The 102,936-nt window shown below is 35.5% G+C and overlaps 2 long non-coding RNA genes across 4 annotated transcripts; one reads left to right on the forward strand and one right to left on the reverse strand.

Annotated features, from left to right (window-relative positions):
* Nucleotides 1-655: 655 nt before the first annotated feature.
* Nucleotides 656-96,804, reverse strand: LOC140609800 (uncharacterized). Of its 3 annotated transcripts, XR_012011527.1 has the most exons (6): nt 96,481-96,804; nt 72,764-72,819; nt 68,581-68,617; nt 21,957-22,012; nt 11,305-11,374; nt 656-844 (listed from the first exon to the last, which is right to left on the reverse strand). It is a non-coding gene; the product is annotated as an uncharacterized lncRNA (long non-coding RNA). The 3 variants fall into 3 exon arrangements; XR_012011526.1 differs by lacking the exon at nt 11,305-11,374 and having other exon boundaries at nt 96,481-96,800; XR_012011525.1 differs by lacking the exons at nt 11,305-11,374; nt 68,581-68,617 and having other exon boundaries at nt 96,481-96,795.
* On the forward strand, nt 41,287-44,510 carry LOC140609798 (uncharacterized). Its single transcript, XR_012011520.1, has 2 exons — nt 41,287-41,641; nt 43,620-44,510. It is a non-coding gene; the product is annotated as an uncharacterized lncRNA (long non-coding RNA).
* Nucleotides 96,805-102,936: the final 6,132 nt, after the last annotated feature.

Here is a 102,936-nt window from a genome sequence, read left to right on the forward strand (position 1 = left end):
TGTGCTTTGTTTATGTTGTGGCCTGCCAGAGAGTTTTCTGTAAGTACCGTCATGAGTCTCGAGTGCCAGCAGGCTCCCTGGCCTGATGCATGTTCCAAGATGCTAGAGTCACAGATTAGACACACAGGAGTACATATCAAATTCTGATGAGCATCTCACTAATTACGCTCTCAACGTTATGTAACTACCCAGAGGTTCAAAAAAGAAAGAAAATAAGTCCTGCTTGTTTCCCCACATACATAACTTACACTGATACGTTCTTAAATAATTTCCTGGTTTCCATAGTATAATTTTGAGATTTAATAAAGATAAGTGGGCAGGAAAAGACAGGAAGCAAGGATCAGTACATTTTTTTCCCATTTTTCCCAAGTAACAAAACAGATTTGATCTGTCTCTAAGAGTATTATATTTGAATGAGAAACCACCACGTACTTTAAAAAGTCACTGACTAAAAAAATCCTCAAAAATATCTGAGATAAAATCCGGTTTTCTGATTTCTAGTTGGGTGACATTGTGAAGTTATATAACCTCTCAGTTGCAGTTTCCTTTTCTGTAAAACAAGAGTAATAAAATCTACTTTATAGGGCTGCATGGACTTTAAATGAGATTGTTTGATTGGAAGTGCAATACAAAACATTAAAAACATATAGCACAGTTAGTTCTCTATTGTCCTTTATTAAAAAAGATTTTATTTATTTATTCACAAGAGAGAGAGGCAGAGACACAGGCAGAGGGAGAAGCAGGCCCCATGCAGGGAGCCTGATGTAGGACTCGATACTGGGTCTCCAGGATTACGCCCTGGGCCGAAGGCAGGTGCTAAACCACTGAGCCATCCAGGGATGTCCTTAAAAAAAAAAAAAAAGATTTTGAGATTTTATTTATTCTACTGCCCTTTCTTTTTTAATTAAGACCTGCGGTCTGTAATAGTATGGGACTTTGTATCAAATTTCATGCGTTCAAATCCTAGAACAGACATTTATTGACTGAGTTGAGACCTGGGTTTCAATTTTTTTCATCTATAAAATGGAATATTATCTATATAAAGTATAGGATGGCTGGCTGAGAGTTTTGAATAGAATATGGTGAATTTTTAGACTCTTATCATTTATTTGCATATAATTATCACAACTGTTCCTAAAAAGCATGTACTAACAGAGAGTAAATTTCACAGGATCACACAAGTGTTAAGATGTAAAAGGCCATACTTAACTAAGAGCCTTTCTAATATCAAAGTCTCTCCAATTTTTTCATGCCGCTACCTTAGGATTGTGGCAACTGGAAGCTACCCCAACTTATGCTTCTAGGTGGCTTCATTGCATTGGATAAATTGGATAAATTTATCTGGACTTCTGTGTCATCTGTGTTTCTGTAAAACAGAAAGCTGTATGAAGTTAATTCTTTGTGATTTGGATTCACTGGAGGTTATGGGTTCCTCCAATCTTCTCAGGAGCAACTTCATGGAAAATTGAGACAAATTAGAAGGTTCTATCTCTTCAGCTCCTTCAGAAAGAAAAACTTTTCAATAGAAAAGAGATAATAATCTATTTTTTCTCTCATTTATATGCTTCTGATTTCATTTGCACAAAATATTACATTGTTGAAAACAAGCTTGAGAACTGCTAGATTAGATATTCTCTATTTTTTTTTATTTTAATTCTAGGGGTACCAGGGTGGCTCAGATGGTTAAGTGTCCAACTCTTGATTTCAGCTCAGGTCATGACCTTAAAGTTGTGAGATCAAGCCTCACCTTGAGCTTTACAAGGGCATGGAGCCTGCTTAAGATTCTCTCTCTCAAAATATAAAATAAAATAAAATGTTTGATTCTAATTAAATATCTTTAAGGGCCACGGATTCAGAATAAGTAACGGATAAGTAATCAAATGAATACTTAACCATAGAAATGTTTACCTGGAGGATATGCTCAGTAAGAGTGGATGGGTGAGGCAAATTTGGGGACAGTTGCTTGTGCTGCTATTTCTGATAAAGATTAAGTACTTGGATCAAAAGAGCAAACATGAAGAAGATTAATTAAACTATTTGAGCATGTCTAAGAGAGTAGTAGACAGCTTAATAAGTAAGTATATTAATAAATACATAGCAATCAAAAGAAGAGTTGGAATCAACCAATTAAAAAGCAGATGTTCTGGGAGCACCTACAAACCAAGTGAAGTGCGATAAAGCATGAAGAAGCATAATCAAATATTCACCAAAGTCACTGATAAAACCTGTCCTGATCACTCATGGACAGATGATTGATGCAGCCGGAGGAGCAAGAAGGCACCTCCAGGGACCTTGAGGTTTACAGCTAGAATTTGAAGGCTGTAAACAAGGACATGAACATTTCATCCCATCTTCTGATTGATCCACTCATTCATCCAGTGATTCACTCAACATACATTTACGAAGAATGATATAGTCAATGAATAACTGATAGGAAAGTTATTGAATAGTCAAATTGACTTTCTGGGGCTATTACTTATGATATCAAAATCATGGGTTCTCAGGAAAGGGTAGAATTCACCTAAAATAGATTAAAGATAATGTTTGGGGAAAGATTCAATAATGTAACGAGTGAAATGTAAAACAACACTACCCTGGGGTGGGGGGGCGGGTGGCTGTGCGCAGGGCAGGGCGGGTTGTGCCTAATAAATCAATAAAACTAGATGCTGTGGGGAATAATCTGTTACTCTTGAGTCCTGTCCATCTTCCTTACTGCTACCCTAGCCATACTCTCTACCTTGGGATTCTAAAATCGCCCTTCTAACTGGTCTCTGCACTTCTTTCTGTTCAACCTCTGACTATTCCTTACTTACAAAGAAGCCAACATACTCTTTTTAAAGCTAAAAAGATTGTATCCTGTCCCTCTGGTAAGCCTCCAGTGGCACACTATCCTACAGAGATTCTCTCTATACAGGCCCTACTTCACTCTGATCTCAGTTTGTGCCACTGACCTCTGTCCACAAATACTGACCCATGTATGAACTTTGGTCTATTTCTCAAACCCTTCAAATCAATCCAGTCTTAAGGCTTTTGTACCGCCTATTCCAGCTGAGTTAAAATTCTCTTTCCTGTCATCTTTCTATGGGAGAGTCCATTCAATGGAGAACTAATTCTAACCTAAGCTTACATATAAATTTCTCAGAATGTTTTGCTGGACCATCAGATCTGAAGTAGTTCCTCAGACACTTCCTATTTCATCACTCTGACTCTCTACTAGACCTGTGAAATTATCATTTGTATCTTCATTCAGTCACTATATTCTCTAAATCTAGCTGTTATCTGATAGAGGCTTAATACCTATCTACTGAGGTGTATATATAAATGTATATATATCACAAAAAAGCCAAAGGTCAAGGTTATTACCAATCCAAAATAATAGAACAGTGTCAGAAACAATATCCATTGCTTAAGATCATTATTATAGATGCTTGAAATATGTAAAATAAGCAATGCTTATCTAAAATTTTCACGGAGACAATGTTTTCTCACAATTGTTAACCGAGAGATTGTGAGATTGAGCTTTTGTCGAAGAAACGTCAGTGAAAGAACACTTCACATTAGAAAGAGATCTAAAAGAGGCATGGAAAGGAGAATATGCAATACTCATATTCTATACTATTTCATTTAATCATAGAAATAACTCAGGAATATTTTTAAATATTTTATCCCTGTTTATCAAATACTGGAACCGAGACCCAAAGAAAATGAGGACAATCCTAATGACATAGAACTAATGGTGAAGGTATTACTTAATTCATGTTCATCTAATTTAAAATAGTTTCCCATCAGGCCAGATATAAAACACCCTGGAAAATGTACTTTAAAAGCAACAAACCACTTCCTTAAAGTCAAGATCTTATATGGAAGCCTAATATGTAAAACAAACCAGAAAAAAGTGAAAAACTCTTCTTTTTGTATGGATTTCATTGAGAGCTGAATTTTCCTTTCAGAGCATTTCACATGTTTCTTGTTTATATTTTCATATGTCCAGGCAAGTTTAGTCAAATCTAAAAGGCTTAGATGTCAGTCTGTCTTCTAAAAGTCACTTCACCGTTTTGTGCTCTGTACATTTCTCCATTGATTTCATTGACTTTTCCGAAATTCATTTAGAGGAAGAGTGTAGGGACAAGGATATTGTTGAGAAGAAAATTTTTTTTTTAATTTAAAAAGATTTTAAGAGGAAATTCATTTTAAAGCCTTATTCAGTTTTACTTGGACTAGATGTTCATTTGGAATGCTTTTAAGTCGGTGAGTAAGTGGTGCTACAGAACTACTGATTCATTTACAGATAATTTCCAAATGACATTATCATTTTAAAGTTATTACAACCTCCCAATACTGATCAGTTAGAGATAAGGATAGTTACATACATACATACATGGATACATACATGCAGAAGTGTTCTGATAGTCCATTCTTCTTTCTTCAGTTTATGTTCTACAATCATTATTATAATTTTTATTTTTGGGGGATTCTTGATTATTGACTCAAATAGAAAATATGAGGGTGAGAAACATTTATCTCCTGAAACAACCAAGAAGAATGCTGGCTGCACAGTAGTACGTGGCATGGGCAGCTCAATTTTGATGCACAAAATTAGGATATAGTTGCCTCTTTTATGCTCCGAGAGGAAATTAAGACATTGGATCCCAGCAGGGACGTGCATGGTTGTACTGGTGGTGGAATGACGGTTTGTATGCTCAAGTGCCAAGCTGAGGTGAATGTTCCCACTATCATGGCCCTAAGCTTCACCTTTCCATAGCTGTTGGTTGGCCTTCCAGGCCTTGGGATTCCCACCTTGAATTCCACTTGGGATTCATCTCTAGCTCTGAAGCTCTATTTAAGAACTACCTTGGGAATCCACTATGTTGCAGGCAGAAATCCCAAAGATTTCCATTTTCTTTACCTCTATCCAGGGTTTTTTGTTTTTCCCAACAAATCCTCCAGTTCCCCTCAAGTGATTGGATTGTAACCCTTTCTCCAACATGACACTGCCTGCATTGTTTTCTAATAATACTACAAGCATCTAGGAAACTAAACACTTTTTTCTTAAATCTTAAAGGTAACTTATCTCTCAACTGTGACCAAGGGGAATTTCTGGCTTTTCACTTGAATATTGGGAAAAACATACTTTCTGGATAGGTATCACCCTGGCCTTTTAATACATTTTTTTTATAGTGCCTGTAAGATTAGTTCTACTCTACATCACACCCTATCCCTAAATCCTTTTCCTTGGAAGCTCTTCAGGATTGTCGTGTTTCATCTGGAGCTTCATAGTTCTGCTTCAAGGATAAGTCACCGAAATGCTCACCTCACACACAAAACAGCAGTTCAATAATTGTCCATGCCATTTTCTCCCAGGCACTTCAGAATACATGGGATGAGATTCATACCTAGCAATTTTTTCTTCTCTACTTTTGATCTGACAGTAAATTGGTATCATTAATCCTTACACTTGAACATTTTTTATAGTACTTCCAATTATAAGTTATAAAAACAGTGATCATCCTTGTACCCTAGTCATTTTTTATTTCTTTATATTATACTATTTTATTTAAAAATATTTTTTTAAATACGTTGTTACACTATGCTATATTTTATTATACTATACTATCTTATCTTACCTTTACTTTTTTTTGTCTATTTTCTATCTCACGAATTGTATTGAGAAATCATTGAGAAAAGGAACTGTTTATATATCAATCATTGTACACTGATATGTCCCAAGCACTTTGAACATTTTGCAGCCCATAAAATCTCCTCAGATTTAAATCACACAGGTCACTTTTTTTATCTAAAAAAGTCATTAATTTTTCATTTGGGGGGTACCATACCATGTAATGAGTAACTACTATTAAATCATAGGACATTCAAAGAACATAATCAACAATATATAATCATTTGAAAAGTCAATTGACCAGAAAGACATTTCCTTTTAATATTGAATTTTGCCTCACTGTTTTTGAGTGGAGTCCTCTTTTCAAACCATCACAGGATGCAAGCCAAAATATCTATTTAAAAACTTATATGTTCTGTTTTTCGCTTGTTCTAATATGTCTTTTATAATTGTTACATTGTAACTATCCCACAATCTTAACAATAAAAAATCAGTACTAGAAGGAAGTACATGGATAGAGTGAAATTGTCTGAAAGAAAGTTCTCAGAATATGCTAAATTGTTCTCAAAGTAGCTTTCAGCTTGTGATGCACTATTTATTTCCAGTCAGGATTATTGAACCATTTGGTCAATGAATCCAGTAAGTAGGTGAGAAATATAGATCAGTTCTTCCCAAAGTTCTTTGACAATGGATCAGTTGCAATATCCAGTAGTTTGAACAATACCAGAAGTTTGTCAGATGTAATACATTACTAGGATTAAAAAGGTGGCAAAATATGACTTTGTAAACAAATCAACCACTGAGTTATGAAAATATAGTCATATGCTTTTTATTACATATGAAAAAAACAGAGAATTGCATCATCTCATTTTATTAGTGTATATATGTAAAGCATCTTATGAAATGTAACAAATTTATTCTGAAATTACCTAATATGATACATGATACCATTAACTAAATCAGAAGTCAACAAACTTTTTTTTGTTTTGTTTTGTTTTTGGTAAAGGGCCAATGGTAACTATTTTAGCTTTTTTGATCTATACAAGTCTGTATCATAACTACTCAACTCTACCATTGCAGCACAAAAGTAGCCGCGCACAATACGTAAAAAATGGGTGTAGCTGTGTTCTACTATTATTGTATTTACAAAAGCAAGAAACTGGTCTTATTTGGCCCCAGCATCATAGTGTGCCAACCCGTGGACCTAGATTATTAACTAGATTGTAGACAATGCAGTGGTTAGGTAGTTAGTATGCAGTATATCAATGCAAGGAAATAACAACCAGGCATTTGCTCAACAGAGAACTGATGGGGCATTCTTCAATATGACCTATCTATTTTTTAAAGGCAGATTAAATATATAAAAGCTAGATGAATTTTACAGGTATATGCTATATTTTACCTACAACAAAAAATATATTTTGGCTAAAAACTGTGGCTACCTTATAGCAATTTTCTGCTTTTTCCTTCTCTTCGTCCCTCCTTTCTTTTCCCCATCTTTGACTTTATTTTCCTTTGCTTTTATTAACATCTTATACAATGCAATTCTTTTCCCAACACAGTTCAGGAAATTCTTTTTGAGGTGAGACAGGACAGTAGTGCATTTTGTTTTATATAATCACAGGTTTTTTTGTTTGTTTGTTTTTGCTTTTGTTTTTACTTTCAGTGCTTGTGTTCTCGGGATAACTGAGTTTTTCACTTGCTATGGCTCTAATAACTTATTTTTTAATTTATTGGTCAGGGGTAGCAAGCTAGCAGAAATTATTTAGATCTGATGTAGAAAGGTAATGTTCTTCAAAAATGTGATGTTAAAAAATTAAGAAGATTCAGTTAGTAAAGACAGCAGTCACTTACAATCACTAAATAACTATTATCCTTGCTCATTTTCTATTTCCTATGTGTTCATAGAGGTCTGGAAAATTTAATTCCACTCTGTTTTTACAGACAATATTGGAATGCAGTCTTAAGCAATTTCAAACGGATTCAACATGTTTGAGATTTGGTGTGACCTGAAGTCCTTTCCTCACTTAGGATTTACCAGTAACAGAAAAGCAGCCAGGTGGAGAAAACAAAACAAAACCAACCACAACAAGAAACCTTTAGGGGAGTCCCCTCCATTTACCATTCAGGAAATAAAGCTAAATAGGCTAAGGTGTTGGGAAACAGAATACAGGAAATCTACAGAGACAGGAGGACAGAAAGCAAGGAAACAAAACAAAACTCCATAATCATACCTCAGTCACCCAGGAAAGCAGTCTTTCTTCATGACTGAATACCAGAGCATCATATTAGACTTCTTTTCTTACATGTTATATTGTTATACATGAACAATATAAATGATTGACCAAAGCACCAATTTGGTCCTAGATTTTGCTTTAGTTTTATACATTTTATTTATTTATTTATTTGAAAGATAGAATAAGACAGAGAGCCTGAGCTGGGGAGAAGGTGAGGGGCAGAGGGGGGTCCATCCCAGGACCCTGGGACCATGACCTGGGACCATGACCTGGGCCCAAGGCAGACACTTAACTGACTGAGCCACCCAGGCGCCTGCATATCTTCTTTCTTTAGAAAATATTAATAAGGAGCTTTCGGAATCACTTCCTGGAAACTGATTTGCCCCAGAGTTGTTTTTTTGTTGTTGTTGCTGTTTGTTTGTTTTCTGAATCATGGATACTTTTAATTCCAATAATTTTTCAAGCTACAAAACTTCAAATCAGTTTCTCTTTAACTTTTCTCCTTTCTCTCCCAACCAGTAATTCCCGAAGCTCTCTCAATGATGGCTCTTATTTGCATGGATTGAAAGTTTTCTTCTTATTCATTCTAACTCTGTCTGCCTTATCCAGGCCCTCATTATTTCTGTTCTGAACCACTGAAACAGCCTCAATTCTGTCTTTTTTTTTTTTTAAGATTTTATTTATTTATTCATGAGAGATCCAGAGAGAGAGAGAGAGAGAGAGAGGGGCAGAGACACAGGCCAAGGGAGAAGCAGGCTGCATGCAGGGAGCCCGATGTGGGACTCGATCCTGGGACCCCTGGGGTCGGCTCTGAGCTGAAGGCAGACACGCTTAACCGCTAGGCCCCCCAGGCATCCCTGAATTCTGTCTTCTAATTCTGGTTTTCCCTCATTCCACTCCGAAGTGGATCCATAGCCCCAAAGTCATTTTGTGACAATACAGAGCTGAGCAAGTTAAGGTATTGCTTTAATAGTTTAATGTCTCCTCCACTCCTTTAGGCAAAGGTCCAACTATAGTCACCGTTATATACACAATATATGATTTTACATTGCCAGGGTTTTTGCAGGCTGTTTCCTGGGTCTACATTGCCAAGATCCAAAATCTCACTTGTCTCTTGAATCTCTCAATGTCTTCCAAGGAAATGACTACTTGTCATAAATAAAGTTGCATACAAGTTACATTTTGTCTGAAATTGTGCAAGGCATCATGAGTTCAACACCTCCCTCTTCTATAGGTTACGATAAAAATAATGCAATATAGTAGCCTCCAAAATCAGTTATTATATAGTTCATCAAGGAAAAGGATAATACTTTATTCAGGCCACAATGCCTAAGGCAGTTCACTGACCACATTGGGGTTCAGATTTGCATGTAGAAAATGCACCATCTGCCAGAAACAACTAAAAACTTATTCCATCTCAGTGCTATAGAAGCATTTCAGGAGCTGAAGAGTAACACAATGGACACCAACTTTGATGTCAGGCTGTCCAAGTTTATATATCTGGATCTACCTTTAATTTTGTGGTAGTGGTCAAACCACCCAGACTAGGTCTCATTTCATCTTTAAAAAGGGTATAATTAGTACCTACAGATTCAACTTTCAGACCTATCTGGATCTGCTATTCCTCAATGAATAATAGCAATTATTAACTAGATTTCAAAAATTTCTCATTTATAGCCATTTTAGTGCCCCTTCACTGAAATCTCTATTAAAGGCCACTGTAGGAGTAGTTCATCAATAACTCTGTGTTAAGAGCTTCGTTTTATATTTGAGAGTTTATAAATGCCAACTAGATTTAGAAACTTGGATCTAAATTTCTTTCCTCTCTCAACTGTTTGGATATGAAAATAGAGATTTCTTAACAAAATGTATAAATGTTTGAATTTCTTTCTCACATACAAGAGTCATTTTTTAAACTTTTAAGCTACAGATTTAGATCATACAGATGCTTTTCTACATTGTTTTGAGTAGTTCTTTATGTATTTATTCCTGGTGTGTCCTAATCACATAAAAAACCTAAAAGAAGAATTATACCTTATTTACACTAAAACAGTCTCCTAATTAATATAGGGTTGTAATAAAAATTTTCTGGTGTAAGTATACATTTCATGGTATACTTTAGAGAAGCTTAATCTATTTCTTAACTTTTTGTTGGCTGCCAATATTTTTTTTCTAATTATTACCTAATTATTTTTGTTTATATGATTGTATTGATTGTATTTCCTTTCAAGGATAGGCTCATATAGTTGTTATTTATAATTTGACTATGAATATTTGTTCAAACCTGCCATACTTTTGTATATTTCATTACTACAGAGAGTTTTTAGTATAATAAAGTGGAATAGTCTCTTAATTCAACATGTACCTTGATTCCATGTATGTCTTTTATTTCTTTCCTGAAATATTTATTGTGGTTCCATATGAAAGGAGCCTATGGTCAGGAAAAGTATAAAGTTTTTATATGAATAAAATTATCCTTTTCAATCTACAAATAAAAAGTATGTGAAGTGGAGAAAGAACAATTTTTCTGGATAATTAGAAAAAATCATCTTAATAAACAGCTAAACTCAATGTTATACTAAATCTTTACTAATGCTTCTTCCTTCTTTAAGAACAAAATAATGCTCATTTAATAAAAAGTATACATTTAGTGTGCATTGTCTTCTAGTTTATGTTATTTGAAAACTCCTCATGGTTTCCAATTATAACTAATCAGTGGGTAAATTTAATGCTTACTTAAAGAGTATGAAGTATGATTCAAGTATTGTATTAGGTTCTATTGATCAATGTTTTCTTCTCTAGTAGGCTTCCGTGACATTTAGGATTCATCTTTAGTAATCTACATTTTTTTTTCTTCAAAATTATACTTAGATATCAGCCGGAAAAAAATTCACCTACAATACTGTTTTATCAGAAACTGGTCATATGCTGTTTTTTTTTTTTTTTTTTTTTTTTTTTGGTCATATGCTGTTAATAAGAATAGAAGGATACTACAAAGAATGTTGTTGACAGCTTTATATCTGTCAGAAGCTAAGTTCATTTCCTCCTTACTTCAATTTTTTTGGAGTATAATTGTGTAAAAATTTATGTAATTCACATCACAAAATTTGTCTTATTAAATTTGTAGTTATTTATTCTGAATTATATGTATTAATGTTCTATCACCGAAATGCTTAAGTAAATTTTTTGAAAGATTATAACAGTAGTTCAATGAACTAGGAAAATTATCCTATAGGATTCCAGATAGGTAATATTAGTGACATATTTAAAGTGGTGATAACTTTAACTTTACACTTATTTTCAAGAAATTACATTTTCACAATCTTTTTTTAAGTGAAGCAGTTGAACAAGCTAACAAACATAAAAGATGTCTTCTAAAAAGAGGTTTTATGTCTGCAGTCTATTAAAAGAATAAATGATCTTTACTTCAATATAGATTAATTGACTTACCCCTAGGCCAAATGATATTTTCTCTCAAGGACAAGAGATCAGTTAGGGAGTCCAAGGTTCATTTTGTTAGCTAAATGAAAATAAATTGGTGACAACTTAGAGTCAGCGTCTAAGAACTTACAGAGAATTACTCTAACTTGAAAGGGAGATTAGGCATTCTATAAAGAAAGATATCTCTCTCAAAAATGCAAACCTGGCACTATTTCTATCAATCATATCTGTAAATCATTGGACACACAGACACACACACATACTTAATGCTCAGCCAGTATGTTTCAGTGTAGTGTAATAGGTCCTTATTACTTCTCATTTATTTTGTATTCATTCTGTTTACTTTATGCTTATGCCTCTCTAGTCATTAAATTATTTGATTATCAGCCCTTTTTATACATACACACATATGTGTGTCTGAATGAAAGGATCACATACTATGAAAAATCTTTCTGAAGATGCAATTAATACTAAATGGGAATTGAAAATCAAACTCTTCCTAAAGTGGTGTTTATTTGAATGCAATTCTTTTTTTATTAAGATTTTATTTATTTTATTCATGAGAGACACACAGAGAGAGAGAGAGAGAGAGAGAGAGAGAGAGGCACAGACACAGCCAGAGGGAGAAGTAGGCTCCATTCCATGTTGAGAGCCTGCCATGGGACTCATCCCGGGTCTCCAAGACCACACCCTGGGCTGAAGACGGCTCTAAACTGCTGAGCCACCCGGGCTGCCCTGAATGCAAGTCTATATAAATGAAAAAACAAAACAAAAAAAACAACCAAACAACTTGCTCTTAAATAAGCTGAAAGAATATCCAGGATAAAGACAGGTTTATGGGGGGTAAGGAGAAAAGTCTGAGGTATATGGTGTATATGGAAGACTCAAAGAGTCATTGACATATGATAAGTGTAAAGAGAAATATTTGGAAGTAACATTAGAGATCTTTGAATTAGCTAAAGAGAAAAGGCACTCTCTGAGAGTCAATGAGAATCATTGAAAATGACTGAAAAGAAAATAGGTATGATCCAATTAGTGATTAAGGAAGATTTACATCATCCACACACATACAGGGTTCAAGTAGTAAATTTAGAGGACCAGACTACATTTTTCTCATTTAGCTTCAGTGTTTATGAAGAAATAATACCAGTAAATTGAGCTCAAATCTGCTCTATAATTCCACAAACATAAGTCAGGGAAAAACATTTTTTTTTTCATTTTTGAGCTCAAATACTCTCTTTTCTGACAGTGTGTGGTTGGTTACTAAATTTTCTTTGTTATATGTATATGAAAAAGGTTGGAATGGTGGACTCTAAAGTAATACATAGAATTTAACTTACTCACCATGCATCTTTATCTTATTCTCCATGAGAGGAATTGGATACATATAAACACATAAAGTAAGCTGATCAGTTCTTTTATTCAAGGCCAGAGTAATGGAATCAAGTTATGGTTGATTATAGAGTTAATTTTGCTACTAAGGTCATAGTTAATAAATGATTATAGTTCTAGATATAAAAGGAAAGTCGAGAATCAAGCAGAGTTGACATATCTAAGTTCAACATTGGGTCAAAAGTTTTGGGAGTTAGGCTGAATAAATAAGTAAAGGCGGCACGGGGAGGGGTGGTGGTAGTGGTGAGGTGGAATGGCTGGCTGCTTAAAGAAAATGGAAGAAAGGAGCCAGAATCAAGTGAAGAACAAGGGTAATTTTATTTTTTCAATACCAGCACCTAGACCCAACAAAGCCAATCTATGTTGACATAACCTGAACTAAATAGTTGTTGGTGCTTTGAGATCTCATGCTGTGGAACCCCGCAAATAAAGATGAGAATGCTGTAACATTTGAATCCAGTGAATGAAATATATCAAGAGAAAAATAAATACCACAAAATATGCTAAGAAATTGCAGATTGTTCTCCCCAAAGAGATATGAAAATACTCTTCTGAAGCAAAAGAAAAGTCAAACAAAGAGAAACGTTGCTAATTTTCTTTATCTGGGAATTTCATCAAAGGCTTAGCATTTTGGGGTTTGTGGTTAACATGATTCATTGCTTGTGTCCATGCTCTGCCTAGATTTTCTTAAGTTGCCCTCTAATTTCTGCTTAAGAAATTATGGTCAGCAGTTTTAATGGTTTTGAACCCAAGGAAGAGGGAAAATCTTTTTTAAAAAATACCAATTGTTTAACCATATCTTTTGGTAATACAAGAAACAACATGACAGAAAAGTCTGATCATAAAAAGTGTCCACATCCAATCACAGTCCTACTGTCCTCTTCTGTGTGCTCTCTAGTGACCTGTATCTGTTTTTTTTTTAAGATTTTATTTATTCATGAGAGACACAGAGAGAGAGAGAGAGAGAGAGAGAGAGAGGCAGAGACACAGGCAGAGGGAGAAGGAGGCTCCATGCAGGGAGCTGGATGCGGGACTCAATCCTGGGTCTCCAGGATCACAACCTGGGCAGGCACCAAACCGCTGACCCATCCAGGGATCCCTAACTGGTATTGATAGAGTCTGGAAGACCTAGCTACTCCTGACACACTATTCTTTAACTATGTACTTTTAGCCCATAATTCTAAGAGCTCCTGAAATTCAATTTTCAATCTGTTTAAACCTTTTTATTATTATTTTTTTTAAATTAGCATTTTCTTTTCTTTTTTTTTTTAAGATTTTATTTATTTATTCATGATAGTCACACAGAGAGAGACAGAGAGGCAGAAACACAGGCAGAGGGAGAAGCAGGCTCCATGCTGGGAGCCAGACGTGGGATTCGATCCCGGGTCTCCAGGATCGCGCCCCGGGCCAAAGGCAGGAGCCAAACCGCTGCGCCACCCAGGGATCCCTGTTTAAACCTTTTTAAATCTCTCAAATGGGATTTATTATTGAGGATTCCCTAGAGTCCTTGTTGATACTGAGTAATTATAAAGCTTTATAAGAGTAATGCTGTTATGACCTGTGATTCAGATCTTATACAATGAAAACAGCTTCAATACATTAAAAAAAAATTTTTTTTTTAGAAGTTGCTTTGGAAGCCATGGGCCTCAGTATAGACATGGGCAAGTTCGAGAACCACACCACACACAACCAGTCATGAAAATGGCACAGACACGGCATCAAGAAATCCTGGTCACAAAGGTATGAATTCTTAAGGAGGAAGACCCCAAGTTCCTAAGGAACATGCACTTTGCCAAGAAGTGCAAGTGCTTGAAGAAGATGTAGGCAAATGACGTGAAGGTCCTGAGTGTACATGCTGAGGTCATCAGTGCCCTCATCAAACCCAAGGAGGTCAAGCCCAAGATCCCAAAGGGCAGCAGCTGCAAACTCAATCATTTTGCCTACATCCCTCACCCCAAGCTTGGAAAACACACTCATCCCCACATAGTCAAAGGTCTCAGGCGTTTCCCGCCAAAGGCCAAGGCTGAGGTTCAAGCCAAGATCCTGGCTTGCAGCTGTGACTTTGGCTCCAGCTCCTGCTGGTTCAGGCTCCCAAAGGTACCCAGGCCCCAACAAAAGCTCCAGTGTAGAGGTTTCTGTTTGCCAGAGTGAAGACGGGAGGACTGGTGTAACCCCTGGGCTTCTGTCTGCATGGGGCTGGTGTCCTCCTGTGTTATTTGTACAAAGAAACCTGTAGCAGGATCCAATTTTTTTTTTTAGAATTTCTCACAATTTTGCTAATTCTTCATTTTAAGGGAATCTATCTATCTATCTATTTATCTATCTATCTATCTATCTATTCATCTATCAACCTATCTACCTTTGGAAAAACTTTTCCTGAGTTGTTTGAAAGAATAATTAACCGTGTAAGTTTTGCATTGAACTATGCAAATATGAAGTGCCACCTATAAAACTTGTTTGTAAAGAAGAATCAAAGCACAAGCTCAACCTGAGAAAAACAAACAAAAGCTGATTATGAATGTTCAGAAACAGTCAGTGTCTGAGCATGGAGGAGAAATATTACTCCTGCACATCACTTCTATAAAGACTAAGACATATTAATAGTAATTCTATAATTCCATAACTCTGTGATTACCATTCTAAAGAACAAAGGATAAAGTCCTATGGGTGATTTGGGAAAGTATATGAGTTATATAGAGAGATTAATAAAAAAAAAAAAAAGCTTTTCACTGGGCAGCCTGGGTGGCACAGCGGTTTAGTGCCGCCTTTGGCCCAGGGCATGATACTGGAGACTGGGATCGAGTCCCATGTCGGGCTCCCTGTATGGACTTGCTTCTTCCTCTGCCTGTGTCTCTGCTTCTCTTTCTCTCTTTCTCTCTCTCTCTCTTTGTGTGTCTATCATGAATAAATAAATAAAAATCTTAAAAAAAATCTTTTCACTTAAAGGAAACTCATTAAAAAAAAAAAGATAATATGCCTCTTTTACATGGAATTTTATTAAAGATCAATGTAGATACAACCAAGGAACCATAGGCTCAGAAATATCTCTTCTTTTTTCTCCTCTTCCCCTATTTCATACATCTACCCACCCCACTTTCCTCTGGGAGCCGCCAGTTTGCTTTAGTATTTATGAGTCTGTTTCTGTTTGTTTTTTAGATTCCACCTATAATTGAAATCGTATAGTATTTGTCTTTCCCTGGCTGACTCTTTTCACTTATCATAATACCCTCTAGGTATGTCCGTGTTTTTGCAAATGACAAGATTTCATTATATTTTATGGCTGAGTAAAGATGTGAGATGTATCTCACATCTTCTTTATCCATTCATCTATCGATGGGTTGTTTCCATCTCTTAGCTGTTGTAAAGAATGCAAGAATTCTGTAATAAACATAGGGGTGCATATATCTCTTCAAATTGGTTTTTTTGTTTTCTTTGGCTAAATACCCAGCAATGAAATAACCAGATTATATGGTATTTCTATTTTTAATTTTTTTAAAAACCTCTATACTGATTTCCATAGTGGTTGCACCAATTTACATTTCCACCAACACTGCACAAGGGTTTCCTTTTCTCCACATCCTCACCAACACTTGTAATTTCCTGTGTTTTTCATACTAGTCATTTGGATTGGTGTGAAGTAACATCTCATTGTGGAAGTCACTTTATTTTCTAGACATAAGTCAATTATATACACATTTGTTCCATTCCACTAGAAAAGTAGTAGTTAAATCTACTTGCACATTACAAACTCCCTAGATTTTTAAGGATCCAAGCCCAGGCTCACCCATGGAGAGTCTAATGTAATTGTTTGGGAGTAGGACTCAGAGATCGTTAATTTTCTAAGTGATATTAATGTGCAGAAAGCTCGGGGAATCATTGCATTAGATCGAGGGGATGGTGATTGTGTTAGTTTATTCCGTGCTGGACATTAAAATAATCTTTTTATTTGTATTATCTCATTTAATCCTTCTAGCATTCCTACACTGCAGAAATAATCTCATTTTGCTGTTGAAACAAGCAGAAAATTTAAATACATAATTTGCCAAAAGCAATGCAGCTTAGAAATGTTGAAGCAGATGCAAACTAAGGCTTTATGAATTTAAAGCCTGCATTCCTAAGCATTCTTATTATCTAATTTCTGCATCTAGGTTACAATAATAGAAGCATCCTGGGTTTTTTCCTATCTATTTTGGCCCAAAGGTGCCATATGCCATGACTCAGGGCAATTGTCATCACTTCTTCGGAATTAGGTAATATGTGAAAAACCTAGAGGATAATGTAAAAACTTTTAGCCTCCTCCAGCATCTGGTGAATAGACATGTTTTGTGAGTTGCAGGAGATATGTAAGATTTTTCTTTAAATTATTAAAGTATATAAATATTGGAAATTTTGCTTTAAAAATTAGATTACAAGTTTCTCTTAGAAGTTATGAAATCTGTACAATTCTGAACCTAGACAAATGAAGGTCTATAGCCATAAATGGGCTGTCCTTTCTCCTGTATTTGCCATATTTCCTACAGTTGCCTATTGTCTCATATGCCAGTGCTTCCTCAAAGATTAATCATGTTCACACGATTAACCGGAGGGTCTTATCAAAATGCAGATTCTGATTTGGTATGACTGGAGTGGAGGCAGAGATTCAGCATTTCCAGCAAGTTTCTAGCTTGTGCTGATGCTCCTGGTACTCAGACTACACAACTTGAATATCAAGGTCATATAATATCTTTAATACTTATTTGCACTACTTGACCTTACTTAAATCAATTAATTTCATGTCTTCTACTTATATAATCTTTGTACTTATGTAATCTCACATAAATCAATTCACTCCTGCTTTATTGGATAAAAACAAAAATATGGATTTATAATTTTTTACCTTCTTTTTCTAGAAAGTGGTGTTCTTTCTAAGCCTATTACTTGGAATGTAAGAAAGGATAAAAATACATTATAGATTTAGAGCTTAGGTTCTCCAGCCCAAATTCTCACAAGTGTCATTAAGAAAGCCATTTGATACCTCCACACACAGTGTGCTGTGTTGTAAAAGAGAAGATGCAGAGAATTATTTCAATCACTGAGCCTAAGTTGACCCACCCAGAAGGGAGGTATAAGTCCAGAGTTTCACAAAGTCTCCAAGGGTTACCCACTCAATTTCAACAAAAGGCCAGTTTCAAGACAACAGCTGCTTTCCAATGGTGTACATGGCAGCCATGTCCAGGAAACAACAAGTCTTAACAAGGGACACCTTATGTTGCCAGAGATTCCAATTATTAAAATCCTGTCATAAAGACATCTAGTTCAAAGTGGTCTTTAGGGTTGAGGGGTCCCCCAAATAATAACAATTTTCTATAGAATCACTTTGCACTTTGCACTTACGGGATGGGGAGTAACAAGGATATAAACCATCAATACCAACTGAAAATTCAGGGGTAGAAGGCATTAAAACAGTACACTGAAGTGGCCCAACTGGTCACCCCCACTGGTAACGTTCGCTCTTACTATAAACAATTCTCAAATGCCATTAATTGACTCCATGCCCCTTTTGCACGTGAGCCTAGGCAGGATGTTTACTTGAATGTATACGACAGTGAATGTATACCACAGTGCCATAAAACCTTGAGTCGCTTCCTTCCCCAACTTTTCCAGCCTAACTGGATGTGTGCACATGACCTTCAGTGCTTCTAGAAAATAGGACATCAATCTTGTTTCTATTCACATTGTCATTATAGCAGTTACATTAGGGCATAAAAACTGGGAATGATCAGGTGCATGAAAGATAAAAACAGTTCTATTCCAGTAAGCAATACACATTTGTATTTGGTTGCAAGCACTATGACAACAGCAAGTAGCTCAATCAAATGAAACTTCCATATTTTCTGTTCACTCCACATCCAATATTGGGCACTATCTATCTCAGCTTTGGATATATCTGGATTTTATACCGATAGCCACATTGCTTTCCAGCTGTGTCCATGGGATTTACCCTCCTTAGCTGATTTGGGTTTGACTCAGAGTGGTACTTCCTTTTATCAAATTCACATGAACCTGGGGTTCCCTTACTTCTTTTCTAAAATAAGATCTAAGTTCTTACCCAGTTTTGGTCTAAGGGCTAAGTGAGTTTCCAAGGTAGGAGGGGTGATTATAAGATTTTATGTACATTTTGTTGGGCCAGTTTTTACCTCTCCCTTAGATAGCCTTTGTCAGCATTGTAAACCCAACTTAGGAGAATAGTATACCCAGATAACAGTAAACCTTGCATATATGGTTTCTACAGAGAATGGTATGTCACAGCAAATCTCCCTAAGAGAGTCAAAACTCTGTTTTAGCAGCGAGGACCCACTTCAAAAAACTATGAGCTCTTTTACTGTTATCTCCAAATGGATTTAAATCTAACTTGATAGAACATACTGGGGGCCAGAGGTGGGCATGTGTTTTAAGACAGTACAACTATTTTCATTATTTAAAAAAAAAAATTTAAATTCAATTAATTAGCATATAATGTGTTACTGGTTTCAGAGGTAGAGGTCAGTAATTCATCAGTCTTATATAATGATGCTCATTGCATCAAATGCCCTCCTTAATGACCATAACCCAGTTACCCCATCCCCTCACCCCTTAAAATAATAATAATGAGACAACCATACTTATATGTAAAAATAAATATCAGGTTGGATAACACCATTAATATCTCAGGCAGATTTTTTTTGTAAACCGTAATCCTAAACCCAGAAGACAGAGAGATGTAAAGTAGGGCCTCCTGTATGAGATTTTTCTCCTTTCTGCAATTGTCCACTGCTTTGAGTGTGGAAGGTGTTAAGAAAGGGAACAGAAGTCAGGATGCTTAAAGCAGCCCAAATTTCTTCTTTTGGGTCCACTTCATTCCCCTGAAGAAGCTTTAGAGCAGAGTTGTTGTTACCTGTTCACTCACCACTGTAGTCCTGGGCTCTGTCCCATTTGTTGTATTATGCAATCTGTCAACAGCAGCATGGCAAAGAGCAAGGCCTTGACTCAAAAGTTTGATCCTAGATAATTCTCTGGCAATGGCTTCTTACCCTTCTTCTGTCTTCTCCTACCCCAGGGAATTCTTAAAAGTCTTTATGTTGATTCTTTCTATCCATTCAAAATCATTTTTTCTTCTGTGGCATCTCTAAGGTTGGACGAGGGCAAGAAGCCAGCAGCCTGACCTAGTGTACCATCTTGACAGCAACAGCATCTTTTTTCCTTTTATCTTTTTAGAGCTGTTCATTTTCTTGTCCATTTTGGCTAGAATTGATAAACTCATCCTCACTGAGTGATATTGAATGTCACTCTTTTTACTTACTATGTAATTGGATTTAAAGCTGATCCTGTTAGGCATTAAACAATCAATATATTATTTTTTCTTCTTGTTTTTGTTATTGCTGCTTTTTTGTCTCACCACTAGAAATGGAGTTAATATTTTTTATTCTTTCCTATTTCACTCTGTTATAAAATATAAGCACCCTGAATCAAGAGAAATAGTAAAATGCAATCTGGATTGAATTTCATGATAAAAGGTATTTTTGAAGCAAAGAGATTTTTTAACAGTCAAGAATTTTTTCATCAATAATGTAAGCTGCTTATTTTAAATTGCAGCACTATTACAGATGTGCATGATAAATTGCTCCTGAATGCATGCTATCCTACAGATTTGAAACATATGAGTACGATGAATATCATATTGGCTATGAAGTAGCATAGCCTTACAGACAAGCTTGACAAAACATAGAATGTATTCTATTACTAGCAAGTGCTATCTTGCCATTTAACAAGGAGATTATTGTAGAAATAAAAGGGAAAGGCCAGCCTTGACTTCGTTAAATCATGAATTCATCATCCTCCTTGATTTGTTCTACTAGATTCTAATTTGGACATCCAAGAACACCCCTTTGCAACTCAGAACCACTCCATCCTGACTTTGCCTGGCAGGTTTTTATGCTTGGACTATTTCTGGTCTTATGCTCTTCAGCAAAAATCCATCCATTCTGAAACCAACTTTCAACTAGTGTTCCAATGTATTGAGATTCCTACCTCTCCTTTATCAAAGGTAGTTTTGGGGGAAGTAACTGATTAAATCAGTGTTTCTTAAAGTGCGGCCCAAACTCAAATACAATTTTCAAGTAAGGTTCAGGGATTGTTTGTTTGTTTGTTTAATTAAACTTCCTGGGTGGTTCTGAAGTGCACAAATGTTTGAGAGGCACTGCCCTAAACTAAAGGAATAAATAGCCATAAAGTGAGAGGCATCAGCTGAAAGGTTATAAAAGAAAAACACTTAGGCAAATTAGACAATGGTGATTTTGTTCTACACATACCATGTTAGTCAACTATCAGACCCATACATAATGCTTGTCAGGAATCAGTTAAAGAGTATTTAAATATTCATTATACACACTCTGCAATTATGCGATTGCTATGTGATTTCTACCTTTTGAATACATAAGATATTCCAAATTTGTTCTTGGTATAAAACCACAGATGAATTAGTCCCATTCTCCATACAATGTAATAGGGAGGCATATGGGTTTGGGGCCACAGTGGAGAATAGGTTTCAACATATGAAACTTGGGGACATGTTATAATCCATGCCTTAAGTGCAATCAGGTTCTTCTCAGAAGTAAAGGTTTCCCTCTAGCCTCTAAAGCTGGCCCTCAACTTTCTGTCATACACCCATAATCTGTGGTTAAGGGAACAACCTTCTATAGTTCTACTTCACCCATTTCTTACTCTGGCCATTTGGGGGAATCTAGTGCTCTTTCTCTGGAACTATGATGGTATATAGGCTTTGGAAGTATCCAGACAGTTTTTAGCCCTGTTTGCCACTCACTAGCCATGCTACATAGAGCATTTATTTTTTTTACTGACATTAAAAAAATAATAATAAAAAAAAAACAAAAACAGATCCTGGTTGGTGTGAAATTCTTTTGGTCAAAGAGGAGTATACAAGCAGTACGTATGAGGCTTTCTTCCCTTAACTACTTCCCTAACCTTTTGTTTTAGACCTAGACAAGAGAGAACCTCTACGCTTTAAAGGGCACCACATATCACAAGCATAATAATAGTATTTAGTATATTATAAAATTTTAAGTATACATGAGTGCCTTTTCACTCAGTTCTAGGGCTTAAGGATGACATAGTACAACTCAGCTGTTTTAGTAGCTAAAATCTGTAAGGCCCCACAGAAATGGGATGTGTCTCCACATCTCTTGTATTATGTCTTCAAATCAACAGGAAAATGAGGTAATGCCACTGCTTACATTTTGACGAATAGGGACTGCTTTGGAGTGAAGGGAGAATTTAAGTTACAGAGTACCTGTGAAAGAAAAAATATGTATTAATTAACTTATTAATTCATTTATCTTATGTAGCATAAATGCCAATTGATTATTATATAAAAATATTATTTTTAACTTTCTCAGTTATGTCAGGGCATTCATTTTCTGGTTTTGCTTATTATTTTTCCCATGTACTAATTTATTTTTCAGAATTAATCATTAATTAGCAAAATTTTCATAATGATTACACTAATAGTCTGACGATAATTTTGAAGTTATTAAATAATTCATATTGCACTATACTTGTACATGTTTAGGTCCCGTTGTAAATGCATGCCACATAGCAGCAATTATTTACATTAGCAATTGCATAGGCACTGAATATTGAGGTTAAAATATTACTGTTTTTGTAGAAGCAAAAATAAAATTGAATAAAATATTAAAATGTAAATTGTCAGCGAATTTTGATTTAAAAATCCAATATGCATTAACTATAAGTTGTATATGCCTTTTAATTTTAATAGATACATTTAAATTTTAAGAATATAACTGTTTTGAAAACACATGAAAATATTACTTTTAACCTCAATATTAATTTACATGCATGTAAAATCTTATCCAAATTTTGCTTTGAATACAAATGTAATTGTTAAATCTTTTAGATAACCACTGACCATAACAGTTCATCATAACAACATAATCACTCAAATTTTTATACAATAACTAATAATTTATATATATTTACTTATGTCTCATCCATACATCATTTACCTATAAAGCCTTCCCATACATGTGTAATTATTAAGTTGTTTTTGATATTTTTTTTACTATCATGTAATAAGTATAACTTTACACATATTTTTTCTATTTTGTCATAAATTATATTTGTCATGATATACATTTTGTTTAACAGTTAGCTTGATTTATTACTTTTAATATATGGATTCACAGTGTATAGGGCCTCATTTTTACTTCTTGCCATGGATGCTATATATTTTAAGGGTAGGCCTACTCTTCCCCAAAGCATGACAAAGTGGAGACTCAGAAGTGAGAGTGAAGTTTTTATTTGAACTAAATTGTACTGTACCTATATGTATGCGTGTCTGTGTTTATCAGGTATGAGATCTGCCAGAGATGACAGTTGATGGTAATAAGAAGGAAGGAGAGACTCCAAAATAGTTTAACCAATCTAGTTAGAAAATCAAAAACAAGCACCATAACAACAAACACATTTTATGAGTCACATCGACAATGTCTGACTATTCAATTAATTGGGCATATAATTCTAGAATTAATATTACATTGATTTTTCTCCTGTAATTAAGACAGATATATTTTCAGATATAAGTTTTCTGTAGTTTTTCAAAAGATGCCAAAATATGATAATAATAGGAAAGCAATCTGATCTTGATAGGCAAGGGACTATTTTGCAAATAAAATGCTAATTTTTTGAAGATAGGTTTCCTCTCTTCCTCTAAACAGTCAACAATTTTTATCATATGAAATAGAATAGGCTTATATATTATTCTCAGCAGTTTGTATGAATTTAAACATTTAGGGAAAAAAAGAGAAATGTTGAATGTAACTTATTTATCAAGATAGAGCATTTTGTTCTACCCAGTAATGGCAATATGTACCCAAAATACAAATATTGCATGATTCCACTTATATAAGTTATCTAAAATAGTCAGATGAATACAGTCAAAGAGTGGAATAATGATTCCCAGTGGCTGGGGGGAGGGGAAAATCAATGGGTATGAATTTCAGTTAAGCAAGATGAATAAGTTCTAGGGATCTGCTGCTGTTCAACATCGTAAATATAGCCAACAATAAAGTATTGTACATATAAAAACTTCTTAAGAGGGCAATTTCATGCTAAGTGATCTTACCAAGGTAAGTTATATGGTGGGAAAACTCTAGATGTCTTGTAAAGATAAAGCCCTGGCACTTGAGATTATGGGTGTCCTGAGAAGATTTTCCTGAAATCTGAAGAATGATTAAGGATAAATTAGGCAATGGGTGGGGAGGGAGTGTTTCGAATATTTGAAGAGTAGGAACAGCACATCCAAATTCCTTGAGATGAACAGAAGTATGACAGGAAGGGATGGTAAAAAAGACCAGTGTGATTTTATCACAGAGATGGATGAGAACACTGGCAAAAGAATGAGCTGCAAAAAAAAAAAAAATGCATAGGCCTGATGTGAATGCCGTTATTGATCTGAAGGATTTTATACTTTATCCAGAAGACAATGGAAAATCATTAAAATATTTTACATGAGAGAGTAATGCGATATCTTTTTCTTTCTAGAAGATCCTTATGGTTTACTATAGAAAGGAAACTACAAAGGTAAACATAGGGAGAACTGGTAGATGGTTACCAAACATCAGACAGAAGTTGAGTAACTCAGAATAGGGGTGATTAGATAGAGATGGAAAAGAGTGCCACATTTGAAAGCATTTGAGGAGAACATTTTGAAAGGAATTGTGATAAACTATATAGTGGATGAGTATGGAGAAAGTGGCAAGAGGCATTCTAATTTTCCACCTTGTTTATTTTCTGCATGGAGCTGGAAGGCATGCCTGAATTTAAAAAAATAATTTTTAGAGGATAGAACCATTAATTGAATAAGGGCATGAATAAATAGTATGGACCAGAGTTGAGACTGAAAAGTAAAGAATGGCTTTGGGCTGTAACAGTTAAAGGTCAGGGGAAAGTGCCAAAACAAGACTGAAAAGGGGCCAGAACATAAACAAATGATGCAACGTCATAAAAGCAAGAGAAATGATTTAAGTAAGGAAGGATGGTAAACGGTGTTAAATAAAGCTGAGGGGATAGAGTAAAACTGAGCTTGAAAATGCCCATTGGAATTAAAGACCCTAGAGAAAGTCATTATTATAGAGTGATGAAGGTGAAAAACCAACCTCTTATGGATTAAATAGAACTGTACCTCTGATTCCTTCTAAACAGAAACTAAAATTATGAATCTATTAAAATTAGGCTAAAACTTGACTCTGTGAGTCAGTATCAGTGAGGTAATTACAATATGAATATGTCTAGAGATTTCTATGCAGAGGAGACTAAACCTAAAGAGGAAATGCAACGTCCTACCAAATCAGCTTTTTTGTTTTTGTTTTTATTTTGTTTTGTTTTGTTTGGATCTAGTGATTCACTGGCCAAGAAAAAGTGCCGATATTGAAGAATTTAAGGCAAGAGTAAAAAATTTGACATAATGGGGATTCTCTCTGAAGTCTTCTGTTAGGACTTATTATATCATATGTACTTACTTTGATTTAATTGATTTGTAACACTTTTTTTTGCCATGATTTTTTAGGAGGGGAAGCTATCTGCAGAGTGCAAATTAATGGATATGTATCAGAAATCACTTGCGTGTGGGGTAGAAAAAACATACAATGCTCTGGGTTTGTTCTCAAGAGGCTGACATGCACAGACATGCATATATAAAGCTTTCAAAGACCTTAGATAGAACAAGGAAGGTGATAAATAAACGTGCTTGTTAATACATTTCTCAAGCCACAGGTCAACACATGCCATAGGAGTAGAGGCCTGGCTCTAAACTTTCTCTGTCGGTGTAGTGCATTATTTCTTGGAAATTGTCCAGTTAAATTGTCATTGATCAAAACATACACAGAAACGGGCAACATTACCATGTAACATTAAACCAACTTTAAATTAACTTGTATATTTAGTTCAAGGAACTTCATAAGTGCTGAATTTTTACTGACAAAGAGGATTTCTCTACTCCACTAACTTGAGGCATGTTTTACAATCTCATTCACCACTTTCAGTGTGTTTTTTCTCCATTCAAGATTTTCTTCTGCTTTTGAAAACATTTCTGTTCTCTGATCGATAGTTTCTATTTTCCTATTTCTTGTTATTTTTCTATGTGTGTATGTGTGTATGTGAGTGCTTGACTACATATGAAATGCATTAGGAAATAAAAGTGGCATTTTAGTGATGTATCAATATAACAGCCATACATTTGCTAATGTCTGCTGACCAAAATAAATGAACAAAACAGTATGTATCTTTTAATGCTCCAGCTAGCAGAATTATTATGTGACTGAAGTATAGATGATAAAGTTTTAAATAGATCTAGAATCCCATATCTGAAAACCCCGAGGCCACATATATTTTGGAAGTCAGAATTATTCAAATTTCAGAAAGATAATGCAGGCGTGAAATATATAATATTCCCAACAAGTTCTAGAACAACATCCTCTAGTTTCATAAATTGCTATCACCAAAGTTAAACAGTCACGCTACTTGGGATAAAATCATAAATTATTTGTGTTTAGCTACAGTCAAACTATATAGTAATATGTTAATAAGTGATATGGTGGATAAATACAAACTGTAAATATTCCAACACTCCTTAATTTTTAAAGTTTATATTTCTATCTCTAAGTTTATCTATCTATCCATCTATCTATCTACATGTGATAAATATTCGTTATGTTAGTTTGTTTGGGAATCATAGAGAACAGGTCATCCAGTGTTGACACCTTCACTGTTGTCAGGTTGAGGTGGATATGTGTAGATGGACAGAGAGAGTTCTCACACAAGGTGGCAGAACTTTTATAGTTGACTTTTAAAGAGAGATTTCACTTTTGCCTCCTCATTGAATAGCCTTCTGTCTAAGCAGAGTCTGAGTAAATTTCTATAACTTCCTGTTGATTGGCAAATGGAGCATGATCAAGGAAAGCAATTATTTGATGACAATTTTTTTTACCATATTTCAGAGATTTTCCCCCTATGTTCATGAACATTACTTTCCTCATGCTCACCATTTCAGCAATTTCTTCATCATCCATGGAACTGGACAACAGTGCATGATTGTAAATGCTCCCCATTCATGCTCTCATTTTTCTCCAAGGGCTGTGGTTTTTGTCAGTCAGAATCTTATCAGATTTGTCAATGTAATTTTCATCTGCTTCAGGATTTGCAGAAACCTTTTGCTATAGGTTTTCAGATATTTAACATAATGCTTCTTGAATTCCTGAATATTTACATTTATTCTTTTTTTTTCTAGTTATTTGTAATAAACTCTACCTTACTTCATCACCAGCAAATCAGTTAGTGTAAGTTTACTTCACTGTCAAATCTACTTAATCAGTACCAGTCAGTCATTATTTTTTGTTTATTTGCTGTTTATTTTACTATAAGGCATTTTCCCATTTTTCTTTAGTTCTTGTAACCACTGTCAGGCTCAAAAAAGTTCAACAACTTAGGTTTCTATTTCTTCATAGCATATACTAAAGACTTAAAGCAATATGGAATTCTGTACGTCACATTGCCTCACGATGATACCACACACATATATACACCTTGAAGAAGCTAATGCAGTAATCACTTGTCAGATATTGATACTAAGTTTTGCTGTAATTTTTATTTTTTGTTATCATATATGGAGTTTTATGTAATACCTTTGACAATTTCACTATTCGGTTTACTCCGGTGTCATAAAATACAAACAAAAAGCCAAATAATGAGGAAAATAAGTGTGTCACTACTAGAAATACCAAATCTCAACACTTCCTTTTCTTTTTTTTAAATAGATTTTATTTATTTATTTATGAGAGAGAGAGAGAGAGAGAGAGAGAGGCAGAGACACAGGCAGAGGGAGAAGCAGGCTCCATGCAGGGAGCCTGACCTGGGACTCAATCCTGGGTCTCCAGGATCAGGCCATGGGCTGGAGGCACTGCTAAACCACTGAGCCACCCAGGCTGCCCAAATCTCAACATTTCAAATAAGATTTTGGCACAAAATAAGTCTTACTGCCAAATTTCAAGAAGAAGGAGGGGGAAGAAGAGGAGGAAGAGAAGGAGGAGGAGGGATAAGAAAAATAAAATTTAGATCTTTGAGCTTTTCATGTTTTGAAGTTGCCCTGAAATATTGTAGATCTGTATTAATTTAAGATGGAAACTTTAGTATATGAGTTAAGGAGAAATTCTACTCAACATATGAACACTCATGATTAATCTTAAAAGATAATAGATGTTAATTAAAGACACATGATACTAGCTGTTTAATTCACTCCATTATGATCATTGAAGTTAACATTATATATTTATAGCCCTCTAATTATAAGATTTTCATTGATCATGAACATCCCATGTGTATCAAAAGTGCTAAGAAATTTTTATTTTATGTACTAAAAAAATTTATCATTGTTTACCGGTATTAAAGAATACATTTAGGGATCCCTGGGTAGATCAGCAGTTTAGTGATCTCTGTCTCTGTCTCTCTCTCTCTCTCTCTCTGTGTCTCTCATGAATAAATAAATAAAATCCTTAAAAGAAAAAGAATACATTTAGAGTTACAGACAGCAAGATGTCCAGTACTCTTCAAAAACTATTCATCTCACAGTCACTGATTTTTTTCAATAAGAAAACATGTACTTTACATGCAAAATATACCACAAACTGTAAATGGTAGCTGAAGCCCTGGTATTTGGAAGATTTTAGATTTTTCTGTTTTGAGTATTTATACACAATTTTCTCACTTTTAACACTGTCTGTATATTACTCTGGTTGAAATGGTTTTCATTCATATTACTAGGAAAGCAATAATTGAGGATATTACTCATCACTTTTATTTATATTACTAAACAAATTTTTATTCTCTTCCTATCATGCCAGTCATTGTTTCAGATCCAGCAACGAAGGAGTCAAACCTCCTAAACTATGAAGAATAAAAGGAGTTAATACAATATGATGCTTAGATGAGTACCTGACACACTAAACACTTAATAATTATAGCCATTAATAATATTAGTGGTGACTGCATTTTATTTCAAGCAACTCTTCTGGGAATTACGTACTATAAATATAAACATCAATTATAATATCATTTTATGTGGAGACTGATTCTTTGAATTAAACACAGCAGATTTAATAGGGCGGGGTGTACGTTAGTTAGAATAGTGAGAAAAAAAATCCTTTCAGGAGCTGATATGTAAACTTAAAACTAAAAGAAGGGAAATAACTAGTCCTACAGGATTCTGGGGAAAGAGTATTTCAGGTAGAATAATATTTAATTGCAATGCCTACAAGAAAGGAGAGATTGGTATGTTTAAAGGCTAGAAAAAATGTACCTGGTACATGGTACACCAGGAAGAAATAGGTAGAAAATGAGGTCAGAGATTTGTAGGTCATTATATACCTTGGAGGAGACTGAATTCTATGCCAATTGCAATGGGAAAGCAAGTTAAGGGTCTTAAGAGGAATGATATTACCTGATTTGAAGTTAAAACATCATGCTTGCTGCCCTTTGCTCATGTTGGGTGGGTTGGGAGTGGGGGAAGAAGTCCAGTTAGGAATCTAAAACCATACTCCTGGTTAGACATAATGTTGGTTTGGGCCAGTGTTAGAAGTGGAGACGATGGGTTCAGGATATATTACAGATGGAGCACTGACAGAATATGTTGATGAATTATGTATAAGAGATGAGAGAAGGAGAGGAATCAAGAATGGGTTTTTGAATTGAATATCTGAATAGATAGTGGTAACCTTATTCTAGAGAATGCTACAGGAGAAATAGAATTGATGAGTGAATGAACCTGTATACGTATGTGTGTGTGTATGTGTGTGTTGGGGGAAGTGGGAAGTGAGTGTGTATGTATGGAAATCATGACTCCTCTTTTGCTAACTATTCAAATGAGACAATGTTCCTAAAGTAAAAGCTTATGTGATAAATTCCCTAGATTACATTTCCAGAAAAAAAAAATTCTACGAAGCCTGTTTGCTTTCTTCAATCTGCCACTGAGTTTATTAGTGGACAAAATGTTTTCTCTTTCAAGTTGGCTACCTGGAAATGGAGAGATAAATTTCATGCTTAATTACAATAAATGATTAATTCCAGTACATAATACATTGCTTTCCTTCTTTTGTTGTCCTTCTTCCTTCTAACTGGATTCTGAGCAAACTTTGTATTTTAATTGATTTGCTTCATATGTGTCTTAATGTATTATATGTTACTTCACACTAATTTGAGGACTGGTTACTCCATAAAGCATAGATGAATACATAAGTGTATGAGTGAATTAACAGATATCAGTTTCTCCAAACTCAGTCCATCAACAAATTTGAATCAATAACAACACCACACACAAAACGCACTAATTAAAAAGGTTAATGGTATCTAGCGCTTAAAATTAAGCAATGCGTCAAATTTAACTTGTGAATCATAAATTTCTTCTCTTTCCTGAAGAATCAACATCTCAGTATTGAGCATCTTTTTCTTACTGAGTTGACAAAGAGAGTTGGTAAAATGTAGAAACAGCCACAGTTTGCTTCAGAGCCACAGATTTAATGTAAGCAAAGGGGCAAGAGATTGTTTTCATATACAGACCCAGGAAAGTCTTACACACATCGTTTAAGAAGTATCACTTGAGTGTTAATTTACATATTCTTATTCAATGGCTTAGCTAATGGAGAAACAATGCATGCATTTAGTTTTAGCCTTAAAAGAGATGTATAAAACTTACTTTGTTATGTTTTCAAAGAAGCTAATAATTCTGGCCTTTAAGTGCTTTACAAACACTGAACTCACTTGTTCTCTCTCAGTTCTGGAATAATAGCATAGCTCCACACCCATTTCAAGGAAAACATTGATTGCTTCTAGCCCATTTCCTCTTTTCCTTTGCAACACAAGAGGACTGTGCCACCAGTGCAAGCCATGGTTCCCCTGCAAACTAGCCGTGGGTGCTCTTAGACAAACTGCTTACCTTCTGAAGCTTCATTTGTCATTAGCAGTCTAGACATGATAGAGTACATTTTTCTTACAATCACTGATAATAAACAAATCACTTAATAGAGTTATTCAAAAAGAGTAAGTGCTAAATTAAAATTAGCACACTCACAAAACCATTTTTGGTTTGTTTGTTTGTTTTGTTTGTTTTTTGCCTTTGGAATGCTCATGGGATTAAAAGTGATTTTAGTAATTTCTTTGTGGGCACTCTCCCTCCAGCACAACAAACAGAAAAAACTCTTGACTCACACAATGAAGTCATAGTCATGAGTATTTAGAGGTCACCTAGGAAGTGTCAGGGCAGTAGGTATATCTTCCTCATTTAGTTTTACATTAGGGAAGATAAAACATATAAAATATTTGCTTGACCAATAAGCTTAAAATGGAGAATATTGGGGAATGCATAACAATCACCAATGGCTTGAAAAATACGGTAGCTATGGTTTCAGAAAGATAAGTATAAATAAACTAAATGTAGAGGTGGGGGAAAAGGAGTTCAAAACAGGAGGAAGACCAAAGATAATATATAAAAAGCCAAAACCATATGAAAAGAACCTCAATATAACTAATCATTAGGGAAATGCAAATCAAAACCACAATGAGAGATACCATCTCACATCTATCACTACCATAAAAAAATAAGTAAAGTGTGCCCGGGTGGCTCAGTTTGTTAAGTGTCCAACTCTTGGTTTTAGCTCAGGTCATGATTTCATGGGTTGTGGGATCCAGCCTTTCAATGGGCTCCACACTCAGCAGGGTGTCTGCTTGAAGATTCCCTCTGTTCCTCCGCTCACTCACTCACTCACTCTCCCTTTCTAAAATAAATAAATAAATATTTTTTAAAAAACAAGTAAGGACAGAAAATAACAAATGTTGTTAAAAAAAATGTTGTTGAGGATGTAGAGAAGTTGGAACTTCTGTGCACTGTTGGTGAGATTGTGAAATTGTGCAATGATGGGAAAATAGTATGGAAGTTCTTCAAAAAGTTGAAAATAAGGCTACCATATGATCCAGCAATTACACTTCTGGGAATATATCCTAAAGAATTTAAAGTAGGATCTTGAAGAGATACTTACACACTCGTGTTCATAGCAACACTATTCACAATAATCAAGAGAAAGAAACAACACGGTTATCCACCTATGAATGAATGGATAAAGAAAATGTAGCATATACATACAGTGAAATATTATTCAACCTTAAAAAGGTGGGAAATTTTGCCACATCTATATTATGGATGCCTCTTGAAGCTATTATGCTTAGTGAAATAAGTCAGTCGGAAAAAGACAACTATTGATGATTACACTTACCTGTGGTATTTAAAGTAGTTAAATTTATCAAAGCACAAAATAAAATGCTGGCTGTCTAGGGCTTGCAAGAGGGGCAAAGAGGAGTCACTGTTTATTGGGCATAGAGTTATGGATTTGCAGGATGAAAAAGTTCTGGAGATGTTTTAAGAACAATATATAATACTTAACACTATAGAACTGTACACTTGTAAATAGTTAAGATAGTAAATTTTACATTATGTGTTTTTTTTTACTACAATAAAAATTCAAACATAAAAACCTGAAACAGGAGGGAGAGTATTGCAATTAGTCCACAGAGGTGAGATAGATACCTTCACCCAAAATTTACCCAGATGTTGAGACTGATGACACCATAGGTGTATTAGGAGGATATGAAAATGTCTGTTATTCACATAATAATGAGGCTTTCTGGGGAGAGCAGAGTAGATTCCAAAACAGGTCCAAAAACCGTATGAGAGAATAGGAAAGAAAACTAGCTTGAGGTTTTATGGTGGCTAGGAGATGGGGCAAAGCTAGGGTTCCTGCATGTGGGTTAAAGCTTGTATGGTTTGTACTTCCCTGCAGTATCAAAGGAGGGAATATCTGAACTTTCTTAGCTCCTCCAGATGTGAGGCAGAAGAGGGAGGGAGAGTAGTGTGGGTTGAAAGTCATCAGTGGTCAGAAGTAAAAAAATGGAGTCAAAGTGTTACAACTCCTAATTGTTGCAGACTGTTAGAATTCATGACGTTTGGCTGGTGACTGAAATATGCCATTTAATTATATTTAGGCTCGTGTAAGCAGGCCACCAGCATCCCCTATGATGCTTGTAGCCTTGAGGCCATAAACAAGGTGAAATTTCTGTTGCATGTTTTGTGCATGAGCTAACCATTGTTGCTTTTGCATAGTGTCTTATATTGTGGCTTTATATGTAAGGAAACATGTTTGACATTCATTTACATTTAGGATATATGTGAAGTAAGAGATTCCTAGAGTTCTTTACCCTGAAGTGGAAAAACTTGGATAAGAAATTGCTATTGGCTATTGGTTATTGCTATTGGCTAGGCCAGACAGATCATTGGCAGTGGTGTAAGAGTTTGCAAAAGTGTGCAAAGATGGGCAATTGTTGGCCAGGGTATCCAGTGCTAAGATGACTGTCTGAATTTAACCAATTAAGCTGACCTTCAGGTCCCATCCTGGATTGGCAGCATCCTGGTTAATGAAAAGCAGCAGTTCCCCCAGGAGTTCCCTCATGCATATGGTAGAGACATAATTCTTAAGGCATAGTTCTTAAAGAATAGTTCTTTACTGTTCACTCAACATGATCAGGACAGAGATGACTTCATTGTCTAGCACCATGGCATCTGGCATGGGACAGACTTCAGGAGAGTTCACGCCTTCCTGCAGGTGAAGTATGCCAGAGAACCCAGGCTTGGCTCTAGCTTGTAACAAGGAGAACTTGGCAACCATGCTAAGCTTGCAGGTACTGCAAAGCATAATGGAACCTAGCTATCAAGGGTCATAGGCTCAGGGCGCATGAGATCCTCTTTTTCCGGAAGAGAACAATAGCAGCCAGCAATTGCCAGTCTAATGACGTATAGCATGGAGCTGGGGAGAGCAGCTTCGTGTACCAGAAGCTCATAGGCAATTAATGGCCATCAGGAGTGGCCCATAGATTCCAAGACGCATACTGAAGATTTTTATGGGGAAGGAATTTTGGGGAGGTACTAATGGGAACGTTGCTATATTGCAACATGGACAAATTCTAGAACCTTCGTGATAGGGGGCCTCATTTGCAAGTGGGCCAATTTTCAAGTAACAGCCAGCATAAGTAGGCCTACGTAAAACTTAAGTAAAAAATTAAGTAAAACTGAGAAATATATTTCTTCTGGAATCTAAAAGACATTGTTTTTGTTTGACTTTTATGGGTGCAAAGAGGTTCAATAACTGTTTCTTGACAATGTCAGAGATGGAGCAGCCTTTGATTACCAAATAATTTTCAGGAACTTACTGCAATGACAGGGCCTTATCTTATGTGTGGGGCAAGGATCCATCTCCTTTTTTTATGAGTTCCTTTGTGAGCATTTGTATGTCCTTAATGAATATCAAATGAATTTCCTCAATGGAAGATACCTTCCAAGTGATGTCATATCTATGTTCTTAGAGAAAGTCAGATGTGCTTAAGATCTTTCCTACATAGATGGTATGTGATGGGAGGGCTACTGAGGTACTGGATGAGTAGCTGGGTAAAGATGCATTGTGTTTTTCAAAGAGAAATGCAAATTATAGGTACAAGCCTGTTGAAATAGGTACCAAATAGAACATATTGGCCAAATCTATGAGTGAAGTGTATTTTGTGCAGTAAAGTATATTACCTATTGCTGATTAGGTGGCATCAGTAATTTTAATAATACTGACAAATAGATAAAGACACCAGTAGAAACACATGTCAGGATCACTTTAAGGAGGGTCTTATTTCCCATAGTCATTCCTAAACACTAATTATAACTTCTGATTTAGTTTGGGAGGAACCTGTAATGGAGGCAAAGGAGAACCCAGCAGATGTAGCACAGAAAACCATGGATCTGAGTACAAGCTTGCCATTAGGCAGCACCACAACTCAAAGCACATTAACAGCAAGCAGCAGAGCTAGTTAGCAAGACAGAGCAAAAGAATAAGGATTCCCCAGGGGGCATGGTCCTTGCCCAGACTCCTTGTTCTCTCTGCCAATAGTTGTGTCACCAGCAGAATGGACTCACTCATATTCTGGTTTGAAACTAACGGTGCAACACAAGTATCAAGGGGATTTAAGAACATTTATTACTCACATAAGGAGGCTTTCTGGGAGAGAGCAGGGTGGACTTGCCCACAGATCCAAGAATGGCTTACGGGGGCAGTAGGGAAAAGAGGCTGGCCTGGGGTTTTATGGTATTTAGAAGACATGGCAGGGGTTAGGATTCCCATACACAGGTCAGTGTTTGGGTGGTTTGAATTTCCCACAGGTGCCAAAGGAGAATACATCTGGGCTCTCTTATCAATTGCTCAGATGTGGGGCTGTAGGGGAAGGGAAATTGATGGCGATTAAAAGCTGTCAGTAATGGAAGTAATGGAGTCAGACTATTATAAAGAGCACAATTAAATCACTGAGGCCAGTGAGGACATAAAATTTTAAAGTAAATGAGAGTGTGGCTAAGTATTAAAAGCAAAGCTGGAAATGAAAAGGGAAGACTACGGTGAAACGTGTTAATTATCTTAAGCATATTTTTCAGAATAGCAAAACATCTAATCTTTGCAATGAGAATAACTTAACTAAATCTACGTGAGAATGTATAAGAAAATATTTTCAGTATCGCTGGGATGGATATATTTCATACCAGCTTCATGAAGAAAATTACCTACTCTTCCCATTTTCTACCTAGAAAGTTCCAGGGACAAAAGGAAGAGAAAATGAAGGTATTCCAGTCTAATCCTGCTAACTTGTAGCTTTTTTATTTTGTACGCATTCTATACACTTTCTATTTAAATAATTCATATCAATAAATGGGCTGTGATTTCTTATACACACACATAAAATTCTGAAATTTGCAAAGCAAGGTGAACACAGCATTTTAGGTCAACTTAAAATATTTATTTTATAATAGTGACTAGCATTTGCCTATACAATGGTTTTTCAAAAGGCTCTTGCATATCTCATTACATTTTACCTACAAAATAATCTCATGAGGACAAATAATATATTGACAATCTGTGTATATGCATGTGTGTATACATACACGTGTATGTTCTTTATGGTTCAGTTCATACATAAAATCAAAACACATTTTATTTTGCTCAAAATTAGGTAACCAGAAAAAAATCTGTCTCCTAAATTATGATCTAACTCCTTCTTAATTATGAAACATTTAAGTTCAAGTATTAGAAAAAATTATTAGTTAAAATTGACATATGTAATGTCCAGTCAAAAAAAAAACCAAAAAAACAAAAACAGAAGTCACACTAGCAGAGGTTTTTAGAAGAGATTATTTAAAGCAGGGATTTGGTTATGAAGGTGTTAGGAGACTGTAGCCAGGAAAAAGATAACTGAGAGATAACACATAGCCGACAGCGGGGAGCACCTACCACCCCTGAAAGGAGATAAAGGGAACCAAGCACTTGAAGGTGGGTTCTGAGGAGGTGGAGTAAACCACCAAGGGCAGGGTACCACCCACCTGCTGCTAACGCTGTTGAGGGGTTGTGATAAGATTGGTCTGGCAGTGGAGCAAATAATGGAATTGACAGTGGGAAGCAACTGCTTCTGCAGGAATTAAGAGCAATTAGCTGAGTGACTCTACAGGCACAGTAGGAAACAGGAAGGGAAGAGCCCTTCTTCTGCCTGCAGCTTTCACATCTCCTCAAAGGGCCGCTGTTGGCAGAGCCTAGAAGGGAGCCAGCTGCTAAAGAGGGAAATGTGGTTTACACAGTCACGTTGCAATCCCAGCATTACACAAGTGTCCATGGGTGAGTTTGGAGCTGGAAGAGTCTAGCCCAATAACGAGCACAACATGGAAACTCAGAATCTGTTCAGTGTATTTGCAACGTGGTTGTCCTTAAATGACAAATAATATGTTATATGTTTAGGGAAAAGTAAATTATTTCATGCTCATGTAGAGAAACAGAAGATGCATTTAAGGATGAGCACTTCCCCCTGACCCCTTTCTGTTTGGGACTAGAGGAATTTTTTATAATCAACACCAGTGGTCCATAATGCAAGAATGCTTTCAGTGAGTGCTGGACCTTCAATAACTCTATAGGTCATTTCTCAGACCTTCTTTCAGAGACTGCTTCTAACTTGGTAATGGTGCCATATTGATTAATTCAACAGGTATATGCTGAGAATGTACAATTTTGTAAGTGTTGTAGGTGGCTAAAATAAAACATTTACAGGTCTTAAGAACATGATAGATTTGGAAAGCCCATTTCTCCTGGTATATAATAACAATATGAAATAAGGACACCTAAAATTTATAGGTATGCTAACTTAAATGTAGATTTATTATCAAATTCTGGACAAGTCAAAAATCTGAACTCATCATCCACCTTTTCTTTTCATCTTCCTTCTTTTCTTTTTTTTTTCATCTTCCTTCTTTTCTTTTTTTCTTCTTTCTTTTTCTTTCTTTCTCTCTTTCTTTCTCTCTTTCTCTCTCTCTTTCTCTCTTTCTCTCTTTCTTTCTTCTTTCTATTCTTGCTTCTGCTAGCCCAATTTACCAGGGACATGTCTGGTTATGTCATTACACGGATTACATAGGCTTTCATCGTCAGTAATCCAGTGTGGTATCCGAAGCTCAGAGGTCAGCAAGACTTAGGGTTATTGCACTTGTGGAGCTTAAACAGGCTGCCAGCTTCCAGACGGTGATTCTCTTTTCCTAAGTTGAGCAAGCAAAGAAGCCCTGCTTTCTTTTTATGGCCTCAAGATCATAAGGGGGATTTGTGCAGCCTGTACAGAAAAGAGCTCTGACTGTAAATTAAGGCATAACTCTTCAATTTTAAATATGGTATATTTCACTGCCTTCCTTACCCACTACTTTAAAATCTATAGTTTTAGGTAACAGATGTGAAATATTAGTTGACAAAAACCCACTGTATATGATAATGTGAATTTTGTCTAGAAAAACTGTGTTACGATGTTTTTAAGTGATCATCTACCTTTAGAAGCAGGAGTTTTGTGCTTCACTTCCATACGTGCCTTCCTGATGCTTCCTCACCTTCATCATCTAGTTTGTGATAGACGTTAACCCCAAAGAAATTTGTCTTAATAGATGTTAACCCCAAAGAAATAGTCCTGTCCCTTTACAACTAAATAGATGGAACAGCAAGTGAGAATAAAATCAATGTTAATTTTCAGTGAATTGTGTTCATATGAAAATAACCAATTGTTCCAGTTACAAGGAGACAGAAAAATAGAAGACAAAGGGAGAAGGTCTCTGCTCAGCTTTTTAATTTTGTTTCTATTACAAATAAACTGAATCTTCAATGATTTTTATTCTTTCTCTGCCTAGTTTCACTATGTTGCAGAGAATTAAGTAATGAAAGAACAGCATCTGATTGACAGGGCATCTGTTTTTAATTATGAAATATACAGTGTTTTATATATATGTGTATGTCTACATGTATATGAGATATTACATATATATAAAACATAAATATTTTTAAAATTTCCTCCTGACTTGTTATCTACTCCTTCTTTTTCCTGTTTACTTATCTATCCTTTCATCCTGATATTTGTGAATGCTGTGAAGCTGTTTGTAGGGATAGGACCCGGGTATTAAAGGCTAGTTAAGTCTCTACTCCTTTCCAAATCCAAGCCTTTTGTAGGGATATGTAGTAAGCATAGCAATCGGGGTTGATTCTATACAATCCTCATGTCAATATGTAAGTAGGATCTCAGGAGACTTTCCTTCTACAGAAACAGGTTTAGAAATGATGCACAATTCCCCCAAAGTCTCTAATAATACCTTATTTAACTTATAACATGCATACATAATTAAGGGAATAATAATAGAAAACGTATAGGGAAGCAGTTTCAATGGAAAAAGGCATTCAGAGTTGAATTTGTGGGCAGCATAATACCCCATCCACAAGAGGGGAGGCAGGAGATGGAGTCACTTTTTACCCTTAGATGATCCACTTGAGACGGTTTACTCATCTATAAAATATGGGCAATGACATCATCTATATTGGAGTGTGAATGTGAGAAGTAAATGGGACAATACGTGTAAAGTGCTTAACACCAGGTTTGGCATTAAACAAGCTTGAGCTATCATCATGATGATGTCAGCACTTTGTCCTTTCCTCATGCCTTGGGAAATTAGAGATCAGACTCACTGCAGGAGCTTTGTTATGTCCAAGACTGTAGATATGGGTTTTGGTGTGGTAATAAAATGTGGCTGAAAACATGGGATTTCGGACTTTATGGTAGATAAGAAAGAGCATTAGACTTGAATCCAGGAAATTAGATGGAGTCTTGATGCATGAATCATATATTCTCTGTAAACTTTAATTCAATCACTTTATTTGAAAATCAGTGTAATAATATCCAGAGAAAAAGCATGGTAGATGTGATGTTCACGTTATACTTATAAAAATTATGTTGAAATATAAAAATTTTGTAGAGATGACATGTTCTATTATGATTATTACCACATAATAGTCAGGATTATCATTTCATTCCAAAACAGTTCCTTAATCAAACTTTTATTTTCCTTAGAGTCTCTGGAACAGACTTACTGTTTTCCCTTAACTATCATGACCAAGATGATCCAATTAACTCTCTTCTTAATAGATACATCATGGTCTTACAATGTTCAACCAACTTTTTAGTTTCTAAAACAAGCACAGCTCCAGTGTTGCTCAGTCCTTTCTTTCTTTCTTTCTTTCTTTCTTTCTTTCTTTCTTTCTTTCTTTCTTTCTTTCTTTCTTCTTTCTTTCTTTCAATTTTATAGGTTATTTTCTAATGTAAATAACAAGGTAACAGCTGAAATGTGGATAACAATAGTAGATATAAACAAGTACATTTACCGAAAAACAGACATGTTTTACTTAGATCATGAAGGAAAAGACTTAACTTCTGATAGATCATAATTTGTTTTCAGAGAAGAAAGAAGGAAGACTGATCCACATTCATAAAAGAATGATTGAGGCTTTTTTAATGACAAGCTTTATCATAGCAGTCATGGTTCTTAAACAGAAATCACTTGGGGAGGAAATTTAAGGCCACTAGGCTGGTAATAGGATGCTGCTCTGAGGAACAGGCTTTTGAGGCTGAAAATGAGAAATTAGAACGTGAGGAAGGATGTAGGAACTGCCCTAGATTATCCTTTTATTTTTCTCATCTGTTATAATATTCTAGCAATTGATCAATTTCACAGTAAATGCCTTATCACAATTTCAGCAGATGTTTGTCTGCTGTTGACCAATAATTAGAATCTTAAAGTTTAAGTTAGGAAAATTCACAGGGGTCAACAAATATATTTATTTCCAAATTTCCCTGAGCATAAGGGATACTAGGGAACTTGTTCCCCAGAGATCCTGATTCAAAATGTCTGTGGTGTGCCCCAGGAATTTATACTTTCAACAAATGCCTAGGTGATTCTATTGATCTAGCAATTGTGAGAATCTCTCATGTTATTGCCTTGGAGCTAAAAACTTTGAGACTCAGCATAGCAAACAAATGAATTGCAAGATCTCATAAACTGAAAGGAAGCTGAAACCAGTTAGTGCCAGACTTGTGTAAAGAATCCAGAACTCCTAACTTTCAGGCCAGAGCCCTTTTCTCTTTTAATTCAAGGTCTGACTAATGTGAAACAACAGTGCATGCCTTTGTATTATTTGGTATTCACCAGTCTACACCTTGAAAGAACAATGCATGTCAAAATAAGAATTGTTTTTGTCTTGTGTACTCATGAAAAGTAGAATAATCTACTCAAAACCCTTTTAACAAATTTTCATTTGTGAGGATTTAAAACTGGAACTTGACAAGTTTACAAGGACAGTTATAAACTGAAATAAGCTCCTGGGTGAGGCTTTAGAATCCTTTTCCTTAGGGATAGTTGTATTTTTAATATTTTTTGTTTTTGTTATTTTGTTTTTACATGGTATAGAACCAATAGATAGTGGAAAAAACAAGTTGACACATCTGGAAATATATGTTAGCACCATAATTTTATAATTTACCAAATTTTTCCTTTTGATTTCTACTTTCCTTCATTTGCAAGAAATTATTAATAATTATATGCATTAACATAGGACCTATAAATAAATACAAGGAAATAACACAGATATAGTATCTTAGATTAAACATATCATTTACAACCAAGAATTGGCAAAGCAATGAACAGAAACTCCTTTAAATTTATTTATCCATGTCACATCTCATTCTTGTCTTCTTGCCATCAGTAGTCACAAAGCAACTTAAAAAAACCAAAAGCATCAATAGTACAATAAAAAGAAAGAAAGAAATGGACTCAAGAAATACATAAAATGCAAAATCTTTAGGATTTGTTGTGGGTTGGGTATGGGAAAGGAAGGAAAGAGGTTATTTAAGAGCGACTCCAAGGCTTGCTGAATGACTGAAAGGACAATAGACCTAATCAGAAAAATGAGAGAATCATGGGTGAGGGCAGACTTTTGGTAGACTGTGGGGGAGGAAATATCAAAAGTTCAATTTTGAGGCTGTTGTGAGGGAGTTGGTTCTAAGAATTCTAAGTAACAATGCCAGTAATTCACTTGAATATTCAAGACTAGAGTTCCAAGGAGAGAGCTGAGATAAAGATATAAATATATGTTTACATGTATTTGGTAATTATTAAAATTATAATCATGAATAAGTTTTCCTGAAAATATGTAGGGCAAGAAAAAAAAAGGAAGAAAAGCAGGCCTAGGAACTTTGAGTTCTTTGAAGATTTCAACATAAACAGTAAAGGAAGTCCTGCAGCAGAAACTAATAACAGCAACATCGCTAGAAAGAAAACGAGAAAACAGTGGTGATAGAGAAGCTAATGGCCAATGGAGGGAGTCCCAAAGGGCAAAAAGTAATCAATATTTATAAATAAGATTTTATAACTAAAAAAATGAAGGCAAGTATTGACTGGATTTAGTGAAGTAGAGCAATGATACCCTTTTGATAAAGGAGAGCCATGTTGGAGGGAGTTGAAGAATGAGTAGACATATGAAAGGGGAGGCACTGATGATTAAAACAGTACTAAAATAGAAATTAAATTAGTCTTGTAGTTGAAACGGGATGTGGGATTAAGGAAGGAGTTTTGATTGTTGTTATTTTTTTCCATTTGTTTTGTCTTAAGATAAGAAAGATATGAGATAATTCAGTGGAGATAGGGGAAGAAGGAAACACTGATAATGAGATTTCCTAGAAAAATAAGAAGCTTAGCCTCTGCTATGTCAACTGAATGTACATCCTTTATGCTAACAGGATACTTGTATACTTAATTCATTAAATTGAGAGATTTATTTTGTTTTATTTGTTTTTATTCTAGGGGAAAGTTAGAAGTTGCCTAGATGTTAAGCCAATATGGAGTTGATTAAAGTATTGTATAAATGTAAAATAAATTATAATTGGGTCTTCAAAATTATCTACATTTTTATTATTGAACTGAAAATATTTTTAGCAGTATTATTCATGTTTTTCTCTTTTTACCTTATGCTTAGTAAAGTGTTTTACACACACATCATGAGTGTTTAAAAAACACTGACTAAATAAGTAGAGATATATACTACATGGAATAAAAACTCCATTACACAAACAGGTATACAAGGAATATTGACAGTTCTTCATTTTCTATAAATCAGCTTAATTTTGATGCCAAACTCTTACTTCATGGGAACTTGTGAAACATTCTGTGTCAATGTCCACTTGTGCTCTTTTGCTTCCAGCTCCTGGCAATGTTTATCTATGGGCTTCTTTGGCTCCTTCCAGTCTGTTATTTTGTCTTATGTGGGAAGTGAGAATCTTGGGCTGTAGGCCCAGGGTCCAGGATCTGGCCTCCTAGTGCATTAAGTATCCTTAGAGAGAATATCTTGACTCCTCTCAGGGTACCATCAAAGAGTTAGCACAGGTCCCTTTGGCTTATATGACTCCTGCCCATTTCTCTCATTTCCAGAAATGTTTAGCCAGTGAAGCACGCCCTTCTACATCTTCATTCTTCTAAATGGTTTTGGATTTTGGAAGCAAAAGACAGCACTATAATAAAACTTTCCTAAATCATAGAACATGTTACCTCTTATGGTCCAAAAGAGTAATATCTCAAATATTATCTGGCCAAATATATTAATTTTGTGAAAAAGTCCTGAGGATGTGGGATAGACAGATAGATGATAAATAGAGAAATGGAAAGATTGATAAAGTTTCTGTGTAATGAGACACTGTGGGGATTTTTAAATTTTGTTGCATTACTCGACTCATTTTCTTTTTTCTATTACTTTTAATGGTGTCTTTTCTAAGATATTATTTAATAAATGAAATAAATATGGAAAAAGGAAAAAATTAACTTTAATATCTGGAAACAAATGGTTTTCATTGGAAAGTACAGCATTGCCTAGAGTTGATACATGGCAGGGTCCACCAACAACTCCAGCTTCTGAATGGCCAGGAATATAGGTGTAAGAAATCCTTGTTTCTCATGTTTGCGCTTAAAAGCATATGCAACTGTTGCCTTGGGGATACACTATATTAATTACATGCTCACTTTTGAGTATTTTTCTTTTCTAAATAGTCATATTGTATGTGTTGCATACAGAATAACACCATTTTTTTTCAATGGACTCCATCCTGCTTTGCATTTAAGTAGTTTTTAGATATATTATGAAAAGGTCTCCAGTTACAGTCAGACGACAGAGTTTAATAAATCACAGAGAATGGAAATTTTATATGGGAAAAGGCATGTTCTATACCTTTGCCATTCAAAAATTTATAATTTATCCATAAAAGGATGTCTGCATGTTTATATCCCTTTTGAGCATATTCTTCAACTGACCAAGCTTTAGAAATGGTAGGCTCTATTCAGACTGTAATACTGTCCATGTTACTTGATCTTCCAGCTTTTCCTTTTTGACTTCACTCTCTGAGAAGTGTGAGATGGGAAATGGAAATCCTGTTTTCTTCTTTTCCCCGTAAGTAATCATTTGCTTTGACTAAATTCCTCTCAGTAATGCTGACAGGCATGCTGCCAACAACAGAGCATTCACTACTTATTGCTGTTGAACCTGCCCTGCTGGACTCAAGGCTACTCACCAAAGGAGCATATTCTGATCTCCTTCATAGAGCAAGCCAAAGTGAAGTATGAAATGATAGCTACCTACTGTTACTTTGGTTTGATTCTAAGAATTATACATGACCCATCTTTAATCTTCACTTTGTATAAAATTCCCCTTGCTCCTGAGGCCAACGAACTAGGAAGATTGAAGCAAAAGTAAAGCCTGTAAATATTCAAGGCTAATACTTTGTCAAAACAAGATCACACCATAATGAGTGTTATGCATACATTTAAGAAGACTCTCTTTTGTTCTCTTGTGCCTTTTGGGAATTCAGTTCCAGAAAGTAGCTGTCAGCTATCAGGTCAAAACTTCGGTTTAAGGATGTTGGGCAGCTGCTACTGGATGCAGAAGCAGAACAGAGAAGCTACAACTAGAAGAGTCAGGGACTTAGTGAAGCTGAACAAAAGACTAGGCAATGGATTCACAATAGGGGAAAAAACAAAACAAAACAAAACACCAAACCAGGTATCCAGAGGCAAATAAAAATTGAAGAACACCATGAAATAGCAGTTTGGAATCATGCTGGTGAGCAAAAGTTCCAGGCACATGGATCCTGGGAATCGTAACTCCCAGGATGGAGTGGACTCCTCAAAATGTGGGACTCACAACAGTGAAGGAAGAAGATTTTAGACTTTGCTTGGAGTCACTATTTAATAAAAATTAATTAAAATGTGATTATTTTACTTTTAATTACCTTTCAAACCTTTTCCAAGAAAAAAGTCTCAATTTAAATCCGTATGTTTCATAACTCTATGGTCATTTATTTTTTATCAGAAGGAAACCTAGTCTCTGGCTTAGAGGCTTAAATGTTGGGGTTTTTATCATATGTATTTTATATCACCTCCTATTTTGGCAACTAATATTTTCCATTTTAATAACATAAATTTTTCTTTGAAACATATTTAAGGTGAACTTAAAGAGAAATAATAGGTAAATAATAGTTTTAATGTAACAGAGATGATTCTTAAAATGGCTGAAGTCCTGAAGATGGCACTCAGATGACAGACATTTGGGACATAGAGTTTTGAGTATGATGACACACTCTTACATGTACACCCGTTTCCCCCACCAATTAGAAGCTTTGTCTATTTTCATAGAGACTGAGAATACTGAACGCACACATGTACACCCAGACCCACACACACAAACAGATATTATTGTGAAGTGTGAGTGTGGGAAACCTACTTCCAGCTTTTTTTCTTATCCAATAAAGGAATTTGAAATGAAACAACAAGGACGCCTGGGTGGCTCAGAGTTTGATCGTCTGCCTTCCACTCAGGTGGAGATCCTGGAGTTCTGGGATCAAGTCCCACATTGGGCTCCCCGCAGGGAGCCTGCTTCTCCCTCTGCCTGTGTCTCTGCTTCTCTCTCTGTGTCTCTCATGAATGAATAAAAAAATTTGAAAAAAAAATGAAATGAAACAACAGCAGCAAACAATTTCAAACCACAAAAAAATAGTTTATTTTATGTTTTCAACTCCTCTGAGTTAAGGTGCTTACCCTTAGTGATCCCATTTCAGATTGTCAATGGCATTCTCCTTGGCTGATGACAACCGTGTTGTATAACCCCAGCATTCTGATCCCATGATGGAATGTAAGGTTTAAACATACTCCAAACAATATTACTTTGTGAAGAGTTTTTAGACTAGGAAGGTCTTTTTGTGGAATTGAAGCATTTTAAAAATTTATTTATTTATTTTTACATTTATTTTAGCATAGTTCACACATAAGGTTGCATTGGTTGCAGAAACACAACGTAGTGACTTAACAGCTCTATATACATTATGGTTTGAATCTGTGAATAAAGCAATACTTTTCCATGATATCGTGAAACAAAAACAAGTTAGAATGGGAGTCAACTATCATAAATCAGCCTATATTCTAATAATAGAAAAGAGCTGTCTTGTCTTTTCTTTCATCTTGGATAACATGTTTAACTTTATATCTAGTAGTCCTGTCAATCTAAACCCACTGTTTTATAACAACTGAAATGTAACATACATATAAAATAGCTGATACCATAATAGTACAGTTCAAGGAACATAAAAACATGTTTATAATACAAGCACCCCATCCTTCCCGATTACAGTCACTACAGTCCGACAAGGATAACTGATATCCTGGCTTGTAATAGTTTAGATTAGTTTTCACACATTTTAAAAAATATATATAAATGAGATAATGCAGCATATACTATTTTATGCCTGATTTCTTACATTCAAAAATTTTTTTTGAGATTCAATGTTATGTTTATGAGTGCAATTGTAGATTGTTCATTTTTATGCTGTACATTTATTTGTGAAAAGATATTGAATTTCAGAGCAGAGAATTGCAAATTCAAACTACACTGAGATACTATTTTTATCTATCAGATTGGGCAAAATTAAGGAGTGGAACAACAGAATCTATTGGTGAGCCTGTGTGATTACTTTCAGACTTTGTAGGCTGGAATGCAAATCGGTATTCTGCTTAAGAAGCACACACAATTACATGCATATTTAGTTTTTGATCCAGTCCTCTCACTTCTAGGAATTTAACCTGCAGATATGCCTATAACAATATATATAAACACTAAAAATATTATATAATTTAGGGAAACACTGTTTGGAACTGGAAAATACTGGAAATAATCTATATGTCCATACATAGGAGGATGCTTGAATAGATGATAGCACATTCCCACAAAGGAGAGCTACATAATTTATTTTATTATTTTTAAAAGATTTATTTATTTGTGAGAGACACACAGAGAGAGACAGAGAGAGACACAGGCAGAGGGAGAAGCAGGCTCCTCAAGGGAAGCCTGACGTGGGACTTGATCCCACGACTCTGGGATCATGCCCTGAGCCAAAGGCAGAAGCTCAACCACTGAGCCACCCAGGCGTCCTGAGAGTTACATAATTAAAAAAAAAAAAAAAGAAAGAAAGAAAAAATAATTTTATGTATAGACTTGGAGTGATTTCCAAAATGTATTTTAAGTAAGAAAGGCAAGGCACAAAAAGTGTCTTATTTTTCTTTTTGATTAAGAAAGAATGTAAAATTTAAAAAATACATAAATGTAGTTCTCTCTAGTGCAAAACAAAAGCTATGGGATGCATATGCTAGTTATTACTGGGACCGGTTAATATCAAGGGATGATTGTGATGGTGTGGAAAGGATAAAGAAATGGGGGAGGCATTCAATTTTCCCACAGTCTCACTAATACTTGTTATTTTTTGTTTTAATTTTTGTTGAAAACTGTCCTAAAGAGCTGTGAGATGATTTGCTTTTCCCTAATAATTAGTGCTACTTAATATTTTTTTATATACCTGGTGCCCATTTGTATGTCTTCTTTGGAATGTGTATCCAACTCCTTTGACCATTTTAAGGATCAGGTTCCTTCCTTCCTTCCTTCCTTCCTTCCTTCCTTCCTTCCTTCCTTCCTTCCTTCCTTCCTTCCTTTCCTCTCTTTTTCTTTCTTTCTTTCTTTCTTTCTTTCTTTCTTTCTTTCTTTCTTTCTTTCTTTCTTTCTTTCTTTCTCTTTCTTTCTTTTTTTTCTTTCTTTTTTCCTTCCTTCCTTCCTTCCTTCCTTCCTTCCTTCCTTCCTTCCTTCCTTCCTTCCTTCCTTCCTTTTTTCTTTCTTTTCTTTCTTTACTTTTTCTTTTCTTTCTTTCTGGAGATTGTGATTGCAATAGGAAGGAACAGTGAGAGAGGGAGAGGGAACCCTAAGCAGGCTCCACACCCAGCAAGGAGCCAACAGGTGGCTTGGTTCTGCACAACCTTGAGATCATCACCTGAGCCAAAAGTCAAGAATCTGTCACCTAACTGATTGTGTTATTCACCACCGTCCATTTCTTTCTTTTATCCCACTGTTAAGTTGTAGGAGTTCCTTATATATTTTGGAAGTGTAACCTTTATGGATAAATGGTTTGCAAATATTTTCTCATTTCATAAGTTGTCTTTTACCACTTGTTTGTTCGTTTCTTTATTTACTGCTGTGTAGAAGCTTATTAGTTTGTTACCACTTGTCTATTTTTGCTTTTGTTGCCTGTACCTTTGGTGTTACATCCAAGAAATTATTTCCAAGACAAGGTCAGGAAGTTTTCCCCTATGTTTGCTTCTAGGAGTTTTGTAATTTCAGATTTTACCACATCCACATATGCAAAGAGAGACACAAGGAAGCTTTTGGAGGTGACAGTTATACTTTTTATGGTAATGGTAATGCAAGAGTACACTATGTCCGAATTCACCAAATTGTGTACATTAATTATATGCAGTGTTCTGTATGCTGATTATATACCTCAATAAAGGAAAAAGAAATGATTTGTAAATTTTTAGTGGGAGGAAGTGACACTTCTCTGGGTATGCCTTCTGGTACTGTTTCATTTTTTTTTTTTTTAAAGTAAGGTCAAAATAGAAATGGAATTCCAATGAAAAACAAATTAATTAAGTCATATTTCAAATAAATACCATAACTACCCTAAAGGTTAAAGAAAAACTAGCCCTAAGCACAAATATATATTAATATATTGGATATTAGCAAATGAATAACAAATAAACCAATAAGCAAATAAATAAACAGGGAAAATAAGAAAGCTCCTCTTTCTAGTATAAGACCAAGTAACCAATGTGGAAATAATGATCAAATTATACTTAAGACAATCATCATCATAAGTTCAAGCAGAGATCATTAATGTTAAAATGAACAGGTGAAAGTTTGAGAGAGTTATTTATATGGCCTTAAAGTATTTCCATACATGTATTTATTAATTACAAAGGGAAAAATAAGTGTTTAGGAGAAACGTTGCAGAAAACCACCTTAACCAAGAGATCCAAATAGTATTATCAATAATGGGAAAAATCGGCCTCACATTCTACCTGATATTATTGCTGGAAAGACCACAAAATCATTCCTGTGATATCTCTATCCAAACTGCATAATCTGAATCCAATCATGAGAAAACAATAGTGATCCCAAAGTGAAGGACATTTTACAAAATAACTGTCCTGTACTCTTCAAAAATATCAATGTACCGAAATTCAAAGACTGCAAATCTATTTCAGAATCAGGGAGTCTAAAGAATCAACTGGAGGCAATATATAACCTGTAATCTTATTTTATTTTATTATTTTATTTTTAAAAGATTTTTTATGTCAGAGAGCACACAGGGGGAGAGGCAGAGGAAGAGAGAGAGAGAAACTCAAGTAGGCTCCATGTTGAGTGTAAAGGCTGCTATGGGGCTCGATCTTACCACCTTGAGATCAGACCTGAGCCAAAACCAAGAGTGAGATGCTCAACCGACTACAACACCCTGGTGCTCCTAGAATTTTATTTTTTATAAAGAACGTTACTGGAAAATGGATTAAATCTGAATATTATCAGTCAGAGAATCAGATCAAATTAATTACCTTTTAATAATTTTACTGTAGTTGTAAAAGAGAATGTCCTTGATCCTTAGAAAAGGAAATTTAAGTATTTCAGATAAATGGATATGTCTGAAAATTATTATCCAATGGTTGTGGGGAAAATATGCATATATATCACATGTAGAGAAAATAAATTATAAAATATCAACTATCATTGTACACATAGGTATGGATATATATTCACATATGCATGTGATATGTATATATACTTATATGTGTATTATATATGTATATATAATACACATATTTTAAATTTGGGGTATCTGGATGGTAAAAGGTATGTAGAATTCTTTACATAGGATTTTTTTGGTATTCCTGAACTTTTCTGTAAGTGTGAAATTATGTCAAAATGAAAAGATGAAAATTTTTTTAAAAAGAAGTCTAGGACAAGCACACCCAAAATTTTACAGAGAGTGTCAAAGAATCAGGTGCTACTCCTTAGTAGAAAATGGAATAGTAGAATTCCAGGCTAGAAAAGGTAGTAAAGGGAAGGTTAGAAAGGTACTTAGACATTAGTTGCTATGGCAAACAGGCTAATTTTGCCCAGTAGAATCTCTTTCACCCAGAACTTCTTAACTCAGTAATATATGCATGTACCAAACCATATACTCTTGTACTTTAAAGTTGTGGCCTGGAATTGAACAAAAAACTCCACATTTCCTTGAAAATACTGGTGAACTTGACACCTTATCTCTCTATCCTTTAGCTCTACTGATGACTAGAAAGTGGACATTAATTAATTGAGGCAGTCTTGTACATTTCCTATTTTCAAATATAAATTCCCCTTCAGTAAAATAATCATGGTGCTTTTTATAAGGTTTTTAGTGGCTTTTATATAATGATAATGTGCTTACATTTGCAAGGTTTGCTTGACTTTCACAAGTGGTTTAAAATGGGCAAGGAAATCTTTTCAATGTATTTACATAATTAGTACTTATTTAAGGCTGATATACAAGCTTAATTATTTAAAATACAAACAGGATTTAATTAACAAGTATGCTAATTGTGCTAATTTAGAAATTAGGCTCAATTCAATCTTCTTTGCAAAACTTTGAAAGGGAATGGATTATAGTCAAATATAGAAGATGTAAATATATTGGAATTTCTTTGAAATACGTTATTTGATTTCAGTATTTCATTGTTAGTATTTAGAACTCGTGTATTGTGTGTAAAATACCTTGTAAATTTTGCAAAGTTTAAAAATGTCATTTGACATTATCTCAGCTTATTTTTTTCAGTATGAAATGTATATTAAGACATGGCTTGAACAGCCACACTGACCTTTAAATTAAAAAAAAATAAAATAAAAAGCAGTGTTAGTGTTTTTGATTTGACAGACCTCAAAGACAAGTTAAACTTCCTGCTAACAGCTAGAGGGAAAAACAAAGTGTGGTATTGGCTTGCAATTATAACCTTTGCTGAGAAAAATGTTGACTCTGAAAGCCAGCAAAACAAAGTTTTCACTTAGATATTCATAGCTATTGTTTCTTATATCTGTGAATAAATAGTGACAACAAATGATAAATAATTCCAAAATTCTACTGAAAATAAAAATTCTTTATTTTGTGGTTACAAAGAGCCTAAATAAAAAGACTTCCTTTACAGAAAATATCTGCCATAGAAGAAGTACTTTTTTCTTTTTTTTTTGGATAAGTCTAATTTGTTAGGGCTTACCATAAGATTTCTGGCAAATGTAATTTACGTGGAGGCATCTATATTCAAAAGATTCTGATTAAGTACCTACTACATGCCAGACTAATCTGAAAATATTTTATTGAAGACAAATTTTTAAATATTATGTCAGTGTCTGAGTGATCAGCTGTGCTGATATTTATAGAAGAGTATATATAGAATACAAAAGAAATGATAAGGTTTTAAAAAATGACAAGAGGAGAGTGTCAATTGCCAGAGGTGACAGATTATGGCAATTTATTCTCTTCTCGTGGATGCTTATAAAAACTAAAATAATCTGGAACATTTTATTTAATACTTTTTTGATTTAAATAAAAACTGGTAGTCTACAGTAGGTCAATTTCTGAAACTCCTTTTCTTTATAAGAATATTTTTGTGTAGTTTATATGAAGCCCAGCAACAGATGCCTTTTCTTATTCAACTGGATTGAAGTGAGGATGCAATTTTTCTATCATACTTTTTAATATAAACTTTATGATTTCATTGCACTGAGGATTAGCTTTGTATTATATTATTTCTGTTATACATGATATATATGTATAATTGTGTACATTTTCTTTTTTCTCTCTTAATTTTAATTTGTCATCAAAACTACCAAGAAGTTAAAGAGAAAAGAGTCCACTATGGTGTCTTCTATAAAATGAAAGAGTGTGAAGTTTATGTACCGGAATTACATGAATTTAGTTTAGCTCTATACTTGCAATGAGTATTATAATGGCAGTTCATTTTATAATGCTTTTCTACTCTATTTTATTTTAATTAAAAAAAATTATTCATTTGAGAGAGAGAGAGAGAGATAGGGAGAGAGAGCCCTAGCACAGGGCAGAGGGAGAAGCAGGCTCTGCACCAAGTAGGAAGCTCAACGTGGGTCTTGATTCCAGGACCCCTGGATCATGAACTGAAACAAAGGCAGATGCTTAAATGACTGAGCCACCCAGGTACCCATTTTCCTACTCTACTTTAATGTTTTAATTATTTAGAAAACTAATAGACAATTGCATCATGAAATTATTTGTTACTGAGGAATTTTTAAATAATAGAGCAAAGAGAAGAGAGAGGAAAAAATAGGAGAGAAATAGGATTTTGTGTATAGAAAACTAAATGTTTAGGGAAATTCTGATAAGTAAACATGGGAGCAAGCTAAAGGAACCTTTGTTTTAAAAGCTGGATCTTAAGAATGGTTAAATGAAACATCATTTTCTTTTTTTCCTGTGAACAACCGATAAATCAGAAGAAAATAAGACTCTCCGGCATGAAAGGATGAAGGTAACTCTAACCACACTGAATCAGTTAAAGCAAACTTTATATTGGTTTTTGTTCACAAATGTCATGTCCACTGCATTTTGCCTTTGGTTTCCTTTCATTTGAAACCCTAGGAAACCTGAAACTCAAAATAAAATTCCTACCCTTTGCTGAGCTCTGTGGGTTTGGAAACTTCTCTAGGGTTTAGTTCATTTCTTCATTCTTACCAACTGGCATAAGAATTAGACACCAAACCCAGATGAAACCACAAAAATTGGTCTCAAAACAGCCCTGGCTATCAAGAGAAAGCAAAATGTTAAGCTTATAGGTTCACTGAATGGTTCAGGGTTTTGGAAACTATTCACATTATACTTGGCCCTTTTTATCTCTATTCTCGACCCCAAACTAAGAAATCCCTTAGGATTTAAGGTTTCAGTTTTAGGACAGAAGCTTGGATCTTAACAACAGAAACTTTCTTACATAGATACTCAAGGAAAGAGAATTGTATGTATTTCAATCTCATGAAAAGATAAATTTAAAATTTACCTAAATTTGCATCATTACTATAAAAACTTGTAAAATGTAAACTAATCTCCTAATTATAGACTAAGATTGATGAAATATCACTGACTCACTAGATTATCCAAACTGTGATGAGTGGTGTATAGTGAAGATATTTAGTAGCTAAGTAATTTAAGAAAATTAAAATACACAGTGTTTTTGGAATAGTTAAAATTTTAACTGCAATATAAATAAAGTTTAATATTGACTTGCATTTAAAAATAGGAACTAAAATTCCAATTACATTTTGTAATTGCGGGAATAAACAAAAGTAGGCAAAAGTGAGTCATGTTCATCTTTTATACTTTGAAAATAATCTACACATTTTTTTCTACCATCTCTGACCTACGGAATGATGGTCATCTGCTGCTCTCATATTTGAGTTCCACTAATGTCTTCCCATTCAAACCAGAAGATTTACTTTGTCTAAAAACCAATGCTAAAAATAAAACCCAAAACAAAATATCTTGCATTGACTAGATGCCTTGTTAGGATTAAATTTGGATTGAATTTGTTTTCTTAACTAACCTATACACACAGAAACACAAACACACACACTACTTTTCCTAACAAATTTTAAGTCTACAAAACAGTATCACTATAAGTCTCTATCCCTTTTAATGAACTTTTGGAACCCTTAGCCAACTGTCTATCTATTTCACTTTGGCCAGAACTGCATCAAATAGCAACTTTCTAAAGGAAGGTAGTCTGTGAATACAAGCATTTTTAATTGGACACAATATTGCCATTAAAAAATAAGCATGTTTTTAGTAAAACAATAAAGGAATCAATACTATATATTAAGCCACAACCAGCACTATCTACTAATTTTTTAAAATTCACCTTATTTTTAAAAAAATTGAAAACAATAATCCTTGCCATTTATTTTCATATGGCTAAGAATAAAGAAGTGTGTAAAGTGATTAACTTAGTTGAGAATTTTCCAGAGATGCAGAAAGATAGTAGCCTTTAGATGAAAAAAGCACATAGAATAGGATAATTAAAATAAATCCAAGTTTATAAACTGCAGTGGAACTCCAGGGGGTAAAGGGTGGAAGATATCCTAAAGGCAACAACAGAGGGAGGGAAAAAAAAAAAATTCAGAGGGAAGGGAAAAAATATCTGCAAATGAACAATACTTTTAAAAAGATTTTTTTATTTATTCATGAGAGACACACAGAGAGAGGTAGAGACACAGGCAGAAGGAGAAGCAGGCTGCCTGCAGGGAGCCCAGTGTGAGTGAGACTCAATCCCAGGACTCCGGGGTCACGACCTGGGCTGAAGGCAGATGCTCAACCACTGAGTCACCCAGGAGACCCCAAATGAACAATAACTTGATTAAGAGCTTTAAAGTAAAACTAAAAAAGCATTAGTGACTAGTTGAGAGGTGAAAATTAAACAAGATATAGCTAAAAGAATAGATTAAGATAATATAAAAGGTATAAAGAGAGTAATTTTAGTGTTTTAAAGACTGATTTTCGCAGCAGAATCAACTTGCTGATCAAACTGAGAATTTGCCATGTTGTAGGTATCCATTTTAGAAAATTAAAGTTAACCTTAAAAAGGATCAGATTAGAATATAAAGAACATAGGGAATAAAGAATGACATGATCACTCCAATTAAAAGCAATAAATGATTGAGGAAATAAAAACCTAGCACATAGAATACAAAATAAGATAGTGGACAGAAGTAAACATGCATCAGTAATGATAATAAACTGTCTACACATAACAGTTAATGCCAAAAATATTCAGAATGAGCAAACACTTAAAATTATTACAATGTGATGTTTATAAATGTGATTAAAATGTAATATCTCAGAAATTTTCAAAATACAGAGATAGAGACTATATATTAAGTTTTAAAAACTTTTGTATAAGTATGTCTGTTATAGACATTTCTGAGGAAAAATTATAGATATGAACAGTATTGGTACTTTTTTATTTTTATTTTATACCTATAGCTCTCTTAAGTCATATAGTATGTTGTCAAAAATATCAATGAATCAATTAAAAAACAACAAACAATTCTTTAGGAAGAATCTTTAAGTAACCTGACCTATATACAATATACATATGTATTAGTTAGATGAGGTCACAAAGGTGAGATCCACATCATGGGATTAGTAGCCTTTCAATAAGAGAAAGGAGAAAGATCTCTCTCTGTTTTCACCTATAAAAGAAAAATCCTGTGAGGACATACTGACAAGGCAGCCATCTGCAAGCCAGCAAAAGAGCCCTCACAGGGAAAGTCAGCTGGCACTTCTATCTTGGGTTTCCAGTTTCCAGAACGGTAAGAAATAAATTTCAGTGGGGTAAGCCACTCACTCTATGTTGTTTTCTTATAATAACTCAAGCAAATTAATACAAGCAGGTGTTAGATTATTTGGGAATAGTATAAGCAACTAACTTCCAATGAAAAGAAAACTCAGATGTAACAAAGATTCCTAGAGGTACAAAAATTACCAAAATGGAGTCAAGAAAAAAAAATACTGATAAAAACTGTAATACTCAGATTTTTGTGGGAGAGTTCTAAAAAATTTTGAAGGAAGACAAGTTCTTTCTTATAAAGACAGTTTCACAAAACAGGAAAAAGAAAGGAATCAATATTTGGCAAGTACAGTAACAAAATATAAATTATAGTATTTAATATAATATTAAAGTAAAAACCTATGAGGTATTTCAGAATAATAATATGTGCTAGAACTTTATAGGCACTATAATAACATTTATTTTAATACATATACAAATATTGAACAATAAAAATTTTTTGAAGGAGATACATTCTACATGCATATATAGGTAGATAATATATTAACAATGTCAGTTCTCCCCAGAATGAATCTATAAATTCTTTGCAATCATTTTTTTTAAATTTTTTATTTATTTATGATAGTCACACAGAGAGAGAGAGAGAGAGAGGCAGAGACATAGGCAGAGGGAGAAGCAGGCTCCATGCACCGGGAGCCCAACGTGGGATTCGATTCCGGGTCTCCAGGATCACGCCCTGGGCCAAAGGCAGGCGCTAAACCGCTGCGCCACCCAGGGATTCAATTCTTTGCAATCCTACTCAAATTCTAGTAGGATTCTTTTCAAAGCTAGAGAATCTGATCCAGAAGTTTATATGGATGAGTGAAAAGTCAAACACCAAAAAACAATTCTGAAGAAGAAAACTAACTATATTTGTGTGGGAAGCCGAGAGAGGCTCTCCTGGTCTGCCTAATATTTTGACTTAGTGTAAAAATTTAATAACTGCAATCAAATGCTGTTTGTAAAGGGATTTAAGAATTGAATATAACTAAGAGCTCAGAAGGAGATCCAAATCATATAAAAACTTGATATGTGACAGAAGTAGTACTGTGATTTTATGAGGTATGGGTATAATGGAAATACAGTCAATACCTGTCACTGGTACCTTTGCAGCACATATGAGTAAATGGTTCCTATTTTACATAGCACCCCAAAACAAATTCCAGATGAATTAATGAAAGAAGTTTGAAAAGCAAAACTTTAAAACATTTAAAAATCAGCATAGATGTAACCAACCAAATATGAGTTTATGATATCAAAATGTCTCCCATATTACATAAAAGATAAGCAATCTAAAAAAACATTGGAAATTCATATAAGCAGTTCATAAAAATGGATGATCAATATGTATATGAAAATAGAATTCTTTAGTTATGAAGTGTAATCCACTTTTGTATAAAGTTATGTTTCCATGGTCATGCAATTGCTGCAAGCCTGAGACCACACTTCGACCAACAACGCCTAAAGAATCTCCCTATGTGCAAAAGGATGCCTGTAATTCCTGTGGGCAGTTGATAAATTGGAAGCTTCATAAAAAGTAGATCATAGAAATAAAGTCTTCTGCAGTCATACATTGAAATACTGTCTAGTTATAAACCAAATTTAAGTGTAACAAGCAGAATACATTTGGAAAAATTAATGTCGCTTTTTAAATGTTGCAACAAAAACCTTACACTATAATAGCATATCCAATTAGAACATACCCATTATCCTTTAAATGTGGTTATGTGTGAATGATTATTTACATAACACATAAATCATTCAAATGAATTATATATATCAAAATAAGCATAATGTTTTCCGCTCTGATAGGAAGAAGGAATGTGGGATGAGTGGAGTAGGTTTTACCTATAGTTCTCCATATGTGTGCTGTTTTAAAGATTTTATTTATTTATTTATTTATTTATTTATTTATTTATTTATTTATTTATTTATTTAAGAAAGGGAGTGCCGGCGTGGTGGTGGGGAGGAGGGCAGGGAGAGGTCCCAAAGGCGGAGCCCCACATGGGGCTTGGTCCCACGACTCTGAGATTACAACCTGAGCCAAAACCAAGAGCTGGATGCTCAATCAACTGAACACTCCCCTGCATGTGTTTAGTAACAAAAGGTACAATAAAATATTAGTTTTCAATCATTACAATAGTGAAGTTTTAAAAATGTAGACGTTAAGTACATAGTACATTATTTCCTGTAGGTGTGAAACATTTCCTAATTAAAAGTTTAAAATATATTACCCTTATCAATAACAATTTCTCAATAGAAAACAGATCTATATTATCAAAATGATTTTTTTAATGTGATGACATTCCCTTATATATTATCTAATTGTCATTCTGTGATCAATTGAAATTCAAATCAAAACCATTCCTAAAACATAGCTGTGATAGGAAGCACAACTCAAAACCACAGTGAGATATCACCTAATACCTGTCAGAAAGATAGAATCAAAACGACAAGAAATAATGGTGTTGGTGAGGATGTGGAGAAAAACAAACCCTCGCACACTGTGCTAGGAATGTGAATTAGTACAGCCACAGTGGAAGACAGTAGAGAGGTTCCTCAAAAACCTAAAAATAGAAATTCTACATGATACAGTAATTCCACTGTTGGGTATTTGCCCACAGAAAATGAAAACACCAATTTGCTAATTTGAAAAGACAAATGTACCCCTACATTTATTGCAGCATTACTTACAATAGCCAAGGTATGAAGGCAATCTTTGTGTGCATAGATAGATAAATGAACAAAGAATATGTGAGATATATATATATAGAGAGAGACTATTACTCAGCTCTAAAAAAGATGAGTTTTTGCCATTTATGAACACATAGATGTACATAGAGGGTATTATGCTAAGTAAGCTAAGTCCGGCAGAGAAAAACAGGTATATAATTTCACCTCCATTTGGAATCTAAAAAACAATTGAGCAAACAAAAAGCAGAATCAGATCTACAGATACAGAGAAGAAACTGAGGGCCGGCAAAACAGGTGAAGGGAAGTGGGGGATAAGAGTTCCAGGTATGGAATGAATAAACTATGGGGATAAAAGGAGAGCATAAGGAATATAGTCTAGTCGGTGGTACTGTAACAGTGTTGTGTGGCGACAGATGGTAGCTACACTCATGGTGTGCACAACAGAATGTATACACTGGTTGAGTCACTGTGTTGTACACCTGAGATTAATGCAGGATCGTGAGTCAACTATACTCAAATTTTTAACATAGATAAATAAGTAAATACAGCAGGGGGGTGGTGAGAGACTTCTACTGTTTGGGTTAAGCTGAGGAGCTGAGCATGCAAATGAAGAAATACACAGTATTTTCCTCTAAACTAAATGTGGTGAGTCAAAGGAGAAACAGCTATGATGGTGGGTTTTAAGGGTCATCTTGACTGGGCTTTGCTGCCCCCCCCATTAATCAATCAAACACTCATCTTACTATTACTGTTCTGGAGCTGTGGTTTATGTCTACAATCCAACTTTAAGGAAAGGAGATTATCCTCACTAATGTGAGTGGGCCCCATCTAGTCCCTCAAAGGCTTTTAGAGCCAAAGTGAGGTTTTCCTCAGAAAGATGAAATTCTCCCTCAAGACCACATGTGACATTAGCGTCTGAGAGCTGCTACCCTGAGGGAATGTTGCACAGATCCCCAACTGGCCCCACAACTGTGCAAGCCAGTGCTTCCAAATAAATTGTTTATGTGTGTCTGGGTGTCTTCTATTGTTCTGTTTCTTCAGAGACGGGCTGATACAATTGCAAATGGTGCTTCCTAAAGGAATTCACAAGTATTGTTTAAGTTCACTTTAAACAGTTTGGTGTGAGAGTGTGTGCACACATGTACATGTGCAGACTTGCATTTTGTGTGTTTTAGAGACTTTATGCTGATTTTTTTTTTTTTTAGTTTTTAGTTTTTATTTCTTCTGTAGTTTCTTATCTGTAGAAAACTGTAGGCTACTGATGTGACATTATCCCTCACTTCTTTGCCAACGAAATCACAATTTTTTCAGGTCTATACCCCTAAGAAAGTTACTCCATGCCCAACTACAGGGTAAATCTTATAAATCTGAGCCTATTGTAATATTATTTCTCTTTCCAATGATTGATCAAAGGTTGTGCATAGGACAAATTTCTGGGCGTTGATATGCAATGATAGGTCTACTGGAAGGTCTACAGGAAAACTGGAAGAGGTGGTTCCTTTTCTCCTTCTCCATGTTGCGATGTCAGATGGAATGCCTGGAATTGCAACCATCATTCAACTATGACGGAAGCTCATCTGAATTAAATATGCCTTTTGGTATATTTCACAGTTTCTTCCTTTTTCGCTAATCTAGGCTAGATTTTTCTGTAACTTATAGCTTAAGTCATCCTAACATATATACTTTCATATTTTTTTCTTTAGAAATTGTAACAAAATATGTAATGCCAACTACCAAGTCCACTGCATTTCAACTAACAGGGTAATTTAAGACTTGAACATTAAACACCAGAATATTACAGTACATTCAGTGAAACCTAATATCTTGGAAGAGACTCTTCAAAGACCCAGTTTGAGTGAATTCAACTAATGACACTTAATTGCAGATTTTTTTGGCTGGTTTCGGTCAATTGAAGGCATTATTAATGTGGAGTGCAAATGGATCTAAATTCAAAAAAGCATTCATTCCAATTCTATTCTCATAATACTAATAGAGTATAGACCAATCTTTGTTAACTACTGAAAATACTTCTCAACCACATCTGATTAATTGGGTAGACTGATAGAAATCTCTATTTGAAGAGCAGAATATTGCCTTATCAGATTGCTCACCTTTGATTCTTTTTCCAAATTAGAAGCATTTACAGAAGAATTACCTGAGAGGCTATACCACTAATAACCACTCATTTTCTTTTATATATTGCCTGAAATAGGAATGTTAACTGTTTATAACACACACATTTAAATTTCTTTAGTAGAGAGAGAAAGAGAGCATGAGCAGGGGGAGGGGCAGAGGGAGAGGCAGACTCCCCACTGAGCAGGGAGCCCAGCCCAGGGCAATCCCAGGACCTTGGGATCATGACCTGAGCTGAAGGCAGATGCTTAACCAACTGAGCCACCCAGGCACCCCATGTTTTGTATTTTTTAATGAAAATAGAATATAATGCAGTCTTTCTCTTGCTGTGGATCTGAACTAATTATTAAAATGACAAAAATGGCAACAACAACCAAAGTAACTCTTTAATCTCAAAGCTTTGTTTAAATACCAACAATTCCACAGAGATCTCTATGAATCATGCCCGTCTTAATTCACCTAATTATTGCATATATTTGGCAAACTATGTATTTTCAATACTCAATACTTTCAACTGCTTGTATTTCAGTCTGGTGGGTAGGATATTCTATATCTCACCTATAAGGTTTGCCTTTTTTTTTTTTTTTTAGGTGTGCTACTTAGATAATACAGAAGTTGACTTGATTCAATAGTCTAACAACAATATAAAGGAATGAATCACTGGAAGTCAGAGTTCATTCAGAACTTCCCCACTGATGGGGCTACATCATAGGAGATCAGGCTCTTTCACTGGGGAGCAATAAAATGTCATTGGTTTTTCATATTATCTCTTATGTCATGTTACCCAGAAAGGAGTCCTATATAATCTCCTACCTACGTGAGAGTGGGCATGGGCAGGGATGGATCAGTTTTAGCCTGGTTCTCAGGATGTAGGGGGCCAGGGTTCTCACCACTCAATTTGTCTATTTATACCAAATCTTTTCACAGCACTCCCAATCTCCACACTCTGCTCTGCCTTCCATCTCTGGTGGAATGAGAGAGGCCGGTTTCCTGACTACAGATCTAGGAGAGGTGACCCAACTTGCCCTCGAATTTGTGATACAAACTTCTAGCTAATCTTTCCATATTCAACCAATCCCTACATCATGGCCTTCAGCAATACCAGGAATCTCAAGTTCCTGAGGATGTGTTTGGCTTTCTGACCTTCATGGTCTTGCTTCTTCTTAGAATTTCTCTCTCTACCCTGCCATATTTGGTTAGACTTAGATGGTCTTCAGTCTGCAATGTAACTTACCACGTGTCCTCCATTTGTCCAATTTCTGGTCAATGGTTGTCTAAAATTCTGTTCTCATCGTCTTTGTGGTTTTATAGCTTTCTAATAGTTGCATCGTTATTTTGTGAAGTATCAGAATGGAGTAAAAATAAATGCAATGTATCAATCTTTCATATAAAAATACAGGTACTCTATAAAATGGCATTGTCATATTGCCAAGCAGTCTTACATTTGCATTATGTGTTCTTCTGTGCTTTAGGATGATTATAAAAAAGAAAGATGAATTAGATACATGTAAAATTTATAGCATTTGGCATTTCGCAGGGCTAATTTTAATTATATGTTTACCAATTTACTTAGTGAGGTGTATTTGATCTTTTTCAAATCTTAAAAATATTAAATTATATATTAAAATTAAAAAAAAACAATGTAACTGATGACATTAGTATTGAATAAACACAGCCAGTAACATAAAAACCGCATTTTGCCACTCTAATAAATCAGAATTTAGAAACTTCCCTTTACCACACACAGGCAGTAAGCTTTTATACTAGATCTGTTTCAAAAACTGATAAAATGCGCCTGCAAAATTTACAATCTTCTCTTCATGATTTACTAATACTGATACTAGTACGAGACATCACAATCTCTGCAAACTGTAAACGAAAACTGGAATGCTGTAAATATAATGAATATTCACAGGTTTTAATATTACAATAAACACATAATTTGATCAGAAGACAAAAAAATCTTTGGCATAAAGTACCCAGGAAAAACTAAGACTTTCTTATATATTACTTCCTAGTCCTCCTGAACCAAAGGGATCTGTAAGACTATTACAAAACAATGCCTCCTTATTTCAACACCAAAATTCGGAATAGTGTTTTATGCCTACATTATGACCTAAGTATGCGATGATAATTACTGGGCACTTTCAGAGAATTTCAGCCTGGGTAGTTTTAGTCTTATCCTATGCAACATGATAGACTTCAGTAACCCTTTGTGTGTGAATAGAGGAACTTCTGGCAGCATAACAAATCACAGCTTGTGACTCAGAATAGGTTTTTCATAATACATGCAATTGAGAATCATTATTCAAATGCTAATATCCCATAATAATCATCATGACTTATGGTATTACACATTTTTCTTCAGCAGTTTTTATTGGGATGTTCAACTAAAAGTCTCATCTTTAGTTTGCCATTTAAAGTTGGGCATAGGAAAGAATGGCTCTTAGAGTATATGTCATGATTTCATAATGTTAAATATATTGACTGCATTGAGCCATAGTTGGGTGTTGTAAACTTTTGTTCCTGAGTTAATCAGGTTGCTATGTTCTTGAAGGGGCTGTAGTTCATTATTTTTAAGCAGGATAGGTTACACGTTAATTCAAATATGTCTGATGAACTGACAGGAGAGGTAGAGACAAATGAACTGAAACTTGTATTTTTTATTATAACATGTTTATACCCTCAAACCTGTAGTATAACAACAGAGAAGTCAGCATCTTGTTTATGCCAAACAGTAATTCCCTGGACAGAGATAGCTTCATAGGCTTGTATCTGAGAGTCACAGAAAAAGAACTATGGAGACAAAACTGGCTATTTTTTTTTTGTCTTTCTTCCAGAGTAGCTATTTTCTTGTTTTAGATAAGTGATCAGGGGCTATAGGTCTACCTTCCTTGACCCTAGCTTGCAGAATATGAGATGTGGTTTCACAGGGGTTGAGAGACAATTTTCCATGTGTCTCACATGGCTGGATGTCTTGTGAACAGAAGCACTGATTGTGTTCTGGACTATCTTTCGTATGTGGTGAGCAGCCTTGAAAGACAGACACAGTGTCACCCTTTGGAGCGAAGAGCAAATTTGCTTATATCCTTGGAAGCTCGACATAATTTCACTCTCTGGATAGTTTGCTTGATATTTTCTGGAGCAAAAGACAGACATGCTTGCTGTCCATAGTAATCCACTGCATGTACAGATATCATTTTGTCTTTTTTACATTTCCCTGAGGAATTTGGGCTTGAGGAAACAGCACAAGAAAATGCTGTACTCTGACTACTATTATTACTGTGAGTGATAAACCATTCTTTGTCTCTGACTGAGATGTCTTGTGTCTTCTGTCAGTGTTCATTAAACTATCATAGATTAGCTAGCTTATTAGCTTACAAGTCAGGTAAAATCTCAGAAACTACAGTTTTCACAGAAGAAAGCCTCCTATTTCTTTGCTGCAAAATCCCCCACTCACATTTTCTCAATTTCTTACATGATTTCACTAAGTATCTTGCCTTCACTTACTACTTCACTCTTTTGGAAATATTAAAGGGATCTTGTTTAATTTTGGAAAATGTACAATTTCTGAAGATACATAATCTTTTAATTTAAGACAGCACTAACTTTAGGAAAGATAGTTTTGGGTAAAAATTATAATCATAAAACACTGATTCCACAAAAAAATTAATTGCAGGTGGCTTTTCAAGTGTGTGCTCAGAATTTATTTTTACGTCTTTTTTTCTTTGACCTTAAAACCATTTGGTGTCAAAAGTGCATTACCACCCAGTGCTAGAATTCACACTCTCTCCATAGGAACATTTGAGTATGAAGCACTACAGGTCAACCCCATTTCAACATGGTTTTTGTCAGCTCTACAGATCTAGTCAAATTCTAGCCTGCCTCATCACAGGAATTCTATTTCAGATTTATACATCCTAAAGGAACATTCATGGCAGTGTGAAATGATCTTCTTTTTGTTTCTAATAGAATTAAAGGCATTTAAAAATCTGCTACGAATGCAAGTGACACTAATTTGATTGCTAATTCTGATACGTGCTTTGGTGCATATTCATGTTTATTACTTGCATTTAATGACTGCAGATGGGTGGAAAAGTCACACAAGTCGGTGTCTTTCTCTCTTGGGAGCTAGCAAATGAAACTCTGATATCTAGCCTTGGGTATTAATATCTGGTAAATAACTTTGGCTTATATTCTAATTTGAATTAATTATTTTCATTATAAATTGTGATTTCTATAATATTAAAATAAAGTTTCAAACTTTGGAAGTTATACAAAATAAACTATCATAGAGGCCAATACTACTCATAATTTATGAAACTATGATTTTCCCATTTACTGTATAGGCAATTATAAGAAGTATATGCCTATATCTATATAGGGGAATGGACCCTACGGTGCTGTCAATATTGCTGTATATGCTTTTCAAAGTAACAAAAATAACCTGGACACTCATTTGTGGGCAAATGATATACTACAGAGTTGGTTTTAAAGTCTTTAAACCATCTTTTTTTGTCAAATTTTAGATATATATTTCTTTGAAGGATTATAGGCAATGCTGTGTAATTTCTACATTTTAGAGTTAAGGAAACTAAGGATAGAGAATTATGGTTTCAGAGTTCATAAGGACATAACAGGGGAGCTAATATTAAAATTCTGATTCAGAGTACTATAGCAATGGCATCAAAATTACCACAAAATTACCATATATACACACACACACGTACTATATATGGTTTATATATACTTTAAATATATCATATATACTTTAAATATATCACATATCTCACACGCACACACATACACCCATACTACTTGGACCCATTTCAGGAAATTCTGTAATAGCAAAGCTAGAATCAGCGTCAGATGCTTCTGATGCACGGCTAGATTTGGAAACACTGCTCTACCTGACATTGCCTCCTTCAAGAGAGGAACTTATTCACAAGTAGATCTCAACAAAAGAGAACGGACTTCAAAGGGAAATGAATGGAACCAAGAAAGCAACGCCATAGGGAAGACTTTGAATGAGGTGTGCACTTTGTTGACGGTCATCTTTGTGAGCAATCTAACATACACTGAAAAGTTTCCTAAGAATCTAGACATTTGTTGTATCAGGCTCATAGTCATCTGCTTCACTCAACAATTATATTTTGGAGCATATATTGTCAGTAGAGATACGGCAATGAATCAAAATGTTGAGTATATATATATACTCAATATCTAGTAGGGGATATTTTAAAATAGTTTTACTAATAAATATATCATTATAGTTTTACTAGTAAATTTATCATTATAAGAGATATTCTAAAGGGCAGATGAAAGTAGAAAGCAAAATAGAACTCAGAGTTCATAAGAATATGTTGATGACCTAAGGTCTAGATGGTGAGTAGGAGAGCTAACAAAGTTTTTGAAAAAGTTCTTGTGAAGGAAGTATTCTTGTCATAGTCAAGGAACAAGAGTAAGTTGATTGGAAATAGTGTGAATGAATATGTTATGATTAAGGCGGGAAAACACAAGTGGGATGGTTATCCACAGAAAAGGGGCTGAGAGGAACAACAGAAAAGAAGTTAAGTACCATTTATTTATTTAGAGCATGTGCATTGAGCTTTGAGGATGTACTGGATACTTTGATCAATATTCTAAAATATAAAATAATTAAAACAGCTCACCTTCTAGTTTTGGTTGGATATGCATTTGAAATAAATTTGTGAACATAACTATAAGAACAACTTTTTTTTATAATTGGGTTTGATTGTTTGTTAAAATTATTAAATGGCTTTCAAAGAAAAGTACATAACCCGGCAGTATACAAAAGGCACTAAAACTTCAGCACACAACCTTTTTCTGGGTTGCCATCGAGGAGCTTTTTGTCCGTAAGCATTCAGCATCCTGTGTATCGGTTAGCACATACTAGCAAGAGAATGACAAGTTCTGGTTAAATTAAATGGGGAATTGCTTACAAGGAGGATGGCAAAGAGAGGTTCTATTAAACTTACATTTCCAGACACTTGTATTACTAACAATACAGCTACAGTTTACTGGGTTCAATTATCATTGCAAATTGGCAAACAGCACTTGCCAGCCTTCTAATCATTCAATATATTCTTTCATGTTCAAGCAGAGCTGACAGTTTAGTTGAATAGTTAATGTCAAAAATTTCTTCAATTATATTCACCCATACATACAGAGTAGTTCGATGGCAAACAGGAAAAAAAGAAGAAAAAAACCCACAAAGTTTTGCATCTCTGTTTCCTATTTTTCAAATAGTTAAGATGAGTGGTAGATTGCCTATGTTGCTGGCTGAAATTCAGAAATATGAATTTAGGTAAAATTCTCTAACTGGACCTGTTTTCTTCCTAGTGCTAAAGTATGCAGGTTATAGCGAGATTTTCACATATTGCTCAAATTTGTAGGGCTTATTCCCTGGACGATTTATCAAAGGTCAAGATTATACTTTTGCCAATAAAAACAATAAAACTACATTTTATGTACTTTGTAGACTCCTACTCCATACTTTACAGACAAGACCTTCATAATTCTCTCTACAGAGATTATAAAGTGTTGCACAATTTTTTTCTTTCTCCTTGACTAATCTTTCATCTTGTCTTTCCTCAAGTGAAACACATTTATTTTTTAATAAGTCATTGATATTGCTTGACATTCTATTGAATTATATGATCCTGACAGAATTTATTTATTTATTTATTTATTTATTTATTTATTTATTTTAAAGATTTATTTATTCATTTATTTATGATAGACATAGAGAGAGAGAGAGAGAGGCAGAGACACAAGAGGAGGGAGAAGCAGGCTCCATGCCGGGAGCCTGACGTGGGACTCGATCCCAGGGCTCCAGGATCGCGCCCTGGGCCAAAGGCAGGCACTTAACCACTGAGCCACCCAGGGATCCCTCCCAACAGAATTTAATTCAAACTATAGTTTTGATCTTTCCACTGCAGGTTAGAGGCAATTCACAGCAGAGGAGAAGCAAGTTATGTTAATAGATCACAAGTACAATCACCAAAAAATGACTCTGGAGGAAAATAGTTTTCACATCTTATGTTGGGGGCAGGTCTCTTGTATATCCCCTTCAGCTTGACAGAGATTTTGTATTTTTCTTTTTCCTGAAGTAAATGCCAAGTGGGTAGGAAGGGTTTCTAACTTGCATCTTTTATTTGGGGAACTGTTCTGTAATACCCCTCTTGCTGTGTGACTTGAACTCATCATTGAGTGCCCTTCCTGGAATGCATCTTTATACAGGTTTAAATGTGTAGTTTTACAGACTAAGGGTCGCTGGGAGGGAGATGGATGGGGGGACGGGGTGACTGGGTGATGGGCATGAAGGAGGGCACCTGATGTAATGAGCACTGGGTGTTATTGCAAATGATGAATCACTAAATTCTACCCCTGAAACTAATAATACTCTACATGTCAATGAAATTGAATTTAAATAAAACCTTTTATAAAAAAATGCACTTTTAATTAGTTACATGAATTTTTTGCCTCATTTTATCTAAGATATTACCAAATATAAATAGAATTTAAGTATCTCTATCTAAAACCTGAAGCAATTAGATACTGATTTTTTTTTCCTCCTGCAATTTGCCAACTCTTTTTGGGTGAAAACATGCCATCTAATGAATTAAATACACTTTCTAACCTGCTGATTCATTTTTCAAGGTTAGAGGTGAAGGCTCAATGATTTCCACCACAGTTAATATAAACATTGACCTGATCAAATGCAGAGATCCCTGTATGCCATTAAATGGCCACAGATTTATCACTTCTGCCAAGGTTTTGCTCCTGGCATCTGATTAAAAAGCATAGGCCAATGTCTGCTTTTATCTACTTAGTTTGATCTCCTATTTGGATCTCTTCACGGGCACTGTATTTATGATGCTTTGCTGTTGAGATGCTTTCTAGCATTTATTGTCTTGGTTTTTCTTTCAGTGGTGGGCCAGTTCAACTGCATGGTATGCTTCCCTAGACCAAGATAATCCACATGGTCACCCAACCATCCTGAGCGTGATTATAATGCTGTGGTATAATAGGGAGGAGAGCAATCACCAATGACCTACAATTTGCCAAGGTGGTATAGAATGCTAATAAAATGCACCATAGGCAAAGAAAATGCATCAAGTGAGCCAGAGTTTATTATTGAAATCTCTGCAAGGCATTAAAGTTTTGGTTTAAATGATGATGTCATCTAGAAGAATAGACTTCTGGGGAAGTTAATGGAACGGAGTCCTTATTCCTGGGTTGTTCAAACCTATATGGGCCCTCCTCTCACTACAGCATTATTAAAACAAATGACTTTTGCTTCCTAATGACCAGGCTGAATTTATACCTCCCTTAAATAAAGGAGAAAAGATTGATATGCCAAGAAGACAGGATCTTTGGGTATAAATGATAGCATATTATGCTAATGTATTAATATTATAATTTTTGATAGGAGAGAGAGAAAATCGTAGGGAGTTATTGCTAAATACCAGGTAGACAGATTGTTTCCTTCTATAGCCACCAAAACTATGCATTAAATATTCTCTGTATTATGTAGCTCTGTGCCATTGACCTAATTTCACTTTTTTGTGTGATTTTGGTATTTAATCACTATATCTTTATGATTAATGTCCATATTCTATTGCAGATGACTCAACAATTACAAGAAAATGACCGTAGATATAAAATTATTATTTAATACTCACTTATCTTGAATTCCTTACAAGAAACTGTATTATGCACCTATAACATGAGAAGAATGGAGAAATGAGCTCTATAACAAATAAGCAATATTTTGGGATCTTCTGTTTGTACACTGTTTTGAAATACTTATTCATTATCTCTTTCTATGAACATTTGAATTTGCAGTTGCTAGGTGCAAAAGTCCTGTTAAAATTACTTAATGAAGAGCATGGTGAATTCATTATATATGCTATCATATGGAATATGTTCTCTTGTATAATGAGATATAATTATGCTACTTTTTACATTACTGTGTTGGTCTATATGTGTATACAATACATAATTAGTAACGTGTGCACTAATAAAATAGAGTCTGGGCAATGGTCCCTCCTCCTTCGGCTACTTTCAGTTTTACCCAGTCTTTCAAAGTACATGGGCCCAGCTGGAAACAGTGCACTTATTTAAAGTCAGTGAAAGGAAATGGACAGTTTTGTGGTGTCATTTGAGAGATTTTCATCTTATTGAAGACAGAAATGACCTCAATACCTGTTCTCATAGTGTAAGAAAAATAAAAGTATCAAGTAATATAGGATAGTGAGAACAGATAACATTTCCTCTTTGTGAATGGGTGGATAGATAGATATAGATGTAAAAGTCTATGTAGACATATATATAATTATAGTTAGTTTAAAGTCTCATTGCCAGGCACCTGGGTGGCTCAGTGGTTGACTGTCTGCCTTTGGCTTAGGTCATGATCCCAAGGTCCTGGGATTGAGTTCTGCATCAGGCTCTCCTGTCTCTGTGTCCCTCATAGATAAATAAATAAAATCTTTAAAAAAAATAAAGTCTCATTGCCTATGATTCTCAATGGCATTATCTTACTATCAAATAATTAGATAATTTTCTTTTAGATTTATTTTAGAATTCATCCCATGAGTCTTCCACATTCTATTAGGGAACACTGATAATTTATAATTAACTACCAAGGATATATTTAAGGCAAAAAGATTAATAAGACTGAAAAGCAATAGAGGCATATGATATGCAAATAAAAATAGGAATATTATGAATTATTATAATACAGGCTTTTATTTTAGCTAAAGCATTTCTTGTTTCAGGCAAACACTGAGATGCGTAAGATTAGTAAAGACTCATCTAATTTGCCTTGAGTTTGAATTAAGAAGTTAATATCTTAAAGGAGCATTTCAGTGGATAAGATTTCCCAGGTCATGTTTTCCTAATCCCCATTCTTCCTGGGGTAACCACTTTTCACATCACATACTAATTTCACACTTGGGACAGTCCTTTGTAATATCAGACCTGAATGTGATTGTTATATTTCAGAGCTCCTGGAATAAAGAAGGAATTGTACTTTGTCCCTGCCACAATATAATCTTTGATAATTAGTTAAATCCTAAATTTCACTCTATTTTTATTATTATATTTAGCCTGCTAATTTATCTTTGCTCTCTATGTATTTTACCCGTAACTGAATATTAGAGCTAAATCATATAAGAATAACAATAGGTAAACATATGTATTCAAAAAGACAATAAGACATAAGGGTAAATTGGAGTGGTAGAAATAATTATTGTTTCCATCTTTGGGAAAGCTAGATGCCTCTACTTTGTGTTTTCACAAAATAGAAATAAAATGCCTAGCTACTGGTCACTGGGGAGAACTCTGAAAAATCTAATAATTGAAATGTACATGTTCTAGGCTAAGAAACTAAATATTATGTTATTGTCAACCATGTATATTGCTTCAGAGACAAATATCTACAAGTACTGTTCCTTCTTTGTTTGACATGCAGTGTGGCCAGACAATGAGAAATAGTTTTCTTTCTCATTTTTACACTTTGTAGACTCTTATTTTCTTGTGAAGATGTTTTTCTATTTCTCTTGATGAGGCAGTTACAAGACAGACATCAACTTCACCTCATTTCAGAAGAACCACCGTAGAAACAGTGCAGAATGTGGTGTATGATCCTGAACAAGTCCTCGCTTTGGGAAGCATGCTAATGTTGGATTGCTATACCCCTAACTATGGTCCCAATTAGATAAAAGGGCAATGCCATAACTCTGTTGGTGGGAGTAAAGTTCTAGCTATAAGGTATGAACATCTGCATTGCTGGTCAACCTGGGAAATAATAGATCTTGCATAATTTGGACAGCAGAGTCATTAGCAATGTTCGTTTCAAATCTAGACATATATATGTGTGTGTGTATATATATATATGTAGTTTCACCAACATAATCATGCAAAAAATATTAACTGTGGTCTTGTTACCAACAATAAAATGTATTAACTGAGAAGAATTTTCATCACTACCATCAACAACATCATTATTTTATCATTACTGTCATCATTGCACTCATTCTGTAGCAAGAAATCTCTGCAGTGGGGCTGGGAGTTTTTTAATCTGTAATGGGTACCTACTTATGTTCCTTAAAGGAGTTTAACTACTATTTAACTTAGTGTTCATCTTTCAAGTTTCAGTTTCCATAGCTACATAGTACGGGCTAAGAAATCAATACCTGGGAGGATTCTGATGCAGGTGGTCAATCATCACTCTTTAAGAAATACTGCAGGGACACCTAGGTGGCTCAGTTGGTTAAATGTCTGCCTTTGACTCAGGTCATGACCCCAGGGCCCTGGGACAGAGGCCCAGGTTGGGCTCCCTGCTCAAAAGGGAGCCTGTTTCTCTCTCTCCCTCTGCCCTGCCCCCTCACATGTGTTCTCTTTCATAAATAAATAAATAAATAAATAAATAAATAAATAAATAAATAATAAATAACTTAAAAAATATTGGAATGAGTTGTGGGGCAACTGAGTCAGTCCGTCCTTCCTTCCTTCCTTCCTTCCTTCCTTCCTTCCTTCCTTCCTTCCTCTCCCTGCTCTTGAATTCTGGATGAGAGATATATGAGCCACCCCAGTGGGAAGCTGAGGATAATTGGTATCAGTTCTCTAGAGGAGGCTTGGAACTGTGTTGGAGATGTTACAAGCAGTGTTGTGTGTCCGTGGCATATCACAGAAGGCACATTCAGTTGCAATTTGATGTTGACATCTATATTGTGCCTTCATTTTGTGATCCTTTTGGGAAAGGCTGATACTAGTTTGGTTTGGGGAAACTTAGTCTGGGATCTGGTAGAGTAGTAAATGTAAAGTCAAAGCTTGAAACCCATATGCCAATAAAAGTTCACAAGTGGCCAAAGGATTAATGAGAGATTAGGAAGTAATAATAGGATAGGCTAAGTGGGTACTTTGTTGGGATCTTTCTTTAGTTCAGAAGAAAGATAAGAACATTGTGATGAGGATGAATAGAAAGAGAAACAGGACGGAGCAGAGTGGTGACTTTCTACAACCATTACCATAAATGATAATAGCAGTTCTTCACTATTTTAAAGTTTATATACATTCTAATATTTATAGGTATGTACAGTTTATACTATATTTACACATACTTTGTCTCATTTTCACAGAACCTTCATGAGATAGGCGTGGCTGGAGTTGCCCACTAATTTTTTTAATGAAAAAATTGAAAACTAAATTGTTTCCTCTGCTTTCCTTCTTAGTCTTAAAACATCTTAGTTTTCCTCCAGAGGCAAGGTAGATGTTAATACAGAAAAAGTCCTGGAGTTATAGCCCTATAGTGAGAACGCATATCTAAAGCCTGTGAAGCCAATTCATTCGATCAAAAGATTGATACACAACATTTGTAAAGTAAATTTTGCAGAAGGAAAGCTTGTTTAGCATAGCCAGCTAAATTGAAATATAACAATATTTTCATTTTTAAGTCTATGGAGAACAATTATAGTATCTGAGGAACGAAAATGGTGATGAGAGAGTTAATATTGACTTCAATAACTCTAAACAGAATATGGGTTTGCAGCATCAAAGTACTTGTGTCCAAGCTTAGTAATAAACTTCTAGCCTTAAAACTGTTCTTTGGCTTGCTTGTTATAGCCATTTTTTTTCATTTAGCCTTATTATTGGGTAATAAATGATATGAATGTGAATGTGAAATTGTCTTAGGCTGTAAAGTTGCACCAGATATTATGTGAACCTAGAAGAAATTTCATATACTACTAAGAGTATACTATCTCTTTTCTTTCTATAATGCCACAAATGATTTCAATGAAAATGAGTCACAGTACCCAAGAAGAACTAGATATTGAACTTTATAAAAGTACAAGCAGAGCTCACCGACAGGCAGTTCATCATGCTTCTACATTTAGGTATTAATTTCAATTTCAATCTTCCTGTAAAACAAAAAGGAAGAATTTTTTATTATGGAGTAATGGCCCTGCTGAAATGACATAAATTATAGTTGAAGACATTAAAGTTACACACTAAAGGCTACTTCCCACTCCTTTACCCCATGGATTTCTTTCCAGCACAGTCTGGATTGCTTCTAAAAATAACCTAGATTTTTACCAAACCAGGCTCTCTGCTTTCCATACAGAACTGCCACAATGTCCTTAGACAAAAATTGTCAGAAAGAATTGTTATGTTATTTGGCCTCACTTCATGGGATACCACATTGAGCATATCCTTGAACCCTCTCACACTGACGTCATTATTATCTATGACATCATTATTATCTATGAATGTGAAAGCTGCTGATGTCCTACTTTGACAACCAAGGACAAAGTCAAATAACAGATAAAATTATTAATTAGACAAGTAAAATGTTTTATTTCTTCTGTCTCTTCTTGTTTTTCTTCTCCCCCATTATACTTCCTAGATTTCATCTATGTTCAGAGTTCCTTGAACACCACTACATATTTTATTAAGTATAAATGATATCTTAAGATCTATTTTAGCTGAAGGTGTTACAATTCTGAATACAGCAATGTGGTTTTCTTCCAGGAGCTCTTGGTAATGTTGAGGGACAGCAAAAGCTAGACAATTATGAAACAAAGTCAATGAGCATAGAGTGCTTTGATTTGGGGCATCGTAAGCAAGTCTTACAGTTCATGGAAGCAAGTTCCTAGAATAAGTAACATGGAAGTTGAGGCTTAAAGATGAGTTAGGGAATACAAATTCTCTGGAGGTTAAGAATAGCAAAACTGGAGGATGCAGGCCTGGCAAAGTTTCAAATTGAAGGGATAATATGGATGTTTTAGGCATTGCAAACAATTCTATTTTAATATCACTTTAAACATTTTCAGCATTAAAGATATAAAAGTGATATATAAAAATTAAATAGTCCAAATTAATTTAGAAGAGAAAATAAGTGTCCCAAAGACAGAAATCATCCACCACAAAAGGTTTCTGTATCATTCTACATGAACGAATTGCAGATTTGATATATCAATGGGTAGAAATGTATCTTATTCTTTTAAACAGATAATATTTCTATTAGACATATTTATTAAATTGTTCCCAAAGTTAGTTTTTACTTGCTTATAAAACCAATGCTGTAACTAATATCAGTGGATATGAAAATGAGTGATCTACCCACAGAACTTAATTTCAACTTTAATAGATATTGCCAAAGCTTTTTCAAACTGTTTATTCCAATTTAGTGTGAGAGTATCTGCTTCCAGGCTATTCTAAAATTAATGATACTTAGCTTGAAAACTATAAAATTGCACACTTAATACATTTTCAATGGTTGAATTAGTTATTTCATAACATTCAATTTAATAGTATAATATTTATATTTACAAAATTTCAAGTGAATCAATTTTTAAATTTCTGTAGTAAAGATAAATAAAAATATTTCCAAGACAGTTTGTCTACATACCTTTCATATCCTTTGAATGTTTTTTTTAAATCAATTGTTTCCCTTTCTCTTATTAGGTTGCTTATTTTTATGATTTATATGAATAATTTATGGAAATCATTACTACCATAAATGTTGCCATTTTTTCCTGGATTTTATTATACTTTGTTCAGAGTGAATTTTATATAGAACTTGTAAAAAAATTTATAAAGAAAATAGTCTGGAATTTTATTTCAGATTTGGAAGTCCCTTACTCTCCAAGATCATGTGTGTGCATGTGCATGCACAAATCCATTATATTTCTGTAGTACTTTTATGTTTTCATTCTTTTAAATTTAGAATATTGATCCATTTGATCAATTGAACATTTTTTTGTTCTAATAGGTAAGAGAATGATTCAATCTCATTTATTTCATAAAATTTAGAAAGTTACCACAACATCATTGAATAAACAATACATTTTTTCTGCAGTGATATCAACAGCAAGTTGAAAAAAAAATGTATCTACTAGTGTTTTTATTCCTCTTGGTTTTCTGTTATGATCTCCTGATCTTTTTGTCTGTTTATCCCTGTGACCACACTAAGTCATTTTAATAAATGTTTGTTTAATATTAATTTTGGAAAATTACCCAGGAAAACCTCTCTACATGGTTTTCTCTGATAATTTTTACATATCTATTTTTCTTCACAGAGCCAAGTTTTTATAAGTTGCACATTTGCATTTACAAACAAAAAAATCTGTTATTTTTGAGGAGACTTCTATCTATATACACATATGTGTACAGAGGGAGAATGGATATCTTTGTGATACTGATGCTTTGAATCCAAAACAATCATGTTTTTTTTTCATTGATGTAAATCTCCATTTAGATGCTCCAGTAAAATGTCAAACATTTTACATAATTCTCTCAACACTTAAAAAAAAAAACATTGGGGCGCCTGCATGGCTAAGCATCTGCCTTCACCTCAGGTCATGATCTCAGGGTCCTGGGATCGCATCCTGCGTTTGGTTCCCTGGTCAGGGGAGGCCTGCTTCTCCTTCTCCCTCTGCCCCTCACCCTGCTGGTGCTCTCTCTCTCTGTCAAATAAATAAAAACTTTAAAAAAAATCATCAAAATTCTACATACATTAGCTTAGAAAAACACAAAGCAACAAGGGCAATACCAAGAATAGCAGCGAAGACGACTGTCTCCTACCTCATACACTTGCCAGCAGTTTCAGGCTCCAGAGGCAAACATTTGTATTTCTAAGCATTTCTTCTGTTGGTTTTTGGTTGTTATCTCCATAGTCTGTCTTTATTTCTCAGTTAATCAAACTTTTAATAGTTCTTCCAGATATCAAAGACAGTGGCTTACACTAAGTGAAATATATTTTCTAATCTCCTTTTACCATTTATATCATTATCTTTATGTCAGTTCTCAGTAACTCTATAACTGAATAGTAGAATTCAAACATCATTTCTTGTGTCTCTGAATGAAGAAATCGATACCCCTGTCTTTCCTCCTTCTTCTGCTGCCTGTATACCTCTATTAACTATAAAATAACCTTGTATCATCAGATTCATAACATTTTCATTCTGTTTCACAATCATTGAAACTGCAGTATTTTGTTTAGACATTGATTCAGAAAATTAGAAATAAAATAATAAGGGGTGTTAATAATATAACTTGAAGAAGCCAAAACCCATCCAGAATTGAAAGAGAGAAGAAAACCAGCCCAGACTCAAAAGAGAAAAAGTCTTATAAAAGTTATAAAACGCTCTAGCGACACCTTACTAAGTGACTACTTCTTTCGTACCAACGATGCCCAGACGTATTTTCATTTATGACTGTAGATATCCAATTGCTAAATTGCCCTTAATTCACAATAGCACCCAATTCCTAGTTAATTTCCACTTCTTCTAATCCACTTTGGGAAGTGCAGGATTCGAAATGGATCATCCTTCTTTTAGACCTTCTTCAAAAATGTTCAGCAGAGGGGCACCTCGGTGGCTCAGTGGTTGAGCATCTGCCTTCAGCTCAAGTCATGAGCCTGGGGAGGTTGGGCTCCCCACAGGGAGCCTGCTTCTCCCTCTGCCTATGTCTCTGCCTCTCTCTGTGTTTCTCATGAATAAATACTAATAAAAAAAAAAGGTTCAGCAGAAACTTCACTTTGCAAAAATTGTTTCCCTCCTCTTTTAGTTGAGTAACATTTCAGGGATCGCTCTTCCCTTTGGTTGAGTGATATTCTTCAGTTCCTCCTTGAAAGATAATAAGTCTGATCCTGTATGACTGCTAGCTGGTTTTTGATAGTCTTTGACTGATTAAACTTTAACAGTTTGGAAATTTTAACAAGATTTGTTTGAAACTCAGAGCTGTGGACCAGGACCCCTGACTAGATAACAATGATATGATTAAGGTTGACTTTGAACTTGGGCTTTCATAGCTTCACTGAGATTTTCTATGTTAGTTTTATTTGTTTCTCAGGGTGTGTGTGTGTGTGTGTGTTTAAAGGTTTATTTATTTATTTGAGAGAGGGAGAGCATGTGTGCAGGAGCAGGAGGAGGAGCAGAAGGAGAGGGAAAGAGAATCCCCAAGCGGACTCACTGCTGAGCACAGACACTGCCCTCAAGGGGCATGATCCCAGGACCCTGAGCCAAAACCAAAAGTCAGACACTTAACTGACTGACTGAGCCACCCAGGTGCCCCTCAGGATGTATATTTTGATCATAATTTGGTGTCCTCTTGTGAATTTTGGCCTTTAAGGTTTTAATTGCCTGTATTTTCTTTCATATGCCTTATATGTTATCTCGTAGAGGGCGTCTATAGGAAAGGACTGGCTTATCATGATAAGCTTACTTTTAACTGGTCCAGGAGTGGAGTTCAGGAAGTCTCTACAGTCAGGCACCCTGTGGAAAAATTTGCTCTAAGTCACCTTTTTAAAACCTTATAAGGACTCTCCTCTGTGCTGCTTTGTTTAGCTCAGGATTTTGTCAGAACCTTGTTATGGCTTTTTTTTTTTTTTCAAAAACTAGATTGTACAGACAGAAAGTTATATAACAATCATTCTTACCCACTATACATTTCTCTTTGGGTCATCTCACGCAGCCTGCCTAGCCAGTGGGGGTGGAAGCTCATTTCTCTCAGGTATGCCTACTACTATGTGAATTCACTGGCTTATGTCTCCAAATGCAACCCAACTAAGGACAGTTTGGCATCACTATGGCCACAGGAGTTTGGGAAAATTTTAGGATTGGACAAGATTTTTCATTTATGGGGTGCCTTAAAATAGAAAGACAATGGAAAATGTGTCTGCATTGGTATGATGGAGCTTCTAGAGGCAATTAAAACTCTAAAACTACTTTCCTCAAAGACTTCTGGCAAAAGTGTGGTGGGTTAAATTGTTCCCCTAGATAAGATATCCTCGTCTTAACCCCCAATATCTATGAATGTGGTCTCATTTGGGGATAGTCTTTGCAGATGTAATCAAGTTAAGGTGAGTTCATACTGTGCCCTAAACCCAATGGCCAGTGTGTTTATAATGAAAGGAGGGGGATGTTTGTACACAGAAACACAGAAAAGAGTCACAGAGGGAAGAGACCATGGGAAGACAGAGGCAGCAACTGGAGCGAGGCAGCTACAGAGCCTCGCAACGCCCAGGATCATTGGCAACCACCGCAAATTAGAAGGAAGAAAGGGTTCTTCCTTACATGCTCCTGCTGACAGCCTGATTTTTGAATTCTAGCTTCCAGAAGTTTGACAGAAATTTCTGTTATTTTAAGCTGCGTGGTTTGTGGTAATGTTACAGAACCCCTAGGAAACTGATACAAAAGACAAATACAGAAAGAAGAGAAACTTGAGACTGCTTCTTTTAAGGAGCCTTCTAAATTCTACTCCCCTTGCCTTTATCTTTGCCTTTCTCCAACTCTTACCTTTCTTGACTTGTCAATAATTCCCTCTCCTTTTCCCAGACTTTGTGGGCCATGCCCAGTGCCCACAGACGCTTTGCCTTTTCCTCCTTCGATTACACCTGTAAAATCCATGCAATCACAGTTTGTATTATACCTGTCTAAAGCCAAAACATCTCTCACCACTTTTTTCTTTTTCTCTTTTTTTCTCCTCACTCAGGAAATTTAAAAGGTAAATTGATCAGAAAAAAGCAATCTTTTTGTCATTATGGAACACTCTAGGAATATCTAGTTCAGATAAGCAGTTAAAAATGTGTAAGAAAAAGTTAATTAACTGTGATTCTTTTGCTTTAAGAAATGTGAACAAGTAAATTTAAATAATAGCTTTTGTTACTATAGTTACAAGATAAGAAGAAAAGGCTTTGGTTCAAGATAAAAGAAGAGCCTTCAAAAATGATTTAAAGATTCTTTAAAATTTAGTTCATGAGGATCAGATTTGTAAATTGTATTTTTTGAAGTTTATGTAGTATTTCAGATAAATAGATAAAACTTTAAACTAATTGAAATGAGTCCATAATCTTATTTTAAAGATAACTCTACATCTTCTAAGAAGATGTATATGGCTTAGTATATGAAATAACATTCTTGTTTAAAAAAGGCTAAATCTAAACTTCTTGTGATTCAAAGTTTCTAAATATATTATCATTCTTTCTAAAAGTTTTTTAAAATTACAATCTAGAAAATAATATTTAGCTCTATGATAGTATGATGATGGGTGTCTTTTTAAAGGTCTTTTAAAGAAACCTTTGTTAAGGTATAAACCACATGCAATAAACTGTACATATTTAAAGCATGCAGTTTGATTCGCTTGCATAGAGGTATACACTCATGAAATCATCACACTAACATGATGAAAAACATATTCGCTCTCTCCAAAAATTTTCTTAACTCCTTCGCTAGTCTCTCCCTCTTAACCTCTCTATGCACCATCCCCACCTTCTCCAGGAAACTTCTGGTTTGCTACCTGTCACTATAGATTTAGTTTGCATTTTCTAGAATTTTATAAAAGTGGAATTTTGCAATATGTACTCTCTTTGGTCTGAATTTTGTCACTCTGCATAATTACTGTTATGTAATTATGTTATACTGTATATGGATATTTTATTTCTTTTCTATTGCTGAATAGTATACCATTATATGGGTGGATATTACGCAGTTTGTGCATTGGCTTTAATGGCAATGAAATGGTCAACTCTCTCAGGTGTCCTTGGAAACTTTGCCTATAAACTGATATCTAGATATTCAGTATGTCTCAAAATATCTCCCCTAATATTAGGCTTCGCCTTATTACAAGCTGACATTATTATGTACCCCAAAGGACTCTCATACTACACGGTACAATTGTCATTAGTTATAAGCAACCTTTCTTCAACATCCTCCTAGATAATCTTTGCATAATCTAAAACCTGGAGACCTAATTCTTTTCACGTGTTGGAAATAACACCAGAAAAAGCCATTCTTGCATCTTAATGTTTAAGGACCTTAGTAGGTACTGTTAACAGCCAGCACATCAGTGAGTGTCCTATGGTATTATCTTTGGATTCATGTTTCTCAATTAAAAAATACTCATATCACTATTCCAAAAAGCTTTCCTTATTAGAGACTACAGCTGCAGGTTCGTAAGCAACCCCCATCAAATACACACATATATTCCTACCCTTAAGCTTATAATCTTTAGAAGGGGCTAACTCCACCCAAGAATTTTGGGTCAAGTAGATGCCTACAATGAGATGAAGTAATTTATACCCAAGATCCACTGAACATGATCACAAATTGCTGTCTTAATCTTCTTTTTTTTAAAGTTTCCTAGCTATCTTTTTCTTCTTTTGAGCTTTTAAGTATGTTACTTATAGGACCTCAGTTCTTAATATTGTTTTTTACATCATTAGTTAACCCTCAGTATAAGTTAAACATCTGTCTACAATTTGCACATTATTTGACTAAAACATGATAGTTAAATTGACTATTGGATTTCCTTTGGATGCCGTACAATATCCCTTGGTGCCAATTTCTTATAATAGATCAATTGGCTTCCTAAGTATTTGCACTCAACCATTAAGATATTTTTTAGAAGGCAAATATCACTATAATCCAGACAACCAGAAATATAATCACCCTATTAGGTCATATTTTGTCTTCACTGAAGTAACACTCAGGGCCATTTCGTGGCATTTCACTTTTATAACTGGACTTTCACAGATATAGAATTTGAGGAAGTCCTAGGGAGCACATATATTTGAAGGCTTACATTTACAGTCTGTATAAGAAATGTGTAGTATGTAGGCTCAGGATTAAATTTATTTGGTTTAGATTTACCTGAGGGTCTGTATTTGAAAAACATCATCATCCCTTGATGCCAAGCCACATTTGATAAATTGCATCAAAGCATTATAATTCTATCTGGCAAGCCCATAGGTTATTTTGGCCAAAGACAGGCCTTTAGGTGGCCCCTAATAATGAGTAACAATATTCCAGCACAAAAGACAATATTGGTCATTGCTAACTTATTAGAAAAGATCTGTTATTTTGGTAAATGAATGCTTGCCTTCAGGAGAGCCTCTGATGTCACTCAGTTCTGGTTTATCCTTTTCCTCATCCCCTTTTCAATTAGGGCCTTTTTCTCACCATCACGCCCTGGTGACAATTGATCAGTTCTCTGGAAATATTTGCTTTTTCCAGAATTATATGTTAGTGGAATCTACTGTTGTTTTTAAGACTGGCTTCTTTCACCTAACATAATGTTCTGAGATTCATTTATGCTGTTTATATCAGTCGTGTGTTCCTTGTATTGCTGAGGTCCCCATTGTATGAATGTAACTTGATAGGCTCTTTACCTAAAAACTGTGACCTTCCTTTAGCTCTGAGGCACTGTCTTCTAATTTACTTTCATTATTTCCTTCCTCCCTTTTTTTTTCTTTTTTCTTCCTAGTCCTCTTTCTCTTTTATGCTTGGTTTTCCTCAGATATTTGGCAAACCTGTATTTTCCAACCATATGTAAGAATAAAAGCTTAGTTTAATGAATATTAATAATTCAAATAATATTAATAATTGATGTAAGTTTCCTTTACCTCTCTTTATGATTATGGAGATGCAGCATTTTCTTTTCCATAGGTCATCTGAGGTAGATACTTCTTGCACAGGAGGTGCAAGAGTACAAAAGAGGACCCAATAGAGAGGGTCATTACATTAGAACTCCCAGTTTCCCTCAGGAAGATGGTTTAATTCCTTTAGAGAAGAGTTCTCAGTTTTACGACTGGATATAGGTACTAAGCTGACAAGTACTATTCATGGATCCAAGGGCAGAAAAGGTGATAGCTGGGATAGTTTCTCCACAGATGGTCCTTGAAGTAAGCATTCTTCTTTCATTACCAGCTGCTCTTTCTCTTTGTACATATGCTAGCAATTTCACTGCACATCTTTATTGGCAAACCTATTTTATCTCTGCTATGGCATTTTTTTCTTTGTTCTCCAGAAAATAGCTTCTTTAGTATTCATTTATCTGTCTAAATGTTCTCATTTACTTACTGTTGTCCAGAAACCTTCCAAGATACTGGTCTCAAAGAATACTGTATTCTCAACAATGTAGGATTTTTCTCTTTTCAACTCTTTCCACGTCTTTCTTGAAATACCCAAACATTTACAAAATCTGATTACTGACAGAAAAGAAAGGAAATGCATACTGCTGTACTGAAATATTTATTTTTTTATTCACTTCAGCTTTGTCATAAAAAATTTGTAGTTTAATTGCTTAAACCATATGGCCACCACAAAGTTACTAACTAAATGGATATAAAGTATTTTCTTTCTGTTTATTTATTTATAAATTATATATGGTTTATTATATGTAATATACTATACTTAAACATGGACTATTTTACATTTTATTTTAATTGGTAGAGTATTACAAATTATATGGTTTCAATTATAAATTATTAAGTTATAACAAAAACAATTTCTTCCTAGCATATCCTTTTACAGGTCTTTTAAGAATAAATTGCATTCACATTGTACTTTGAGTCAGCAAAATTTTATATTGCATCATCATCGAATAAAACAAATAATTTTATCTTCTATGTTTAACTTTTAACTAAATTTAGATCAGTATTTATGATGGTATCAAATGTCTCACCTCAGACAGAATAACTTCCAAAAGCTTTACTTAGATTCCATGAGTTGGATGAACAAAATCAAACTACTTTCAAAAGAACTGAGTTTCTGTTTGCAGGATCTCACAGTGTTGAACAAGTGGCATCATGTAATTGTGAAAAGTTTTTTTATGATTTTATTTATTTATTCATTTATGAGAGACACACAGAGAGAGAGAGAGAGAGGGAGAGAGAGAGGCAGAGACACAGGCAGAGGGAGAAGCAGGCTACATGCAGGGAGCCCATTTAGGACTTGATCCTGGGTCTCCAGGATCACGCCCTGGGCTGAAGGTAGGCGCTAAAACGCTGAGCCACCCAAGGATCCCAATAATTGTGAAATTCTTGTACCACTAATGGCATCAATGCGTTAATACCTTAATGCTTCGCCTATCATTCCTGAGCAAGAAAATGTGGAATCAAAATGAAATGAAATTAAGTTTGGAAGAGTAGTCTAACTGAAAAATCATGCTTTACAGAAGGATGCGTATATGTATATATGCATAAACAATCTGCAGATTAACACAGTAAAATGCTCTCTTCGAATATATTCTTCCCAAAATAACTATAACTTTTCGAAGTAGAGTTAGATGTGTTTCCATCACATATACATCCTTCAGTTCTTATATTCACTGATATCACCATGGCCACCATAGGGATAGTATATATTGACAAAAACATTTGTCAAGTTTTAAGTTACAACTGACATTTCATTTTCAGCTTTCCTGAGAAGTGGAACTTCATTAACTTTTCATTAAACATGGACTTACTCCCTCACCCCCCCTTTTGTTGCTTGTGGCTGCTGAAAGCAATTATTACAAAATAAAATACAGTTGGTAGGTAGTAAAATAAACAAATAGTTGTACAATTATCACACACAATAAAAGACAAAACTATTATGGCAGGAATATTTAGACTATTTTTAAACAGTTTTATTGAAGTATTGTTTGCATACCATAAAATGCACTTATTCTAAATGTTTCAAGGAGTTTTAGTAAATTTATAGAGTTGTGCAATCATCACCACAATTTAATTTTGGAATGTTTCCATCATTCCAAAAACAAACCACATGCCCAAATGCAGTCATTCTCTCTTCCTACCCCCGGGCCTGGGAAACTGCAAATTTATTCTTTATAGATTTGCCTTTTCTGAGCCTTTCATGTAAATGGTATCATACAATATGTGGTCTGTGGTTCCTGGCTTCTTTTGATAATACTGCCTTAAGGTTCATCCATGTTGTAGTGCCCATCAGTACTTTGTTCCTTCTTAAAATTTCCTTGACGGGAACTTTGAGAATCTTGAGTCCCTACACATATTTCAGTAACACCTAACCTACTAACTCTCACAATTACCCTCAAATATCCAACTGACCGGCTGCTTCACCTATCTCTCACGATACCATAGCATATAACTGGCACTTATCCCAGTGGCTGGAAGAGGCCACAGGATTAGGTTCCCCCAGTATCCCGGGGACTGGAAGATGTTGGCCATCAGAAAGTGAGAAGGATGATCCCAGGTCTCCTCTCAAAATTTCACTGCTGTTAAAGTGAGGATTCTGTTTGCTGTGTGCTGCACATGCTTTTACACCATGGAAGATGTTAGGAGTTAAAGACAAGGCCTTCCTAACCTATTCTACTCTATTTTAATGCCATTACTAATAACCACTGCTTTAAATGTGAAACTCTGGATCCTGTGACAAGAGACATAAACTGTGATTGTTCCGCACCAACTATCATGTGCGATCCTCCTAAGCCAAATACTTAATATAAGCTGCTTTGCACTTTTCTTGCCACATTGATTGTAATCATTGTCCTTGCTGCTGTACTTTTTTTGCATATTCTATAATTATATTTGGCATATACATTAAATGTCACTGATGCTTGCATATTGATATTGCTACCTCACAACTACTACATCCTCCTATTTTATCTGAAGAGATTTTTGTTGTTTCTTTTGGATTCTCTCTGTATACAATCACGTCAGATGCAAGGAGTAAATTTATCAATTCAGAGTAGGTATGGAGAGGAAACTGGGGAAAGAGAGGTCTATCCTGTTTTAGCTAAACACAAAGGACAAAATGGGAAGGTACGAGGAAAAGGGGAGACGCAGGTGATCTTGGGGAATGTCCTGTAATTATGAGCACCAGCCTGGCAAAAGCTGATGTCTTATACTTCTGTAATGAGACAATCTCACCCTCCTATTTCAAAACAACTCAGGTCTGGTTTATAAAGCCAATCTAAAAAAAAAAAATATTGTCAAGTGCTGGGTAAAGAGCCCATCGAGTTACTATAATAATCTATTTCTACCTAATTGTATAGCAAGAAGAAACAGAAGAAAGGAAGGAGATGGACACTGCCTTTGCACCCTGCTTGTCAATCAAAGAAAAGCAAACGCGTTGATTGTGGTTAGAAAGCTATCAGCTGAACAAGGCAGCTTTGCGTTAGCATTAAACTTGGGACTCTGCAAATTATTTCTTGCAAGTCACAAAGAGATGCTAATGAGTATCATGGTGAGAAACCTCTATTGCTCATCATGTGGCTTCAAAGCTAACATTAATCCAGAGGCTGTGTGAATGCTGCTAACTAAATATAAAAGACTTTCTTTTCTTAAATTTTCATCTTTTGGTATTTTCTATTTGGGACACAGCAACACAGTTTGCTGCCATGCAAACTATTTTGTATCAGGCAGGGGCTACAAGAGCAATACGGTGAACAAAGAGACAAGAAAAGTAAAAAAACAAACAAACAAACAGAAACCAGGGGTTTGAAGATCTTTTGAACCAAGTCTAATATAGGCAACAATTAGAAAGAGTAGACCTGCATCACATGACTTGAACATAGTGATAAAAAAGGAAGTGAATGAAATGCACATTGAGGGAAGGATGGGCAAGAGGCTTCTTTAATAACAACACAGATCTCTCAAAATCAAAGGAAATTTGAAGGGGAAATAAATTTGTGCTATGCCAATTGCAGGTATATTTGCAAGAGAATTGGATAGATCTTGGTGTTCATGCCCCTTGTTCGTATGACCCAACGTGACCTCAAATCCTCTCACTTGCAAACCTGGTTGGCTTGGCTCATTCTATGGATTCATCCATCTATGTTCAGAGTTTCACCCTAATCCGGTCACTCATATCAATAAAACAGACTGTGTTCTCTTTTGCAACCCAGTACCACCTCTACGGATCAATCATAAGGAGTCTTGCAGTAGGTTCTATTATCAGTCTGTAGACATTCTTCACTAAGGCACACATGAAAGATGTTAACTTAGTGCGGCTAAAAATAACTCAAATGAATCAGTTAATACCTCAGGGCACTTATTACAATGTCCTTAGTCTTCCTACTTGGAATTCTCGAAGTTCACTTTGTAGAAAGATTGTGTTTTTAATTCACTCGCTTATTTTTAGATATGCAAAGGATCAACGGATGTGTTCTTATAAGTAATCATATAATAATAATAAAGCCAAAATTTTCAGTCCATAACCCAAGATTTAACTATAGATTTTATTTGAGTCAATGATCTTGGAGATCTTTTCTATGCATTTTATGTTTATATGAATGCACATAGAAAAATGTCTGAGGGTACCCATAGTTTATGTATATGATCATTTTATATATACCTATATTTCTATTTCTAAAAGTTTCTTTTATATGCAAATTATATACCTTAGAGTTTTTCTATATTAGTGCCATTTTTCTGCCTCATTCTTTTTTAACTCTTATACTGGCTCTATAGTATGGTTACAACATAATTTATCCAGCACTTTCTTTGGGAATACAAATTAAATTTGTTTTAACATTATTAAAAATGTTGCTAAAATGAACATCCTTGTATATATATATCTTTTACAAATTTTCTTTGAGGATCTCTCTGTCTCTCTGTCTTTGTCTTTCTCTCTCTCTCTCTCTATATATATATGTATATATAAAATATATATATTATTTCTCTCTGTATATATATTATTATATTATATTTTTTTAAAAAAATTATTTATTCATTTGAGAGAGAAAGAGAGCACAAGCTGGGGGTGAGGGGAAAGGCAGAAGGAGAAGCAGACTCCCCTCCGAGTAGGGAGGCCAATGTGGGTCTCCATCCTAGGACCCTGAGATCATGATCTGAGCTAAAAACAGATTCTTAATGGACTGAGCCATCCAGGCACCTTTATTATTGTTATATATATTATGTTTCAAAGAGAGAGAGAAGGAGAGATGGAGAGACAGAAATAGAAAATTGGAGAATTGTTCACATAGAGATCATTTTTTAAAATTTTTCCTGATAATATACCACAAAATTCTAGCAATTAGATGCCATTATATTGTTGTTGCTTCTAACTCAGTAATCCAGTCTTGTGATTAAGGCTGAAGGTAGAGTTTTGGTGAATGTCAGAAATTGCAACTGTGTCTATGTAAAAAATCATGATATAATAGCCCTTATTTCCTAGATAGTTCCCAACACTCTACGAATAAAGATATATTTCCCCCAGCTATTCTAATTTGATTGAAGAATTCAGGTTAAAAGAGTCATAAATTTTGAAGTCTGACAAGTTCCCAACTTATGTTAACTATTCCCTGGAATTAGTGCATAAACTCACAGAATTGTTGAAATTTTACTAAGACAGAAATTCATTAAACTGAATGAAAAAAAAATACTTATTCGGTATCTTCTTTTAGTTTTATCATTTACTTGACAAAATTGCATACCAGAGATTAACATTTAAGATGGGGAACACAAAACCCCTTCAAGATTGACTAATGAAATTGAAAGGTGGTTTAACAGCTTGGAAAGATGAGAAAATACATTAATCTTTTATTTTCTGAAATCACAATTTTCTGAGGTAAGATAACAAATGTGGTTTTATTTCATATTTTTAAACTCACATTCTGATAACCTCCTGGTTAACTTTTGTGTGTCTAACAAAGCCTGTCTCTTCCACTTCACATTGGAATCACTAAATTATGATGATTTCTCTAGAATAGTAATTTCTATGTGAATGGAGACTGGAAATATTCAATGATAACAGCAAAATCAGTTTTAGTCTGACTTCCATCTCTCTAGGTCAGAGGTTCAGCAGAAAATGTCAGAGAGGATTCCTCGGAAGATTTGTAAAAAGAAATATGGTCGAGCTTTTGAGACAATATAATCTGAATTTGATTACTATATTTTTTTCCAAACCATGTGATCTGGGATAATTTACTCAACTGCTCTGTGCTTCAATTTTCCCTTCTGAAAACAGGGGATAATAATACAATTATCCTCACTAAGGACTAACTATGCCATTTCATCAAATAAATAGCTTAGCACAGTGCCTGGAATAATAAGTATCAGATAAGAATTTGTCTTCCTCACATTAGGAATTACATACAAATTCCATTTTTATCTAAGTAAAATAATTAAAAGTTTCCCTAACCCATTCTTACCCTTCCTAAACTTGAAATTTTCACTGCGATACAAACCATCTTTACTTTGTGCACAATATTTAACAAACTCCTGTTTACACCACAGTTTGCAAACAGTGTTCTCTGGATAGTGCTCAGGTAATGGTAGATGCACAGTGACTAACGAAGCACAACATAGGTGTTAGGAATCATCACACCTCTTGGATTCTTTTTATATTTTTCAGGACTTTATGTGCTATCAGACACTGAATTAGGGATGCCTGGGTGGCTCAGTGGTTGAGCATCTGCCTTCAGCTCAGGGTGTGATCCCGGGTCCTGGGATGGAGTCCTGCATCGGGCTCCCCTCAGGGAGCCTGCTTCTCCCTCTGCCTGTGTCTCTGCCTCTCTCTGTGTGTCTCCCACGAATAAATAAATAAAATCTTAAAAAAAAAAAACCAACAACAACACTGAAGTATATGCAACTGAAACATATGTAGGTATGTGTCTACTTTTAAGCTATGCAGAGGGTCCTCCCACTTCTTACACTGCCATCAGTTGGTGCACCAGTGATAAAGTTAATGTCACACTTCAATCTTTCCCAGTGGGCTGCAAAATAACAGGACTTTTTGGACTTTTCCATTGTTTTCCTAGAAGAGATTAGAACTGAGGAGGATGAGAAGATTTTTTTTTTCCTTGTTGCTTCTGCCTCCAAATCTACCTTTCTATCTTTCCTAAAAAATTTGCCTTAGGAGTATGCTTTTATAAATGTAAATATATAGAGATGTTGATAAACACGAAATTAATATTTTCTCATGCCATTCCAGACATAAGAAGTATCCATGTCAATATATATATGTTGATATTCTTGCTACAGAAACTCAAATGGTATATTGTCTTTGAAATAAATATATATATGAAATAAATAAATATATACACATATGAAATAAGTGTATATATATATATATACATATATATATTAGACACGCGTTTTCCCAAAAATCATATGGACTTATATGATTTCCCAAAAATCATACAAATGATTTTTTGGTTGTTAATTTTTGTTGTCTCATGAATGTGAGACAATGAATGACCTATGATGAGCTTACTTTTTCTCTGATCATTGACTACATTGACTACAGAGACTGTGAATCAATCTATGTCCCAGTTACTGTAAAGTAGAAATGACATCTCTTTTGCCTCACTGGATTATCCACTATGGTTTGAAAAGGATAAATTATAGAGTTAGAATTTTCTGTCTGACAATAAACATTTTCCAAATACTCCATATGGTTCTTTAGGTATTTGATATGTATATATGTAAGGTTGTGATTTTTATTTACATTTCTCCACCAATTCTTTACCTACTCATTTTGGCCCATTTCTTATTCTGAGAGCAATGTATTATCTTTAGAATTATCACTACACTTACTCTGTCATCAATTCTCTCTTACAGATTATTTTTAATTTTATTTGATTACTATCCCAGTATGCAGTGTTTATGGCTCAAATTTAGTCTATATAATATTCGATGTTCATGTGAGTATTAAACACTTGATTATGTTCTTATTGGTATGTCAGAGGTCAATCAACATGCCTGGAGTCATAGCAAAATGGCTGTGAATACTGGTATTTAAATGTAGAGTGTGTGCATAAATGAGCCATTTGAGATTCACAATGGCAGTTGTGCAGTTAAGATAATGTCAAAGTTATATATTCCAGGCCTTTAAAGAACCTAACAAATACTGTTGTTACCTATAGTCTGAATGTCATATGGCAGGAGTTTTTTGTTTTTTAATTCTGTTAGTAAGATATTCTCATACTCCTTTTCAGATGAGATCATTAAGTGTTAGAGATGTTAAGTAATTTCTCTAAAGTCCCATGGTTAAAAATTTATCCATATGGAAAGTTTCTCAAATTTTTTTTCTCTTTTAGTATTCCTTTTACTTTAGTGTCCTTTTAAGAATAATTTAGCACATCATTCTAGAAAAGGATATATATGATTGTAACGCTTGGCATGCTGAAGAGAGAGCTGGATAGATAGAGGAGGCCTAAGGTTTAAACTGGCTCTACTGCATATTAATATTATCATATTACATATTTAATTTTTCACTTCTCACTCTTCTTATCTATAAAATGTACAGGCTATATTGGATGAGTTCTAAGTTCCCACTGGGCTGCTCTGATACTCTAACTCAGATCAATACCCCATAATAACTCTTCTGCATTGTGAAAACCAAGCTCCAACCCAATTTCAGTCTTCAGAGGTGCCAGGATATGTCCTGTGGCAGGACCTGCTTTTATAATCACATTCATGTTCTTATATCATTCCGATAATCTTTTTATTCTAAAGAAGTCTGACAAATTATGGAGCATTTGGCTGACTGGCTTGTCTGTACATTCTCTTAGCCATGGCTTCTCAATCTTGGCACTATTGAAATTTTGGGCTGGATAATTAATATGCTGTGGAGGGCTGTCCTTTCCATTTAGTATGTTTGACACCACTGTGTGTGTGAGCAGCACCAAACATGAGGAGTACCTGCCACCAGTGGTGACATTCTCAAATATCCCTCCAGTGATAGTCACTGATACACTCATAGCAATATGAATAGAATATTGTTAACTAGACTTACTGCTCCTGTGTTTTAACAAAAAATAAATAATTCTCCTTCTTATACATAAATTTTAAAACTTTGCCCCCAAACACATAATTTTCCTGATAATAGTCCCATAGGGAATAATTTCAGGTGACCATAATCATCAGCTTATCAGCTACCAAAATTCACTCTAGGACATTTGGGAATACATCCCTCAAAATCCAAAGGATTGTTTATCCTAGGCCTTCCTAATTTGGGATATATCTTAAATTTCTACTCCATATCAGATCAGAACAGATAATGTGGCTCCCTTCTAAAACTAAAACAAAAACCTGCTAATGTGTCTTTACCTTTTAGAGAATGGAAAATCTGAAGTAAACACAATGGTTAATTCTCTCTTCTTGCTTTCCTTTCTCTCTATATGGGTGTAATGCATTAAGTATAGACAATCAATGAAATCTTGCCTATTCCCAAGTTCATGTGGCTTTTCATTAAACGCCTAATGTTATTTAAGAGAGACTTTTGTAGCTCATTATAAAAACCTGCTGCCTTATATTGCAACTGGGGCTCCCAGGGAGAAACACATTTTTTTTTTTTTGCTATTGTTTCCATTTACATGGCATATTGCTTCTTAGAAATTCAAAGCACTTTGCTATCTTTAAATAAACTGAATTATGGTTTATGTTGGGGGGGTGGGCAAGAGGGACTGAAACAGAAACAGGAATAAGAGGGGTAAAAAGAAAGAAAGTTTTAGAGAAAAAGTTCTTTTAGAAGGTAGGTAGACTGAGAAACATCATTTGTTTAACTTCTACATTGGGAAACGAGCTGAGAAGGAAATTTTTTCCTACAATTACCTCATTTGGTTTCTTACATAGAGAAACAAGGGAGTTTACAATCAACAAAGAGCAATTCCTGCTTTCCAGACTCCACAAGCATCTAGAGTTAATTCTGGCCCCTTTTTCTTGTTTTAAGATTTTATTTATTTGTTTGTTTATTTATTAGAGATATATAGAGAGAATATGAATGGGGGTGGGGGGATGTGGAGGGAATGGCAGAGGGAGAGGGAGAAACCCAAGCAGACTCCATTCTGAGCGCAGAGCCCAATGCGGGGTCGATCCCAAGACCTTGGGATCATTACCTGAGTCAAAATCAGGAGTCGGATACTTAACTGACCAAGTCACTCAGGCTTTTCTTAACAGGTGGCTAATGCTATTATTTTCTTTTCTTTCATCTCCTTTCTTCTGTCTCCATGTCCAGTTCTAGTGAACAAGGTTCTTCTTGCACATAAGAAATCTGGCTGGATAGAAATCAGCGCAGATGATATAGAGAGCCCAACCTTCATCTAACACATAAAGTCAAAGGTTGGACAGAGGTTGGAGACATCCTCTGCATTCCATCTCATGTTCCATTAAGAGAGAGAAAGGCTGACCCAGAAATTGCATTTCAGAGGTTGCATTCTCACCCTCCTTGTGGAGCCTAAGCTCATTATTACTGCTCAGGTGACTATGGGTTCCAAATGGTTCCTACAGTTTAAAGGTGTTTCTCTGGGCCTTTGAAATGGTCTGTGAACAAATATACTTTTCACAATAAGGATGATAAAAGCAATATTATCTCTAACAAATGATTGTACGGGAATTTGGGTCTTTACCTTTGTAATTTAAAATAATATACCTAATCATGAACCATTCCATACTATTGACATCTGAACAGAAAGAGTTGATAGCTCAAGCAATATCACCTCTTTGTTTGTTTTTTGTTTGTTTGTTTTTTTGTTTTTTGTTTTTTGTTTTTTTTGCTATTTTACTTGCCTAAAGTATCAGCATATGGACTATGCATATAGTGATTGGGGGTTTTGTTTCTTTGTTCATGTGGCATCCACGTGAAGTTAGGCTTCCTTCCATTGTCACTCTTTTTGACACTGTTCCCAGAGAAGGAAAACCTCTCTGCACATGGCAGAGGTAGAATAGACAAGAAGCCAGGTCTACATCCTAGAACAATCTACCATGATAATATGTGACCTAGCAGGCTGCCTTAGAAGGAGAAACCAAACAAAATAAATAAAAGCAAAGAAACAAAGAAAAATATAATCATAGAATTACGGGAGAAGAAACACGGAAAGGTCCAGAAGATCTTTCTAAAATTCTAACTCTAACTTGTATCTCTGTTAATATAAATAGGTCCTAATGTGGTGTGACTTAATTTCCTAATCTAAAAATGGTATTCAAATCCCTGAAACTATAATGATGTGGTCCACATAAGGTAAGGCACTTGTACTTATAAAATGGTTAAGTACCATGTAATATAGGATATAAAATTATATATATATATGTATATATATATATATATATATATAGAGAGAGAGAGAGAGAGAGAGAACTTTTTTATAGGACTCTCCAAGAGATGTGGTTTCTTCAGTTATCAATTTTTATCCTATTTCTTTTAAATCCAACATTCTGAGTAGACTTTTTTTTTTTTAAGATTTTATTTATTTATTTGACAGAGAGAGAGCACAAGCAGGGGGAACAACAGAGGGAGAGGGAGAAGCAGGCTCACTACTTAGCAGGGAACCTGTCCTGGGCTCCATCCCAGGACCCTGGGATCATGACCTGAGCCTAAGGTAGGCACATAACTGACTGAGCCATCCAGATGCCCCTTTGAGTGGACTTTTATGCTGACTTTAACAATATCAAATTGTTCTAATTGTTTGACATGCTGGATAAGAGATTGAATTGATTTGGGATTAGAAGAGAGACATTTTAAAATGTGCTCAGTACTGCATAAAATAATTGAGATTAGTTGAAGTCATCTCATAAAATCAAAGTTATTTGTTCATATTTAAACAAAAATTAGATATTACTTTACTTTTATCTTAATAAAAATAAACACGTTTGTGTGTTTCTAGTGTTTGTGTCTTAAACCTGTTAATATGTCTTATTAGCTAGTTCATCTTATGTGTATTTTTTGAAGGAGACTACTAAATCTCCAATGGTTCTCTCTTGAAATTTTGTGTGTATGGTTTTATAACATTCTATAACACTTTCAGAATAACTAAGCCTCCTTATCCTATTGTCTTTCCTTTGCATGATTTTTAAAAGCAGGGTATATTAGAAGTTTCAAAGCTAACTAATTTCAACACGCATTTTACAATCACAAACATGGTGTTCTAGATCTTCCCATCTCATCGAGTGGTGTTATCAGATCTCTACTTGTACAATAGATATAGGTAGGTTCTTTTTAACGTCTTCATTCACTCTCATTCCTATCCAATACATTTATGCTATTTTTTCTTCTGAATATCTCTCAAGTCTAGAAGAAAACCATTGGGCACTCCTTGTTACAAGTCACTTAACAAGCTTTAGCAATAACCTCATATTTACTATAGCCTACCGTGGTAGCTAGAAATATGGCCACAATAGGTTTTTTTAATTTTGAATGACACCCCTTTCCCATGTAATTTTTTATACTGTCCCATTCCAACTCTGGGTTCTGGCATGCGATTTAAATCTGGTTACCAGGATGTTAACAAATATACATAAAGATGGACTTGAAAGACACTTGGATAAAAAGGCTTCTCTTACCTTTATTTTCCTGAGACCCCTCTATTGGCATTAAATGACAGAGCCTTAGCCTATTGGATGATAGAGCCCCATCACCTCTGTTGCAGCAGCCAACAGACAACTAACCTCTAGAAGTACAGACACCTAGCTGACTGGTATAGGTGACTGCACCTGCAGGAGCAGGTCCAGCTGAGACTCATGTAAACTGCTGACCCCACAGAATAGTGAGCTAAATAAATGATTGTTTTAAGCCATTTAGTTTCTTGTTTTGTTGCACAGCAGAAACAAACTTTAATTTTTTTTTTTTTTGTTAAATTTCTCTTTTAAGCTTTTTCCATTCTGCATCTACAAATACTTTTTGTAAAACAGTCTGGTCATGTCATCCCTATGTCATCATCTAATAGCTGCCAATTGCCTTTAGGATTCAAAGGCAACTTTACAACATGGAATGAAAAGGGTGAGCATATTCTGGTTCTGGCGTCTACCAACATTTCTAATTTAATTTCTCATGATGTGCCCCTTGCTCTTTCAACAAACCATAGTAGGCTTTTTTCTTCTTTCAGAAGAGCTCCGTGCTCTCTACTAGCACATGGCCATCATATCATCCAACTGTTGCCTAAACTAACATCCCTGCAGGTAGTTTTACCCATGTAGTCATTATGCATCCTTCATATTTCAATTTGATCATCATTTTCATAGAAAAGATCACCCTGACCTCTCTGACAAGGTCAAATCATACCATTTGTTACACTTCCTTACAATGTAACAGTCCTTATAGAACTTATTTGCATTGTGATATTACGTTTATTTGATTAATATCTCAGTTATTTTAGTAGAATGTAAGCTCTAGGAAGACAATGACCTTATCTTTCTGTCTTTCATTTCTAGTGCGTCACTGTGTCTAGCACATAGTTGACACACTGTAACTGTTGAAATAATAAATGAAAGAGGAAATTAATGAATTTAGTTGAAACATGTTTAGAACATAATTCTAAAACTTGTTAGCTATTAGAATAACAATGATACAATCCAGTTTTTAGAAGTAGATGACATTGATTCTGCATTATAGGACCATATAGGTTGCCAACGTTTAGTATGTTTAAGAATCAGCTGAGTAGTGTGTTAAAATAAAAATTCCTGATCTATAGTTTCAGAGAAGGTAGTAGGAATTTCTGGAATATCGCCCCCTAAGACTGCATTTTTTTAAAATTATTTTTTATTTATGATAGGCACGCAGTGAGAGAGAGAGAGAGAGAGGCAGAGACACAGGCAGAGGGAGAAGCAGGCTCCATGCACCGGGAGCCCGACGTGGGATTCGATCCCGGGTCTCCAGGATCACGCCCTGGGCCAAAGGCAGGCGCTAAACTGCTGCGCCACCCAGGGATCCCCCAAGACTGCATTTTTATTAAGCTTCCCAAAGTGATTTGTACAGATTCCATAGAATTTACTTTGAGGAATACCAACTATTGAATTTTGCTCACCTACTTAAATACCAGGCTATATTATGTATTCCACTTAGAATATTTCTGGTTACCTATTGAAATGTGCTCAGAAAACATAAATTGATTTTAATATAACTCTAAGGAAACCACAAATGGGAAAATAAATATGTGCTAAAAAACTAAAATAACAGAAACGAAAAATATCTATTACGCTGTAGCAACAAAGGCTTTTTGATTCATTTCTGTTTAGATTTATCCTGTCTCTTCCCTTCTCCCCAATTATCATTGGTAATTGACAGCTAATTGCACATAAAGAGATGGAAACCCATCTTGTTCTAAGTCACAGAGAATCTGCTATTTCCTACGGAGTATATAGATTCAACCAATCGTAGCATGTGAAAGGGATTTTAGAAGTTTTCTAGTTCAACTGACACATTTTGGGTGAATGTCCTGATTAAGATGAAGGTCTCAATTGGGAATAATTTAGTTCCCAGTGTCCCCAAATTGTAAACTACTCACTCAAAAAAAGAGAAGATTGATATTTTGTTATTTTTGAATATACAGGCTCAGCTACATTCCTTAGTCTAAAGGCCTCTATAGCATTTCTTGGGTCACATGGACATGGATGTTTCTCCTAAGTAATAAAGTAGGAAGAGAGAAATCTAATCTATCATATGTTTAGTCTCTGAAGGGAATCTCCAGAAAATCAGGATGGTAAGAAGAATTATTGAGTAACTTCCTTACATTTGCTCATTTGACTCTCTCATATCTGTTTTTTGTGGTGATTTTAAGTAGTAAAATCCTCTTACAGTTTGGCAAAAATGCAGTAGTGACAATTTCAAACAACTGCCACCTAAAAAGAAGGATATAGATTGCTTTAAGAATGCTTTTTGGGGATCCCTGGGTGGCGCAGTGGTTTGGCGCCTGCCTTTGGCCCAGGGCGCGATCCTGGAGACCGGGATCGAATCCCACATCGGGCTCCCGGTGCATGAAGCCTGCTTCTCTCTCTGCCTGTGTCTCTGCCTCTCTCTCTCTCTCTCTCTGTCTGTGTGTGTGACTATCATAAATAAATAAAATTAAAAAAAAAAAAGAATGCTTTTTGGGATGCCTAAGTAGCTCAGCGGTTGAGGGCCTACCTTCCAGTCCAGTCGTGATCCAGGGTCCTGGGATCATTCTGTATGGGCTCCCCGCATGGAGCCTGCTTCTCCCTCTTCCTGTGTCTCTGCCTCTCTCTCTGTGTGTCTCTCATGAATAGATAAATAAATCTTAAAAAAAAAGAAAAAGAATGCTTTTCAGTCAAGAATATACTTGCTATGAAAGATGCCAAAGATGGGGCCTAGAATATGGTGGCACTAGTAAATACTTAGTGAATTTTATTTTTTCCTGCCTAGGGCTTCTTTTTGGTAAAGTGGAATGTCCAGAGATCTGCTGGTCATCTTGTCAGGTGACAAGCAGCTCCTCCCTTATTTAGAGCCGCTAGCCCAAGATAATCTTCTAAGATGACATAATAATTTCTGTAAAACCAGCAGGCTGTCATGGCAATTAGTCCCACATGCCTCTTGTTAAAGCACAGAATAATACTGTTACCACAGTAACCAGCAAGCACAGCTCAAGTAGGATTTTCAGCTGTTGCCTGTATTTTGAGCTGTGGAAGTGTCCTGGTTTACCTGTGTGCTGGTTAGCATCACCACTGGGAGAGGGCGGTAGCAACACGGAATTGAAAAAAAAATATATAAATTCTAATGGGTTCATGGGAAGGTTTCTTTGTTCCTTACCTTCTACTTAAGAATTTAAATAATTACTTTGATTATGCAGGGAAGTCAAGCACGCGGCCCAGGAGTTTACAGCGGCAGCTCCTCGGTGCGCGCAGGGTCATGTACGTGTGCGCATGTTCGAATCCACAATCCGGTGTGTATTGGGTTTGGGGCCAGGCCTTGTATGGACAAGTAAAGCATCTCTGCCAGCTTCGTCAGCTGTCCCTTGAGCTCCTAACATCGTGAGGATGATGTAGCACAGGTTCCTCTGACCCGGTGGAGAACATACACAGAAGAGGATGGAACGGTTTAGTGAGAAATACACTCATGTCTCCTCTCTCTGTTTCTGTCTCCTTCCTTCCTCCAGCTAGTATAGGAACCAAATTCTGCAAATAGGGGTGGGGCAAGAGGGCAGGAGAGCAGGGGCCTCACCCCGGCCCCCGCTCCCCCGGGGACTGGAGCAGGGCGCAGACGCCCAGCGCGGCCTCAGGGGCAGGGAGGACAGCTCCGCCGCACAGGGACAGGGGGTTCGCCTCTAACATGGTAGGAGGGCGGGAAAAATGAGCCCCTGAGGCGGGGGGGGGGGTGGAGGGGGCTGAGCCCCGATCCCTGGGGGCGCTCCGGGCGGAGGGGGCTGAGCCCCGATCCCTGGGAGGGCTCCGGGCAGAAGGGGCTGAGCCCCGATCCCTGGGGGTGCTCCGGGCGGAGGGGGCTGAGCCCCGATCCCTGGGAGGGCTCTGGGCGGAGGGGGCTGAGCCCCGATCCCTGGGAGGGCTCCGGACGGAAGGGGCTGAGCCCGGATGGGGGGAACACAGTCAGGATCCTGCTGCCCCAAGGGGAGGGCGAGGCGGGGAGGGGGAGGGCGGGGACACCCCTGCTGTGGGAGGGGGGAGGGTGCGGGTCGGGGAGGGTGTGGGACAGGAGGGACCCCCGCTGTGTGTGGGGGGGAGGGTGCCGGAGGGTGAGGACCCTCCTCCTGCGGGGGTGGGGGGAGGCAGGGAGGCATAGACGGCGGGGACCCCCTGCCGCGGGGGGCGGGGGCACAGGCCCGTGGGGCGCCCCCACGCTGTGCAGAGCAGCACCCCCCCTCCTGGCTGCCAGCACCGAGGCCAGTGCGGACTGGGAGCTGCGTTACTCACCGGGAGCTGCCCCCGGAGCTGGAGATCCGACCCCGTGTGGTCGCTCCTCCGTGTTCAAGGGGGGGTGGGGGGGGAAGGGGCCCCAGGGCACAGGGCCTCCCGCGTCCACAGCTCACCTGAGCGGCACCCCAGGGGCGGGGCATCTCCCCAGGTGCACACACCTGAGGATCCGCGGCAGCCCCTCCCCCAGAGACCCGCTGGGAGGTCGGGGAGGAGCAAGTTCCCGACCCAGCAGCGCTGAGAAGCTCCGGGACCCAGGGAAAACCAGGGAAACGAGTGTACAGAACTAGAGGGTCCTTTTTTCTTTCCGTTTTCCATTACAACTCCTTTTTATATCAGACTAAACATTTCCAATATATTTTCTCTTTTCCCACCTTAACTATAATACTTTACTAGCTCTTCATTTTTTAGGTGTTTTTCCTTTTTGACTTTCATATTTCTACAATTGCATGTCTTAGATATATTTTGCACTTCTGGATTTCCTTCAATGGATTCAATTTCATTTTGGGAGATACACGAGATATGGTTTTTGTTTTGTGTTTTTTGTTTACCTGCCTCATTTTATTCTACAGTGGCAGAAGTTATACCTTCTAAAACATGACCAGCAGTGCCCAGAACCAGGTGGAACACCTTGCTGGTTCATTCTCTGAGATTCTTCTCTCTTCTTTCCCATTTGCCCCTCTCTTTTATCTTGTTTATGTTTTGGTGGGCAATGTTGGGGCTCTCTATAAGTATTGCTGGTTTATATAAATTTGGGATGGAGCATCTTCTAACATACAGAACTAAATACACAGAACCAAGAGGATTACCCTCTAGGACACCTCAGTAAACTACATTCTCTCTCCACTACCACTTCTTCAACACCAGCATCCTGCCCCCACCCTTTATTTCTTTTTTCTGTTTCCTCTTCTCTTTACTTTTTTTTTTTTTTAATGTTTTCATATTCTTTGTGTTATTGGGCCTTTGATTTTTACTGCTTTGTTTTAAAACTTGTTTTTCACTTTAGTGGTCCTTTTGTTTTATTTTGCTTGGTTCTTCTTTTCCATTTTCTGGTCTCTGACCTCTTTGGAATCATCTAGGGTGGATTTTACTTAAGTTGTGGTTGATATTTTTGACTCAGCCCACTCATACAGCCACTCTGCACTGGACAAAATGACTAGAAGGAAAAATTCACCACAATAGAAAAACTGGAAACAGTACTCTCTGCCAAAGAGTTACAGAATATGGATTTCAATACAATGTCAGGAAGTCAATTCAGAAGTACAATTAGAAAGCTACTGGAGACTCTGGAAAAAAAGCATAAAGGACTCTAGAGACTTCTTTACTGCAGAATTGAGATCTAATCAGGCTGAAATTAAAAATAGATTAAATGAGATGCAGTCCAAACTGGAAGTCCTAACTGCTAGGGTTAATGAGGTGGAAGAGAGAGTGAATGATGTAGAAGACAAGTTGATGGTAAGGAAGGAAGCTGAGGAAAAAAGAGAAAAACAATTAAGAGACCACGAGGAAAGGCTTAGGGGAATAAATGATAGCCTGAGAAGGAAGAATTTATGTTTAATTGGGGTTCCAGAAGAAGAAAAGAGGGACAGAGGGCTGCAAACTATATTTGAACAAATAAGAGCTGAGAACTTCCCTAATCTGGGAAAGGAAACCGGCATTCAGATCTAGAAGATAGAGAGGAACCCTCCAAAAACCAATAAAAACCATTCAACACCTCAACATTTAATAATGAAACTTGCAAATTCCAAAGATAAAGATAAAATCCTTAAAGCAGCGTTGAGACAAGAGATTCTTAACTTATATGAGGAGAAATACCAGATTAACAGCAGATCTCTCCGCAGAGATCTGGCAGCCAGAAAGGGCTGGCAGGATCTATTCAGGGTGCTAAATGAGAAGAACATGCAGCCAAGAATACTCTATCCAGCAAGGCTCTCATTCAGAATAGAAGGAGAGATAAAGAGCTTCCAAGACAGGCAGAAACTGAAAGAATGTGTGACCACCAAACCAGCTTTGCAAGAAATTTTAAGGGGACCCCTGTAAAAGAAAGAGGAAGCCCAAAGAAATAATCCACAAAAACAGGGACTGAATAGGTATTATGATGACACTAAATTCATATCTTTCAATAGTTAACTCTGAACATGAATGGGCTTAATGATCCCACCAAGAGACTCAGGGTTTCAGACTGGGTATAAAAGCTAGACCCATCTATTTGCTGTCTACAAAAGACTCATTTTAGACCTAAGGACACCTCCAGCCTGAAAATGAAGAGTTGGAGAACCATTTACCATTCAAATGGTCCTCAAAAGAAAACTGGGGTAGCAATCCTCATATGAGATAAACTAAAATTTATCCCAAAGACTGTAGTAAGAGATGAAGAGGGATACTATATCATACTTAAAGGATCTATCCAACAAGAAAACCAAACAATCATGGTATTTATGCCCCTAATGTGGGAGCTGCCAAGTATATCAATCAATTAATAACCAAAGAAAAGAAATACTTAGATAATAATACACTAAAACTGGGAGACTTCAAGAAGGTGCTTTCTGTAAATGACAGACCTCCTAAGCACAACATAACAAAAGAAAAAGTCCTTAAATGATACACTGGACCAGATGGATTTCACAGATATATACAGAACTTTCCATCTGAATGCAACTGAATACACATTCTTCTCAAGTGCACATGGGGCTTTCTCCAGAATAGACCACATACTGGGTCAAAAATCAGGTCTCAACTGTTACCAAAAGATTGGGATTGTCCCCTGTATATTTTAATACCACAATATTTTGAAACTGGAACTCAATCACAAGAAAAATTAGGAAGAAACTCAAACATGTGGATGTTAAAGAGCATCCTGCTAAAAGATGAATGGGTCAACCAGGAAATTAGAGAAGAATTAAAAAGATTCATGAAAACTAATGAAAATGAAGATACAACCATTCTAAATCTTTGGGATATAGCAAAAGTGGTCCTTAGAGGGAAATAAATCACAATACAAGCATCCCTCAAAAAATTGGAAAATACTCATATACACAAGCTAACCTTGCACCTAAAGGAACTGGAGAAAGAATAGCAAATAAAACCTACACCAGGCAGAAGAATGAGGATAATAAAGATTCGAGCAGAACTCAATGAAATAGAGACAAGAGGAACTGTAGAACAGATCAACAAATCAGGAGTTGGTTCTTTGAAAGAATTAATAAGATAGATAAACCTCTAGCCAGCCTTATTAAAAAGAAAAAAAGACTCAATAAAATCATGAATGAAAGAGGAAAGATCACAAGCAATACCAAAGAAATACAAACAACTTTACAAACGTATTATGAGCAGCTATATGCCAACAAATTAGGCAATCTAGAAGAAATGGACACATTTCTGGAAAGCCACAAATTACCAAAACTGGAACAGGAAGAGGTAGAAAACCAGAACAGGCCAATAACCAGTGTAGAAATTGAAGCAGCCATCAAAAACCTCCCAAGACACAAAAGTCCAGGGCCAGATGGCTTCCCAGGGGAATTCTATCAAAGGTTTAAAGAAGAAATAATACCTATTCTACTAAAGCTGATAGAAAGGGAGGGAATACTTCCAAACTCATTTTATGAGGCCGGCATTACCTTGGTTCTAAAACCAGACAAAAACCCCACCAAAAAGGAGAATTATAGACCAATATCCCTGATGAACATGGATACAAAAATTCTCACCAAGATACTAGCCAACAGGATCCAACAGTACGTTAAGAAGATTATTCACCACTCTCACCACTGTTGTTCAACATAGTTAGAAGTCCTAGCCTCAGCAATCAGACAACAAAAAGAAATAAAAGGCATTCAAATTGGCAAAGAAGAAGTCAAATTCTCCCTCTTCTCAGATGACATAATACTGTATATAGGAAACCGAAAAGACTCCATCCCAAGATTGCTAGAACTCATACAGCAATTGAGCAATGTGGCAGGATACAAAATCAATGCCCAGAAATCAGTGGCATCTGCACACGAAGACTGAAGAAAGAGAAATTAAGGAATCAATCCCATTTACAATTGCACCAAAAGCCTAAAATGCCTAGGAATAAACCTAACCAAAGAGGTAAAGGATCTATACCCTAGAAACTACAGAACACTGCTGAAAGAAACTGAAGAGGACACAAATAGATGGAAAAATATTCCATGCTCATGGATTGGAAGAATTAATATTGTGAAAATGTCTATGCTACCCAGGGCATTGTACACATTCAGTGCAATCCCTATCAAAAAAGATATCATGGACTTCACAAAGTTGGAACAAATAATCTTAAGATTTGTATGGAATCAGAAAAGACCCTGAATATCCAGGGGAATATTGAAAGAGAAAAACCAATGCCGGGGGCATCACAATGCCGGATTTCAAGTTGCACTACAAGGCTGTGGTCATCAAGACAGTGTGGTACTGGCACAAAAACAGACACATAGATCCATGGAACAGAATAAAGAACCCAGAAATGGGCCCTCAACTCTTTGGTCAACTAATATGAAACAAAGGAGGAAAGACTATCCACTGAAAAAAGGACAGTATCTTCAATAAATGGTGCTGGGAAAATTGGACATCCACATGCAGAAGAATGAAACTGGACCATTCTCTTACACCAGACACAAAGATAAACTCAAAATGGATGAAAGATCTAAATGTGAGACAAGATTCCATCAAAATCCTAGTGGAGAAC

This window comes from Canis lupus, chromosome 2 (assembly GCF_048164855.1).
Source record: "Canis lupus baileyi chromosome 2, mCanLup2.hap1, whole genome shotgun sequence".
NCBI classification, from domain to species: Eukaryota; Metazoa; Chordata; class Mammalia; order Carnivora; family Canidae; genus Canis; species Canis lupus.